The 101737-nt window shown below is 46.7% G+C and overlaps 1 protein-coding gene and 14 non-coding genes across 15 annotated transcripts; 5 read left to right on the top strand and 10 right to left on the bottom strand.

Annotated features, from left to right (window-relative positions):
* Positions 1-5022: 5022 nt before the first annotated feature.
* Positions 5023-5094, bottom strand: TRNAE-CUC. The gene has a single exon. It is a non-coding gene; the product is annotated as a tRNA-Glu (tRNA).
* A 374-nt stretch (positions 5095-5468) lies between these two features.
* Positions 5469-5541, bottom strand: TRNAV-CAC. The gene has a single exon. It is a non-coding gene; the product is annotated as a tRNA-Val (tRNA).
* Positions 5542-13981: 8440 nt separating this feature from the next.
* Positions 13982-50857, bottom strand: FBXL12 (F-box and leucine rich repeat protein 12). Its single transcript, XM_040346377.1, has 3 exons — positions 50549-50857; positions 46448-46520; positions 13982-14916 (listed from the first exon to the last, which is right to left on the bottom strand). The coding sequence occupies exons 1-3, from the start codon at positions 50716-50718 to the stop codon at positions 14110-14112; spliced, it is 1050 nt and encodes a 349-aa protein (XP_040202311.1). The 5' UTR covers positions 50719-50857; the 3' UTR covers positions 13982-14109.
* Positions 50858-51256: 399 nt separating this feature from the next.
* TRNAV-AAC lies at positions 51257-51329 on the top strand. Its single transcript has one exon. It is a non-coding gene; the product is annotated as a tRNA-Val (tRNA).
* Positions 51330-51462: 133 nt separating this feature from the next.
* TRNAI-UAU lies at positions 51463-51555 on the bottom strand. The gene is given in 2 exon segments: positions 51463-51498; positions 51518-51555. It is a non-coding gene; the product is annotated as a tRNA-Ile (tRNA).
* A 34692-nt stretch (positions 51556-86247) lies between these two features.
* On the bottom strand, positions 86248-86321 carry TRNAM-CAU. The gene has a single exon. It is a non-coding gene; the product is annotated as a tRNA-Met (tRNA).
* Positions 86322-86487: 166 nt separating this feature from the next.
* TRNAE-UUC lies at positions 86488-86559 on the top strand. The gene has a single exon. It is a non-coding gene; the product is annotated as a tRNA-Glu (tRNA).
* A 717-nt stretch (positions 86560-87276) lies between these two features.
* TRNAM-CAU lies at positions 87277-87349 on the bottom strand. Its single transcript has one exon. It is a non-coding gene; the product is annotated as a tRNA-Met (tRNA).
* A 142-nt stretch (positions 87350-87491) lies between these two features.
* On the top strand, positions 87492-87563 carry TRNAE-UUC. The gene has a single exon. It is a non-coding gene; the product is annotated as a tRNA-Glu (tRNA).
* Positions 87564-98149: 10586 nt separating this feature from the next.
* TRNAM-CAU lies at positions 98150-98222 on the bottom strand. Its single transcript has one exon. It is a non-coding gene; the product is annotated as a tRNA-Met (tRNA).
* Positions 98223-99160: 938 nt separating this feature from the next.
* On the bottom strand, positions 99161-99233 carry TRNAM-CAU. Its single transcript has one exon. It is a non-coding gene; the product is annotated as a tRNA-Met (tRNA).
* A 143-nt stretch (positions 99234-99376) lies between these two features.
* TRNAE-UUC lies at positions 99377-99448 on the top strand. The gene has a single exon. It is a non-coding gene; the product is annotated as a tRNA-Glu (tRNA).
* Positions 99449-100173: 725 nt separating this feature from the next.
* TRNAM-CAU lies at positions 100174-100246 on the bottom strand. Its single transcript has one exon. It is a non-coding gene; the product is annotated as a tRNA-Met (tRNA).
* Positions 100247-100389: 143 nt separating this feature from the next.
* On the top strand, positions 100390-100461 carry TRNAE-UUC. The gene has a single exon. It is a non-coding gene; the product is annotated as a tRNA-Glu (tRNA).
* Positions 100462-101188: 727 nt separating this feature from the next.
* TRNAM-CAU lies at positions 101189-101261 on the bottom strand. Its single transcript has one exon. It is a non-coding gene; the product is annotated as a tRNA-Met (tRNA).
* Positions 101262-101737: the final 476 nt, after the last annotated feature.

Here is a 101737-nt window from a genome sequence, read left to right on the forward strand (position 1 = left end):
CTGCAACTGCAGGTTGTACTACAGCCCCAGCCATGGAAAATTAGGCTTTTAATAGGGACTCCAGCTTTTTATCAGTTGGAACCTTAAAACCCTGCGTGTTGTCTAAAGGACAGGTCAGGTTTTTGTTTGCACAAGAAATAGCTGCATCAATAGCAGGTACTCCCCATTTCTTGGTGAAACCTTCCTCCATAGGATAAAGGAGGGAAAACTGCCTAGGAGGAGAAAACTGTTTATCTGGATGAACCCAGTCATCATACATCAGTTTATCCAGCAAGGGATGAACAGGAAAGGCGCATGCAGCCTGCTGGGATTTCCGGGATCCCAAAGAGAAAACAGAAGCTTCAACAGGAGGCAATTTGTAAGTGGCACGCACCATCTCTGTATTATATTGCACCTGCATCTTTAGCGACTGAGAAGTCGCAAGAATCCTATAAAAAGGGGGGAGATCCGCGCTTAGGAGTGTGTAATGGTAAGCTGCTGCCTCCCTGACGGGCCTCAAAGAGACCTGGAAATAGCAGGAAAAAGTGAAGGGATGGTGGCGCTGCTTTTACTTAGTAGTGAGTTCCACAGGGTGTCCTATAATGATGTGAAATATTTGTAGGGGAGCTTCAATTGCTAGGAGAGACCAATGGAGATGGGTCTCCTAAACCTACACACTGTTGCGTCCCAAGTGTGCAGGTGCTGCCCTCTATTATTGCTTGTAATAAACACTGGTGACCCAATAGTATATTGGTTCTTCCGATGAAAAAATGTGTATCCAATTAAGATGAGAAGACAGCTGATGGGTTAGATTTCTATTTAGATAATATCCTGTGTAAACCTTTCCTGGTTTAAGTGATTACATCAGAGGGGGTTGTGTGAAGTGCTATTATGCAAATGTAATTTATAACCACAAAGTGGTGCTGTGTACAATTAATGCATAAACAGATTGGGAACGAATCCCAAATTCTAAGAAAATCCAAGACTATTCCCCAGTAATGAGCGTGTTTTGAAGGAAAAAATGTGTGTATGGAATACATAAATACTAAGAGGTGTTGGAGTGTCCTCCAGGACACTGTGCAGACAGATAGTGGTTAAGAGCCTATTGCCCTTTAATTATGTGTTTTCAAAGAAAGAAAAATGTTATAAAAAGATGTAAATAAATAGAAAGTGTTAATGTGTCCTCCAGGACACTGTGCAGGCCAATATTGTACGGCGTCCTCCGGGCCACTATGCAAGTCAGCCCTAAGCAAATACGTGCTAGTATATAAAAAACAAAAGTGATTTCAAACGACAAAAAACCTAAGTAGGTTGTGATCTAAAATATGTGCAAAACAGCAATAGTAAAAGTATAAATATAAATAGATGCCGGCCCTTAGTGTAACTCAAAAGAAGTGAAAATAATAATAAATGGACACCTCAAGTAGGGTCAAGAAAAAAACATAAATGTACCGAGAATCAAAAAATAAATAAAATAAAATTGATTACAGCATCCAGACCAGCATCCAGACCGAAACAAAGGATGTCAAAAATTGCTAAATACCCTCACAGGGTGTAACCAAATATTTAGTAAATGTTCTCTCGGGTATGCCAGAGTCTCCGAAAGAAAACCAATCAAAAGTTCAGTATTGAAACAATATATCACTGTGTTAGACTGGTGGGATGTACATCAAAAAGAAAATACAATGTAGTGACTTCAAGTGATGTTTCTTTCCTGATGGATTTTATCGTGACTTTTGTGCTCCCCCTTCTGGGTCCCCACTCACCAGATGTTGGCACCCCTAGGGGCAAAGGGCAATAGGTGGTGGTACCTCGGTTGGTGCTGCTGTGCTGGCTTGCATCCAAATCGACAGAGGATGTCTTTCTCACCTCTCCGGGGGGGGGGGGGGCGGGGAGGAAAATCCAATCAGCTCCCAGGTGTCCAGTAGGTAACACTCAATGTAAAAAGAAAAAAGGAATCCACATAGTGTGACACTGTGTTTTTAGGAAAAAAAGACCGATCGTCTTTATTATAAAAATATATATATGATGATTAAAAAATTGTGGGACAATCCCACTGCAAGCCCCAGATGCAACTGGGAAAAAATATATTCACAGGGAATTGTACTGGTTACTTAAAACAAATTTCCAAAAAACGATTTTCAAAAAAACTGTTTGAGGAATAAAAAAGAGTTCTGCCACAAAGGCGCAGGTAGCCCTACTAGCTGTTTGTACTCACGAGCTGTGTAACGGTGCCTGTGCCTCACGGTAACGCCGTGTAGTCAGCAATGGGCGTCCGTGGCTCTCCATCCAGGCAGATCGCAGCTCGGATGAACAGCGCTAGAGTCAGCTGAGAGGGCGTGAGTGCGTACGTGCGTGCTTGCGTCTGGGTCACCTGACGCGTTTCGTCGTATGACGTTCTCAAAGGTGATTCCTATCATCCTATGAGTCCTCAGACTGCATATGATCCTCATCTCCAGAGAGGGATTTTTCACCCTCAGAAGACTCATCTGAAATATGCCAGAGCTGCTATCTCTCAGGGGGGTTGCGACAATATTAGCAATCCTTCCTTTTAAGCCAGCCAAAGCAACTTTTAAAGCCTCCTCAGTGACCTATACAGGAGTTGCCATGGGAGAAGATGCAAAACCAGACAGGGGCTCATCCTGTGAGGCTGCTATCAGGCTGACAGAGGGGGATGGTAAACTGCAGGCAAGCTCATAATTCTTAGCCGTACGCAGGGATTTTCTGGTGCCCCTTTTACTCGCCCTAGACCCTCTTCTCGGGGGCATAGTCCTTACTGCAAAGCAAAGGTACTATCCACAAATATAAATGCAATCACTGTTGTGCTATAGTCTTACAATAAACAAAATATCAGCTCACTGCACAACCTGATGCAGAGTAGGAGGCTTATGCTGGCCATACACTCCACGAAAAATCGTCCAAACGAACTTTCAAAAAACTAACGTTCGGTCATGAGCGCAAACGATAGTGCCATCGTGAATAAAAATTATTATTTTTTTTTTAAATATACCTAGTGCAGAAAGTTCGGACGGGAAACACATTAACCTTCCAATTTATCGTTCGTTCCGGCTCAAAAACGTCCCAACGATTGTCGATTTTGTGCCCATTAACTGGTTGAAAAACAAACAAACTGTCTGAACGACCAATTTTCGCCCGATTTTTCGTGGAGTGTATGGCCAGCATAAGTTTTGCCTGGTTGAATCCACAGGGATGCTTACAGTCCATGCTGCTTACAGAAGGCTCTGGCATGCTGGGCTTTTAAACCAGCCTCTTGGTGCCTGCACACAGGTGTCCTGTGTTGCACACGGATCACTAGCAATCACTTGGCCCTCCCCCTATCCATGTCTCATTCAGACAGCAAAAAGCACACACGCCGCTGTCATGGCGGTGCCCAGGAGATGAGTAAGAGGGGGGAGAGATTACTGGGGGGCATTATTATGGACCCCTGTATGTGTATTGTGGCAGAGCCTGCAGCGAAAAGAGGCGATTGGTGTTATATTTGACCGACTTCGCTGAGCATGTATCCTGGAAGGCTATGTAAGAAAACACCAGGTTTGCACTTACTCCCTCCAGTGGTGAGAACCAGGAAAGACATCCTACTCAAAAGAAGATAATACATAAATAAAATCATCCTCTTCGTACCTTATCCACGCCACAGGAAAGCTACTAAAAGTAGTTCCAGCTTTCACCCATCACGGCGGGCAAGTTGTGCCAACCTTCAGGTTTTATTAGAGAAAACCTCATACCTGGACCTGTAGAAGACTCTGCCAGAAACTTTTGGTGCCACAGATGATGTATTAGTACACTAAAGTCTGGATCCCAGAGCCCAGACCTCCACAGAGAGACATTACAGGCAAACCTTGTTTCTTCTTTATAAGAGGCCTGGGTACCAACCAAGGATGGACTGGCCATAGGGACTACAGGGAGTTTCCTGGTGGGCCGATGGCTCAGTGGGCCGTTTTTTAAAAGAGAGATGCTGCTTGGAGGACTTTTTTTAACGCCCTCGCAACGTTCCAGTGTGAAAGCACTCAGGCTTTCACACTGGGACTGCAGCAGAAGCGTTTTTTAGTCACTTTACAGGCGCTATTTTTAGCCCAAAAGAGCCTAAAAAACGCCTCAGTGTAAAAAGGGGTCCTACACTCACCCCCTCTCTTTTACACTCACTCTCTTTTTCTTACACTCACCCCCCTCTCTCACCCCCTTTCCCTCAACCCTCCCTCTCTCTCTCTCACCCTCTCATGATATACAATAATGGATGTAGGGGCCTTTTGGTGGGCGTGATTTTTCGGGGGGTGGGGGGCAGCATTTTATTGAATTAAAGTGGGCCGGTCTGGATGAAGTCCAGGGCCAAATTTTTGTCCCAGTCCAGCCCTGGTACCAACCATCTTAGGCCTTTGATATCAGCCCAAGGAATGGATCCGGTTATAGCTCCTAGCTCTCCGCAGCCAGACCATCAAAAGAGCATTTTTCTTCTTAGCACATGTTGAACGTGACCAACCACTTTAAACACTGGTGAAAAAACTGAGGTACTCTCCATTTGGGAGGGGTTATATAGGGGAGGAACTCAATTTTAATTGGGTTTGCCAGTGTCCAATCACCTGTGTTGACTACATAACCCATTAAGTAATTAAGGGTCTGTGTCCCGTGATGTATAATCAAGAAAGTACAACTTTTTGATAATATTTTTTCTGTCCATCTATGGGTTGGTTTAGCTGGTTGTGGAACATTTTATTAATAAAGCCTGTTATTTCCAAATATATAATTGTATAAAGAAATTAATATATAAATAGCAGTCCTGCAGTTTGTATATTCTCTTTTAATTAGTTTTATGTAATTATTATATGCAAAACCTACTGGATAACAACTGAAAAATAGAAACGCCAACAAGTTATTTTTTTTTACATATTCACTTGTATTGTTTGCAAATCAATATAATGAAGTTGGTTGTTTGTACCATCATGTCTCATCTGAAGTTCAGGGTTATCAGGAAAAATATAAAGCTCATGATTTAGTGGAAAGAAAAAAATAAAAATAAAACTTTTCTTCCCTGACCGGGAATCGAACCCGGGCCGCGGCGGTGAGAGCGCCGAATCCTAACCACTAGACCACCAGGGAGCTTGCGAAGTGAAGTTCTGACATGTATATGAGTACAATATAACAATTAACTGTGGGGGAAAGTCAGCCGTTTCAGTGTGGCTAGTCTCATAACTGATTGTTAGCTGTACAAGCACATTGGAATTGGATGACATACTTTCTAAAATAAGAAAGATTGCAGATGGCTAATAAAAGACTTATCCCACTTTTACAGCTCCGTTAAAAAAAAAAAAACAAAAAAAAATTGTATATATATATATATATATATATACACACACCCACACCATAATTTCTGCAATAATATATTACTATGATGGTACAATAAAAGCACAGTGATAAATATACTGTAATATCATAATTAAAAATTCTATAAAATAATCCAACAGCCAAAAACATGTTTCCGCCCGGTTTCGAACCGGGGACCTTTCGCGTGTGAGGCGAACGTGATAACCACTACACTACGGAAACTGGCTTGTATTGAATTCTGCAGTCATATTTGATAACATGCACTATATGCATTCTTGTACACTTCAAATCTTTCTGTTAGTTTCTGAAGGCCAGCATCTCCTCCTTTCAAAGACAATATTTTAGTCTTTCCAATGCAGTTGCTCCAGTACGACCTCAGATAGCAGGTTAATTATTTAGGGGAGGGGGAGGTCACTGATGAGAATAGCTTTTTATTTTTATTATATTTTTAAATAATTTTTTTATGAGCCCTTTTGGGGGGCTTTGGTGAGATGTCAGTGGAGAAAGGCCCTCCTGCTCCCCCCAAACCTCCTTGAGAGATACCAGAAAGCATTAACCTAAAAATAAAAAAATATTTCTCCAACACCAAGGATGGGGTTAGGCGATCAGTGCTCAACCACTAATGGGAAATAATAAATAAATAATGAAGTTAAAAAATTACCCATTGAATAAGCAAAGACAATGATACAGACCGATGCAGATGGATGGATGATAAGCTGCAGGCACAAAGTCAATCTCTGTGCTGCAGACTGTTGGTAGGGAAATGGCCATTGAATAAAGCAGGGACAATGATACAGACCGATGGATGGATAAGCTGTTGCAGGCACAAAGTCCACATCTCTGTGCTGCTAAATGTTGGTAGGAAATAGCTCTGATAGCCCAGCAAGCATGTGTAATGCGGCAGCTTCCTCGTTCCCAGTGCCAATGGATAATGTCCACCTGGAGTCCAGGGTCACAGGATGCAATTCAATGAACCTTCATCTTCTACAGCTGAAGAAGAGAAAGGTCCCTCGAAACGTGTCCTGTGACCCTGGACTTCAGTTAGACTTTACCATCCATTGCCACTGGGAATTGAGGAAGTCGCGACTGTTCACACCCATGCGATCCAATTCTGCATATCATGCTGTGTTTAGCAAACCGATTGCTGGGTGTCAGTAATAAAACATACTCTAATCAGTTTGCATGAACAGGTTTCAATTTTGATGTGGATTTTCAGCAAATTTGCAACGCATCTAGTGTGAACCGGCTCTCAAAATAATGTCATATCTGACTTTCCAACGCCATAACCTCCCAGCATAGTGTTATCACATGTCATTATCAACCCAGACTAGTATGTACACCTCTTCTGCCCTTCGAACATAGTACTACAGGCGGTCCCCGGGTTACAAACAAGATATGAACTGTAGGTTTGTTCTCAAGTTGAATCTGTTTGTAAGTTGGGACAGGTACATTTTTAAGTGTGGCTCCAGCCACAAAAAGATTTTTTAAGCTTTTTGGATATCATAGGGAAGGGTTATCACCCCTGAAACATTTGTTTTGCTGTTTGTGCACCTCATCAGAAGTTTTCACCTCACTTTCTGTCCTAATGACAATTGGATTTTGAAAATTTTGGGTTGTTGTGGAAACAAGGATTGAAGATAAAGCATCAGTCCTCATAATAGCTCTTACGCCCCATACACACGAGCAGATTCAGTTTTTTCTGACGGAATTCCGCTCAAGCTTGGCTTGCATACACATGGTCACATACATAGGAAATTTGCGCGTCGGAGTTGCTACAGACTATCGGAATTTGTCCCTTGGGAAAAATTGAGAACCTGCTCTCAATCTTTTGCTGGCGGAAATTCCGCCAGCAAAAGTCTGATGGAGCATACACACGGTTGGAATTTTCTGACCAAAAGCTCACATCGGCCATTTGCTGGCGGAAATTCCGACCACGTGTATGCGGCATTACAGGAGTCAATTTCCCTTCCTAGGGGTAGATTTCCTCTCACTTCCTGTTGTCTCCCTCCATTTGTAAGTCGGGTATTTGTAACTAGGGGACCACCTGTACTGTAGAACATAAGTGCAGAAGGATTTTAAACCAACCAAAAGACAAAAAAAAAAAGGAAAGAAGAAGACGACCAAAAGTAATACAAAACCCACATTTATTATAACAAACTGCATTTTTCTGCTTCAGGGAAAAAAGCGCAAAAACAAACTTTTACATAGAAATTAACAACTTAAATGATTTTGCAAATACAAGATTATACTACATCAACCATACCCATCACTTGCACGCTATGGTTTGTCTGAGGGCCATGAGTAGATCATAAAAACCTGAGACAATGAATGGCTACACTCAGGTGTGCGCGTGATTAGTACAGTTTCCTAGGAAGGTGCGTAATGGATTTTAGAAACTCGGCAGTGATGCTGTTTACAAGATAAACTTAGGTAATAACAAAATAATACGTAGAGACTATACACTTGACATTTATAAAGAAAAAGAAACGTCTGCTTTACAGAATAAAAATAACAAAAATTAAATAAAATATTACATTAAAAAGGACACTGTGCAGTATTCATGTAGGCAGAAAATGGCAAAACATTAAACACAAAATATATCCAAATATAAAAATATATTCATACTACTGATGGAATCATAAGCAAATTATTTATGTACACAGTTGTGTATATTTTACATAGGGAATTTCAGCTTCTAAACCAGTGTGGACTGAGTCCAATGTGGCTCTATTAACTTTACGAGGGGTTTGGCTCGTATAGAATGATAAAACTGGTATTTTTGGGTGCCCAGGAGGCACAGCATTACAACCCACTGTAAGCAGACTGACAAAATCAATGACAGGCTGAAATATGCAGCAGCTGTACATTGCTGGATGCTGTTCCAAGTGGTACTCATGTTTAGGCTGTATGAATTCAGGGACCTGAATGCAGGAATACTGGTCAGAACATTGTCCAGCCACTGCATATTTCAGCCTTTCATTGATGCACTGTGCACCTGTGCCTCCATTAAACAAATGCCAAGTTTTTATGCAATATGAGCCAATCCAACATGAACATGAACTCTAAAGTAAACCTTGACCGTCAATGAATCCCAAACAGGTGGCAACCCTAGACATGACTCCTAGAGGCATGATGGGATATGTAGCTGGAGTCCTGAACTTAAAGCTCTACCCCTGACCTAATCAATTATGCAGCCATAAGCCAAGCAGAGGTTGTGACATTTTTATAATTTTAATAAAATGTAAAAAAAAGTGGAATTAAAAAAAGTTTTGAAATACATTAATATGTACATATTATCTGCCAACATATTATTTATTCTACTCCAAGATTGGTGTTTTTCTTCTGTAATTTGCCTAAAATTTGCATCAAATGTATGACTAGCTACTCATCTTATAAGTGTCTGGGCTGCATTCCTATTTATCTCTGAAGACTAGAGAAACCCACCCCTCTATATTATAGGTAAGAGGAGATGGGTAGGTTTTGGTTATCCTGATAATGCCGGTAAGCATTGTCACTCTTGGACAGGAACAAAGTTACTTAAAGAATCGCCAAGTAAAAACTACAGAAAAAAGCCATAAAAAATAAAAATAAAAAAATGCAGCTGTCACATATAAGGACTGGTGAGCTGTAATATATAACTTTCGTTTTTTGGGATTAGGTATACTCTATTCTGTTGTGCATGATTAGCGGAAAGATAATATAAACACAGCTTTCAGGCAGTTATACTAGCAATTGGCTAAATTTAATATAATCATTTAAACTACATCTAAAGAATGCCCTCTGACAGTCTAAACAAGTATCAAATCTAGTTACTATACAATGCACAAGCCTCAAGTAATAAAAAAAAAAAAAACTTGTTCCTTGACCGAGTTAAATCTGCCTTCATTTGTACTTTACTTACTCCCTATCCCAGGCACTGCAGCTCACAGTGGGAGGGTCTTAGCAACAGAGGCAGTGCTGCCAATCCAGAAAGCAGTGGGCAGGTCTGGGTATGGTTAGGTGCTGATTGACAAGCTAGAGACTTGTGAATCACCAGTGACAATGTTTACAACTTTTTCATCTCACTGTAGTACAAGCAGGCACAGCCTACATGAGAGCGACAACTCTGCTCTGAATTTAGGAACACTGCAGCATTGTTGCCACTCCATCACAGGAAACTGGGTTAGGTGCACTTCACTGGTAGGAGCAACAGATATGTGTGGGACTTGGCAGAGAGACTAAAAGAAAACTGAAAGTGCAGGGGCGCCTATAATTAAAGAGGAGCTCCAGCCCCCCCACCAAAAAAAATCAAAGTCAGCAGCTACAAATACTGTAGCTACTGACTTTTAATATTCGGACACTTACCTTTAGATATGTAAAATGTAGCATTATTTAAAGTAGAAATTCAGACTTTTTTTAAGCATTTGACAGCGTTAAGGACAACTTTTGGTTATTTACTTATCTAAATTAAGGAAAAATGTTCCCCTCATTTGCTGTCTGAGACACACAGCAGGGAGGGAGAGGAAATCTTGATATTATTAGAGGTGATGTCGGGAGATTTTTGAATATTTTTTTTCTTTTCCATTGACAGACAAGACCAGACAAAAAATTAAGAGACATTTTAGTGGCTGTTTTGCTGTAATTTAATATTCAGAATTTCATACTGCAACATTTAAGAACTTTTGCTGTAAAGTGGTGAGCAACCATTATATTCCATATCTCATTTTTGTCTGGGAAAGTGCCCCTAAGTGAGATAGTATAATATTAAATCTGCAGATGTATGTGACAGAAAACTTTAACTTAAACATAAGTTGTACCAGTTTATCTGCATTCTTCTCAACATCGGTTTCAAGTGCAAAATTTTAAAACTTGTTTGAGAGTTCAAAAAAAAAAGGGGCGAAGAGCTGAAGTTACCCTCTGCAGGGCACAGTTCGGAGAACTGATTGGAAGGAAGGGACACAACCCCATAGGAACATATCTGAGGCTGTCAATCAGCTGGAGATGCCTCCCCTGTCAACATTTTTTCTCTTGGTGTCAGAAAAACTTGTCACAAGTGATTCATGCTGATGGCAGAGGAACAAAGCAGCAGAGAGAAACGTCACTTAGTGCTATAAATTGAGACAAGTACAGACTATAGAGGGATATATGCCTTGTTTATATTTCATGTGAGGTTTAAATCCACTTTTACGGTCTGATATGAACCAGTAGCACTTATAAGGACACATTTCTATCAACACAGCAGTTAATTTCTCAACCAAAATTGGGTCACCTATGGGTTTAAAGCATTAGCTCACCAACTGGTGCTACCAAAGTGACGCTGTGCAATTCAAAAGCCTTGTTATTACTTTTCTGGACAGCAAGTTAGCATAAATGGAGAGTGGGTTTCAGCCACAAAGCATCTCATTGTACACACTCTACACCAGCCATTCTCAACCAGGGTTCCCTGGAAATAGGCATTTTCAGTTTTAGATTTTGCTAAGGGTTTCTTGAAATGTAGCCAATTGAACTTCCATGCCCACATAGCTACAAGGCCAGAGCCACCAATAATCTTATTAGCTGTCCATAAGGGTGACATTCTGATGAGCACTGTAAGTGGACATTCCTCCCACTGACCACCAATGATTTGATTTTAGCAAAGGTCACCTGAGACCTGAAGATTATTTTAAGGGTTACTCTTGGCTAAAAAGATCAAGAAAGGCTGCTCTACCCAGACCTCCCATCCAGTGCAGTGATACTGTGTCTGCTGAGACCATATTTCTCAGGAGAGCATTGTAACGTAAATGGAAACTAGGCTTCAGCAGCAGAAAAAAAAAATCATCATGCACACCCTATACCACCCGCCAAAGGCTAAAAAGGCATGATAATTGCACTCACAATAGGAGAAATTGGAGCATAAGTAAAGATCAGTCTCGGCAGAGGTGGGAGGGGACAGTTATGTTTTTTTTGTGTAAACTGCAATTCCACTCCAACGTGCAATATGCCTTTGAACTTGCTGGAATATTTCACTTCTTCTGCAGGTACAGTCAGTTCTCCAGCACAGCTTACTCCTTCCTTGCACATCATAGTCCTTTCCTCTTCTGGGAGTGTCCAATTACTGTCTGTGCTGACCCAGCTCCAATTGCCTCTTCCTTTTTTACATAACCTTTAATGTAGCTGCCAGGGAAGAAGCAATACTTTAGAGCAGTGGTCATCAAACCGCTGCCTGTGGGACAGATGAGGCCCTTTGGGCACTCCCACTAGTAAGAGGCACTACCACTACTACCAACACCAATGATAGGGCACTATTAGGATGGGCTCACATCTATGCAAATTGGACGTAGATTTCTCTGCATCCAATTTGCATAGCAGGAGAATGTGACTGGCTCTCTATGGAGCTGGTTCACATATCTCTGGGGTGGCTGCAGAGTGCACACTGCACATAAACACTACCTCTTTGGCTCAATTTCAGGGCCAAATTCAAGCACAGATTCATCCTTGAACCGGAGAACGGGGATGCACAGCGTTCCTGTGCAATGCGCAGCCAGTTCCAGTGTGAACTGAGCCTTACCACCAACAGGGTACTATTCTTCCCACTGACACTAACTATGGGGCACTATTCCTCATCCTACCGACCAAAGCATTAATGTAACTGTTTTTACCCTAGTGACTACCAAGCCACAGACCTCGTTTACTCCCAGTGACACTGGTGCATTTTCTACTCCCACTGGCCACAGTCCAGCGTCTCTAAAGTCTAAAGGGCGGAACACTGGCCCTTTGTTTAGAGTTTGGAGATACCTGCTTTAGGCCTCTTCCACATGGGGCATGCTCCTTTGGAGTCTGCCTGCTCAACAGATAATCGGTCTGCTGATACCCACTTAGCAGGCAGGCGATAGGTTTGTGTTCGCTATGTTTATGCAGATCGGAAACAGACACAGCCTGCTCTTCTCTATGGGCAGCCAGATGTAAATCTACCGCCTGTCCATTTACACTTTAACTGTCATCCGATCCGCCAGAAGGATGGGGATTCCCAACTGCCTCTTTTTAGCGGATAGGCTCTCGTGGATGTAAATGGACACATGTCCGTTTACACCCACAGTTCCATAGGGGAGACTGGAGGGTTCGATCAGGTCGGCCTGAAAAAAATAACAAGCAGGCCCAATCAGTCTACTAAAATTAAAGGGGCCTTAGAATGTCACTTAAAAGTGTTACTAAACCCACAACAGTAAGGTCGGTCTGTATAAGCAGTAAAGCATGCTTGTTATACGCACTGTGGAACCTAAGGGGTTAATCCTCCACATTGTGTAAAAAGGCCGTTTGATCCTGGGTTCTCTGATCCTCTCCTCCTTCCACTGATAATTTCCTGATAACAGAGTCTATGGAGTCAGGGTGCACAAGCTCAGTTTGGTGTGTATTGCTAGAGATGTTTTTTTTCTCTTTGTGATCAGCATAGGGCCAATCGGCACTGTCCAGACAGAGAGTAAGGGATCTTGCAGTCTCATAGGACAGTCAGAAAACTCCTACTACAAGCTTTAACCAGTGCTTGGCTGGACACGGACAGAAGTCACAAGATTGTTATATACGGCCGATGAGAAAGCTCCTGTCATCACATCCACCCAGCAGCAATCTCAAAGCTTTTAGAGGTCTATACAAGGAATGATTTTATAGGTAATATACATTAAATTATCATATATCTTATTGGAATATCGTCATCAAAATGAATTATTCTGGAGACAGACTAAAGAAAACATCAGTTTTAGCATGCAGATAGTCAACATTCCCATTAAGATCTAGGTTTACCCATTTTAAGAAAACCACCATCATGCTTCATGTAGTTATGACATATGTTATAAGCTTGTTTAACATGATGAATGTCAGCACTGCCCTTTAAGCTCCCCAAGCTAAAAACGAATGATGCTGTAAAACAAGGTCAAAATTCCACTTAAGGAACTAAAATTTCCCATTGCAAAAAAAGCGGCTCTCGTGTACATATCTAAATACATAATTTACATGCCAACAAGATAACTGCCTGGTTAATAAGGTAATCATATGGCATGGAGGTATGTGAATTATAAAAGTGAATGAACAGAACGCCAAAAAGTTTGGGAATAAGTAATTCACATATGTATCAATCCTGCATTTTTTTTTACTTTGTCTTTAGTTCCACTTTAAACAGGTTTGAAATATGTCCAAAAATATATTAAAGTTGTGAACTATAAAGTGATAAAGCTGTTACAAAATGTAGACAGAAAGGTGGGAAGCAGGTGTACAAAAAGGTCTAGTATTTAAAATTTATTTTTTAAAGTTCTGAATTGCTCATTTTAATTCAATTTTAATTTACTTTGTTTTTAAATAAATTATTATTTTTCCTTTTAAGCCATATTCAATTTGTTAAACAGATTTGCAAATCTCCGATCGCATAATGGTGCAAACTGCCTGAGTGTGCATGATTTTTAATGTTCCTAAATTTGCCCCACAAACATTAAGAAATTTTAAAGCGATAACAAGACACATTTACACTATAAAATGCAACTAGAAATAATCAATATTCTACACTGCACAGCTCAAATTATTTCCATGATGTGTAAGTGGCATCAAGCACAACATATGCATGTATATATGTGTATATAATTATATATACACACACACACACACACACACACACACACACACATTATACATCAAGCAATAATAGTTAGATAAAAAAAAAAAAAAAAAGAAAGTGCCTATAAGCATCGACCCGACACAATTCCAGGTACAAGCTTTTAAAAAAAGGGTGTACTGGGCTTAAAAGCAGTACAGATAGTGCCATCTCCCATTACTGAGCCTCCTTCTCTAATCCTTCGGGACGGAGCCCACAGCTGGAAAGGAGTTAGTGACTGTGCAATGTGGGAGGCTTTTCCGAATCTCGTCAATACCTTGACCCTCAAAAAGGATCCCATTGAGGTTAAGGTAGTTTAAGGCTGGTAAATTTACACACACAGCTATGATGCATTTCGAGGTGAACCGGAGGCAATACTCCAACCACAGCTTCTCCAGAGTCTTAATACTGGACAGGCAAGCCAAACCAGCATCTGATAGAGAGCAGAAATTTGTGAGCGTCAAAGTCCGTAAGTGCTTCAAATGACACCCTATCAAGTGCAACGTAATATCTGTTACTTTGCAAGCATTCAGTTTTAAGTGCTCGAGTCCTTTAAGATGGGGGACTGCTTTCTGAATACCAATGTCAGTGACTCTGTAGGTGCCAGCAAGGTAAAGTGTCTTTAGGACTGACTGACTGCATATGGCTTCCAAATGATGGCTTGAAAAAGAGGACACGTTGTTCAGAATAAGGGTGTCCAGTTTTGGCAGAGTTTTGCTTTTGTTGGGTGACGGTTTGAACCAGGTCATTGGTATCTCACAATGGGACAGCTCCAGTGTTTTCAAGGTGGAGGGCAGACAGTCATAGTTCAGAGAACGGAGGTTTGTCTCCTCCAGGTGGAGGTTTTCCAGGCTGGGGTAACGCTTATCCAACACTTGGAGGATGGCGGGAGTTAGGAACTCTTGTTTCTTGATGGATAACAGAAGTCCCTTGATTTTCAGAGTCTGTAGGCTGGTGCCAAGCCAATGCCTCACTAGGTGCCAGAGGATTTTCGAATCCAGCTGTTGAACAGAAAATAATCATTGAAGTCAGAATACAATATAGCATACATGCTGGGTTTGGGGAAACAAATAATTTGACAAGATGACACAAATGATTAAAAAATAAAATAATAGTAATACTCACCTTGGATCGAAGCCCCCACAGCCATCCTTGTTCACCGCTCGGGTGGCCGACATCTCTCCCGGTGTGCATGGGAGCCGCCAGTCACGGCGTGGCCTCTTTTAGGAACGGCACGATCGCCATTGCTAAAGGGCGCATGCGCCGTAGACATCGGCGCCCGTGATTTTTGTAAATATCTCCTAAACAGTGTAGGTTTAGGAGATTTTTCAAGCACCTACTGGCAAGCCTTAATCTAGGCTTACCTGTAGGTTAAAGTGATTGTAAAGGGTTTACAACCACTTTAAGCAGAACTAAAAGTTAAAAAAATTATAATTGCGATCAGGCAGGCTCTTTGTTGCAGACGAGACCTGCAATAAAATACACTTACAGTGCATCCTGAAAGTATTCACAGCACTTCACTTTTTAAAATTGTTATGTTACGGACTTATTCCAAAATGGATTATATTGATTATTTTCACTCAAAATTTTACAAACAATACCTCATAAGGACAATGTGAACAAAGCTGGTTTGAATTGTTTGCAAATTTATAAAAAAACAACAAAAAACACATGTACATAAGTATTCACAGCCTTTGCCATGACACTCAAAATTGAGCTCAGGTGCATCCTGTTCCCACTGATCATCCTTGAGATGTTTCTACAACTTGATTGGAGTCCACCTGTGATAAATTCATTTGATTGGACATGATTTGGAAAGACACACACCTGCCTATATAAAGGTCCCACAGGTAACAGTGCATGTCAGAGCACAAACCAAGTTAGGAAGTCCAATGAATTGTCTGTAGACATCCGAGATTTTATCGAGGCAAAGATCTGTAGAGGGGTAAAGAAAAAGTACTCTCAGACCATGAGAAACTAAATTCTCTGGTCTGATGAAACAAAGGCTGGCCTGAATGGCAAGCGTCATTTCTGGAGGAACGTAGGCACCGGTCATCACCTGGCCAATGAAGCATGGTGATGGCAGCATCATGCTGTGGGGATGTTTTTCAGTGGCAGGAACTGGGAGACTAGTCAGGATCGAGGGAAAGAGGAATGCAGCAGTGTACAGACATCCTTGATGAAAACCAGCTCCAGAGCGTTCTGGACCTCAGACTGGGGTGAAGGTTCATCTTCCAACAGGACAACAGCCCTAAGCACACAGCCAAAATAACAGAGTGGCTAGGGTACAACTCTGTAAATGCCCTTAAGTGGCCCAGCCAACCTGATTGAACATCCCTGGAGAGATCTGAAAATGGAAGAAACTGCCCAAAAATAGGTGTGCCAAACTTGTAGCATCATACTCAGACTTGAGGCTGTAATTGGCACCAAAGGTGCTTCAACAAAAGTATTGAATGAAGGCTGTGAATACTTATGTACATGGGATTTAATGTTTACAAATATTTAAAACAAACTTCTTTCACATTGTCATTATGGGGTATTGTTTGTAGAATTTTTAGGAAAATAATGAATTTAATCCATTTTGGAATAAGGCTGTAACATAACAAAATGTGGAAAAAGTGAAGCGCTGTGAATACATTCCAGATGCACTGTACCTGATTGTTTGCAATCCTCTGTAGAATGTGCACAGAGCTACACATGCACAGCTTAATTTACATTTACATTGCCTATCTGGGAAGATACCTCTGAACCCACCAACGCATGCATTCTGCCACATTTGTACCCATCTATAGTTACATGTACACATCCTTTGTGATGGTCTATAGAAGCCTGGTTCCTTTTCCATTTCCACTAACCCTTTAATAAAACAGATGATGGCATTATAGTGTGCAGTGTTATCACCTATAGATTTTGTACCCCCCCCCCCCCCCTCATCTGAGCTCCTGAAGAAGTGTATTTTTGTTCCAAGAAACACAAAAGCCTTCAAGGGTATGTAAAGATTTTTTTTTAAATAAACATGTTATACTTACCTCCACTGTGCAGTAGAGCTGCACAATTAACCCTTTCATGCCTATGCCTATGTATGACATTTGGTGTTTACAAGTTAAAATCCATATTTTTGGCTAGAAAATTACTTAGAACCCCCAAACATTATATATATATTTTTAGCAGAGAATCTAGAGAATAAAATGGCGATTGTTGCAATATTTTATGTCATACGGTATTTGTGCGGTGGTGTTTTAAACACAACTTTTTGGGAAAAATTTACTTTCATGAATTTTAAAAAAATGAAAAAGTAAAATTAGCCCATTTTTTTTGCATAATGTGAAAGATGATGTTATGCCGAGTAAATAGATACCAAGCATGACACGCTTTATAATTGCACGCACTCGTGGAATGGCGACAAACTACGGTAACTAAAAATCTCCATAGGCGACGCTTTAAACTTTTTTTACGGTTACCAGGTTAGAGTTACAGAGTAGGCCTAGTGCTATAATTATTGCTCTCGCTCTTACGATCGCGGCGATACCTCACATGTGTTATTTGAACACCGTTTTCATATGCGGGCGCGACTTCCGTATGCGCTTTCTTTGCTGCGCAAGCTCGCGGGGAGGGGGGCGCTTTAAAAAAAAAATATTTTTAGTTTTCTTATTTATTTATTTATTTTTTCTAATATTAATTTTTTTTTTTTTTTTTTTTTTTTTTACATTTTGATCACTTTTATTGCTGTCACAAGGAATGTAAACATCCCTTGTGACAGCAATAGGTGGTGACAGGTACTCTTTATGGAGGGATCGGGGGTCTAAAAGACCCCCGAGCCCTCCTTTGCACTTCAAAGTATTCAGATCGCCGAAAACGGCGATTCTGAATACTGTGTACTTTTTTAAATCCGGCGCCATTGGCATCTGAGAAACCCGGAAGTGACGTCATGACGCCGCTTCCGTGGTTTCAATGCGGACACTGAATCAAAGCCGTTTACGGCTTTGTTTCAGAGCTCGCCGAGACGCTGGAGGCGCCGGATCGTGGATCGGGTCTCCCGGTGGGACGGGAGGCCCGGTCAGAGCGGCGAGAGGCGGCGGGAGGGGGGGGATGTCCCCTCCCGCTCCTCCGGAATAACAACCGAGCGGCTTTTAGCCGCATCGGTTGTTATGTTTGGAAAGCCGATCGCCCGCTCTAAACAACGGTACCGGGATGATGCCTGCGGCTGCAGGCATCATCCCGGTATAACCCCTGAAAGCCGAGGACGCATATATGCGTACGCTCGGCGTGAAAGGGTTAATCGCGGAGAGATTCGCAATCTCGATTCTCCCCACCTGCGATCTCCCCGCGGGATGACCCGCGATTCTTATGTGTCACCGCCATTCCACGTAACCAGCGTGGAACGCAAATGCCGCCGATATCGGAACAGACGTCAGCAGCCTGGGCTTCTCTCACAGTTTAATACAACTCTAGTGTGTATCCATGCGCCACCCAGTGGTTGCCGCGGTACTGCTTCTGATGTATTTATCTTTCTCACAGTTCTGTACAACTGTGTGTATCCATGCGCCACCCAGTGGTTGCCGGCGGTACTGCTTCTGATGTATAAAAAAACAGACCAGTGATATGTCTATATTGTTAAAGACCATATAACTCCTATGAAAAAAGCAGAATCAAAGTTTGATTCTGCTTTTTTCAAAGGAGTTATATGGTCTAACATTATAGACATATCACTGGTCTGTTTTTTATATATTCGTATTTTCAAATAAATCACAGGTTTATTTATTTGGGGGGTTTCTGGCAATCAATTTTTGAGAATCGTGATCTTTAGACTAAGCAAAAGAATCGCGATTCTCATTTTGACCAGAATCGTGCAGCTCAATTTGCACAGAGTGGTCCTGAACCTGGTCTTCTGGGGTCCCTCTCGATGGCTGTCTCGGCTCCCCTCACAAGAACCCATCACCCTTATGCGAGCAAGCTCGCATGGTGAGGAGTTCTTGCGGGCGCGCTCCTGTGATACAGCCGGCTGCCATAGTCGCTCACTGTTATCACTCGGCCCCCTCGGCGCACCGTGTCATTGGATGTGATTCACAGCAGCGCCAGCCAATGGCTGCGCTGCTTTCAATCAACCAATGAATGAGCCGAGAAGCTTGTGCATTCTTTCGAGGGGTCAGGTAAAGTAAAGGGGCGCTCAGGGAGGCCGCTAATCCGCAGATGTTTTTTCACCTTAATGACTAGAATGCATTAAGTTGGAAAAAACTTGTACCTTTACAACCCTTTTCAGACTTTGGATACAACAAAATGATGTGTGTTTGTTGAGATACAATATACTACTGCGTACATTTGGGCTGGGAGTGAGACCTAACTCTCTCAGAGGTCTAATCATTTTGTACTATGGGTTATATTGCCTGTTTTTATGAATTGCTAGTATTTTAATGCATACTAATAATATATTAGGTTTTCAAACATTTGTGTTTGGGTGCCTTAAAAGTCTACTTGCTACTTTTTTCTTATTTAGTTGTCAAAACATACAGCAGCATCTGGGGATTTGTTTAACACAGAAAACCTACTCCACGTGGGCCAGCACTCCAGGCATACCTCTGCCACACTGAACAGCCAGGAAGCTTGCTGTTGCATTGTTCAGCTTTGAGCTGGGAAGCGAGAATTATACTGGAAGAGGGAAAAATTTAGTTTCCAATGGAAATCTAGGGGGTAAGTGTGAAGATTAGTGCTTTGGGGGGGGGCAACATTATTTGGCCTAGCACCGAGTATGTATATCTCTTACTGGTTCAATCCCCTGTGGAAGCTGCAAATTGCTATAGTAGTCACTGCTACTACAGAGATAGCTGCAGACTTCTGGGTCCTATGCTCAGCAACTGCCCTGGGCGCAGTAACCACAGGGAGTGCCATCTTGATGCTGCTGCCTTTGGGAGAATGCCTTGTATTTTATTTCCAGTCAATAAAAGGAATTCTCTGATTTGACATGGTCAATAATGTATCAATCTCTACCTGGTCCAAATCAGAGAACACCTTGTATTCATAAAAAAAAACATAAAAGGCATTCTCTGAATGGCGGCAGTTCCAACAAAAACCAATGACCTTAAACACTTGCCCCCTAGGCCAATCCTGACATTTCTCAAATACATGAAAAAATCAGCATTTTGAATAATTCCCAAACATTATTATAAATTATTTTTTAGCAGGGACCCTGGAGAATCAAATGGTGGGTGTTGCAATTTTTTAGTCACATATTTGTACAGCGTATTTTCCAATGCAAATAAAAAAACAAAATAAAAAAACACTTAATGAATTTTAGCGAACACAAAAACAATATAACATCAAACTTTTTGGTAAGAAGCCACAGCCGGGCACCCACAGTTAGAATGCCGGTGTCACCGAGAGGTGGGGCAGAGGAGCGGGGCTTCATGTGCCCGCATCGCTGGACAGTGGGACAGGTGTCTGATTATTAAAAGTCAGCAGCTACACTTTTTGTAACTGCCGACTTTTAAATTAGGGTTGTCCCGTTACTACTTCTTTAAGACCGAGTACAAATACCGATACTTTTTTCAAGTACTGCGATACCGATTAATGATACTTTTTTTAAATGTCATGTGACAGTTTTCAAATCATTGGATGTGAAACCTTCAAAAATTGTGCATATTTTCCATGACTGCCAGTCACAATCTTATAAATGCTCATACAACCCTAAAAAGAAGCATCGCCAAAGTTTCTTGATCATACAAAACGGGACACAGAGCCTTAATTACTTAATGGGTTATGTAGTCACCACAGGTGATTGGACACTGGCAAACCCAATTAAAACTGAGTTCCTCCCCTATATAACCCCTTCCAAATGGAGAGTACCTCAGTTTTTTCACCAGTGTTAAGGTGGTTGGTCACGTTCAACATGTGCTAAGAAGAAAAATGCTCTTTTGATGGTCTGGCTGTGGAGACCTAGGAGCCTTTAAACAGATCCATTCCTTGGGCTGATATCAAAGGCCCAAGATGGTTGGAACCCGGGCCTCGTGTTGAGAAGAAACAAGGTTTGCCTTTAATGTCTCTCTACGGAGGTCTGGGATCCAGACTTTAATGTGCCAATACATACGTGGTACGGAAAGTTTCTGGCAGAGTCTTCTACAGGTCCAGGTATGAGGTTTTCTCCAATAAAACCCTTTGTAGACCTGAAGGTTGGCACAACTTGCCCGCCGTGATGGGTGAAAGCTGGAACTACTTTGGTAGCTTTCCTGCGGCGTGAATCAGGTAAGAGGAAGATAATTTTTTCTTATTTATGTATTATCTTCCTGGAGTAGGATGTCTTTCCTGGTTTTCACCACTGGAGGGATTAAGTGAAACCTGGTGTTTTCTTACATAGCCTTCCAGGATATACACGCTCAGTGAAGTCGCTCATAACACCACCACCACTCACCTCCTTCCGCTGCAGGCTCTGCCACGATACGCATGCAGGGGTCCTCAGATGCCCCCGGTAACTCTCCCACGTTTCCTCGTCTCCTAGGGGCCGCCATGACAGCACGTGCAAACGAACGTTTGCGCGGCGGAAACGATTGTTCATGCCAGAAACAATTGTTTCTGACAGGTGGACACATGGATAGGGGGAGGGCCCAAAGTGGTTGCAGTGTCCGTGCACAATGCAGGACACCTGTGTGCAGGCGCCAATAAGCCGGTTCAAAAGCCCAGCATGCCAGAGCCTTCTGTAAGCAGCATGGACACAGAGCTGTGGGCTGTAAGCATCCCTGTGTATTGAACCAGGCAAACCTAAGACTCCTACTCCTCTCTCATCACGAAGCACAGAAAAAAAAAACACTGACATGCGCAAAATGGGACATGCATGTATGCGTCCCTGATGACCGAGGACGTCAGGGCATCCCCCAGATGGAGCGCAGCTACCACCGAACAAATGGATTCCATGCGGAACTACCCGACGTTCACAAAAGGTATTTAGGGCCTGAGGCCCATAGAAAACCCCAAAACTCTCGTCCTGCAGGAAAGAAATTACCCCGCAGCTTAGCAAATCCCACACTGCCCAAGGCAGACCAACGGGCCGGGATAGGGGAAACCCTATCTAGTACTCCGAAGAGACCACCTCGCAGAGTCACTGGTCAGAGAGCAGGGAGGTTTCACCGAATTGTGAACCTGCAAGCCGCCCCTCCCACCTAGAGACAGGGAGGGAAGGACATTGGCAGGATTTGGGTGCCGGCGTGATCGGCTTACGCACCCAGGGACGGATTAGTCCCCCAGCTGGGCCTTTGACGGCCTGGGAGGGTTGCCCCTAAATAATACACACACATAGTGTGCATGTATATTATATAGGTGTATGCACACATGCCTTTGGAGGAAACCGGAGTACCCGGAGGAAACCCACGCAGACACAGGGAGCGACAATGCAAGCTCCAGGCAGATTGGCGTCAGAGTCCGGATTCGAACCAATGACTCTCTTGCTGCCAAGTAATGGAGTTAGACACTACACCACCGTGTGCATAAAACCATTCTGAAACAGAAGCCCTGGATAACAAGGGCACAGCATACAATGAAGCATCACAGACCTATATGAGGCCCTGGACCAGCTGGTCCGCTAGCCTAATAACCTCAGGAGAGAGTCGGTGCTCCTCCACGGTCGGTGCAAAATGCTCACTCCGTGAGTTGTATACAGCACTAGGGGTCAGGGCTACTCCAAGATGGCCGCAGAGCGTTCAGAACGCGGCCACAGGAAAATGGCCGGCGCAATGTAAGCTGCGCCATAGCGCGGCTACGACAAAATAGCCGCCAATGGGAGTTTTTAATGTAATTGAAAAACCTCCAAAAAAATGCGCCAGCGCCGACTGAGACTCCAGGGTAGTGGCCACAATAGGCCGCAAGCCAGACCCCAGCATGGTAAACATGGAACGGGTCAGTACTTCGGATCTTCTATCAGTCAGATCCATACAAGCGGGGGTTCCCGCCCGGCGGTGAGGGACTACAAAAGCCCTCAGCGGCTTTTCTCATTCCGCATCTAAAAGCCCCATACACACGGTCGGACTTTTGGCCAACCAACTTCAAAATCTGCAACTTTTCGAATTTGTTCGACCGTGTGTACGCTCCATCGGACCAACTTTTTCGTGTTTCATCCGACAAAAAGTTGGGTCTGCAAACGGACCAACTTTTCGACAACAAAAGTCTGATGGTGCCTTGTACAGCAAGCCAGCCAACTTTTGGACAAAGTGCAAATACGCATGCTCAGAACCAATGTTAAAAGCAACAAACAATAGCAGAAGTTAACCAAAGGGTGGCGGTAAAGAAAAGAGCAAAAAAAAACACGTGAAGTTGGGAAAGTTTTAGAAAAGTTTGCAGAAAAGTCTGACTGTGTATGCTATGGGTGTGACCGGACAAATCAATTAGGACAAAAATCCAAGGGAAATTTTGTTGGATGTCTGACCGTGTGTATGAGCCTTAAGAAATTATCAAAGAAGGGCACAGAAGGAAAAAACCTACACAGCGGTCTGATTTGTGTGATCCAAAAAAGACAGAGCCCTCGGCGGAAACCCAGCTGCACTATGCAGCTTAGGAGAGTCCCTTGCAGCAGTAAAAAGCGCACCCATAAATGCCTTATTCTGCATTTTTTTTTTTTACTAGGTACCTGGTTCATGGCTTCTTAACAGAGCATTCCCCAGGGGATAACGGATGAAGGGGGCACTCTTTTACCGCCCGACCCCCACCCTGGCACGTGTCCAGGACCAACAATAAAACTGTGGGAATCCAAGGTGCTAACACCTGCTGCCACCACCAGCATGTGGGGAAGGACCCAGATACTGACTCCAATATTTACATAGTGTGTATTATAATATGCACACCTGTCCTTACAAATAGACAAAAGCTCCTAGAGCCCTATTCAGGGCCTCTCACCCACTTGCTGCGCTGACCAGGGGTAACCAGGGGACTCCCTCAGGAGGACACTGCCCAGCGCTGCCTGTGAGAGGAAAAGAGCCGTGAGGTAACTGTGCGGCATCGGCAGGGACCTGTGTTTAAACAGGAAAAGCCTCCTAGGGCTTTTTTATTTAAGGATAAGACACAGATACAGCATAAAAAGCAAAACCTTTACATGTGTCACCAATCAGTCAGAATCTAACTACTCGCTGAAGTATAATCAAACATCTGTGCTCATCACAGGGATTTTTACCTCACAGGAAAGCCCAATACAAAAAAGAAAAAACAGGGCAGATAACACAGTCCCCTCAGGAAGGCCCCCTCCCCCCTGACAGCGGCAATATTAGCAATGCAGCAAGGGAAAAGGAGTGGCCCGTTAGGATCACGGATCAGTGACGATCCGTTGCATCCCTACAAGGATCTATATTGTCCAGCCTGTCTCTCAGCCGACAGTTGAAAGAAGATTCTTAAAAAAAAAAAGTAAAAAAAAAAAAATTCTCCTCAGGGCGCTGGGCCCAAAGGGAGCCATACGTCGTCCTCCTTGCTAGGCAGAACAAAACTGAGGCTGCATGCTACAGTGAGGAGGGTTATGTCTGGAGGGACCGCCCCCTGGGCGGGGCTATTCAACTCTGTTAATGTAACATGTATTTAACATGTTTCTGCCTAGTAAACAGGGAATATAACACACTTGTCAAGATTTCATGAGCTGTGTCCGTCCATGGACGATAAGAGAAATCCTTTTTTTGGAAAAATATCACGGGACACAGAGCTCCCACCCCACTTCGGAGTTAAAGTGGAACACTTATTGCTTTGCTACAAAACTGAGGTACTCTCCATTTGGAAGGGGTTATATAGGGGAGGAACTCAATTTTAATTGGGTTTGCCAGCATCCAATCACCTGTGGTGAATACATAACCCATTAAGTAATTAAGGCTCTGTTGTCCCGTGATGTATTGCCAAGAAAATGATTTTACAGGTAAGCTGTATTAAAAAAATCCAATTTTTTTGGTCCTACTTTTTTGTGAGGGAACCACACTCCACTTTTAATATTTTAATAAAATTTTCTTTAATAATATTGTGTAAACATATATGCATACAGATCTATTTCGATGGACCCTGACTGTCTTCACCAAGGGATCGTTTGCACATATGCATATGTGTGTTTATGCAAGTAAAAGATTCAAAGTGCATGCATTTACAAAAATGTATTAGGGTGGCTATAAAATATGCTATAGGTATATTCGGGTTGTATTAGGGTGGCTATACACTGCTGCAAAGTCTATGGATGGAGAAATAAAACCATAAGGCCTCATACACACACACCAATGATATAATTAAGCAACTCGCACTGCCTCAGCCCGCCCGCATCTATTAGTTTCCTCGAATGAAATGAGCGTCTGTGCAATATAGGTGAGGAAGTGCATTCGCAGTGGAGCCCCACGACGTAGCCACACAGGAAGTGACAGGAAGCTTCTGCAATAATCAAGGCTCTTTTTACTACACCGCCAACACCTGAGGACTCGCGCTCCACCCCTCCCCAGGTATTGGCAAATGCTCGGTATCAGTCCCGATACTAGTATTGGCATCAGGATAACCCTATTTTAAATGGGTGGAACTCCGTTTTAAGCAAATATTAATGGATATAATTATGTGCATTAAAATTTTAGAATGCATCTCTCAACATATGTTTGTTTTAGATTCAAGGGAAATGATTGACATCAAAGTTCATTGATATATCAGGTGGTCAACAGTCACATCTGCCAAGAGTGTTTTTTAGTGACTATATACACAACATTGCGTGCTTTAGGAGAACACCTAACCACCTGCTTCCTGTCACCTCCCTACAGTTGTAAAAGTCGTTACAAGTTCTGCACTAAACAGACTAGAAGAAGCAAACCCGCAGTTTGCAAAAGTTAATTTTATGGTTACGACTAACCAATTCGTGGAAAAGCTATGATGGTCTACTGCAAGCCAAAGACTGTCACAAGCATACAGTATGCATGCAAAATGTAATTTTATATATCTATATATCTATCTATCTATCTATATATATATCACACACACACACACACACACACACACACACATATATATATATCTCCAAATGTACACTACTGTGCAAAAGTTTTTACTGGGTGTGGAAAAAAAATGCTGTAAATAAGGAATGCTTTCGGAAATAGAAGTATTAATAGCTTTTTTTTTTTATCAATTAACAAAATGGAAAGTAAATGAACAGAAGATAAATCTAAATCAAAGTAATATTTGGTGTGACCACCCTTTGCCTTCAAAAAAGCATAAATTATTCTAGGTACACTTGCATACTTTTAACCACTTGCCGACCGCCACACACATTTGCGACGGCAGAATGGCTCGTACAGGCAAATGGCCATACCTGTACGTCCCCTTGAATTTGCTGCCGTGCGGGCACACACGCCTGCCGCACGAGCGTGCCCACGGGTCCCACAAACTATGTTCGCTGGCGGCCCGTGATCATGAAACAGAGGCAGAATGGGGAGATGCCTTTGTAAACAAGGCATTCCCTGTTCTGTCTAGTGATAGGACAGAGATCTACTGCTCCCGGTCATCAGGAGCAGTGATCACTGTCATGTCAGTGGTAGCCCATCGCCCCAGTTAGAATCATTCCCTAGGACACACCTAACCCCTTGATCACCGCCTAGTGTTTAATCCCTTCACTGCCAGTGTCATTTATACAGTAATCAGTGGCTATGTATAGCACTGATCGCTGTATAAATGACAATGGTCCCAAAATAGTGTCTGATGTGTCTGCCATAATGTCACAGTCTGATAAAAAAAAAAAAAAAAAGATCGCAGATTGCCGCCATTACTAGTAATAAAAATATATATAAAAAATATATAATAAAAATGCCATAAATCTATCCCCTATTTTGTAGACGCTATAACTTTTGCACAAACCAATAAATGTATGCTTATTGTAATTTTTTTTACCAAAAATATGTAGAATCGACCTACACTGAGGGAAAAAAAATGAAAAATATATTTTTGGGTGATATAGCAAAAAATATTGCTTTTTCCAAAATCGTCACTCTTTTTTGGTTTGTAGTACAACAAATAAAAACTGCAGGATGTCATTAACCAGTTAATGACCCTCCCATAGACAAAAGACGTCTACAGGGTGGTTCGTTAACTCTGGGAGGATGTCTATGGACGTCCTCCCAGAATCGCGCCCCATGGGAGTGTCCGTGACCGTACTGCATCATAGATCGTGGTAAATTTCCGCTGATAGCGACCGTTTACCAAGTGATCGCTCAGTCCAATGACGGAGCTATCACTGTAAACAGACCGATCGGTACAGTGTGAGAGGGAGAGAGCGGGTGTCAGCGGCGCTGTGGGCTGGATCTGTGACAATTGCAGTCACAGATCCAGCCATTCATGCTCAGCCATCCACGCCAGTACTCCGCAATACCCACGCCAGTACTCCGCAATACCCACGCCAGTACTCCGCAATACCCACGCCAGTACTCCGCAATACCCACGCCAGTACTCCGCAATACCCACGCCAGTACTCCGCAATACCCGGAAAATATTCTGGAAAAAAATGCATTTTAATCACTTCCCGCCCAACGTCATATGATGTCCTTGACTTTGTGCAGGGATATCTGAATTATGCCTGCAGCTACAGGCATCATTCAGATATCAGCTTTTTCAGCAAGTGATTCGCTACACCATAAGAATGATTATGGCAGCTGTTCCGCCTCTTGATCATTCTTACAGGAGGCGAAAAGGGGACGTCCCCCCCCTCCCGTCACCCTCCGGTGCTTCTACCGACTCACCACTACGATCTAAGCCAGGATCGTTTTTTTATTTCAGGCTTCCCAGCCTAGGAGGTGAGATGTGGGGTCTTATTGACCCCATGTCTCACTGTAAAGAGGTCCTGTCATGCAATATTCCTATTACAAGGGAGGCTTACATTCCTTGTAATAGGAATAAAAGTGATCAAAACATTTATTTTTTGGGAAAAACATGTCAATCTAAAATTAATTTTTATTTTTATTTATTTAAGTGCCCCTGTTCCTGTGTGCTCGCATAAAGAAGCAGACGTAAGTCCCGCCCACATATGAAAACTGTGTTCAAACCACATGTGAGGTATCGCTGCGAACGTTAGAATGAGAGCAATAATTTTTGCCCTAGACCTCCTCTCTAACTAAAAACATGTAACCAGTAAAAATATTTAAAGCTTAACCTATGGGGATTTTTAAGTAGCGAAGTTTGGCGCCATTCCACGAGCGTTTGGAATTTTGAAGGGTGACATGTTAGGTATCTATTTACTCGGCGTAACTTTATCTTTCACATTATGCAAAAACATTGGGCTAACTTTAATGTTTTTTTTTTTTTTTTTTATAAAAGCACAAAACCGTTTTATTTCCAAAAAAAAACGCATTCGAAAAATTGCTGTGCAAATACCATGCGCGATAAAAAGTTGCAACGACCGCCATTGTATTCTCTAGGGTCTTTGCTAAAAAAAAAAAAATATTTATATATATATATATATAATTTTGAGGTTCTATGTAATTTTCTAGCAAATAAATGATGATTTTTACATATAGAAGAGAAATGTCAGAATTGGCCTGGGTGCTCCAGAACGCCTGAAGGTGCTCCCTGCATGTTGGGCCTCTGTATGTGGCCACGCTGTGTAAAAGTCCCACACATGTGGTATCGCCATACTCGGGAGTAATAGCAGAATGTGTTTTGGGGTGTAATTTGTGGTATGCATATGCTGTGTGTGAGAAATAACCTGCTAATATGAACATTTTGTGAAAATAAATAAATAAAAAATTTAGATTTTTCTAAGAAGTGTGGGGAAAAAAATTACAACTTCAAAAAAACTCACCATGCCTCTTTCTAAATACCTTGGAATGTCTTCTTTCCAAAAAGGGGTCATTTGGGGGGTATTTGTACTTTTCTGGCATGTTAGGGTCTTAAGAAATGACATAGGCCGTCAGTACTTCAGGTGTGATCAATTTTCAGATATTGGCACCATAGCTTGTGGACTCCATAACTTTCACAAAGACCAAATAATATGCACCAATTTGTACTTATTTTTACCAAAAATGTGTAGTAGTATACATTTTGGCCAAAATTTATGAAGAAAAATTACAAATTTGCAAAATTTTATAACAGAAATAAAGAAAATTTTATTTTCTTTACAGAATTTTCAGTCTTTTTTTCTTTTATAGTGCAAAAAATAAAAAACTCAATGGTAATTAAGTGGTTAATGACCACCAATAGAAAGCTCCATTTGTAGTAAAAAAAAAAAAGGACGTCAATTTTGTTTGGGTACAACGTCGCACGACCGCGCAATTGTCAGTTAAAGTGACGCAGTGACGAATCGCAAAAAATGCTCTGGTCAGGAAGGGGTTAAATTCTTCCGGGGCTGAAGTGGTTAAAGGAACTCGGCAGGAAAGTTGTTCCAAACATCATGAAGAACTAACCACATCTTCTGTGGATGTAGGCTTCCATCTCCAAAATCCATCTGTCTCTTCATGATGTAATCCCAGGCAGATTCAATGATGCGATCAGGGCTCTGTGGGGGGCATTACAATCAATCCATGTCTTTATGGACCTTGCTTTGTGTACTGGTGTGCAGTCATGTTGGAACAGGACGGCTACATCCCCAAACTGTTCCCACAAAGTTGGCAACATGAAATTGTCCAAAATGTCTTGGTATGCTGATGCCTTAGGAGTTCCCTTGACTGGAACTAAGGGGCCAAGCCCAACCCCTGAAAAACAACCTCACACCATAATCCCCCCTCCAAATGATTTGGACCAGTGCACAAAGCAAGGCCCATAAAGACATGGATGAGCGAGTTTGGGGTGAAGGAACTTGACTGGCCTGCACAGGGTCCTGACCTCAACCCGATAGAACACCTTTGGGATGAATTTTTTTTTTTGTGATGAATTAGTGTGGAGACTGCGAGCCAGGCCAATGTGTTTATTGATTGGTTTGCGCAAAATTTATAGCGTCTACCAAATAGGGGATAGTTTTATTGCATTTTTATTTTTCTAGTAATGGCAGTGAGATTTTTATCATGACTGCGACATTATGGAGGACACATCGGACACTTTTGACACTGTTTTGGGACCATTGTCATTTTTACAGCGAACAGTGCTATAAAAATGCACTGGTTACTGTAAAAATGACACTGGCAGTGAAGGGGTTAACTAGGAGGGGGCACTGTAGGGGTTAAGTGTGACCTAAGGGAGTGTTCTTACTGTGGGGGGGGGGGGGGGGCGTGGCTGGGCATGTGATGTCACTGATCGTCGTTCCCTATGACAGGGAACAGATGATCAGTGTCAGTCTCACTAGGAAGCACGGGGAGAGGTATGTTTACACTTACCTCTCCCCGTTCTTCCTCTCTGTGACCCGATCTCGGGACATAGGCGGCGATCCAGTCCACTGTTCCCGCCACGGAGCTAAGGACCGGGTTGCGAGCGCGCCCCACGGCTGAGCTCTTAAAGGGGACGTACATGTACTCCCTTGCGCCCAGCTGTGCCATTCTGCAGACGTATATCTGCGTGTGGCGGTCCTCAAGAGGTTAAATGGCCAAAAATGAAACGGTGTTCAAAGCACACATGTGAGGCATTGCCACGATTGTTAGAGCAAGAGCAATAATTCTAGTCCTAGACCACCTCTAACTCAAAACATGCAACCTGTAGAATTTAAATGTCATCTATGGAGATTTTTAAGGGTAAAAGTTTGTCGCCATTCCACGAAGGGGGCGGAACTTTAAAGCGTGACATGTTGGGTATCAAATAACTCGCGTAACATTATCTTTCACAATATGAAAAAAAAAATTGGGCTAACTTTACTGTTGTCTGTCCCTTTGATGAGAACAAGAACACCAGTAATAAATTACCTGAGCACATATTGATTATCCATTATCAAGCCTCATCAGTGGACCAGAACGCCGGTAGAAGCAGTGTTTTTGGTAAGCACCTTGCTACAACATACATTGTTGGTGTCATGACGGCTTGTACACAGAATAAGAAGGGTAGTGGGTCATATCTATATGTGCCTTCTCACACTTTGTAGTCCCTGTGTGTGTCTGCCATGAACAGCTGTGTGACTGTGTCCTATGTGTGCAGAAAAAGACTGGGAAGCCCCAGGGGCTGTGCAGACGTCATTGTTCTGCTGGGACTGATGGGAGACAAAGCAACCAAACTTGAAATACTGCTCTACATATAGGAGGGGCGGGTCTTCCTGTGTATGGCTCTCCCCAAGCAGGACTCTTTCCCATTCGCTGTGATTGTTTCTAACTCCCACACTGTCTATCCTGTGTGTGTGCTCTACTCACCCTGTACACTGTCAGCCTGTGCCCTGTCTACCACCACTATTGTCAGCTTTCCAGTACAGGCTGGGTGGTGGTAGGAGTCAGGCAGGGAAAGTGTTTACTATCCACGACTGTGTTCTATCAGGAAGCAAAGCTGTGTGATCGATCAATCTCTACCAGTCTGTCTCTCCTCTGTCTATTGTCTTGGTCTGTCCTCTCTCTCTCTATCTTTCCCCTTTCTGTCTTCCAGGATTCCCTTCTGTTTGTCCGATTTCCCTCTTTTCTCTGTCCCATATGTCTCCCTGTCCTGTTCCTCAATCTCTCCTCTTTATGCGCTTGTTCTCTGTCCTGTATCTCTCCACGTTCCCTCTGTATTTGATGCAGGATTTGTACTGTGCCGAATGCGCTCCCTTAGGAGGGCACAGAGACCCCATATTCAAACTTTAATTATCCATACAAAAGGTAAAAAAGAGCCCAAGGTGTTGGAGGTAACATAAAACAGAGAAAAACTGGGCAGGGGGCAGGGGGGCTAATCCTCCGGAAAATGGCATTCAAAGTCCATGGTTTTGAATGGTTCCTATTCTTCATCAGATTATCCATAGGCCTGAATAAAGAGGTGGGTTTTTAAACCCTTCCTGAAACTCAGGAGGGAGGGTAAGGACCTTAGAGAAGCTGGAAGGGAATTCCACAGCTCATTACCCTTTGCGACCAGGCGTCTGGTGCCAGTGGATTGTAGTCTGCTAATTGTTGGTTCTGCGAGATGCAAGTTGGCTGAACGAAGTGATCTTGACAGTACTTGGTGAGGGGCCCATTCAGACAGATAGATTGGGCCCAGTTTCCGGTGTGCACTATACATATAGCACATTGCCTTTAATACTCGCTCAGCGATAGGAAGCCAGCGCAGTTTTTTCAGCACAGGAGTGATGTGATCTGTTCTAGAGCATCCGGAAACCAGGTGCGCAGCTTGATTCTGGGTTACTTGCCATTTTCTTTGCCACTTCAGTGGAAGTCCAAGAAAAAAGATGTTGGAGCAATCCAACCGGGAATGCACAAGGCCCTGTACAAGAATTACATGGTTTCCATGCGAAAACAAATATTTCATTTTCCGAAGTCTTTGTATATAGAAGTTGGAGTTTTTGATACAGAGTTTTGCGTGAGGTATGAATGATAGGTAGGGATCAAAAATGATACCTAGGTTCCTGACTTGTTTTGTTGGTACTGGGGTTGAGCAGAATGAGATGGGCCAAGCCAGGAGAAAATTGGTGGTTGAATGAGGGCCCACCAACATCACCTCGGTCTTTGCTTCATTGAGGCCTAGCTTGTTATCGGCCATCCATTTTTGTACGTGGAGGAGCCCATTTCTCAGCTGTAGTTGCATATTTTGCCCATCGTTGGCATCAGCCAGGATCTGAGTGTCATCTGTGTAGATCTGGAATGCTAGTTTGTGTGTAGCAATGTCAGCGAGCGGGCGCATATAGCAGTTAAAAAGCAGGGGCGACAAAGCCGAGCCCTGCGGAATTCCATAGAGAAGGGGTTCAATTGGTGAGCTGCATGCATTTATCTGCACTTGATGGGTCCTGTCCGTGAAAAAGGAGGTAATCCAGTGGAGGACAGTGTCACTACACCCAAAAAGGTATTTCATGCGGTCTTCCAAAATTTGATGGTCGATGGTGTTGAAGGCTGCAGAGAGGTCAAGCAGCACCAGGGCCGCTGACCCCCCGCATCTTTTACACTCAACAGGTGTTCACGCATATCAAGTGCTGAGAGTTCAGTGCCACGACCCGGCCTAAATCTCGACTGGGAATCATGGAACAGGTCGTTACTCTCGAAGAAGTCTTGCATTTGTTGAAAGATGACCTGCTCCAGTATCTTCAGAAAGGGAAGGGAAGAGAAGAAGGGAAGAAGAGATATAGGTCTGAAATTGGCGAGCAAGGAAGGGTCAAGTGTGCTATTCTTCAACAAGGGGGAGACAATGGCATGTTTCAGTCATGTTGGAATGGCCCCTATTTTTAAAGACAGATTCACTATCCTTGTAATTTCTGGGGCCAGCGTATCTGCATTTTTCTTCATAAACCATGCGGGACAGATGTCATTCGGAAAGATTGACAGTTTAAACTTGGACATAATATTGGAAATCTTTGCCACTGAGGTTGAGTGCAAAGGAGCTAAAAGCTGGAGGAGTTTTTATTAGTACCAGAGGGTCAAAGTCATCAGGCAAGATTTTGTCCCGATTAAATTTTTTCCCCAAAGGTAGACTGAATCACAGAGCATAGTTCCATAGAAGGGACAATCTTATATAAAAAAAAACCAATGTGAATAGTTCCCGAGATTTGTTCGAGGCTTGCGTTATTTGTTCGTTATAGCAAGATCTTTTTTGATTTAAGCCACTTTCAAATATTCGTCTCTTATTCTTAAGTAAGTTGAGACTAGGGGCATACCAAGGGCTAGACTTAGAGAGTCTGGACATTCTCCCTGGTGTGGAGAAAGCCTCTTGAGGGGGCGAGCAGGAGTGTCAGGACGCCCACTAACACACAGCTCCTTTCTCTATCTGCAAAGTAGAGAGAGTGTCCTGACTTGCCTGCTCGGCCCCCCCCCCCCCCGCAAGAGGCTTTTTCCACACCAGGGAGAAAGCCTCACATTACGGTGTGTAGTTACAGACAGAAGAACAGGAAGTGAGGATTTCTCAGAAGAAATAAGGACATTTAAAAGCAAAGAATGAGGTAAGTGAAGGAGGACTGCACTAAGGTAAAGGAAGCTATTTAGGGAATTTTTTTTTTTACCTTTACAACCCCTTTAAAATTCACATTAAACCAAGTCTCTGTGATTCCTAAAATATGAACTTTCTCTGACGTGAGCATGTCAAAAAATTCTGAGCAGTGCTTAGTGGCTGAACGAGCATTATTAAGGCAGCCTTTAAAGTCTCAGAGGTAAATAAATTTGCTTTGGAGCTTTTCGGCTGTTTGCCCCGTTTCTTATGTTCCAAGGGGGAACAGATTTTATTTCTGATGCAATTAAGTTGAGTTTCTCTTGGTATTTTAGTATGTTGATTATTAAGTGAAATAAGCACCGGGCTCAAGTAGATTAACGCTTGTGCGGTACTTATGTCTCCGGCAGAAAATGTTCCTGTACTGGATCCAAAGGTTTGTGGCCTGTCTACCCGGGTCCAGACGGGCTTGCTTCTGGTGCGCCCGCTCGGCGGCGCCATGATGTTTATAGCAAAACCCGGTGGTGAGGGGGTGTGGCCAAGTACCACGTTGTGTCGCACTGGTTGCCAGGCAGCGGGACACCGGATGGGCTGGCTACGCTATGCAAAGCAGCAAGATGGGAGCAGTTAACACAGTCTTGAAAAAAGAGATCAGCAGTGCAGGGATGAAAAGGTGAGACGCACCCTGGGCTCAGTCCAGAATCTCAGGTCTGTAGTTTATGCCTTGTAGTGTATGTGCAGCCTTGTCAGTCTGCCTGTCCTCCCTTTGTCTCTCTACGTCCCTTACACATGTGTCACCTCTGTATGAGCTTGCCCGGTTGATCTGTATGTCTGTTCCTCCTCGCTCTCTGTCTCACTCTTCTCTTTCTATCCATCCTCTCTGTCTATTCTCATTCTCTCTGTCTATCCTCGTTATATATCTTTATTTCGGTTCATCATCTCTTATTCTATCCTCTCTCTCTTGGTCTCTACTCACCCCTTTTTTCCCCTCGCTTTCCTCTACCCCCCTCTCTCTCTTTCCTCTACCCCCCCTCACTCTCTTTCCTCTACCCCCCCTCACTCTCTTTCCTCTACCCCCCCTCTCTCTCTTTCCTCTACCCCCCCCTCTCTCTCTTTCCTCTACCCCCCCCCCTCTCTCTTTCCTCTACCCCCCCCCTCTCTCTTTCCTCTACCCCCCCCTCTCTCTCTTTCCTCTACCCCCCCTCTCTCTTTCCTCTACCCCCCCCTCTCTCTCTTTCCTCTACCCCCCCTCTCTCTCTTTCCTCTACCCCCCCCTCTCTCTTTCCTCTACCCCCCCCTCTCTCTTTCCTCTACCCCCCCCTCTCTCTTTCCTCTACCCCCCCTCTCTCTTTCCTCTACCCCCCCCTCTCTCTTTCCTCTACCCCCCCCTCTCTCTTTCCTCTACCCCCCCCTCTCTCTTTCCTCTACCCCCCCCTCTCTCTCTTTCCTCTACCCCCCCTCTCTCTCTTTCCTCTACCCCCCCCCCCCCTTTCCTATGCCCACTCTCTCTCTCCTCCGCTGCTCTCCCCCTCTCTCTCGCGCGCGCTCTCTCTCTCTCTCTCTCTCTCGCGCGCGCTCTCTCTCTCTCTCTCTCCTATCCCCCACCCCCTTCTCTCTCTCTTTCCTGCCCTCCTCGCTTTCCGTCTAACCTCTTGGTTAAAACCATATAGAATCCTCTAAAATCCTCCACAAACCCTTCATTAATAAAAATAAGTATAATGCCCACTACCTTTTGGTATGTGCTATAAACCCTTGTTAGACTTACTGGTAAACACACACCACCATCATTCCAGGACAGCTACTTGAGAGGATAAGCAAGATACTATACATTAGGGAGGAACAACAGCCTGAAGCACTTTCCTACCAAAGGAAAGGTCCTGGCTGGAAAGCATCTGAACTCTATAATGTTTGACAAATGCATGAGAGGAGGACCAGATGGCAGCTTTAGAAATGTCTTCCCATGATGCCCCCGCTCTTTCTGCCAATGACGTAGCCATGGATCTCGTTGAATAAGCCCTAACTCTAGAAGGAGGGATACGACCTGACGCTTTGTAAGCTTCACAAATAACTTCCCTAATCCATCTAGCGATAGAGCTTTTGGACGCTTTGGATGCCTTTTTGGGGCCACTGAGTACCAACAGTTGGGAGGAACTCCTAAACCCACTGGATTTCTCTGGGTAAAGCAGCAGACATCTCTGTACGTCTAAAAAACTAAATCTTTCCTCTTCTGCATTTTTGGGAGAGGAACAAAAACTAGAAAGGACTACTTCCTGGGACCTATGAAAGTTAGACGAAATTTTGGGCAAATAGAAAGGATCAGGTTTGATCACTACCCTGTTCTCTAAAATCCTCAGGAAGAAATCTTTACAGGAAAGGGACTGCAGATCAGAAATCCTTCTCCCTGACGTACTAGCCAAAAGGAAGGAAATCTTCAAGGAAATACATTTCAGGGAAGCTTCATGCAAAGGCTCAAAACGGAGCCCTTGTTAGAGCATTAAGCACTAATGACAGATCCCAAGGAGGTAAATGTTTGGTGATCCTGGGAGCATGTCTAGATCTGGCTGCAAGGAACCTCCTGACTAAAGGATATTCAGCTAGCCTCGTCTGAAAATACAGACAGGGCCGCAACCTGAACCCTAAGGGTGCTGAAAAAAAGACCTTTCTCCACTCACTTGTGTAAAAAATCTAGAACACAGGGAGAAGAAAAATAATCAAAACTGGATTTCCTTTGACAGGAATAAAAAGTTCTCCAAACTTTCCCATAGATTCTTCTACTTACCAACCTACGGCTGTCCAGGATAGTTTGAATAACTGTCTCTGAACACCTTTTCAACTGTAAGAGGCGCCGCTCAGCCTCCAAGCTGTCAAATGGAAGATCTGAGGGCTTGGATGCAATACTGGTCCCTGATGGGAGTAGATCCTTCCATTTTGGGAAGATCCACAAAGAGGGTCTTCAGAGAGGAAAACCAACTCCTTCTGGGCCACCAGGGGGCGATCAGAACCACTTCTGCCTGATCCTGAATAATTTTCCGAACTACCAGAGGTAAGAGGGGAAAAGAAGGGAAGGCGTAGGCCAGAGAGAAATCCCACGGGAAGGAGAGAGCGTCCGTCCCTAAGGACCCTGTCTCTCTCTCCAAAGAGAAAAACGCCAGCAGTTTCCTGTTGAGACTGGAGGCAAAAAGGTCCACTGTAGGAAGACCCCATCTTAGCACAATCTCCTGGAACATGCTTTGTTGTAACTCCCAACAGCTGGAACTTATGCTCACCCTGCCAGCGTGTTCTCTGAACCTCTGATGTGGACTGCTCTGATCAAGGTGACATTGATTTCCGCCCAGGAAAAAATCTGCTGTGACCTCGTTCGGAGTCACTCCTAACTCTTGCCCCTTTGCTTGTTCAGGTATGACACTGTCGTGGCATTGTCTGAAAACACCAACAGGTCTTTTGAATTAAGCTTCTCCTGCAGAGCCAAGAGAGCTTTCCCTACAGCTAGTAGTTCCCTGAAATTTGAGAAGCGGTCTGCCTCCTCTGGCGACCAAGCTCCCTGGGCCTGCCAGCCCTGAGAATGCGCACCCCAGCCCCACAGACTGGCATCTGTGGTAACCTTCACTGGAGCATGTTGCGCCCAGTTCTTCCCTCCTGCAGGTGTTCTCGCTGCTCCCACCAGGAGAGATCGAGAGAATCCTCCCTTGGAAGTTGAACTAGTTGATCCAGAGAATCCTTCCTGCGATTCCCAATGGTGTAAGAGAAACGCCTGGAGTGTAATAGGGCCCAGGGAACTCCTGGGATGGCTGTGGTTATTAAACCCAATTACTGCATGACCCGCCGAAGCAAGGTCTGTGGGAGCAATCTGAAGGCCTGCACGGCAAGAAGAAGTTTAAAAAAAAAAAAATTCTGAGCAACAGCGTCTATTAGATAACCCAGAAAAAGTATGTTCTGGGAGGGTACCAGTCAAGACTTTCGTTGGTTGACTTTCCACCCTAGATCCTGAAAGGTCCGCAGAACCAACTGCAGATCCCGAATAAGGGATTCTTTGTCTCGGGCAAAGATCAGAAAATCGTCCAGGTATGGAACGATCGATACACTTTGTATCCGAAAAAAGGCCATGATCTTTGTAAGAATCCTGGGCGCTGCCGAGAGACCGAAAGGGAGGGCATTGAACTGCCAATGACTCAGCCCGTTATCCATGAGAATCGCAAATCTGAGAAATTTTCGATGGTTCTGGCAGATTGGAAGATAAGCGTCCTTAAAGCGGAGGTTCACCCAAAAATCCACTTTTTGACAGTAGCTGTAGCATACTGCTAACATCTGCAGTATGCTGTTTTTTTTTTTTTTTTTACTTGTACTTATCGTTATATGAGCCCTTATTTTCCGGCTCCGAGCGGGGAATCCTGCGGGGAATGGGCGTTTCTAAGCAAAGAGGAGTTGATTGACGGCTGCTAAGGCGTGTCTTGGCCTCGGTTTAATCTTCAACTGCCATGATGCTGCACATGTGATCAGTTCTGACACCAGCCATTGGATGGTTTGACAGTTTGGTTGACAGCACAACCAATGTGACAGTTAGCATTCCCGGCATGCCAGGAATGTAACTGCTTTTTCAAACTGTTAAATTGATGGGTTTACTTTCGCTTTAAGGATGCTGGAAAGTTCATTTTGAGGGTGAACCTCCGCTTTAAGATCCAGGGCAACCATCTCTACAGTTTCCGCATTTTTTTCTTTTAAATTCTCTGTTTTTATTTTAAGAGAGAAAGAAATACAGGACTGCAAAAAAGGAACAAACAAAATCCAATAAAATATTGTATATGGATATTACATTATATCTCTCTCTTCAACTCCATTTGCATTTCATATATTACCTCAAAAGGAAAGTAAAAATATAATATATTGTATCCCCGGCAACTTTCCTTTCCTTAAATCCAATACCACTGGGAGAAATGAAATAACCAAATTACTATTCCTTCTATAACTTAAATTCATTCTTCCCCAGTTATTTCATTACCCATCCATATATTATCTACTCTTTGAGAACTAGATCCCTCTTTAGCTCCGCATTTTTTTTCATCTGTCTATCCTAAAAAAAAAAAAAAAGAAAAAGGAACAGAAACAAGCCCTAAGAAAGAAGCAGGCACATACCCCAAAAAAAGGACCCCTGCTGCATAATTACAGACAAGGGCTTACCTTGGAGGTAGTATGGGAACCGGAGACTGCCGCTGGCTCTATCCGAGCGGGTGCTCTCTCCTCAGGCCTATCTTCAAGCTCCATTGGTGATCGGCCGAAGAGAAAAGGCTCCTGTCCCAGGCAGCATGTCCTCAGTGTACTGCGCCATAGTCCTTATGAACACGGCGCCGAAAAATGCATCACGTGACTTCCGGTTCCGGAAGTCCTCCGACGCCATCTTGGTACACCTCGGTGAAGCCGAGGAAGACAAGGTTTCCATCAGCAGACCTGGGGAGAACCTGAAGGAAGTTGCCATTTTACCCTTGCAGTTGAGGCAAGAACCTTCACCTTCTGGCCAGAAATGGGGACTGAACACATCCAGGACTCAGCCGCAACCAGTACTGGATGTTGCCAGGGAAGGGGGGTCTGCCAACCACAGTTACCAGACCTAGGAAAAACAAAAACCGTGTCGGTGCTTCTGGAGGGTCTGGAAACACAAAACAACTGAATGTCAGAGAAAAGGGAGGGGCCTTTTAAATTGTATCTGATTTTTGTTTCCTGTAGAGGGCGGAGCCAATCATCCCTCAAGTAGCTGTCCTGGAAGGTGAGGGGGGGGAAATAGTGTTTGTTTTAAACTGTCAGTGCAGGCAAAATCTAGTCAGGCCTATGCCTTATGCTAGGCCTGGTTGTTTTGATCTGGGAGTGTCAGAGTAGCAATGAGTGTGGCCACCTGTGTTCAGACTCTGGAACTCCTCCCCTGCCTCCCCTGGGGTAGTAGTGTGTGTGTGGGGCCCCAGGCCTATGGGCCTACCATGTGCTGAGGAGAAAGTCCTGATGGAGGATCACCTTTCTTCAACACTGCACAGGAGGAATTCAATACTAAGAGAAAGGAACCTAGAACTGTTACTGCTGGGCAATGTGGTTGAACCATGTCTCTTCCATGGACTGGGGACCATGGAACAGGTCAGTGGGTACATGACAGCAAGTGATGGGATCAGAGTAGTCTATTCAAGGAGCTTGGGAATATCTGCTGTTGCCCCCAGTAACTGAAAGCCACAAGGGGGTGTCTAAGACGGGATGTTGCATGATCAGTCCCACAAAGCAGGATATTACAAGGAGGGACTCTAACCTTACCTCATCTCAAAATGGAAGGCTGTGGCCGGGCAACTTATCCTTTCCATCACTGAACTATTTGGGCCTAGTAGTCCAGCAGTTACCATTTGCAGTATAGAGGCTGTGGGGTCAGAGGGGGGGGGGGGTGTATGAGGATACTGTGAAGGACTTTTATGCAATTGCCTATATGCTTCAGTTTAATTCTCTCCCTGCTATTTTAATGTCTGTGTGAAGAGGACCTGTGTTTACCCTTAAGAGATGTGTATTGTATCATCAGGCTAAATGATTAGATAATTGGCTCATGTTAATTATTCTGATTGCTTCGTTGTAGTAATTAACTTCACTGATGTCATTATCTAAAGAAATGTGCCTTGTCAGGGTCGGCACCAGAGTGTCTACCTATAATCTGTATGGGAGCCCCAGTGTGTGAAAAGGGGGTGGAAATTTCATTGTTCTTTGATTGATGATTAGCTTGTAAACTGTATATAACTAGCAGAATTCTGCCATTAAAGAGAGTCTTGTTCCAGCATTAAGCTTTGGCTCAGGTGTGGATTATTCGGCGATTCCAGGGATTTCTACTCGTGGAATATTGGGCGATTTTCTTTTATGGGAAGAAGGGAATGCTTGACGGGGATATCTTCTACTACGGTCACAACTGGTTGGAAGCAGCTGGATTTTCCCTTCTACTTTCCTTTACACCAGGATTCCAAGCAGACACTGGGAACAGTTAATGGAACGCTGGTACACCCGGCTTAAAAGAAATACACTGAAAGAACTACTGGAAGTTCGTGGAAGGATTGCTAGCAACAAAACCAAGCGGGTCATCATAGCAGAATTAATGGAGCTAGACCAGGAGAACTTGGTTGCAGCAACGCCAGCAGTACAAGAGATGGAGACACCAGTGATTCAGGAGGAGGAATCACCAGCCAACAAGGTAATGAGAGAGAAGCTAGCATGGTTCGGTCCGAACCCAACGGCGGATGTGGTGCTGAAAGTGATGGACCTGTTAGCGGAGGAGGCTAAACAAATAAGAGACGCAGAGCTACAGTTAAAACTGGCAGCAGTCCAACAAGCAGCCGCACATTCTCCAAACAGTGAGTACAGCACAGCAGACACAAGGAAGATTCCGTTTAGCGCTTTTAATGAAAAAGACAGTGAAATTGATAACTACCTGGCAGATTTTGAGAGACAATGTAACCTGCACCGAATAGCTAGAGGAGAGTGGGTTTCAATATTGTCAGGCAAACTGTCAGGTAAAGCTTCTGATGCTTTCCGGACCGTGCCAGAGCAGGAGACCCATAGCTACGTCAGGGTTAAAGAAGTACTCCTGGCTCGTTATGCAGTAACCCCAGAGTCCTACCGACAGAAGTTCAGGGACTCACGCAAAACCACGAAAGACTCTTACGTGGAATGGGCATGCCAGTTATCCCTGTCGGCCTCTAGCTGGGTTAACAGCAGCCAGGCCACCACCGCAATTGCTGGAGCAATTTTACAATCACATCCAGACGGATGTAAAAGACTGGGTGAGAGATCGCAGGCCCATGACTCTACCAGAGGCCGCTAAGTTGGCGGATGAATATGCGGATACTCGCAAGACAAACCAGGTCACACCACGGGTACAACCTCCACGACCAACGGTGCCCTCACACCCACCAGCCGCTAGATACCAACCTCCTAACAGACCGGTGACATCTAGCCCTCGCTATCCACGCCAGGAGGACAATGAACAATGCTGCTTCCGGTGCAAACAGCTGGGTCACTTCAAGGAGAATTGCCCCATGGATGACAACACCAGGTCAAATTGGTCTCGACCTGGGTACCGCCCACCAGCAGCAGCCCATTGTGTAGACTCGGCTTGGGATCCCCAGGAGCTGGGTCAGGAAGAACCATTGGGCACCCTTTACGAAGCCCTCATGGTACAATCTGTTATTACGGACAACAGGAAACACCATTGTCAGCTGGTCATGGTTAACGGAAAAACCGCCCGGGGATTAAGAGACAGTGGGGCGACCATCACGTTGGTACAAAGACACCTTATTAATGCATCAGAGAAACCGGGGAAATCAATTGCTGCGAGAGTGGCAGGGGGGGCAGTATACCGTATTCCTACTGCACAGGTACACCTAGACTGGGGTGCGGGAGCTGGCAATGTTCATGTGGGCGTCATGAAAGACTTACCTTCTGAAGTCATCTTGGGCAACGACATTGGCCCCCTGACTTCGGCGTTCGCCTCTACCACCGCTCAGGAGGCCCACTCAGTAACCACCAAAGCACAAAGTCGCGCTGCCGAGAGCCATCCGCTTCCTACTGAGACCCAGGTAAGCCAACCCAACCTACCCTTGACTGTGGAACCCCTACCCTGGGACACCCCAGAGGACTTTGGGCGGGAGGTGAACGGAGACCCTTCCTTCAGAAAGTATCGAGAGAAAGCCAGGAGGGACCAAGGGGGGTTAGAGAATGAGCAATTTATCTGGGAGAAAGGCCGCTTGTACAGGCTCACCGAGACCCGGGGTAATGCACCAGGGCCTAAGCAAAAACGCCAGCTGGTAGTTCCCCGGAAGTACCGACAGGAGTTATTGAGGATTGGGCACGACGTACCCTTGGCAGGCCATTTGGGAATACGCAAGACAGGGTATCGGATAACCCAGAACTTCTTCTGGCCTGGGGTATCCGACGACGTCAGGGCGTATTGTCAAACATGCGAGGTATGTCAACGTATAGGTAAAAAGGGAGACCACCCAAAGGCTAAACTAGTTTCCATGCCCATTATTGAAGAACCGTTCACAAGGGTAGCCGTGGACATTATAGGGCCCCTGGCCCAACCTAGCCGTTCCGGCAAGCGGTATATACTCACCGTAGTAGACTACGCCACCCGTTACCCCGAAGCGGTAGCTCTCTCTAACATACAGGCTGAGACCGTAGCAGAGGCCCTAGTTAAAGTATTTTCCCGCATAGGCTTTCCCAAGGAGGTTCTGTCTGACCAAGGCACACAATTCACGGCCGAGGTAACCCAGCAGATATGGAAAACCTGTGGAGTTAAATCCCTGACTAGCTCCCCATACCACCCCCAGACTAACGGCCTGTGCGAGCGCTTCAACGGAACGCTAAAGCAAATGTTGAAGTCGTTCACGGGGGCGTACAAGGATTGGGAGCGATTCCTGCCACACCTTCTCTTTGCCTACCGAGAGGTGCCGCAGGAATCGACCGGATTCTCACCCTTCGAACTTCTCTATGGGAGGCGGGTGAGGGGGCCCTTAGATCTCATCAAGGATCACTGGGAGGGGCAAACAGAAATTGAGGGGACCCCGGTTGTACCTTATGTCCTGGAGCTGAGGGACCGCATGGAGGAATTAGCCCAGACAGTGCGAGAGAACCTCCAGGTGGCCCAAAAGCGCCAGAAGGTATGGTATGACCGACGGGCTAGGCACCGGAGCTTTCAGATAGGCCAAAAGGTCATGGTATTAAGGCCGGTCCGAACAGACAAGCTCCAGGCCGCCTGGCAGGGCCCCTATAAAGTTATAGGACAGATATGCGGCACTACCTACACGATAGCCAGCTGCGAGGATGAAGATGTGAAACTAACCTTTCACATCAACATGCTCAAAGCCTATCAGGAATGGGCAGAGGAGGTAGCCGCTATCTGTGCACCAGCAGGAGAAGACACAGAGACCCTACCCCTTCCCGACCTATTGGGCAGTAACGAAGGGATGACCCAGATAGAGAAAGTCCAGCTAGGTGAACAGCTGGAGCCGCAAGAGCGGGCTCAAGCTGGCCGCTTACTAGAAACAAAACAGGCCACATTCTCTCAGGAGCCTGGATACACACTCCTAGCCGTAAACAAGGTGGAGACTCCAGGACAGACACCCCTGAGACAGCCTCCTTACCGTATCCCCGAAGCAGTCCGGGAAGGGATGCGGAAGGAAATAGATGAGATGCTTCGGCTAGGCGTAATCGAACCCTCAGAAAGTCCTTGGGCCTCGCCAGTAGTCCTAGTGCCAAAGAAGGATGGGACAACCCGCTTCTGTGTAGATTACCGGCGCCTCAACGACAAGACAGTTACGGACGCCTACCCGATGCTACGGATGGACGAGCTGCTTGACCGTATCTCTGCAGGGAAGTATCTGACCACAATAGACCTATGCAAGGGATATTGGCAGATTCCCCTAGCAGATGCCAGACTCAAGTCGGCATTCATCACCCCGTTCGGCCTATACCAATTCCGGGTTATGCCGTTCGGGATGAAGAACGCCCCGGCCACCTTCCAACGGATGGTGGATCAGTTACTTGGGGGTCTCCAGAGCTTCGCATGCGCTTACCTGGATGACATTGCCATCTACAGCGATACATGGGAAGCGCACCTAGAGCACGTAGGGGTAGTATTGGATAGGATCAAGGGGGCCGGGCTGACCCTGAAACCCGACAAATGTCATTTGGGTATGGCGGAGGTACAATATTTGGGCCACCGAGTAGGATGTGGTAAGCAACGGCCGGAGCCGGCTAAGAACGAGGCCGTTGCCAATTGGCCCACTCCCCACACCAAGACACAAGTCATGGCTTTCTTGGGCATAGCCGGCTATTACAGACGCTTTGTACCCGACTATAGCGCCTTGGCCAAACCCCTGACCGACTTGACCAAAAAGAAGCTACCCCGACAAGTCCTGTGGTCCCCGGAATGTGAGGTGGCTTTCCAAGCCCTAAAGACTGCTCTGGTGTTGGTTACCCCAGATCCTAACAAAAGATTTATTGTCCACACAGACGCTTCAATGTTTGGACTGGGGGCAGTACTAAGCCAGATCGGGGAGGATGGAGGAGAGCACCCGGTGGCATACCTGAGTCGGAAGCTGTTGCCAAGGGAGGTCAGTTACGCCACCATTGAAAAAGAGTGTTTGGCCTTGGTATGGGCACTCAAAAAACTCATACCTTACCTTTATGGCCGGGCTTTCACTCTCATCACCGATCACAACCCCTTGGTGTGGCTTAACCGGGTTTCAGGGGACAACGCCCGTTTGCTACGCTGGAGCTTGGCCTTACAGCCCTATGACTTTACGATTCATTATCGCCCAGGCAAGCAAAACGGGAATGCCGATGGATTGTCACGCCAAACGGAGTTAACCTCGGACTAAAAGCTCTGAACCCGTCAACCCTACTGGACCAGGAAAGGTCCAACCGAGTTTCCTGGAGCAGGGAGAAAAAGGGGGGCCATTGTGAAGGACTTTTATGCAATTGCCTATATGCTTCAGTTTAATTCTCTCCCTGCTATTTTAATGTCTGTGTGTGAAGAGGACCTGTGTTTACCCTTAAGAGATGTGTATTGTATCGTCAGGCTAAATGATTAGATAATTGGCTCATGTTAATTATTCTGATTGCTTCATTGTAGTAATTAACTTCACTGATATCATTATCTAAAGAAATGTGCCTTGTCAGGGTCGGCACCAGAGTGTCTACCTATAATCTGTATGGGAGCCCCAGTGTGTGAAAAGGGGGTGGAGATTTCATTGTTCTTTGATTGATGATCAGCTTGTAAACTGTATATAACTTTGCCATTAAAGAGAGTCTTGTTCCAGCAATAAGCTTTGGCTCATGTGTGGATTATTCGGCGATTCCAGGGATTTCTACTCGTGGAATATTGGGTGATTTTCTTTTATGGGAAGAAGGGAATGCTTGACGGGGATATCTTCTACTACCGTCACAGATACCTTCCGGACACAGGGCTGGCATTTGGATAACGGTTCATCATCACAACAGTCATTCAGAGTGACTTATCCTAAAAAGGGCAGCATGAAGGGAGCAATAGTCTGCAGCTCACTAACAAAATACAATCTTTGCTGTGCCTCATCATCAGAATCTAATCTACTAAGTGCTAGCTAATTTTTATGGGCATCCCATGTCATCACACCCTTACCCAACTCTACCCAAGAAATACTTTTATAATAAAAATACCACAAAGGAAAAGCAAGTGACTCTTCATTGTGTCTAAAGAAATGGAAGTGTGACAGACAAGGTGATGTGTGGATCTTTTGAACTTGTGCCCAAAATGCACCGCTACATAAATATACATTTTGTTCCCAGTTCCTTAAATCACAATTCAAATTTGGGTTCCCGTCTTGCTTTCCTGGCACTGCAGGTATCGAATTATGTTCTGAAGAGAGCTGGAATTCAGTTCACATCACAAGACTGTGATAAAGCTTTCTATACTGTGCCACAGCACCAATCCCAAAAGTTCATGTTCCATCACTTGTAGCATTGATGGAAGATCAGGGTGGGTCTCGTGGTGATGATGGGACACAGTCTACCATTTGTCAGCGCCCGACGTGCAATAAAAAGCAAATATTCATCTGTTAGATGACAGAAACTGACCTTATAAGGTGTTAAATCAACATGTCTCCACAGCGATTTGTCCAACACCAGTCTCTTCCACCGCTTGCAGACACTTAAAAAAGAAAAAAAATAATTACATCCATTTTTAATGTGAAGGTGTAAGAACATAAAATAAAAGCCTAAGGGGAGGTCAATCAAGTTGATATGCATTCAATATAATATAGTAATCTTCATTTTTAATAGAACTTATCAGTAAGTATTCAGTGAGACTATATATTCTGGCAGAAGCCTTCTGAACCCTCAAGATTGGTATTTCTCTTATGACATTGCGTCAACGTTCCCTTCTTCAGGGATGTTTGAAGCCCAAACTGTGTGTAAGCCCAAGTCAGATGGTGTCCGAGCATACTCATGGTTGTGTGCACCAAGGTTAAAAAGCGCCCCCTACCTGTCCTGGTGCCCCCTGCCCTTAAAGCAGTGTTCCAGCTGTGATTTTTTTTTTTTTAAAAGTCAGCAGCTACAAACACTGTAGTTGCTGACTTTTAATAAGGATACTTACCTGTCCTTGGCGCCCGCGATGTCAGCCCCCCGAGGCCGATCCCTTGATCGTGGCAGGTTCCCAGCACCACCATCCTCACTAAGGGAAACAGGCAGTGGAGCCATGCGGCTTCACTGCCCGTTTCCTACTGCGCATGCGCAAGTCACTTTATGAACGGGCGGCTGTTCTCTGGGATGCACACAGTTCCCAGAAGACAGCGCGCCCCATTCCCCAGAAGACAAAACGCAAGGAGGACAAGAATGAAGACCAGCCGCGGACTAGGAAGATCTGCCTAGCAACCGCCATTTCTGGTAAGTAAAATAAATAAATATGTTTTTCATTTTTTTTTGAGCATTTATATGTCATTTTTTTTTTAGGGTGGACCTCCGCTTTAAACACTTAACAGAGTCCACTCACAATCCAGCACTGTGCCCGGCTGCAACTCTTCCTCCTTCACTTCCTGGTCTTACAGGAGGCTTGTGCAATAGCAGGAGCCATTGTCAGACTCCAGGAACTTGGAGAGGAGGAGGAGGAGCAGTGGCAGCAGGAAAATGCCAAAGAGGAGGTAAAGGACTGTTCTGTACAATATTGTTGCACACAGCAGGAAAGTTTAACATCTTTTAAAGTGTAACTAAAGGCAAAACTTAAATAGCGCTGCTATACAGCCTGAAAAACTCCTACCCAGCAACCTCAATGTGAAAGCAGGAGGGCTTTCACACTGAGGCGATGCGCTGGCAAGAGAGAAACAAAATCTCCTGCAAGCAGCATCTTTGGAGCGGTGAGAGGAGCGATGTGTATACCGCTCCTTCCCATTTAAAACAATGGGAAACCCTTTATCGGCCGCTAGCGGGGGTTAATACTGCACTGCTAGCGGCCAAATCCCGTGGCAATTCGGATGCTATACCACCACGCCTCCCGCCCCAGTGTGAAAGGGGCCTAAGGGAGACTTATAACCCCTGTCAGTTTTTTTGCCATCTGTGTCCCATTGGGGGGGGGGGGAATTTCCATTCACTTCCTAAAATGAGAATCACGATTTTTTTTGCTTAGAATAAAGATCATGATTATCACAGTGTAACATCTTCTTTCACATTATACAAAAAAAATTGGGCTAACGGCTGTTTAGTTTTTTTTATTTATTAAAGCAGGGTTTGACACATTTGCTTGGAATCTAGGAGCCAGCTAAAAAAGTCAGGAGCCAGAAAACGCGCCCCATCTCGCCGAGCTCGCGCAGCGAACGCATACGTGAGTAGCGCCCGCATATGTAAATGGTGTTCAAACCACACATGTGAGTTATTGCAGCAATTGGTAGAGCGAGAGCAATAATTCTAGCCCTAGACCTCCTCTATAACTCAAAACATGAAACCTGTAGAATTTTTTAAACGTCGCCCCGTCCCGACGAGCTCGCGCGCAGAAGCGAACACATACGTGAGTAGCGCCAGTATATGTAAACGGTATTTTTTTTAAACGCCACCTATGGAGATTTTAAAGGGTAAAAGTTTGTCGGCAATCCACGAGCGGACACAATTTTGAAGCGTGACATGTTAGGTATCAATTTACTTGGCGTAACATTATCTTTCACAAAAAAAAAATTGGGATAACTTTACTGTTGTCTTATTTTTTATTTTAAAAAAAGTGTATTTTTTCCCAAAAAAAGTGCGCTTGTAAGACCGCTGCGCTAATACGGCGTGACAGAAAGTATTGCAACGATCGCCATTTTATTCTCTAGGGTGTTAGAAAAAAAATATATATAATGTTTGGGGGTTCTAATTAGAGGGAAGGAGATGGCAGTGAAAACAGTGAAAAATCACACATTAGAACTGCTGTCTTACTTGTAATGCCAACGGCCACCACTAAATGGCGCCAGGTCACAGAAGGAAGCTTTGGACTTCACAAGGCCACGGCGATCGCGCGGCGGGGGCTCACGGAGACACTGGATCCTGCGCTCCCTCGGCACGTGATCGCCTGTCAGTTTTTTCGGCAGACCTGAACGGGCGCTTCATACAAGTCTATGGAGGGTCGAATGTCAGCGATGACATGTCTGCTGACATCTAATCCAATCCGCTAAAATCGGACGTATGGCGATATGTCGCCACCCGTCCTGGCGGATCGGGTGAGAGGGACCTGTCATCCGACAGCCCAGTGGAGATGAACGGAGAGATACCCGCTGAGCTGGCGGATGCCGCTGACGGATCCGCCTCGTGGGAATGAGGTCATAGAGAGAACCCGTGACAGGCTGTTTTGAAGATCGGGAAGGGAAAAAAATTGTGATTTAAATTCTTCCCCGATTAATCCCGCAAGCTCTACTTTCTGCTATAAAAAATATCCCCCCCCTCCCCCAAAGAAAAAAAAAAAGTAAAAAAAAAAGAAAAAATATCTAATTTCTTCATCAATTTAGGCCAATATGTATTCATATTTTTGGTAAAAATAGGGGATATTTTTATTATTTTTTTCTACTAGCAATGGCAGTGATCAGCGACTTATAGCGGTACTGCAATATTGTGTGCTTGTGTACTGTGGGGAGGGGGGGGGGGGGTTCTTTGACTAGGGGAAGGCATTGCTCCATGTTCCAGCTTTGCAGGAACACTCTGTATCAGCCAACACCTGAAAATTAGAGAGCCAGAACTGCGATCTGGCTTTGTAAACACGGTAGGTCGCTGTTCTGGCTCTCTGCCTAATGATCGTCAGTTGCCGGCACACAGAGTCCACCATACCCGCAGATCAGCTCCCACTGTTTAATATTTATAGGAAGAGCGGGTCACCTGCGGCAAGCATGCACGCCCCAGACCCAGAAGTGCTGGATCACGTATGAGGTACATGATCTGCCCAGGAGAGCCACCTTGCTGCCGTATATGCAAGAAACCTAGTCTGTTTCCCTACTGCGCATTCTGACTTGTCCCTGCTGTCTTCTGGGACCTGTGTGTCTCCCAGAAGATAGCTGAGGATGGAAAGGGCTGGATATGGCGTAGATGGCTGCGAATACTGGTGCGATCTTTCGCTGGAAGTGGGAGAAAATACCTGGAAGGTGCCAAATGTGAGGGGGGAGAACTGAATCAGCGGAGGTTCAATTTCAAAGTGAAGATCCGCTTTAACTGAACATGCTGAAGGTAGAATCTGAATGGCTGCCATACACAGGTTTTGATAAATCCCCTTTATAGGTGATCATTGCACAGCCGTCATAGAGGAAAGTGATAGAGCGCCCCCTATGGTCTAGGAAGTTATGTAGGTAGTAACTGATATGCTGGTCCCCAGTGATGACAGATCTATGGAGAGGAGGGGAACCCCCATCTCATCCATAGGTGATCATTGCACAGCCGTCATAGAGGAAAGTGATAGAGCGCCCCCTATGGTCTAGGAAGTTATGTAGGTAGTAACTGATATGCTGGTCCCCAGTGATGACAGATCTATGGAGAGGAGGGGAACCCCATCTCCTCCATTGTCATACATCCCTGAGCATTCTCAGGGAGACATCCTCCTGTCTGTAACCAGCCTCACACGACTTTCCTTCCATGACAATCGCCTTGACTCCTAGTAAACACTGCCAGCCATGACAGCTGATGACAAGGGGTCCCCAAACAATGTTCCCAGCGTCCCCCAGACCTTCTCACCGGCCGCTCCGGATGAGATCCCGCACCGACAGGAAGCTCAGCACCTCCAGCAGCACGCTATCCGGCAGCCACGACAGGGTCGGTGTCACCGAAATACCTCCGCTGCCCATTAACGGGATCCCCGAGCTCTCTCCGCTGTACGCCGTGGCCGACATCTTCATCATCTCCATGGACACCGCGCACTTCCGCCTCACCAATGCGCGGCTGTCAACGATCTACCATAGAGACTGCGGCGCAGCGGGAACCAGAGCGGCCACTACTGCCGCTGTGCGTTCCAAACGACCATAGAGATTGCTCCATAGAGCGTTCAAGCAGCTACCCTACCGCCTTCGGGTCTGAGCGGCTACAGCTTGGGTCTTGATGTGACAGCGCCTCCTTCGGCGGCTACGTGAATGACGCCTCCGAGGTAATGCACGTTTACAGACTATAGAGAGAGACGTCAGTTCTATGTGACAGCGGCTTGGAGCACAGGGCTGACTCATGGCCTGTGAATGCCAGTATATTTAGTGGGGGAAGCCATTTTGCAATGCAGCTTATGTAAGTTCAATAAAGGCGTGGTGAGAATTTAGTCAATTTACGTCCCAAGTGTTCCAACTTAGAAAATACTTTTCCCACCCCCTCCCTCCTAGTAGAAAGTATTTTTGACACGTTTTTATGCTAGCATGCACATTTGTACCACAGCTTCATCAAGCACTGCGCAACACAAAGGTTTCCGTAGTGTAGTGGTTATCACGTTCGCCTAACACGCGAAAGGTCCCCGGTTCGAAACCGGCCGGAAACATATTTTTATTTATTGCTGTCCCTTAGGAAAGACAAATAAAACAGCTACACAAAATTTCAGAGATAGTTTATCCATGTTGTGCGTAATTTTGCACGTGTGTAAATTATTCTGAAAACAGATAAATTAAAATTCATGCTCCAGGTGAGGCTCGAACTCACAACCTCGGCATCGCTCACCAGTTACTGTCTTATAAGTACCGCGCGCTAACCGATTGCGCCACTGGAGCAACTGAAAAAACTTGGTGGTAACGTGTGTAAAATGGTTACTCTACATTCTTGTTCACATTGTCAGCCAGGGTAATACGGCAAAACATTTGCAACACTTTTCTGGCTGTAGGGATCCCTTAAAGCGGGAGTTCACCCATTTAAAAAAAAAAAAAAAATCTCCCCTTAGCTTCCTGCTCGTTCGGTCTAGGGGAATCGGCTATTTATATTAAAATAGGTGCAGTACTTACCCGTTTTCGAGCTGCATCTTCTTCCGTCGCTTCCGGGTATGGGTCTTCGGGAGCGGGCGTTCCTTCTTGATTGACATTCTTCCGAGAGGCTTCCGACGGTCGCATCCATCGCGTCACTCGTAGCCGAAAGAAGCCGAACGTCGGTGCGGCTCTATACTGCGCCTGCGCACCGACGTTCGGCTTCTTTCGGAAAATCGTGACGCGATGGATGCGACCGTCGGAAGCCTCTCGGAAACCTGTCAATCAAGAAGGACCGCCCATTCCCGAAGCCCATACCCGGAAGCGACGGAGAGGATGCGTCTCGTAAACGGGTAAGTACTGCACATATTTTAAAATAAATTGCCGATTCCCCTAGTAATAACGAGCAGGAAGCGAAGGGGGAAAAGTGCCCTCTAAGGGTGAACCCCCGCTTTAAAGGGGTTTTACAGCCATTTTTTAAGTTTAATAAAAGTCAGCAGCTACAAAAAGTGTAGCTGCTGGCTTTTAATAAACAGACACTTACCTGCTCCACGGCTCCAGCGACGCGCCGGCCGGGGCTCCGCTCCTCGCCCCCCCTCCTAGTGTGGGCACCCGGCAGTGACAGCTTTCGGCTTCACGGCCGGGCACACACTGCGCATGCGCTAACGGCGCCGTCCGATTGGACAGGTGCTCGCCTACAGGGAGGGGCTGTGAAAAGGCGCTTAAGCTAATCGCCTTTCCAGCCCCTCGGTGGAAGGAGGAAGTGGGACAGGAAGTCCCCTTCTCCTGAAGCCCCCACTCCCCCCCCCCAAAAAATACATGCCAAATGTGGCATGTAAGGGGGCGAGGAGTGGGTTAAGCGGAAGTTCCATTTTTAGGTGGAACTCCGCTTTAACCACTTCACCTCTTCAAAAGTTTTACCCCCCTTCATGACCAAGTCATTTTTTCGTGAGACGGCACTGCGTTACTTTAACCACTTGCCGACTGCCCGCCGTCATTTGATGGCGGAAGTATGGCACTCCTGCGCAAATCGTCATAGCTGTACGGCGGATGCTTTAAAGAGTATAGGGGGTGTAATGGAACTATGCATGCTGCCTGGACATCTATAACCATCATGCAGTGAGGACTACAAAGAACTGCATGGCTTGTTACAATTGGATTTATCACATTGTATTCTGAGCTCAAAGGGTTAATTATAGAAGGGACTCTTCCACTGCTGAATGCTAATATTCCCTTTGCATAGCTAATGGACTCTCCTTTGTGTAGTACAGCCTCCTGTCAGGTGTATGCTGATGGCAGTATGTGTATAATTGTTTTAAAGGTTAATTGAATTCTATTGATAAAGGAAGGTGTCTGATCAATTCAATGTTAAATGTAAGCTTGGAGCCAAAACGTCTAGAAGACTCATTGGCTCAAGGGAATGTCATTATTTCAAAGTATCTGTATTGAAGCCCCCCCTGTGTGAGGAGTAGGCATGTGCAAAAGGGAAAATTTTGTTTCGTTTCGTTTTAATTCGTTATTTAATTAATTTTGTTAAGTTAGGTTCGTTACATGTGTTAAATTTGTTTTCGGAACTCGTTTGTTTTCGACCGAATTTCGAAAAATCCGGTCGAATTAGAAAATTCTCTCTTCGAATATAATTTCGAAATTTGATCGGAATTCGAAAAAAAAAAAAAAAAAAATTCAAATTCCAAATCGAAAACACGCGGACGAAATTCGATCGGAATTCCAAAAAAAAATAAAATTTTTTTTTTTTCAAATTCCAAATCGAAAACCCGCGGACGAAATTCGATCGGAATTCGGAAAAAAAAAAAAAATTCGAATTCCGATCGAATTTCGTCCGCGGGTTTTCGATTCGGAATCGAAAACGTTCATTCGGATTCGGTAAATTCATTAATATTGCAATTCGGGAATTCGTATGCATCCGAATGTCCGAATAATGAAAAATTCGTCCGAATTTCGGTTCGGAACAAAACGAAATGCACATGCCTAGTGAGGAGGGGGGGTGGGGCGGAGAGTGTCATTGTTCCTGTACAGTGTTGTAACCACATATAAGCGAGGTGAAATGTGCCATTAAAATCAGTCTACTGGACCTTTCAAACGTAGCCTCGTCCTTGGAAGGGCGTTCGATGGGATATACCGGCTGTACTTGCATATTACAACTTGTCAGGGAAAAGGACGTCTCCAACGGCTGATACCCTCTCACTACCAGTGGGTAGCCGTTACAGGGGGTGTCGCTCCAGTCCTCCAAGGCCATAGAGGCGATTAAAGAGTATTAACTCTTTAATCGCCTATGGGAGCAGCTGGCCACACCATCGTTTTCTCGGGCACTACTTTTGGCGACTTCAGGAGCAATTTCATTAGTGCATGAACCCACACAGATGTCTTTCAAGTCACCCACCATTGTCGGACTGAAATGTGGCTTTGAAATTATGTAATTTCAAAGCCGTGTTAAAGCGGAGGTCCACCCAAATTTTTTTTTTAAAAGCCAGCAGCTACAAATACTGCAGCTGCTGACTTGGACACTTACCTGTCCAGCATGCCCACGATGTCGGCAGACGAGCCCGAGCAATTGCTCATCTCTCGGCTGCCCCCGCCACCATCCTCGGTGAGGGAATCAGGAAGTGAAGCATTGCGGCTTCACTGCCTGGTTCACTACTGCATGTCCCTCACTGGTCCCTGCTGTCTCCTGGGACCTCTGTGTTTCCCAGGAGACAGCGGGGGGGTGACGCAAAGGGGCGTGACTCCCGCGGCAGTCTATTCCCGGAAGTGGGTGCAAATACCTATTATACAGGTATCTGCACCCCCTCCCCCTGAAAGGTGCCAAATGTGACAGCGGAGGGGGGGAGGATTCCGAAATACGGAGGTTCACTTTTTGTGTGGCCCTCCGCTTTAAATGTGAACGAGAGCTTAAAAAAAATTCTACCAGGCAAATCTGCACATTTATTTTGCACATCATTTTCTGTCCCAAGCAAGCAATGTATTTTCAATTTTCCCTGAAGAAGGAATTGTGGGAAACATGTAAACAAGCTCATGATAGACAAAATTTAGGCTGCCATAAAAGGCCCCTTAATAGCACACTTTGATTATGTAGCGCTACCCCTGCAGGAGCCGCTGGATAGAATAGGGATGGCGTGTTACCTTTGTGAGCGTCTAGGGGTAATGATGATGATGATGAGATGATGAGAGCAATGACAGAATGTCCAAGCAGCAGGTGTCTTTTCTTTGTAGCTTTATTTCACCTAACACGGCAAAACAGTAACTTGAGGTAGATAGGAAGAAGATGGGTGAAGAGAAGGAGAATAGCAGATTCAGGCTTGAACAATACAGAAGCAGTCCTACTTCAAAACGACACTCTACTTTCCTCGCCCCTAAGCCGAGGGGGTATAGTGTACCTGGACAGGTCTCTCACACCGACCTGGCAGCCAGTGTATCACTCGGAGCACTGGGAAGAAGAACAAGTCTCTGCCACAGACCTGGTGCAAATGAATATCAGGAAAGAACCTCTGCCACAGGCCCGTTTCCCCGAAAATAAGCCCGGGTCTTATATTAATTTTGGCAAACAAAAACACACTAGGGCTTATTTTCAGGGGATGTCTTATTTAATTACGGTCTGTACAATGATCTTAAAGTGGTTGTAACCCTAAAAAAAAATGTTTTTTCCTTTAAAGCATGATAGATTGCATAGTGCTTCTGCTGTGTCATTTATCCATCTCCTGTATCCCCTGTCTTCTCCCCCTCAGGTCAGGAGTCAGTATTTTGGCATAAAAACCATCTTAAAATCCATCCTTATAGAATTATGTAATTCGTTTTGTAGGAATTGTGCCGGTGTGGGGTGCAGTGTGTCTCCCTCTGTGAGTGTTTTGTGGGACTTACCTTTGTTGCAGCTCCCCTGGGTGTCGCATGGTCTGCTTGAGCTCTTCTTCTCTGCTCCGGGATCCCCGCTGGTGTCAGCCCGCTCTGTGTACTGAGGAGGGGGGGCCGCGGGCGAGAGGAGAGTGGAGGAGGGTGAAGCCGGTGTCCCACTGGCGTCAACCTGACGAAGGGCTTCAGGTGGGAGGAGAGTGGAGGGGATTGCCGCTGTCACGCTAGCGTCAGCCATCTCCGTGTGCTGGGGAGGGGGGCTGTGGGCATCAGCCAGGAGGAGAGAAGACCTCCCGCGTGTCTATGTTTTGCACGGTGCAATTACAAAGGGAGACACGCACACCTTATGGTGGTGTAATCATTCTGCAAGTTGGATTTAAAAAACAAGATTTTACTAGGGCTTATTTTCGGGGTAGGGCTTATATTGCAGCCCTCCCTGAGAATCATGCTAGGTCTTATTATCGGGGTAGGTCTTATTTTCAGGGAAACACGGTAGGATTATGAAGTGGATCTTCCCCAGTGAATTTAATGCCTGAATCTCCCTCAGGTAGTTTTTCAAATGGTCACCGACTCACAGGTTGCCAACAAACAAACTGTCAATGTCCGGTCACCTCGATCCCTGGTGGATTGTCAAAGCCCTGTTGGATCACCTGCCTCCGGGCTCTCCTCAGACCGATCCCAAGCACAACTCGCTTGGGATCTTCTTCAAAGTTTGGGGAACCCAGTTGATCACTGGGGTCCCGCCATAACTTCAGTTGCTCCGGGCCAACATGGTCCCGGAACCAAGGACACCTTGTAGCACGTGCGCCCCGGCCTGGTAGGCCATATCGCCGGGGCCCGTGATGTGCGCACACCCTGAAGGTGGGTGCCGCACCCGGAACCAGCACCAGAAAACGAACCCCATAAAATGGCGTCCACTCTAGAAGTACCCTCCCCCAGCATGCCCCGCGAGGGAAAACCCCTCCTGATTGGCTGCTGGCAAGAGGCACTCCTGACTGAACCTGTCGCCCCGAGGTGGAAAGGCACCCCTGGAACACAGAATGAACTGACAGTACAGCCCAGCCAGAGCAGAGGCCTAATTTACATAAATCACCTGGATGAGAGTTAACTAACTCTCTCATCCCCCTCTAAATTTGAAATAGCACCTGGACTGAAAGTACACAGGCGCTACAATTAAGATTTTAAAGTAGATCTGAAACTTAGCTGTATGACATTAAGAGTCCTTTCACACTGGGGCGCTGGCCACGTTAGCAGTAAAGCTCTGCTAGTTTTAGTGGTGCTTTACCGCTGTTATAGTGGTGCTTTTCGGATTCTAGTGAGGCGCTTTTAACCCCACTTGCTGCAGAGAAACCCCACCTGCTGCCAAAGCGTATACACTGCTCCCGCACCTCCCCCAGTGGTGTATCTAGGGTATGGCAGCCATGGCAAGTGCCATGGGCACCATATGAAGGGGGCACTGGTGAGTGGCTGGGCAACAAGGCACTAACCTGGGTCTGAGGGTCTCTTCTTCCCTCCATGCTCCCGAGCATAGGCAGGATCTTCTTTTCAGCACCTTTGCTAATAGACAATGGCAGCGCTGCGAGTGGGACTATTTTTCCATTTGGCTGTGTTACTCTTGTGAGTTCAGTCGTGAAGTAAGCATGCAGGAGCCACATTTCTCGATGCTACCTCTACAGTTCTGGCTACAGCAGCCCTGACTGCTGAGTATCACTCCGCCGCCTGCTGTCAGGGATGCTATAGCCAGGACTATAGCGGTGGAATTGGGGCAGGTGTATTTCTCGACAGGACACCTGGACTGTGGACTGTCAGAAGATGTCCCCGGCAGGCCTTGTGTACCAGGCTCAGGGTCCTATCAGTGCAAAAGCAGAGCCCAGCCAGGAGGGACGTCTGTACTGCCAGTACCTTATGCTAAGTCTGATCCTCTTGATGAAGCTTCAGGCACATTTTTCATGCATTCTCCTCTTCCTGCAGGCCATGGCTCCTGTGTAGTCTAAATCATATTGTTTGTGCCCCATAAGATTGATCACAGGAGCCTAGGCTGTAAAATGGAGGGATTATTTTTTCTAATTCAGCTTGCTGGAATATCAACTCCTCCCCACTTGTATGCAGTTAACGGCAATAAAGTTCCAGCCAAGCGGAGTGATATATAAAAAAAAACACTTCACTGCCTGACTAGGGTGACTGAAGAGATGTTAAAGGGTTAACACATTGATTGAGATGGTACTGTGTAAGTATCAGAATGACATGAGTAAGTCTTGTAATAGTCAGTTTGAATATCCTGTGTGAGCCTTGTGACATCTATGTTTAGAAATACCAGTTTGTGGTGGTTGACACATATACCAGCCTTAATCACGAGTTTTAAGTCAAAACAGCAAGTAACGGTAACTTTTAGTTATCCAATGATATTCTAGCAGCAACGCCCGAAAGGGGGGCGCCCGCCCAGTAACAGTGTATTAACCAATGATGTTATGACATGTATATGCATTTCCTTTTGTTGTGTATGCCCTATAAATGGAAGAAACGAGTTACAGTAAAATTAGAGAGAGTTTTAACTTACACCTGTGTTGTGTCGTTACTACGTGGTTAAAGCTCCCTCTCCCGGTACCGGAAAGGACATCATACCAAGGGGTCAGTAATTTATACCTTACAATTTAGATAGTGCTATCAGTTTAGTGCTAACAGTTTTGGGGGCTTTGGTCCGGAATGCAGAGGATCTCCTTTCGTCTGTCGGAAGGCTCGGATCACTTCCTGTATTTCTAATAATTCTCAGTCGGGGACTGATAAGAATCGTGTCTGGGACACGACGTGTAAGGGTTTTAGACATCAGGGATGTCCAGATAAGTCTCAGGGAGGCATACACCCTTGGTATGATCGCCTAAAATATTGATGTTTAAAGTATTAAGTAATATATTGTTGTTTAAAGTATTAAGAATTTTAGAGTAATAAGAAATTATCTGTTTGTGCGGTACAAGTGCTTAGAAGGTGAGCTAAGCCAAGGGCTGCTTTGAGACGTGTGTGACACTGAGTCGGTCGTCTGTGTAATATTGTATGATTTATCCTTGATGTAAAGCTTGTTTTAGTATTTGGTATAACCGAGTGGAATTTAAAAAAAAAAAAATCTGCCAAGTTAGTTTCAAAATAAGACACAGTAAGATTGTGCTTTACACAATCTGTCAGGATGCGCTTGCCAGTGGTGAGTCACTAACCACAACAGCGTTCCTATATGAGGAACTAAAAAAAAAAAAAATAAGAAGGTATTTTTACTAAAAAAAAAAAAAAAAACGTAAGACTGGCTGTGAGACTTCACATCCTGCATTACCTTTGACCACCACTAGAGGGAGACTCCACTCCAATCCAGCTAGCTGACCACACACAGGCAGATACAGATCTTACATACAATCTGGTGCACGCTAAGGATTGGGAAACAGTCTAGCAATTACTACACACTTTTAGGGTTCCTCCAGCTATTCTGTAAGCTTGAATCCCAGTGTTAAATCACTCTTTCCACTGTCCCCACACACACACAGATCTCCGTCTGCCAGATCTGTTAGCTTACAATCAGCATGCAATTTGGCAACATACAGTGAAATTGCATACTGTCTTTGTGAAGTCGACACTTCATTAATTAGTACAGCATACAGCTTACTGTCGTCTTGTGTAAACCAATGACTTGCTTCCTGTGTCAGCGCAAAATGCAAAAAATTACTTTCATTTTGCAAAACACAGATTTTACTTATAAGAATTGTATTATCCAAGCCATAGTTAAATTGCCCAACACAATCTGTACTGTGTGGGATCCGATCAAACCTGGATCTTGTTTCCAGGTTGTTTGGCACGAAGATTTTGATTGTGTCGAAACAACCATCGGATACAAATTTGGATCAGTTTATCCAACTGACCAGTCCCGGTGTTTAGACCAATGGGGACCAGACATAGTAAACCTACCTCCTACCCATGTCCCAACGTCCAAGAAACCTGCAAAGAATACGTTGCCCGAGTAGGAGGCACGGATTATTTTCTTATTAATCCCTGGGTGGATAATATAGCGGGATAGACAGAGGGGTTACACAGTTGTTCACCCTTCCCTAGGGACGGGGCAAATTACCTGTTCCATATGGGGGATTATATGAGACATGGGGGGGGGTGCAATGGTTAGAAGTTGCCCCCTATTGGTATGATAGACCCAGACCCAATTCTAAACGCCCCAAACCCATAGATCACTCAAAAAGATATGAGTTAGAGAAATTATGTATCAAGAAGGGAACTTCTGGCATAATTCCCATTTCACCCCCCCCCTTTTCAATACCAAGCCCTAAAAGAGAAACTAGATGGAATCAGACCTATGATACAGGGCTTTTTAGAGAAGGGAATCTTAACCCCTATCTGCTCTGCATATAGTACCCCTATCAACCCTGTTTCCAAACCAGACGGTAGTGTCAGATTTGTTCAAGACCTAAGGGCTATAAATAATTTAATCATCCCTCTTGCCCCGATAGTGCCAGATGTCATCTCTCTCCTTTCCTCCATCTCTGCACAGGCCACTTATTTTTCTGTAATTGATTTGAATAATGCCTTTTTTAGTATACCTGTACATGAGGACACTAGGCCTCTGTTTGCATTTCACCTTCGAGGGTCAACAACTCACCTGGTGCTCCAGGGATATGCTGATTCACCTGTTGTGTACAGCATAGTCCTCCAAGCCACATTAAAACCCTGGCACCTCCCCCAAGGTTCTGTCCTGCTACAATACGTGGATACCCCCTCGTTTGTAGTCTATCAAGGGAGGCCTGCAGGGAAGATTGTTTATCATTGTTAGGCTGGTTACATGAATGTGGGCACAAAGTTTCACCCAAAAAGTTACAATGGTGTAAAGAGGAAGTTGAATATCTTGGTTTTATCCTCAGTCAAGGGAGTAGGAAAATCAGTCCTAGCTGTATCCAATCTGTCATGGGCCTGGTCAACCCAACCACTCAGAAAGAAATGCTATCTTTTCTGGGTATGATAAATTACTGCAGACAGTGGATACCGGACTGTTCTTACCATGTTTGAGGCAGTGCACATTGTCAGACAAACCAAAAGATATAAAAATGTTAAACGCTTTTGAAAAGTTGAAGTTAGCAATGATGTGTAGTTCTGTTTTGGGCCTCCCTGAAATATGTAAAGCCATTTCCGCTATATGCAAGGGACAACTGTAAAACCATGGCGGGGGTACTGACACAAGAACACGGAGGAAAGTTTAGACCCGTAGTTTTTTTTCCGAAGGTAATGCCAATTTCTGTACAAGGTATGCCCGCTTGTTTGAGAGCCCTAGCGGCATGTGCAATGGTGGTGGAAATGTCAGTAGTTTTCACTCTGGGCCACCCCACCACACTTTACACTACCCACCATGTCATCCATCTTCTAAGAGGGATACACACCCAGCATATGTCAGCCCAACGTCTAAGTGGATACGAAGTCATCCTCTTAAGAAACACATCCTTGTCAATTAAATACTGTTCCCCAAATGCAGGCCCTGCCCCTATTTTAAATGCATTATTGGGACTGAAAGGTGAGGCAGATGACATTCCACAAGACCATGACTGTTTAACTACTGTAACAAGAGACTTCCCCTAGACTAAGACATGGCAACCCTGCCCATACCAGATTCACATGTTGTGTTTGTGGATGGGTCATGCACAAGACCAAATGACACCACATACAACGCAGGATATGCCGTTGTAAGTTTACCTGACTGCATACATGAAGCAAAACCCATCCCCTATCAGTCGGCTCAGGCTGCCGAGCTGATAGCCTTGACCAGAGCATGCCAGTTGTTCGAGGGACAGCCTGTCACCATTTACACGAGGGTTCATGGGAGCAGATGGGAAAAGAATTTCTCATTCCCAGTTGATCAATGATCTATTAGCTGCAGTCCACCTCCCTTCAGAGATAGCCATACTACATTGTAGGGCACACACGGGGGGCGGAGATCCGATTTCTAGGGGCAATGCCTTGGCAGATAGAACAGCAAAGGAAGCCGCACTACAAAAAACAGCTACTCTACAAATGGACGTACTAACACCACCCTCGTTAGATGACACACAAATGATAGTGGAACTCCAGTACTCGGCAAGTGACACAGATCTAAATGACTGGTGTTATCCAGTGTTGCAAAAGAGTCCAAAGAGTGGACTAATTTGCAAAGAGGGGAAACCATGCATCCCACAGGCTAGTGCACCACTTTTTATAGCCCAGTATCATGGGGTAGGCCACAATAGTAAAGCTACAACGCTACTGTTGCTTAAAAATGATTTTTACATTACAGACGTTGACAAGTTAGTAGCTGGGTTTGTACAGAGGTGCATTACATGCCTCCGGGCAAATCCTAACAACCCAAATATGCCCTGGTAATCGTGGACATGTTCTCACGATGGCCAGAGATATATCCCACTAAAGCTGAGGATGAAAAAATAGTTGCAAGAATTCTGACCCAACATATCATTCCCAGATGGGGATGCCCACTGGAAATTAATAGTGATAAAGGACCAGCCTTCACCTCAAAAGTCAACCAGGAAGTCTTACCCATCATTCTTGCAGAGATTAGAATGACCCCCCACAAATCTTTAAGGATGTCACCTTTTGAAATACTAATGGGAAGACCCTTTCCCACCCCATGGGCAAAGAAACCCCTGGCCTTACAGGAAGGAGATTTAGAACAAATTCAGGATCACTATGTTAGGACATTGATAATTAAACTAGATGAGATAGAGCAAAAAGTTGTCTGTAAGTTTCCTTCTCTCCCTCAGGAAAACACACACCCATTCCAGCCGGGCGATGTAGTGGTAGTAAAACACCTGATGAAGGATAAGAAGGCCAAGGATTTCGCCTATGGTCCAGAAACAAGTATTGTGGCTGTGACCTGTACCGCCGTGTTGACTGAAGGAAGCCCAACTTGGATCCATGCCACCAGAGTGAAATTGGTCCCCAGAGCAAGACTGAGAGCAGAACTAGTCGATGCAGATGACCAAAACGAAGGGGAAAGCCCAATCCTCCAACAAGGGGTACTAACGGGAGCAAATGACTCCGACCTCCCACAAATTGGATCTGAGGTAATAACGAGGGCTGATAGCCTAGGCCTCCGACAAGATGACATCGCTTATTTCACCACAGACTTCTGGGAAAACCTTGTGCCTCCTATTTTGGACTGTCCTAATCGTATTCCTGCCAGTTTGATTGATAACTAACTGTATCTATCACCCTGAAGATTTGGGACATATAAAGAGCATTTGTGGAAATTCTAACACTCCACAACAGGACAATGCCAATTGATACATGATAGACACAAGAGAAATGAGAACTCAGAGGGTTTTACAGACAAAATGCTATTATTAAAGTTTAAATATGCCTATGCCCAGAAATCTGGATATGAAAAATGTTGGATATGTAGTAAGTTCCATCCTAGCACTACTAGGATCCCTATAATGGGTATGGTTCCTTCATGGAGTGGGTGGGGAATAGACTTAATGAAAAGGTTGAATAAATATGCGGGAATTATTGATGAAATATTGGAAAAAAAACTCTGATGATATTACTAAATTAAACATAGAAACTAGAGCAATTAGGGAGCAATTGTTATTGTGAAAATACAATTAGTACTACAATGACAATTAGAATTGAGGAAGATCACCCCAGGGAAGAGATAGAGTGTTATCAGATTGTCAGATTAGCAGATTCGTATGATGCCAAGACGGGTGATATGAATGAGTAAAAGATATGTATCCACATACACCTTAAGAAGATCTTTGCTCCACATAGATGTGAAGTAGTACTGTGGACCCTTTGGTGTCATACTAGGTAGAGAATCTTTTTGCAAACTTACGTTTTTGAGCAGGAATGCTGACATGGTTAAAAAGTGCTGCCCTGGCCATCTTTATGATTATTCTTTTTGTTTTACTCTTATATGCTTGTTATAGGCTCATAATGTGCATAGTTGTTAAAATGTCCCGAACACCCAACCCAGCAGCTGCAAATAGAATCTATCTGAATATGTATCATGATAAAAGAAGGGTGGAGAAAGAGAACCACATAATTTAAAATTATTTGTGTTCTAAGAGGGGATTGAAGAGATGTTAAAGGGTTAACACATTGATTGAGATGGTACTGTGTAAGTATCAGAATGACATGAGTAAGTCTTGTAATAGTCAGTTTGAATATCCTGTGTGAGCCTTGTGACATCTATGTTTAGAAATACCAGTTTGTGGTGGTTGACACATATACCAGCCTTAATCACGAGTTTTAAGTCAAAACAGCAAGTAACGGTAACTTTTAGTTATCCAATGATATTCTAGCAGCAACGCCCGAAAGGGGGGCGCCCGCCCAGTAACAGTGTATTAACCAATGATGTTATGACATGTATATGCATTTCCTTTTGTTGTGTATGCCCTATAAATGGAAGAAACGAGTTACAGTAAAATTAGAGAGAGTTTTAACTTACACCTGTGTTGTGTCGTTACTACGTGGTTAAAGCTCCCTCTCCCGGTACCGGAAAGGACATAATACCAAGGGGTCAGTAATTTATACCTTACAATTTAGATAGTGCTATCAGTTTAGTGCTAACAGTGACCACGTGTCCCGGGTTGCCCGGGACAGTCCCGCATTTTGCAGGTCTGTCCCGGGCACATTCATTCCAGGACAATACAGTGTCCCGGAATGAAACTGACACAGCCACCCCCCCAGGGCCAATCTGATGCCCCCAAAAAAGGCCACAACATCACCACTTTATTTACTGACAGTACTTGTCCTGGTCGGGAATTTCTGGAGGAGCACAATCCCCACCCCCTGCTTGTGATTGGAGAAATCATATATCCCGCCTCTTGTGTCCAATCACTGTGATTCGTTACAGCACAAGCTGATTTTTGGGAAGGGAGGGTGTCTAGGGTGACCACATTTCCATACAGCCATTCAGGGACACCCCCCCTCCCCAGCAAGCAGCGGTCGGTGACATCACAAGGAGGCAGTGCCGCCATATGACGTGGCCGAGAGGCCCCGCCCCTTACCTATTTAAGCATTTGTTTCATGTATGGAAACCCAACATTGCAGCTGCAGGCAGCCACTTAGATTCACAGAGTGTAATTGTTCTTGCGATGTTGGGCTAACATACATGAAACAAATGCTGTTTATATCTAAGGCACTAAAGTTGTATATAAAACCCTGTACTTTATACCACAAAAGAAATACAAATGACACAAGGGATCTGGGGTAAAAACTGCACATACACTGACCTACCCGACTACTACACTGACCTACTGTACCTGATCCCTACACTGACCTACCTGACCACTACACTGACCTTCCTGATCCCTACACTGACCTAATTGATTGCTGCATTGAAATACCTGACCACTACACTAACCTGATTCCTACACTGACCTACCTGATCATTACACTGACCTACCCGATTCCTACCCCGTCCATTGGGGGAGCATGTCAGATCCTCAGCTCTAAGGGACTAATGCTAGGACCTGTAGTCCTTCATTAGGAAGATGAGGTCAGTGGCAGACTGGCAGTGCTGGGGGCATGGGTTAAGTGGCAGTTCTTGGGAAGGGATGGGATCACTAACTCTCACTTGCTGTCACCTGTTAGTGTCCATTTGGGAGGGGCTTGGTGAGGGTGAGAGAAGGGGTGGGAGAGAGAGAGAGAAGGGGTGAAAGAGAGAGAGAGAAGGGGTGGGAGAGAGAGAGAGAGAGAGAGAGAGAGAGAGAAGGGGTGGGAGAGAGAGAGAGAGAGAGAAGGGGTGGGAGAGAGAGAGAAGGGGTGGGAGAGAGAGAGAGAGAAGGGGTGGGAGAGAGAGAGAGAGAGAAGGGGTGAGAGAGAGAGAGAAGGGGTGGGAGAGAGAGAGAAGGGGTGGGAGAGAGAGAGAGAAGGGGTGGGGGAGAGAGAGAGAGAGAGAAGGGGTGGGAGAGAGAGAGAGAAGGGGTGGGGGAGAGAGAGAGAAGGGGTGAGGGAGAGAGAGAGAAGGGGTGGGAGAGAGAGAGAGAGAGAGAAGGGGTGGGAGAGAGAGAGAGAGAGAGAAGGGGTGGGAAAGAGAGAGAGAGAAGGGGTGGGAAAGAGAGAGAGAGAAGGGGTGGGAGAGAGAGAGAGAGAAGGGGTGGGAGAGAGAGAGAGAAGGGGTGGGAGAGAGAGAGAGAGAGAAGGGGTGGGAGAGAGAGAGAGAGAAGGGGTGGGAGAGAGAGAGAAGGGGTGGGAGAGAGAGAGAGAAGGGGTGGGAGAGAGAGAGAAGGGGTGGGGGAGAGAGAGAGAAGGGGTGAGGGAGAGAGAGAGAAGGGGTGGGAGAGAGAGAGAAGGGGTGAGAGAGAGAGAAGGGGTGGGAGAGAGAGAGAGAAGGGGTGGGAAAGAGAGAGAGAGAGAAGGGGTGGGAAAGAGAGAGAGAGAAGGGGTGGGAGAGAGAGAGAAAGAAGGGGTGGGAAAGAGCGAGAGAGAAGGGGTGGGAGAAAGAGAGAGAGAGAGAGAGAAGGGGTGAGAGAGAGAGGGAAGGGGTGGGAGAGAGAGAGAGAAGGGGTGGGAGAGAGAGAGAGAAGGGGTGGGAGAGAGAGAGAGAGAAGGGGTGGGAGAGAGAGAGAAGGGTGGGAGAGAGAGAGAGAGAAGGGGTGGGAGAGAGAGAGAGAAGGGGTGGGTGGGAGAGAGAGAGAAGGGGTGGGAGAGAGAGAGAGAGAGAGAAGGGGTGGGAGAGAGAGAGAGAGAAGGGGTGGGAGAGAGAGAGAAGGGGTGAGGGAGAGAGAGAAGGGGTGGGAGAGAGAGAGAAGGGGTGCGAGAGAGAGAGAGAAGGGGTGGGAGAGAGAGAGAGAGAGAGAGAAGGGGCAAGAGAGAGAGAGAAGGGGTGAGGGAGAGAGAGAAGGGGTGAGGGAGAGAGAGAAGGGGTGCGGGAGAGAGAGAGAGAAGGGGTGGGAGAGAGAGAGAGAAGGGGTGAGGGAGAGAGAAAAGGGGTGGGAGAGAGAGAGAGAAGGGGTGCGAGAGAGAGAGAGAAGGGGTGGGAGAGAGAGAGAGAGAGAAGGGGTGGGGGAGAGAGAGAGAGAAGGGGTGGGAGAGAGAGAGAAGGACTTCAATTCTACAGAAGAGAAGAGGAAACTCCAAATTCTACTGGGAGAAGAGGAGCCAATGGTGAAGATAGCCGCCCAATATGTGACAGCGTGTCACCGACTGAGAGGGACATGAAAAACCTGAGGACTTTCACAGACTTATGTCCATTCCCCTTTATATTACCCCCCCTCCCCTTTATATTACCCCCTTCCCCTTTTCCTTGCTTTGGCAATGCTAACATGTATTTGGTCCTGCCAATAAAGCTTATTTGAATTGAATTGAATTGAATTGAATTGGGTGAGAGAGAGAGAGAGAGAGAGAGAAGGGGTGGGAGAGAGATAGAAGGGGTGGGAGAGAGAGAGAGAAGGGGGGGGAGAGAGAGAGAGAGAAGGGGTGAGGGAGAGAGAGAGAGAAGGGGTGAGGGAGAGAGACAGAGAAGGGGTGGGAGAGAGAGAGAGAGAGAAGGGGTGGAAGAGAGAGAGAGAGAGAAGGGGTGAGGGAGAGAGAGAAGGGGTGGGAGAGAGAGAAGGGGTGGGAGAGAGAGAGGGAAAAAAGGGGTGGGAGAGAGAGAGAGAGAAGGGGTGAGGAAGAGAGAGAAGGGGTGCGGAAGAGAGAAGGGGTGCGAGAGAGAGAGAGAAGGGGTGCGAGAGAGAGAAGGGGTGGGAGAGAGAGAGAGAAGGGGTGAGGGAGAGAGAGAAGGGGTGGGAGAGAGAGAGAGAGAAGGGGTGGGAGAGAGAGAGAAGGGGTGGGAGAGAGAGAGAGAAGGGGTGGGAGAGAGAGAGAGAAGGGGTGAGGGAGAGAGAGAAGGGGTGGGAGAGAGAGAGAGAGAGAAGGGATAGGAGAGAGAGAGAGAAAGAGGGAGAGAGAGAGAGAGAGAGGGGGGGTGGATGAGAGAGAGGGGGGTGGATGAGAGAGAGAGGGGGTGGATGAGAGAGAGGGGGTGGATGAGAGAGAGAGGGCTGAGAGAGAGGGGGATGGGAGAGAGGGGGGATGGAAGAGAGAGAGAGGGGGGTGGATGAGATAGAGGGGGGTAGATGAGAGAGAGAGGGGGATGGGAGAGAGAGGGGGATGGAAGAGAGAGAGGGGGGGTGGTGAGTGAAATTGACCCCCTAAGCTGGCCTGCAGTCCTTCCTGTACACCCTGTCCCAGCCCCTGTCTGTGGGTAGGTGTGTGTGATGCACCTACCTCCAGACCATCCTTGTCCTCTGTCCTCGGTCAGCCTATGTTTCTTCTTGATGACAGGCACAGCTGGAGCCAACGTTGGGAGAAGGTGTGCAGGCTCTGGGACTGGGAGGATGTCACTGCTGCTCAGGTCAGGTCTTCTCTCACTCCCTCTCGCGCTGTTCCTTCCAGTCAGCCTCCTGCTTCTCCCCGGGGCCGCCACTCTCTGTTGTTCTCAGATGCTGCTGCTGCTGCTCTCCCTCTCAGATCAGATGCTGTGAAACTAACTCTCCCTCTCTGGTATGTCAAGGGGCAGCCTCGGAGCTCAGCTGCTTTGGGTCCCAGGAGGCAGAGCAGAAGCGCGGAGGTCGGAGGAGGAAGTGAAATCCTCCCGCGCTTTCAGCTCTGAACACAGAGGGGGTGCACTGCAGCCGTGATGTCACTGGTTGCTACATGCCAAGCGGCTCTAGCAACCAGTGAGCACAATGAAAGTCAGGTGGAGCGGAGGTGGTTCTGCATGCCGGAGACAGCGCTACTGCGGCTCAGACTCTGCTGAATTCATCATGACTTTACCCAGTGCTTCATTCCGGGACACTGTATTGTCCCGCAATGAAGGCATCCGGGAACAGGGACACAGATGCCAATTAAGGGACAGTCCCGGGCAATCCGGGACACGTGGGCACCCTAGGGTGTCCCTGAATGGTAGTTTGGAAATGTGGTCACCCTGTCTAGCAAATAAGTTTGAGAAGACGGTAGGCTCAGACTGAGGGGAAATCAGCAGCAGTGGCTGTCATCATCATCATCATCATCAGTGCAGTGTCTGGTTGGCACCGGCCCAATTAGGGCTAGGTGCCACGGACTAAGTGACATGCAGGACAGCCAGGAAGGGGTTAAACAAGCCTCACTCCTCCCCCCCCCCTTTCTCTCAAAGGGGATGGAGGCTTACCATAGGCCAGCGTAGAACCAATAGTGCAGGAGTAGGGGAGGGGGGAGTACTTGGAGGGGACAGAGGCTATAAAGCAGGGATGCTCCCCCCTCCCCACTTCCTCTTACCGTGCAGCGCCAGCAGAGCAGCTCCAAGCTGGTCATGGCTGAGGATCTAATGGCTCTGATCCGGGAGAGGGCGCGGTCCGATGGCAGCTTCCTAGCCTGTGTTGCTGCCGATTTGGGGGTGCCGGGACCGCCCCCCTCGCCGTGCTCCGCTATCACCGATCAGGTAAGGGGTCGGCTGGCCCCTCGCAGGGCCATCCGTCCGCCCGTTAGGCTTAGTCCTAGTCCCCCCAGGGTTTCACGGCGTCGGGGAGGCTCCGCAGCAGCTGTGGCTGTGAGGGGGGGAGGAAGGGGCGGGGCCGCCGCCCGAGCGCACGGTGGCGCCGTAGCCCCGCCCCCTTCCTCTGTTGAAGCTCCACGAGGCGCTTCTTCACTCCCCTGCCGACCTGCATTAACTCCCTGGGTCTCTCCCTCCCTATTCTCTGAGGCCATGGGCAATACCAATGCCCCGAGTGGATCCAGCTCCTCAGCTAGTGAGGAGGCTGGCCTAGTAAGAGATGTAAGAGATGCTGCTGCTGCCCCCATGCCTTCTGGTGATGTGGATGTTGTGCCCCCCCCTGGCCAGGCTGCTCACAGCGATCCCCTTGCATCCATATTTGTGGATGCAGGGGAGAATTTAATTAACCCTTCCTCTGCCCCTCAAATCATTCCCGCTGATGTCTGCCCCCGCACCGCTAGTCACAGGCGCGACCGCTCCCGCAGACGGGAGATGCGGTCCTCCAGATCCTCCTCCCGTAGTTCGGGGAGGTACTACAGATACGGCCGTAGCCGTCGCCATAGGTCCCCCAGGCGCCATAGTAGTTCCAGGCGCTCTATGTCCTCCCGCTGGGGGTCGCCATCCTCCTCTGCCAGCCGATCCAGGAGCCCCAACGGCTCGGAGGGCCGTCATAGATCCAGGCAGGGGTCCTCGAGGCGCTCTAGGCAGCCTTCTCGCGTGGGCATAATGTCCGGCGCGCCCGCATCCTCTGTTGGTCCCTTAGCTGTGCCCGTTCCAGTGGCTCCCTCTCCAGTAGCTGCGATGCTTCCGCCTGCTCCGGCGTCCGCCTCCGCGATGTCATCTGTGGTCTCTCCAGAGGTGCCTCCTCCTTCGTCTTCTGCCGTGGTTGGTGAGTTTGATTACGCAGGGGCCTGGGGTGCTGGGGGTGGGTCGCAGGTTTTGGTACCGGCCATGAAGGCACTGTTGGCGCAGCTGGAGTCCGGTTCCCAGGGGGCGGGCACGCCTCTTCCGAACAAGCGGGCTCCGTCTCCGCCAAGAGCCAGTGTGCACAAGGAGTCCTTTTTCTGCGGGATTAGCCCGTTGGGCTCGCATGTTAGTGATGACATTAAGCAAAAAATATGGGATAACAAGTACGTGGATATCTGGTCCCTGGTGTCGGCGGACCAGCACACTATTGACAAGGAGCGCAAGTTTTTTACGGACAGGTCAGTCGAGCGCAGGCCCCGCATTGCTAGAACGATAGGTAACTGGCTTCAGGCTTTTGTGGTACTAGGTGGTATAATGGGAGAAAAACACCCTGAACGCTGTTCGGAGCTCTTCATCTATCTGGATTCGGTCTACAACGCATATAAATCTCATGGCGGCAGCGCTTGGTGGAGACATGATGAGGAGTTCCGACGGCGGTTAGCGTTGCAGCCCGAGGTGGGATGGGGCTGTAAAGCGACGGATGTCTGGCTGCGACTCATGATGGCACAAAGGCAGACTCCCTTTCTCGGGGGGGCCGCTGCTTCCTCAACAGGTCAACAGAGCGCAGCGGCCGCAAAAAGACCGGGAACTTGCTGGCTCTTCAACGAGGGCCATTGCAAGTTCTTTGGGTTATGCAAGTTTAAGCATGAATGCTCTTCTTGCGGTGGCGCCCATGGGGCAGTCCGCTGCCCCCGCGGCGCAAAACCGGTTCAGAGGGCCGCAGGGCCTGCTGAAGGGAAAGACGCCGGTGAGCGTGGACGAGATGTTGCCCTGGCTAGAGCGTTACCCCAATAGGTCAGCGGCGGAGCAGTTGCGCATAGGTTTTTTGTATGGTTTTCTTATCCCCTTTGTTCCTTCAGCTTCTCCTCAACTGGCTAACAATTTGCAATCGGCTGCACTCTATCCGGACGCCCTACGGGACAAGGTTAGTAAAGAAGTTAATATGGGTCGCATTGAGGGTCCGTTCTTCATCCCCCCATTTTCCAATTTGAGGATTTCCCCTTTGGGGGTTGTCCCCAAAAAGGACAGTGGTAAGTTTCGCCTGATTCACCATCTGTCTTATCCGAAGGGCTCATCGGTCAACGACGGTATCTCTAAGGAGGAGGCGTCGGTTTCCTATGTGTCTTTTGACAGGGTGGTGATGTTGGTCCGACGGGCCGGTCGGGGTACCCTTATGGCTAAGACGGATATCGAATCCGCCTTCAGGTTGTTGCCGGTGCACCCGGAATGCTACCATCTTCTGGGTTGCTGTGTGGATGGCCTGTTTTACTACGATACCTGTTTGCCGATGGGGTGCTCCATATCGTGCCACTATTTTGAAATGTTCAGTTCCTTTTTAGAATGGGTGGTCCGGTGTGACACTGGCTGTCGATCTATCATTCATTATTTGGATGATTTTCTGATCGTGGCCTCGGGTGGGTCTTTTCACTGTCAATCCTTGTTGGATTCTTTTTGTGCCCTGATGAGCAGGTTTGGTGTTCCGCTTTCCGCTGAAAAGACGGAGGGTCCGACTACCAGTCTGTCCTTCCTGGGCATTGAAATTGATTCCCTTGAGATGGTTTTTCGGTTACCGGCGGGCAAGCTCGAGAAACTATTGGGCTTGATTGACGGTTTTTGCGAAGTTCGGAAGGTCACTCTGCGTCAGTTGCAGTCGCTCTTGGGTCTCTTGGTTTTCGCCTGTCGCATTATGCCGATGGGTCGGGTTTTTTCACGGCGGCTATCGCTGGCTACCAAGGGGGCCAAGAGGCCGGAACATCGGATACGACTAACTTCGTGCCTAAAGGCGGACCTTTTAGTCTGGCGTGAATTCTTGCGCCGCTACAACGGTCGCACGTGTTTTTTGTCGGACGAGGTGGGCAGTCAGGAGTTGTCCCTTTTCACCGATGCAGCTGGATCGGTGGGTTACGGGGCAATTCTCGGGAACGATTGGAGCGCGGAAACTTGGCCACAAGAGTGGCAGGATAAGGGGTTATGTCGCAACCTGACTCTCCTTGAGCTTTTTCCCATTGTGGTGGCGGTCGAACTTTGGGGAGACAAGCTCAGGGACAGGAAGATTTGTTTTTGGACTGATAATAGCAGTGTGGTCCATTGCATTAATGGTTTGTCCTCCTCCTCCCTTCCGGTCCTTGCCCTACTCCGTCACCTGGTTCTCAGGTGCCTGGAGTTTAATATATGGTTTAGATCTCGTTCCTGGTGTGGACAATGTGATCGCTGATTTATTGTCTCGTTTCCGTTTCCAGGAGTTTCGCACGCTGTGCCCGGGGGCGGCTCAAGGGGGCCTGCCCTGCCCGCAGTTCCTTTGGACCCTGGCGTTGTAAATCTATTGCCGCTCATCGCCTCCTCTGTGTCTCCGGCCACCTGGGCCAATCATGGTAAGGCGTGGAAGGCCTGGTTGGGAGTGGCGGGTAGTAGGAACATAGCTTCCAGCGGGAGTGTCCGCTTTCAAGTCACGATTGACTACCTATTGGGCTTAGAGCATTCCGGCTGTTCCGCTGCGGTGGCGCAACGCCGTCTGGGAGGTGTTGGTTTTCACCTGAAGTTGCATGGCTGGCAGGATTGCACAAAACATTTTGGCATTTTGCAGGCTTTAAAGGGTTGGCGTAAGGTGCATACCAAGAAGGACAGCAGGCGTCCGATTTCTTTTACTTTGTTAGACTCCTTGGTCGGGGTCACGGGTGGGGTTTGCTCTTCTCCATACGAGGGGCTTCTCTTTTCCGTGGCTTTTTGCCTGGCGTTTTTCGGCGCATTAAGGGTAAGTGAGCTGGTGCCGGCCTCGGCCAAGGGGTCGGGGGGTCTTTTAAGGGAGGATGTTTTACTGGCTAACGGGGTGGTTCAAGTCCGGATTAGAAAGTCCAAGACAGATCAGTTGAGCGAGGGTTGCTGGCTGCGCCTGGGGGCGGTGGGAGGTACCCTTTGTCCGGTTGCCATGGTGACAGAGTTCCTGAAGGTGAGTCCAGTTGGGGAAAAATTTCTAGTACATGCTTCTGGGGCCCCCCTTACGCGGTACCAGTTTAGTTCGGTGTTTAAGAGCTGTCTAGCGGCTGCGGGGGTTTCGGCTGCTGATTTTGGCACGCATTCATTTAGAATCGGTGCGGCTACGGAAGCAGCGAGGGCCGGGCTCTCGGTGGGTGAAATTCAGAGGATTGGTCGGTGGAAGTCGGGGTGCTATGCGGGTTATGTTCGCCCTGAATTGTTACTTTAATGTTTTCTCCTTCTTAGGTCCTCGCGCTCCAGTTGTGCACATTGTTGGGCACTCTTACATTCATCGTGCCGCGCAGAGGGCCATTTGCCGGCCGGGCGGTAGATCTCTGGGATTTCCGGTGGAGGTGCATTGGCGAGGTATTGGGGGTCTCCCTTGGTCCCGGATCCTTATGGAGGCTTTCCAGATTGCCGGTGCGTCTCGGACGCCGGTGGTGCTGGTGATTCATGCCGGTGGGAACGACATACGTTCCCTACGGGTTCCGGAAATAATTGTGCTCATGCGCATGGATCTGGAGAGAATGGTTTTCCTTTTTTCAGAACTTTTGATTGTTTGGTCTGAGATCGTCCCTCGGGTCACTTGGCAGGAGGACAGGGACGCTGCTGGCATAGAGAGGGCCCGTAGGACCATAAATTCCCGTATGTCCCGTTATGTCAGGGCCAGGTCTGGGGTAGTTGTCCGACATAGACAGTTGGAAGGGGACAACAGACGGCTTATGAGCCAAGACGGTGTTCACCTTAACGACATCGGGCTGGATATATTTTTATCTGGCCTGCAGGATGGCATTGAGCAGGCCCTTTATATTCTGGGTGGGGGTCGGAGCTCAGTTTGAGGGGCTGAGCTCCTCCTGTGGTGAGACGAACAAAGGGTTACGGGTTGGGGTGTTCAATTAGTCTGGTTGGCACCGGCCCAATTAGGGCTAGGTGCCACGGACTAAGTGACATGCAGGACAGCCAGGAAGGGGTTAAACGAGCCTCACTCCTCCCCCCCCCCTTTCTCTCAAAGGGGATGGAGGCTTACCATAGGCCAGCGTAGAACCAATAGTGCAGGAGTAGGGGAGGGGGGAGTACTTGGAGGGGACAGAGGCTATAAAGCAGGGATGCTCCCCCCTCCCCACTTCCTCTTACCGTGCAGCGCCAGCAGAGCAGCTCCCCGCCCTCCCGCCCCTTACTGTCTGGAATTGTCTGCAATTTAACTACGTTTGTTTTAAAAAAAAAAATAAAAAAAATAATGATAATAATAAATAAATTAAAAAAAAAAAAATAAAAAATTATGAGATAAGCGGACAGACACGTTGGACTGTTTTGCTGTAATTCCATGTTTATGTCGTTGGCCTTGCAGGCCCTGTGTTATATATTTGCATTTATGTGCGAGTGGTTATATTGTCTATTTAAGTCACAGCTGGCGGTACAGGAGAATAATTATGGAAAGGAGGGGTGGAAGGCTTTTATGCCCGTCGGCTTAGGCCGGCGGCTGGCTGGTGCTTCCCCCCTAGTAATCAACCATGTGAAGGTTAATAAAGGTTAACAAGTTACGTTATGTTTAACAAAATAAAGCTGTGGCCGACCCCTACGTCCATTCAAGGTTAAGAAGTTGTCTGTGTCGTCATTTAAGGTACGAGGGAGTGAGACGAACAAAGGGTTACGGGTTGGGGTGTTCAATTAGTCTGTGTGAACACACAGAAAGTAACAACACAGCACACTGTTTCTACTGAGTGAGGGAACTGAAGTGGGAACCATCAAGACTGCAGTGGATTATTTTTCTCTGAAAAGGTACAGTGACAGTCAAGACTCAGCACACACAACCCCCCTTACCCATGTCATGCCCTGGCTTGTTGCCCATGACTGAATTATACACAGCTAAATGTGATAATCTTCATTGATCATGTTGATCACATTTGGCTGCTATATATTTCAATTATTATTATCATTGGTAGTCACACAGTATGTGTACTGTGTGTAATTATCAGGATAAGATGGGACAGTGAAATGCATCCTTGGCACTTATTTAGGGCTCATTTACACAAGGCACAGATATCCATCTCCCTTGCAGAGACTTTTACTGGCACAGTGTTGCGTGCATCCACATGCCAGTGTCCCATTTATTTATTTATTTTGGGACACATGGCTGCATGGACACACACCGTGTCCCAATAGGTCCCGAGGGTGCATGTCCTAATAGAAATGGAACATCAGCATGAGGATGCACACAACATTGTTCAGGTAAAAGTCTCTGCATGAGACATGGGTGCCTGTCATATAAAGTAAAAGGCTCTGTGCTGTTACGGAGCTGCCATGGCTGACCTGACCCCTGTCTAGAAATACTTGTCTCTGGCACACTGCTTTAAGGGGAAACTCTGCAGACTCTGGTGTAAAGGGAAACACAGATGTAAGTGAGATCTCTGAACTCTGTAATAACCAGAGACACATCAGAGGCCCCCCTACATCCCAGTGCGCAGAGATCCCCTTTGTGTCAGAGTCCCCCCTTACAGTGTATATAAAGATGACACCAGAGTCCACAACATTCTTTAGATCAGATTTCCCAGTGTGAAGGGAAACTGGATTCCGATGTAAGAGGGCCTCTAAGGGGGGAACTGTGATATAAGATGTAACGCTATTGACTCTGGTGTAAAAAAGCTGCTGCAGGTTTACTACCGCTTTAACAAAAAAAAAGCTAACACAACTAAAAGTTTTGTTAGCTTTTTTTTTGTTAAAGCGGTAGTAAACCTGCAGCAGCTTTTTTTTTTTTTACATACCTGAAAGGCATAATGAGCTAGTATGCACCGCATATTAGCTCATTATGAAATACTTACCTTGGAACGAGGTGTGGGGAAACTACCTGGTCCACGCCGAGGGAGATGTCATCTTGCCTCGGCATGTCTTCCGGGTAACGCCGCTCCAGCACTGAGATATTTTTTTTTACCTACAGGTAAGCCTTATTATAGGCTTACCTGTAGGTAAAAGTGGTAGTACAGAGTTTACTACCACTTTAAGGTTATTTGAAAGATGGGTTTCAAATGTTTTGACAGGGGCGCAGTTACAGTGCTTGCCATAGGCGCCATTTTCACTAGATATGCCTCTGACCGCCCCAAAGATGCCACTTTCAGTTTTTTTTTTTTGGTGCTGCAAGCGCACCGCCCCAGTGTGAAAGAGCTCAGGCTTTCACACTGGGGAGGCATGATGCCGCGTACACACGACCGTTTTTAATGTCCTAGAAAAAACTACGTTTTTCGCGACGTGATTATTGTCAAGCATGTCTTGCATACACACGATCGTGAAAAAAAATGCTCGAGCAAAGCGCAGTGACGTACGGCACGTACGACGAAACTATAAAGGGGAAGTTTCATTCAAATGGCGACACCCTTTGGGCTGCTTTTGTTGATATCGTGTTAGTAAAAGTTTGGTGAGAGATGATTCGCGCTTTTCAGTCTTCGTGCTTTTCAGTCTGTTACAGCATGACGCATGTGCTATCTCCATTACAAACGCTAGTTTTACCAGAACGAGTGCTCCCGTCTCATAACTTGCTTCTGAGCATGCCTGTTTTTTTCCCGGCGTTAAAGCCTACACACGACTGTTTTTCACAACGTAAAAAACGACGAGAAAAATTAGAGCATGTTCTAAATCGAGAAAAATGCTCTAGAGCCTACACACATTTTAAAAATGGCATTTTTCACTTCATGAAAAATGGTCGTGTGTACGCGGCATGAGAGACACTTTTCAGGCACTTTATAGGCACCTGAAAAGCACCTTCAGTGTGAAAGGGTTCTTCATCTTCTAAAGATCAGTCTATCGTAAATAACTTTTTCACCTTTCTACTACTATTTTATTCTCTAGGGCAGGGGTCTCCAAACTTTTCAAACAAAGGGCCACTTTATTGTCCTTCAGACTTTAGAAAGGGCGGGTTTGTGTCAAGTGGTTGCAGGAAATGTCCCGGGCCCAGCACCAGTAAGAATAAATGTGGCCTCAGGGTTAATAGTCAGTAGGAGGAGAAGTAGGGCCCCTATCAGTAGGAGGAATAGTATCCCATCATTGATATCAGTAGAAGAAATAGTGCCCCCTTGTTGGTCTCAGTGGAAGGAATAGTGCCTTATATCAGTTGGAGGAATAGTGCCCCAAGGGCCGCATAAAGGCTAGCAAAGGGCCACATCGGGCCGCAGTTTGGAGACCTCTGCTCTAGGGTGTATGCTTTCAGAAAATATATAATATTTGTGGGTTTTGTGTAATCTTCAGGCCAATTTTTTTTTAACCACTTTAGTTCCGGATCATTTGTCAGCAAAAACATTTTTTTAACGCAACCTGTGCCTAATATATATATATTAATGCCGAAACAGGGAGGCATCCCCCCGCAAAAAAAGTTATGCCGCATACACGCGGTCAGACTTTTCCACCGGCAAGCCTCCATTGGAAATTGGATCGTATGTATGCGGCATTAGGAGCAAAATCGCTCCTCCGCCCCTGCTGCCCCATGCTTCAGCATATAGGCTCTTTTTTTAACTGTGGTGGTGAAATCACCTCCTACAGCGTTGGAGTCATGGCTTTATGTATCGTGGGAGCAAACGTTGTTGTTGTCAAGATGAATAAATCTGCACTGCAACTGAATGGGGTACCTGCTAAGCAAATGATGGTTAACATTAAAACAAAGTAACATTACAGTATAACAGTAAGACCTTACCATACCATACCTGAAAACAAATACCAACAAAAAACAAAGTGAAAAATAAAACATTTTTTAATGCAACCTGTGCCTAATATATATATTAATGCCGAAACATGGAGGCATCCTCCCACAAAAAAAGTAATGCCGCGTACACACGGTCAGACTTTTCCACAGGCGAGCCTCCGTTGGAAATTCGACCATATGTACGCGGCATTAGGAGCAAAATCGCTCCTCTGCCCCTGCTGCCCCATGCTTCAGCATATATGCTCTTTTTTTTAACTGTGGTGGTGAAATCACCTCCTACAGCGTTGGAGTCACGGCTTTATGTATCGTGGGAGCAAACGCTGTTGTTGTCAAGATGAATAAATCCGCGCTGCAACTGAGTGGCGTACCTGCTAAGTAGGGATGAGCTTCGTGTTCGAGTCGAACGTATGTTCGAGTCGAACGTATGTTCGACCGTTCGTCGAAATACGAACAAAACGGGTCGTTCGCGCCAAATTCGAGTGACACGCCACGGCCCATAATTCACTGCGGCATTGCGCACTGATGATTGGCCAAGCATGCTGTATGTCCCGCATGCTTGGCCAATCAGAGTGCCGTAAGTAAAGAGAGCCGTAATTGGCCAAAGCCAGGGTGGCTTTGGCCAATTATGGCTCAGGGCTTTAGCACACGCCGCACACTATAAAAGGCCACTTGCAGGGCGGCCTCGTGTAGTGTGTTCCGGGCTTGTTCCAGTTCAGACAGAGAGAGAGAGAGATTGTATTTTTTTCTAGCTAGATAGAGCAGGTAGGCTAGTCAGTTAAATTTACAGTGTGTAGAGGATATATATACTGTACATCCCAGGAGTTGTACATATATTTATACACTGTATAGTTTAGTTAGATTAGTTCTTCCTAATCTGTCAGGCAGTTAATTGTGCTAGCTGCAGTGTTCTCACGTGTTGTATTGCCCGTGTGCTCAGTGCACCTAAACCCACTTTCTGTATACTGCAAGTTTGCTTATTACTTTGCAACTAAACCCACTTGGTGCAGAGTGCAAGTGTGCTGCTCATTACTTTGCAACTAAACCCACTTGGTGCATAGTGCAAGTGTGCTGCTCATTACTTTGCAACTAAACCCACTTGGTGCATAGTGCAAGTGTGCTGCTCATTACTTTGCAACTAAACCCACTTGGTGCATAGTGCAAGTGTGCTGCTCATTACTTTGCAACTAAACCCACTTGGTGCATAGTGCAAGTGTGCTAATTACTTTGCACCTAAACCCACCTTGTGTATAGTGCAAGTGTGCTAATTACTCCGCACCTAAACCCACTTGGTTTATAGTGCAAGTGTGCTAATTACTTTGCACCTAAACCCACCTTGTGTATAGTGCAACTGTGCTAATTACTTTGCACCTAAACCCACTTGGTGTGTACTGCATGTGTCCTCTGCAGTTTGCACCTAAAGCTACGAGGTGTGTGTACTGACTTTGTCCTCTGCAGGCCATTATAATGTCAGGAAGGACAACAAAGAGAGGCAGAGAGTCACGAGGGCAAGCAGGCTCTGCATCTAGAGGCTGGTGGTGGACACGGTGCATCCTCTTCAGCACGTGGCCGTTGGACACGCTCATCCTTCTTTTCGGGAGCTGGCCGTGTTGAGCCTCAACATGCAGAGAAATTGGTGGATGACCAAGCCGTCCTCATCCTCCTCATCCTCTCTCACCCAGGCTGAGCTTACTTTGTCTGGCAAAGCAGCTGCCAAGGCGTCCTCTTCCCTCTGCACAATGGCATCACTCACTCCTTCCCTAGTCCCACCATGTCCTCCTGAGGAGTCCCCCGAACTGTTTCAACACAGTGTTTGGTACATGCTGCATTAAGATGCGCAGCGTTTTGAAGGCTCCGATGATAAAACACAGATAGAGGAAGGCCGTAATGTGAGCCCAGAGAGAGGGGGTGCCCGAGAGGGACAGCAATCTGGCAGTCATGTTCCCCAGCTGAAGCATACTGCCAGGTTTTCGACAGTGATGAGGAGGGAGGGGATGATGAGGTCACTGACTCTACGTGGGTGCCTGATAGGAGAGAGGAGGAGGACGACGAGGAGGAGGAGGCACAGGCACATCTCCAAAGAGGCAGGATGCCCTCCAGGGGACAGCTTAAGGGCAGCACACCAACTGCATTACATCGCAGAGCTATGCCTGTGCAGGGCGCTGCTGTGTCTCAGCGTTACTGCAAAAGTTCTTTGGTGTGGGCCTTTTTTGAGACATGTGCATCAGATCGCACCATTGCTATTTGCAACATATGTCTCAAGCGTATCTCGCGTGGCCAAAACATCATCCGTTTGGGCACCACATGCTTGACCAGACATATGTCGACCTGCCATGCATTTCGTTGGCAAGCATACCAGAAAGACCCACACCAAAGAACAAAGCTGACCTCTTCTTGCCCCTCTTTAGCTGGGATCTCCAACCCCACTATACCCTCAGTCCTCTCTGAAGCCTGCACTGATAGGACTGAAGGTGGAGAATTAGGTGTGTCACAACCTAGTAGTACATGCGGGCAATCTACTAGCGGTACACCGATGGCAGATTGTACCAGACAAATTTCTCTGCCCCAGTTGCTGCAGCGCCAAAAGAAGTACTTTCCCAGCCATCCACATGCCCAGCGGTTGAATGCTAGCTTAGCAAAATTGCTAGCACTTCAACTGCTGCCTTTTCAGTTGGTAGATTCTGCCCCCTTGCGTGAGTTTGTGGAATGTGCGGTACCTCAGTGGCAAGTTCCCAAACGCCACTTTTTCTCACGGAAGGCGATTCCGGCTCTCTACCGGCATGTGGAAGGCAATGTCCATGCCTCGCTGGACAGGGCGGTCAGTGGTAAGGTGCATATTACCGCTGACTCATGGTCCAGCAGGCATGGACAGGGACGTTACCTCGCTTTCACGGCACATTGGGTGACTCTGCTGGCAGCTGGGAAGGACGCAGGGCAAGGTACAGTAGTGTTGGAGGTTGTTCTGCCACCACGCCTCAAAAACACTACTACTGGTTGTGACACACCTCTCTCCTCCACCCCCTTCTCTTCATTCTTCCTCTGTGGCCTCTTCCTGTGCTGATGTGTCCTCGGAACCAGCCATGCTTTGTAGGCGTACGAGGGGCTACGCAGGAATGCAGGCAAAGAGATGCCATGCGTTGCTAGAGCTGGTGTGCTTGGGAGACAGGAGCCACACTGGGGCAGAGGTTCTGTCAGCTCTGCAGGGGCAGGCTCAGAGGTGGTTGACGCCACGCCAGCTTAAGCCAGAAATGGTGGTTAGGGACAATGGCACCAACCTCCTCTCTGCCCTGCGACTGGGACAACTGACCCATGTGCCCTGTTTTGCTCATGTTCTGAATTTGGTGGTGCAGCGGTTCTTGGGCAGGTCCCCGTGCTTACAGGATGTCCTGAAGCAGGCCAGGAAAGTCTGTGTGCATTTCTGAAGGTCATATAATGCCACTGCTCGGCTGACAGACCTCCAAAGGGAATACAATCTGCCCAAGAACCGCCTAATCTGCACATGCAGCAGAGGGCCATCAATGAGTACCTGTGCCAATATGGCAGCAGAACTGAGTCAGGGGAGCTTGTTTTTTTCCCCACGCCAGTGGGCCTTGATCAGGGATGCATGCACTGTCCTGTCACCATTTGAGGAGGCCACGAGGATGGTGAGCAGTGACAGTGCATGCATCAGTGAGACTGTCCCTCTTATTCACATGTTGGAGCACATGCTACATGGAATAATGGACAGGGCCTTTGAGGCAGAACAGAGGGAGGAAGAGGAGGACTTCCTTACCTCTCAAGGCCCCCTTTATCCAGACAGTGGTCCTGCTTGCCCGCCTAGCACACAGGACGAGGACGAGGAGGAGGAGGAGGATGATTGTATCAGCAGCATGGAGGTGGAACCTAGCACTCAGCATCAGCAGCAGCAGTCTTCAAGGGATCACTTACAGTCCCAAGGAACCCATGGACGTTTAGGTGGCTGGGATGAGGTGGCTGCGGATCCTGTCATCCTCAGTGACCCAGAGGACTGTGCCCTGAATGCCTCAGCAAACCTACGCTGCATGGCCTCCCTGATCCTGCAAAGCCTGCGTAAGGATCCTTGTATTCGTGGTATCAAGGAGAGGGATCATTACTGGCTGGCAACTCTCCTTGATCCACATTACAAGAGTAAGGTTGCGGACCTTATCTTGCCATCGCAGAGGGAGCAGAAGATGAAGCATCTTCGGGAGGCCTTGCAGAAAGGTCTGTGCAACTTGTTCCCAGAACCTGGGGGATTACCAAATCCTGGTCCTGGACAACGTGTTGCTGAGGCTTCGGTGAGTCACAGAAGGAGCGGTGGAGAAGGTGGCCGTCTGACCGATGCGTTCAGACAATTTTTTAGTCCGCAGCCCCAAGGTCTGACCAGTTCCAGCAACCATCGTCAGCGTCTGGTTTACATGGTCCGGGAATACCTAGGGGCAAGATCCGACTTGGACACCTTCCCCACCGAAAATCCTCTGTCCTACTGGGTCTTGAGGATGGATCACTGGCCAGAGCTTGCACAGTACGCAATTGAGCTACTGGCTTGCCCTGCATCCAGTGTTCTTTCAGAACGCACATTCAGTGCTGCTGGAGGCTTTGTGACGGATCACAGGGTGTGCCTCTCCACCGACTCTGTTGATCGACTGACCTTCATCAAAATGAATCAGGCTTGGATCAAGACCAGCTACCAAGCCCCTGATGCTGATGTTACTGAATAATAATTTTTAGTTGAAATGTCAGATCCCTTTGAGACTGTGTATGCTGATGCTGAGTGACTGTCCTGTTATGCTGCTGATGGAATATCCTTCTCCTCCTCACTTTTCTTGCTGATAGCTAGTAAGAAATGTTGTGTTTCTGGGCTCCGCCACCAGTGCCTAAGGCCTAATTGTTGTGCCCCTGTTTAACAGGGGCGTCTAATAACAATTTTTGATGCAATACTTTGCACGTGGCTCCTTATTGTGCTCCAATTACAGTTATTGGGAGGGGTTGCAGTGTTGTGTTGTGCCTAAGGACACATTTTTCTGCCCCTGTTTAACAGGGGCGCCTAATAACAATTTTTGATGCAATACTTTGCACGTGGCTCCTTGTTGTGCTCCAATTACAGTTATTGGGAGGGGTTGCAGTGTTGTGTTGTGCCATAAGGACAAATTTTTCTGCCCCTGTTTAACAGGGGCGCCTAATAAAATTTTTTTGATGCAATACTTTGCACGTGGCTCTTTGTTGCGCTCCAATTACAGTTATTGGGAGGGGTTGCAGTGTTGTGTTGTGCCTATGGACACATTTTTCTGCCCCTGTTTAACAGGGGCGCTTAATAACAATTTTTGATGCAATACTTTGCACGTGGCTCCTTGTTGTGCTCCAATTACAGTTATTGGGAGGGGTTGCAGTGTTGTGTTGTGCCTAAGGACACATTTTTTGACCCTGTTTAACAGGGGCGCCTAATAACAATTTTTGATGCAATACTTTGCACGTGGCTCTTTGTTGCGCTCCAATTACAGTTATTGGGAGGGGTTGCAGTGTTGTGTTGTGCCTAAGGACAAATTTTTCTGCCCCTGTTTAACAGGGGCGCCTAATAACAATTTTTGATGCAATACTTTGCACGTGGCTCCTTGTTGTGCTCCAATTACAGTTATTGGGAGGGGTTGCAGTGTTGTGTTGTGCCTAAGGACAAATTTTTCTGCCCCTGTTTAACAGGGGCGCCTAATAACAATTTTTGATGCAATACTTTGCACGTGGCTCCTTATTGTGCTCCAATTACAGTTATTGGGAGGGGTTGCAGTGTTGTGTTGTGCCTAAGGACAAATTTTTCTGCCCCTGTTTAACAGGGGCGCCTAATAACAATTTTTGATGCAATACTTTGCACGTGGCTCCTTGTTGTGCTCCAATTACAGTTATTGGGAGGGGTTGCAGTGTTGTGTTGTGCCATAAGGACAAATTTTTCTGCCCCTGTTTAACAGGGGCGCCTAATAAATTTTTTTTGATGCAATACTTTGCACGTGGCTCTTTGTTGCGCTCCAATTACAGTTATTGGGAGGGGTTGCAGTGTTGTGTTGTGCCTATGGACACATTTTTCTGCCCCTGTTTAACAGGGGCGCCTAATAACAATTTTTGATGCAATACTTTGCACGTGGCTCCTTGTTGTGCTCCAATTACAGTTATTGGGAGGGGTTGCAGTGTTGTGTTGTGCCTAAGGACACATTTTTTGACCCTGTTTAACAGGGGCGCCTAATAACAATTTTTGATGCAATACTTTGCACGTGGCTCTTTGTTGCGCTCCAATTACAGTTATTGGGAGGGGTTGCAGTGTTGTGTTGTGCCTATGGACACATTTTTCTGCCCCTGTTTAACAGGGGCGCCTAATAACAATTTTTGATGCAATACTTTGCACGTGGCTCCTTGTTGTGCTCCAATTACAGTTATTGGGAGGGGTTGCAGTGTTGTGTTGTGCCTAAGGACACATTTTTTGACCCTGTTTAACAGGGGCGCCTAATAACAATTTTTGATGCAATACTTTGCACGTGGCTCTTTGTTGCGCTCCAATTACAGTTATTGGGAGGGGTTGCAGTGTTGTGTTGTGCCTAAGGACACATTTTTTGACCCTGTTTAACAGGGGCGCCTAATAACAATTTTTGATGCAATACTTTGCACGTGGCTCTTTGTTGCGCTCCAATTACAGTTATTGGGAGGGGTTGCAGTGTTGTGTTGTGCCTAAGGACAAATTTTTCTGCCCCTGTTTAACAGGGGCGCCTAATAACAATTTTTGATGCAATACTTTGCACGTGGCTCCTTGTTGTGCTCCAATTACAGTTATTGGGAGGGGTTGCTGTGTTCTGTTGTGCCAAGGACAAATATTTCTCCCCATGTTTAACAGGGGCGCCTAATAACAATTTTTGATGCAATACTTTGCACGTGGCTCTTTGTTGCGCTCCAATTACAGTTATTGGGAGGGGTTGCAGTGTTGTGTTGTGCCTAAGGACAAATTTTTCTGCCCCTGTTTAACAGCGGCGCCTAATAACAATTTTTGATGCAATACTTTGCACGTGGCTCCTTGTTGTGCTCCAATTACAGTTATTGGGAGGGGTTGCAGTGTTCTGTTGTGCCAAGGACAAATATTTCTGCCCTTGTTTAACAGGGGAGCCTAATAACAATTTTTGATGCAATACTTTGCACGTGGCTCTTTGTTGCGCTCCAATTACAGTTATTGGGAGGGGTTGCAGTGATGTGTTGTGCCTAAGGACAAATTTTTCTGCCCCTGTTTAACAGGGGCGCCTAATAACAATTTTTGATGCAATACTTTGCACGTGGCTCTTTGTTGCGCTCCAATTACAGTATGTTTGAGGGGTGCCCTTTTTTCTACAATTTTTCTTTCACAAAAAAATAATTGCCCCCCACCACCCCTAAAATAATCGACATATTGTTGCCACACAGCACGTGCGCAAGCAGTATTAAATTACTTTTTTCTTATAATAATCTCATGTTGTGCAGGGACATTTATAAACACGTGCCACTACTATAGACACACAGCAGGTGTGATATTTAAAGGATTTTTTTATATTTTTTTCACTTTAAGCATCATTAAAATCGCTGCTCCGGAAAAAACGGCCATTTTTAAAACTTTTTTTTCCATTGATACATGTTCCCTGGGGCAAGTTCCGGGTTCTGAAAGACGTTTTCCAACGTTAAATTGAATATTGGTCTTTAAAATGAGCGTTTTTGAATTCTAACGTTCGAGTCCCATAGACTTCAATGGGGTTCTAAATGTTCGCGCGAACCCGCGGTCTGTTCGAACGTTCTGGTGCGAACCGAACGCGGGTATGTTTGGCTCATCCCTACTCCTAGTGCTGAAACCTCCAAAGCTGTGTTTTCCATTGTAAGCTCCAATCATTCCCTTGTTGTCAAAGTAGCAAGGGTCAAAGCCAGGAATGCAGACAAGACAGGTCAAGGCATGCCGGGTCAGTAACAAGAAATCAAATAATATCAGGAACACAGGAACTCACAGGGGAAGCTGAAGATCATCCAGCAACTCATGGCTAACGCTGCTGCCTTTAAATAGGCCCCCGGGCACCAGAAACTGTCACGCTTTGGTGTAAGCACATGCGCACTGGCACATGAATTCTCCAGGCCGTTCTTGTTAATCCGCGCATTGGCATTGGCAAATTTCTAAGTGCCAATGATGGGGAATTTCTACGTGCCAATCTTCTACAAACCATTCTCTGACAGAGACATCATTCATTTTTTTCACACTTTTGTAAAAGCCCCTTTGAATTCCTCTTTGCTTTTTTCTTTCTGTGTGATGAAAAGAAGGGAAGCATGTTACATAGGTGGAAAATGCCTCTGTTGTTCTAAGGTGAGTAGAAATTGTATCTTGCCAGGTCTGATAGATGCAGAGTTAAAGATTTCAGCTGGGTGGAGCATTGAAAGCTTGAGCTGCCAATCACTTTTCCATTCATATGGCTTCTTGCAAGCCTTGAGGGATGAAGAGTAGTGTTTTTTATGGATTAAGGACCCCAAGACTCACAAAATGTATAGAGATCAGTGCCCCCATGTGAGGATCGAACTCACGACCTTCAGATTATGAGACTGACACGCTACCTGCTGCGCTAACGAGGCTGAATGGCAAAGTGCACATGCGTGTCACAGCTGGCCACCATACTTGGAAGATGATGGCGAAGGCACTATTTTTTCTCATTTTAGTTTTCTCTAGTTTTCCCATACCACTGCTAGCAGTTTTCCCATATCAATGCTAGCAGTTTTCCCATACCAATGCTAGCAGTTTTCTCATATGGTCTAGTGGTTAGGATTCCTGGTTTTCACCCAGGCGGCCCGGGTTCGACTCCCGGTATGGGAAATGCAAAACATTTTAATGACCCGCACACTCCTAGTGCTGAAACCTCCAAAGCTGTGTTTTCCATTGTAAGCTCCAATCATTCCCTTGTTGTCAAAGTAGCAAGGGTCAAAGCCAGGAATGCAGACAAGACAGGTCAAGGCATGCCGAGTCAGTAACAAGAAATCAAATAATATCAGGAACTCACAGGGGAAGCTGAAGATCATCCAGCAACTCATGGCTAACGCTGCTGCCTTTAAATAGGCCCCCGGGCACCAGAAACTGTCACGCTTTGGTGTAAGCACATGCGCACTGGCACATGAATTCTCCAGGCCGTTCTTGTTAATCCACGCATTGGCAAATTTCTAAGTGCCAATGATGGGGAATTTCTACGTGCCAAACTTCTACCAACCATTCTCTGACAGAGACATCATTAATTTTTTTCACACCTTTGTAAAAGCCCCATTGAATTCCTCTTTGCTTTTTTCTTTCTGTGCTATGAAAAGAAGGGAAGCATGTCACATAGGTGGAAAATGCCTCTGTTGTTCTAAGGTGAGTAGAAATTGTATCTTGCCAGGTCTGATAGATGCAGAGCTAAAGATTTCAGCTGGGTGGAGCATTGAAAGCTTGAGCTGCCAATCACTTTTCCATCCATATGGCTTCTTGCAAGCCTTGAGGGATGAAGAGTAGTGTTTTTTATGGATTAAGGACCTCAAGACTCACAAAATGTATAGAGATCAGTGCCCCGTGTGAGGATCGAACTCACGACCTTCAGATTATGAGACTGACGCGCTACCTGCTGCGCTAACGAGGCTAAATGGCAAAGTGAACATGCGTGTCACAGCTGGCCACCATACTTGGAAGATGATGGCGACGGCACTATTTTTCCTCACTTTAGTTTTCTCTAGTTTTCCCATACCAATGCTAGCAGTTTTCCATACCGATGCTAACAGTTTTCCCATATGGTCTAGCGATTAGGATTCCTGGTTTTCACCCAGGCGGCCCGGGTTCGACTCCCGGTATGGGAAATGCAAAACATTTTAATGACCCGCACACTCCTAGTGCTGAAACCTCCAAAGCTGTGTTTTCCATTGTAAGCTCCAATCATTCCATTGTTGTCAAAGTAGCAAGGGTCAAAGCCAGGAATGCAGACAAGACAGGTCAAGGCATGCCGGGTCAGTAACAAAAAATCAAATAATATCAGGAACACAGGAACTCACAGGGGAAGCTGAAGATCATCCAGCAACTCATGGCTAACGCTGCTGCCTTTAAATAGGCCCCCGGGCACCAGAAACTGTCACGCTTTGGTGTAAGCACATGCGCACTGGCACATGAATTCTCCAGGCCGTTCTTGTTAATCCGCGCATTGGCATTGGCAAATTTCTAAGTGCCAATGATGGGGAATTTCTACGTGCCAATCTTCTACCAACCATTCTCTGACAGAGACATCATTCATTTTTCCTGGTGCCTCCATGGCAGCATACTAGTGATAGAGCTCCGCCTCGACTCCTCCCTCAGGACTAGTGAATAGAATAAATTAAAGGCATAGCCCCTCCCCCAACATTCTCCTTTTTTCCTCCATACCTTCTTGTACTGGTGAAGAGTAGAAGTATGTCCATACCTCTGCAGTCGGCAGCGTCCGCCGGGTTTAGCCTTTCCCGCGCGCAGTCCCTGTTCTTGGGCCGCTGTTAGCGCTAATAAGCTGGGAGACCCCTCTGTGGATGTGTTGGGGTCGCATCGCAGAGTTTCCTCATAGGAACGCAAACTGCCAGGAGCACCTATGAATGACATGGAAGCTGCGGAAGGATCGGCTCCACTACCCCAGGCCAGACATTTCTTTCCCTTTTTTACTTCTTCTGTATTGAATATATGTTTTCCTTTTATAAAAAAAAAAAGAAAAAGAGAATCCATTTGTAATGCTGTACGAAAAAAAAAAAAAAAAACTGAGAGACTCTGTCTATCAGTAGGTGCCCCTGTCGCTCTGGGCTTCATGGCAGTCTGGGGGGTCTGGCCTGCGTCAGGGGGCGGAGCCACAGGTATTACTAGGTTCAACTGATCCCTCGTTTATGGCAGGGGGGGCCGTGCTGATCGGCGCCCACACTATTGGTGCATTGGCACCTACATTTACTGAGAATCCCGGCGCCCTGATGCAGTACTTCCTGTATCACGGGCGCCGGCGCTTCTGCGCATGCGCGGCACGTGCGCGGCGCATGCGCGGTGACGTCTCGAGACGCGGCGGCCATCTTAGATTCTGGAAACAGGGCTTTTTTGCCCTTACTTCCAATCTTTTGGCTGGGGGCGGATCCTGGGGGAAGGCTCCTTCAGGGAATCCTTAAATAAAGACCTAGAACAGGGCTTGGCTGCTGCTGCAGTGACAAATGCTAAGCCCTGCTAGGTTTCAGCCCTGAAAATTGTTGGTAAGAGGGGAGGAGATGGGGGGAAGGTGCCAGCATATCAGCACCTGTCTGAAGGTTGCAGACAGGTGCCTTTTTTCCGTTTGTTCAGTCTCTCACTTGTTATTATTATTCTTTCGGCCTCTCTATATTTCTTGCAGCCGATCCTTCCGCCCAAGCTCTGCAATGAGTCATTCGCCGCGTAACAAAGATCCTCACACCATTAGGTATGGACCAACGATACGTGAGTATTTAAAAAAAAAAAAAAAAGTGCCCTCACTGTTTTCTGACGTGAGTTCCTTACACCGTAGCCCTGCCCACTCCAAGAGGACCAGAAAGTCATCAAGATCTCGTGATAATGACAGCCCAGTCCGCAGATCTGATTCCTCGCAACACCGGTCCCACTCATCAAGGCGAAGATCCCGATCTCCACGTCATAGATCACAGAGGTCAAGATCCAGGGGTCATGATCACTCCCCATCTTCTAGAAGCCAACTCAACAGATGGTCTACTTGGGCGCAGCATTCAACACCCTGAGGGGTACAGTGTCGTTGCCATCGCCAAAGAGGGAGATTATCATTCAGAAAATGATCAAAACCATCCAGAGTCCGGTTTTAACGGCCTCACAATGCCTGAGCCTCATTGGCACTATGTCTGCCTGCATCCCCATGGTCCCATGGACCCATTGGCACCTGAGATTCTTTCAGACTGGTTTCTTGGCGCAGTGGAGGAAACGTTGACTGTCCCAGACGATCCTGATCACAGGACTGATGCGAAGGAGTCTTCAATGGTGGACAGATCCAGAGAACCTCTCCAGACCCCGTCACTTGGGGTCCCTTCATTGGACCACAATTACGTCCGATGCGAGCGGACAGGGCTGGGGAGCCCATTGCGGGGAATCCAAAGTACAGGGGAAATGGTCATTCTCCACCCAGGGCGTAGTGTCCAACATCCTAGAATTGAGAGCAGCCTTTATGGCACTAACTTCCCTGACATCCCAAGTCAAGGGTCAGAGGATTCTGCTTCGCCTGGACAACAGGGCAGCGGTTGCTTATCTGCAGAAGCAGGGGGGCACACGCAGCAGGTCGCTCCTCAAGGAAGTAGAGCCGATCATGCTTTGGGCAGAGAAGAACCTCCTGGACCTTCGAGCGGTATACCTCCCAGGCAAGCTGAATCTGGAAGCAGACGCATTGTCCAGGAGATTCTACGACAACAACGAGTGGACGCTCCACCCGCGGGTGTTCCGTCAGATTGCCAACTCTTGGGATCCCCCACAGGTGGACCTGTTTGCCTCTCCGGAGAACGCCAAACTGGACAGGTTTGTCTCCCGGTTTCCACATCCGCAAGCCGAAGCAGTGGATGCCCTGACATGCCCATGGAGGTTCTCCACGGCATATGCCTTCCCTCCGCGGTCACTGATACTCAAATTTCTCCTGAGGTTACTCAGGGAATCAGTGCAGGTACTGACGATACTCCCGTACTGGCCGAAGAGACCTTGGTTTCCACTTGCCATGCGTCTCAGTGTGAGTCCGCCAGTCAAGATTCCAGCATTCCCTCAACTTCTGCTGCAGGGCAAACTGCTTCACCCAAACCCTCAGAGGTTGGACCTTCGAGTCTGGAAGTTGAGAGGCGAAGGTTCGAGTCCCTAGGCTGCTCGTCAGGGGTCATCTCAACCCTCTTAAAGGCCAGGAAACCTACAACGAATACTATATATTCGAAGATCTGGGATAAGTTCTTGTCCTACGCAGCCGATAACGGCTTTGATCCTATCGTTCCCTCTACAAACCATGTATTAGGTTTCCTTCAGACAGGACTTGACCTAGGCCTTAGTCTAAGCTCCCTCAAGGTTCAGGTAGCAGCAATCTCAGCCGCAACCAGTAGAAGGTGGGCAGAAGATCCTTTACTAGTCATCTTCTTTAAAGGCGTCCTGAAGATCCGTCCGCCTGCTAGACGATCCTTCCCTAAATGGGATCTGCCTCTGGTCCTCGAGGCTCTGTCAATCCAACCTTTTGCTCCAGTAGAACAAATAACCCTATGGAACCTAACGTTGAAAACAACGTTTCTGCTAGCCATCACCTCCGGTAGGAGGATCTCAGAACTCCACTCCTTAGGAATTGGGGAAGACCACATCTGTTTCTTCCATGACAAGGTGGAACTTCGCCCACTCAGAGGGTTCATGCCGAAGGTCGCCTCTACAAGCCACCTGTTGGAACCTTGGGCTCTACCAATATTCGCAGATACTGATACAGAATCCTGCCACGAACTAGATGTGTCCAGAACACTCAAGGCCTATCTAGAGGCCACCGGCTCCTTCAGAACCTCGGAGAGACTGTTCATCATACCTTTTGGTAAACACAGGGGCAAGGAAGCCTCCATCAGGACTCTGGCATCATGGGTTGTGAAGCTGATACAGAGGTCCTACAGGGCGAAGAATATGGAGCCTCCATCTCGAGTGAATGCTCATTCCACTAGAGCAGTCGCTACTTCCTGGGCAACAAGGGCTAACGTATCGCTGGAGACGGTGTGCAGGGCAGCCACCTGGTCGTCTCGTAACACGTTTCTCAGGCACTACCATATTGACCCAGGAGCTCTTACAACGGTGGAGTTCGGAAGAAGGGCAGTTCAGGCGGCTATGTCCTCTTCTAATTAAAAACTCTTATTGTTAAGCATTATCCCACCCGCGTCAAGCTAGTTATTTATCACTAGTATGCTGCCATGGAGGCACCAGGAAAACGGAAAATTGTATCATACTTACCAGTAATTTTCCTTTCCTGGTGCCTATCCATGGCAGCATACGCTCCCACCCTCGGTATTCTATATTACGGAGAATGTTGGGGGAGGGACTATGCCTTTAATTTATTCTATTCACTAGTCCTGAGGGAGGAGTCGAGGCGGAGCTCTATCACTAGTATGCTGCCATGGATAGGCACCAGGAAAGGAAAATTACTGGTAAGTATGATACAATTTTCCGTTTTTTCACACCTTTGTAAAAGCCCATTTGAATTCCTCTTTGCTTTTTTCTTTCTTTGTGATGAAAAGAAGGGAAGCATGTCACATAGGTGGAAAATGTCTCTGTTGTTCTAAGGTGAGTAGAAATTGTATCTTGCCAGGTCTGATAGATGCAGAGTTAAAGATTTCAGCTGGGTGGAGCATTGAAAGCTTGAGCTGCCAATCACTTTTCCTGGTGCCTCCATGGCAGCATACTAGTGATAGAGCTCCGCCTCGACTCCTCCCTCAGGACTAGTGAATAGAATAAATTAAAGGCATAGCCCCTCCCCCAACATTCTCCTTTTTTTCCTCCATACCTTCTTGTACTGGTGAAGAGTAGAAGTATGTCCATACCTCTGCAGTCGGCAGCGTCCGCCGGGTTTAGCCTTTCCCGCGCGCAGTCCCTGTTCTTGGGCCGCTATTAGCGCTAATAAGCTGGGAGACCCCTCTGTGGATCTGTTGGGGTCGTATCGCAGAGTTTCCTCATAGGAACGCAAACTGCCAGGAGCACCTATGAATGACATGTAAGCTGCGGAAGGATCGGCTCCACTACCCCAGGCCAGTCATTTCTTTCTCTTTTTGACTTCCTCTGTATTGCACGTATGTTTTCCTTTTTAAAAAAAAAAAAAAGGAGGATCCATTAGTCTGCTTTTGCTATTGTTGTTTTTTGTTTCCCTTGTATCTACTAGGTTTTTTTATCCTGATCGATGCCTGTACCTTCAAACTGAGAGACTCTGTCTGTCAGTGGGTGCCCCTGTCGCTCTGGGCTTCCTGGTAGTCTGGGGGTCTGGCCTGCATCAGGGGGAGGAGCCGCAGGTACTGCTAGTCTCCGCTGGTCCCTCGTGTATGGCGGGGGGGGGGGCCGTGCGGATCGGCGCCCACACTATCGGTGCATCGGCACCTACATTAGTGAGGATCCCGGCGCCCTGATACAGTACTTCCTGTGTCACGGGCGCCGGCGCTTCTGCGCATGCGCGGCGCGTGCGCGGCGCATGCGCAGTGCCTTCTCGAGACGCGGCGGCCATCTTGGAAACTGGAAACAGGGCTAGTTGCCCTTGCTTCCAATTTTTTGGCTGGGGGCGGGTCCTGGGGGAAGGCTCCCTCAAGTAATCCCTAATAAAGGACCTAGATACAGGGCTTGGCTGCTGCTGCAGTACCAGATGCTAAGCCCTGCTAGGTTCCAGCCCTAAACTTGTTGGTAAGAGGGGATGAGATGAGGGGAAGGTGCCAGCATATCAGCACCTGTCTGAAGGTTGCAGACAGGTGCCTTCTTTCTTCTTTTTTGTTTAGTCTCTCACTTATTTTTTTTCGGCCTCTCTATATTTCTCGCAGCCGATCCTTCCGCCCAAGCTCTGCAATGAGTCATTCGCCACATAACAAAGATCCTCACACCATTAGGTATGGACCAACAATACGTGAGTATTTAAAAAAAAAAAAAAAAAGTGCCCTCACTGTTTTCTGACGTGAGTTCCTTACACCGTAGCCCTGCCCACTCCAAGAGGACCAGAAAGTCATCAAGATCTCGTGACAATGACAGCCCAGTCCGCAGATCTGATTCCTCGCGACACCGGTCCCACTCATCAAGGCGAAGATCCCGATCTCCATGTCATAGATCACAGAGGTCAAGATCCAGGGGTCATGATCACTCCCCATCTTCTAGAAGCCACAGAAAGAAGAAGTGTTGGACATGCGGGGCTACGCCACTACCCGACAAGGTAGTTTGTAAGGACTGCTTTACGGACTATGCGTCCAACCGCGAGCAGGAAAATCGGCATGCAGTAGAACTGCTGGACAAAGCTATGAGGGACTCCTTCTCCAAGCTCTTGGCTTCAGTCCCTGTTCAGCCGACCTCGCAGGTACCACAGGCTCAGAATGTGGAATCCAGTCTCCCGGGCCCCTCAACAGTCGGGCCGCCTGTACTACCGACTGATCGGTCAGGCAGAGACTCCTCACCCGGAGATGACTCGGAGTACTCAGCAGAGGAGTCAGAGCCCTCAGGGTTCAGCTTTTCCCTGGTAAACCCGTTTATCCAGGCAGTCAAGTCAGCAATCTCCTGGAAAGAGGCGGATGATCCCCCTCAGGAGGCGACAAGCTATTTTCCTTTTCTCAAGAGGAAGCAGATTCTTTTCCCATTAATGGGGGAAATTAGCCAGGTCATTCTTAACGAATGGGCAAAGCCTGATAAAAAGTTCTCTTTGAGCCGGCTCAACAAGTTGTATCCCTTACCAGAGTCTGGAACACAGGCGCTAAACTCCATGCCTGTAGTGGATGCATCAGTAGTACGCCTTGCCAAAAACGTGACCTTACCAATGGAGGATTCCACCTCCTTCAAGGATCCCCTAGACAGGCGTATTGACCTGGAACTAAAGAGGAGCTACTTAGCGGCAGGAGCGGCTTGTAAACCGGCCATCGCCCTCACGTCAGTCTCTAATGCCATTAGGTCATGGACAGATAACATTGAGACTGCTCTGCGTCAGAACGTTCCTACAGAAGACATAATAAAAGCCTTGGAGGAACTCAGGCTATCGGCAGATTTTGTTGGAGTGGCTGCCATTGATACCATTAGATGCTCGGCAAGATCTATGCTACACTCTGTGATGGCAAAGAGGGCCTTATGGCTGAAGCCTTGGTCAGCTGACCTTTCATCCAAACAGACCTGGTGCAAGATTCCCTTTGATGGGAAGGCGCTTTTTGGAGATAAGATGGATAACGCAATCTCTAGGCTGTCAGGAGGGAAGTCTGGTATGCTTCCACAGGACAGGAGAACACGAAGATTCAGAGGCGGTCCCTCTAGGTTCCGCCGCTCGGATCCAAGAGACTTCAGAAATTCGGGTCAATTCAGAGACAACAGAAGACCTTGGAGAGGCACTCAGCAATCCTTCTTGAACAGGAAGATGAAAGCCCCTCCGGCTCCTCAGGAGCAAAAGCAGTCTTTTTGACGCCAAACCATCCCTGACACTCCCGGTGGGAGCCAGGCTAAAACATTTCACCTCGGCCTGGGCCACCCATTGCCAGGACCCCTGGGTTCTGTCCACTATCCAATGGGGGCACTCTTGGAAGTTTTTTCAAACTCCACCTCGAAGCTCGTTCAAGAGAACGGAAATTCCATCTTCTCCTCTGAAAGCTCAAGCTCTAAGAGATTTTCTAGTGTCACTCCAGCGCCAGGAAGCAGCCATTCCTGTGCCCTTGGCAGAGCAATTCACGGGTTTTTACTCCACCTTATTCCTCGTCCCCAAGAGGACGGGCGGATGGAGGCCTGTGATAGACCTGAAGAGGCTCAACCAGTATATTCACACCGAGAGCTTCAAGATGGAATCCTTGCAGACAATAATTCAAGCAGTCCAGCCGTTAGATTGGATGATCTCAGTCGATCTCCAGGACGCATACCTGCATGTTCCAATCCAGCCTACATTGCAGAAATACCTGAGATTTGCAGTGGGTCATACTCACCTTCAGTTCCAAGCTCTACCCTTTGGGCTGTGCACCTCTCCCAGGGTATTCTCCAAGATCCTATTATCTGCCCTAGCCCCCCTGAGGGAGAAGGGCTTAAGGGTGTATCATTATCTGGACAACATCCTACTCCTTGCAAGCAGTCCAGAGCAACTGATGTGCCATCGAACCATTCTGCTCCAAACTCTAAGGGAGCCAACTCACACCAACTCAACAGATGGTCTACTTGGGCGCAGCATTCAACACCCTGAGGGGTACAGTGTCGTTACCACCACCAAAGAGGGAGATTATCATCCAGAAAATGATCAAAATCATCCAGAGTCCGGTTTTAACGGCCTCACAATGCCTGAGCCTCATTGGCACTATGTCTGCCTGCATCCCCATGGTCCCATGGACCCATTGGCACCTGAGATTCTTTCAGACTGGTTTCTTGACGCAGTGGAGGAAACGTCGACTGTCCCAGACGATCCTGATTACAGGACTGATGCGCAGGAGTCTTCAATGGTGGACAGATCCAGAGAACCTCTCCAGACCCCGTCACTTGGGGTCCCTTCATTGGACCACAATTACGTCCGATGCGAGCGGACAGGGCTGGGGAGCCCACTGCGGGGAATCCAGAGTACAAGGGAAATGGTCATTCTCCACCCAGGGCGTAGTGTCCAACATCCTAGAATTGAGGGCAGCCTTTATGGCACTAACTTCCCTGACATCCCAAGTCAAGGGTCAGAGGATTCTGCTTCGCCTAGACAACAGGGCAGCGGTGGCTTATCTGCAGAAGCAGGGGGGCACGCGCAGCAGGTCGCTCCTCAAGGAAGTAGAGCCGATCATGCTTTGGGCAGAGAAGAACCTCCTGGACCTTCGAGCGGTATATCTCCCAGGCAAGCTGAATAGGGAAACAGACGCATTGTCCAGGAGATTCTACGACAACAACGAGTGGACGCTCCACCCGCGGGTGTTCCGTCAGATTGCCAACTCTTGGGATCCCCCACAGGTGGACCTGTTCGCCTCTTCGGAGAACGCCAAGCTGGACAGGTTTGTCTCCCGGTTTCCACATCCGCAAGCCGAAGCAGTGGATGCCCTGACATGCCCATGGAGGTTCTCCACGGCATATGCCTTCCCTCCGCGGTCACTGATATTCAAATTTCTCCTGAGGTTACTCAGGGAATCAGTGCAGGTACTGACGATACTCCCGTACTGGCCGAAGAGACCTTGGTTTCCACTTGCCATGCGTCTCAGTATGAGTCCGCCAGTCAAGATTCCAGCATTCCCTCAACTTCTGCTGCAGGGCAAACTGCTTCACCCAAACCCTCAGATGTTGGACCTTCGAGTCTGGAAGTTGAGAGGCGAAGGTTCGAGTCCCTAGGCTGCTCGTCAGGGGTCATCTCAACCCTCCTAAAGGCCAGGAAACCTACAACGAATACTATATATTCGAAGATCTGGGATAAATTCTTATCCTACACAGCCGATAAGGGCTTTGATCCTATTGTTCCCTCTACAAACCATGTATTAGGTTTCCTTCAGACAGGACTTGACCTAGGCCTTAGTCTAAGCTCCCTCAAGGTTCAGGTAGCAGCAATCTCAGCCGCAACCAGTAGAAGGTGGGCAGAAGATCCTTTACTAGTCATCTTCTTTAAAGGCGTCCTGAAGATCCGTCCACCTGCTAGACGATCCTTTCCTAAATGGGATCTGTCTCTGGTCCTCGAGGCTCTGTCAATCCAACCTTTTGCTCCAGTAGAACAAATAACCCTATGGAACCTAACGTTGAAAACAACGTTTCTGCTAGCCATCACCTCCGGTAGGAGGATCTCAGAACTCCACTCCTTAGGAATTGGGGAAGACCACATCTCCTTCTTCCCTGACAGGGTGGAACTTCGCCCACTTAGAGGGTTCATGCCGAAGGTCGCCTCTTCAAGCCACCTGCTGGAACCTTGGGCTCTACCAATATTCGCAGATACTGATACAGAATCCTGCCACGAACTGGATGTGTCCAGGACACTCAAGGCCTATCTAGAGGCCACCAGTTCCTTCAGAATCTCGGAGAGACTGTTCATCATACCTTTTGGTAAACACAGGGGCAAGGAAGCCTCCATCAGGAATCTGGCATCATGGGTTGTGAAGCTGATACAGAGGTCCTACAGGGCGTAGAATATGGAGCCTCCATCTCGAGTGAATGCTCATTCCACTAGAGCAGTCGCTACTTCCTGGGCAACAAGGGCTAATGTATCGCTGGAGACGGTGTGCAGGGCAGCCACCTGGTCGTCTCGTAACACGTTTCTCAGGCACTACCATATTGACCCAGGAGCTCTTACAACGGTGGAGTTCGGAAGAAGGGCAGTTCAGGCTGCTATGTCCTCTTCTAATTAAAAACTCTTATTGTTAAGCATTATCCCACCCGCGTCAAGCTAGTTATTTATCACTAGTATGCTGCCATGGAGGCACCAGGAAAACGGAAAATTGTATCATACTTACCAGTAATTTTCCTTTCCTGGTGCCTATCCATGGCAGCATACGCTCCCACCCTCGGTATTCTATATTACGGAGAATGTTGGGGGAGGGGCTATGCCTTTAATTTATTCTATTCACTAGTCCTGAGGGAGGAGTCGAGGCGGAGCTCTATCACTAGTATGCTGCCATGGATAGGCACCAGGAAAGGAAAATTACTGGTAAGTATGATACAATTTTCCGTTTTCCATCCATATGGCTTCTTGCAAGCCTTGAGGGATGAAGAGTAGTGTTTTTTATGGATTAAGGACCCCAAGACTCACAAAATGTATAGAGATCAGTGCCCTGTGTGAGGATCGAACTCACGACCTTCAGATTATGAGACTGACGCGCTACCTGCTGCGCTAACGAGGATGAATGGCAAAGTGAACATGCGTGTCACAGCTGGCCACCATACTTGGGAGATGATGGCGACGGCACTATTTTTTCTCACTTTAGTTTTCTCTAGTTTTCCCATACCAATGCTAGCAGTTTTCCCATACCAATGCTAACAGTTTTCCCATATGGTCTAGCGGTTCGGATTCCTGGTTTTCGCCCGGGTTCGACTCCCGGTATGGGAAATGCAAAACATTTTAATGACCCGCACACTCCTAGTGCTGAAACCTCCAAAGCTGTGTTTTCCATTGTAAGCTCCAATCATTCCCTTGTTGTCAAAGTAGCAAGGGTCAAAGCCAGGAATGCAGACAAGACAGGTCAAGGCATTTCCCGGGTCAGTAAGAAGAAATCAAATAATATCAGGAACACAGGAACTCACAGGGGAAGCTGAAGATCATCCAGCAACTCATGGCTAACGCTGCTGCCTTTAAATAGGCCCCCGGGCACCAGAAACTGTCACGCTTTGGTGTAAGCACATGCGCACTGGCACATGAATTCTCCAGGCCGTTCTTGTTAATCCGCGCATTGGCATTGGCAAATTTCTAAGTGCCAATCATGGGGAATTTCTACGTGCCAATCTTCTACCAACCATTCTCTGACAGAGACATCATTCATTTTTTTCACACCTTTGTAAAAGCCCCTTTGAATTCCTCTTTGCTTTTTTCTTTCTGTGTGATGAAAAGAAGGGAAGCATGTCACGTAGGTGGAAATGCCTCTGTTGTTCTAAGGTGAGTAGAAATTGTATCTTGCCAGGTCTGATAGATGCAGAGTTAAAGATTTCAGCTGGGTGGATCATTGAAAGCTTGAGTTGCCAATCACTTTTCCATCCATATGGCTTCTTGCAAGCCTTGAGGGATGAAGAGTAGTGTTTTTTATGGATTAAGGACCCCAAGACTCACAAAATGTATAGAGATCAGTGCCCCGTGTGAGGATCGAACTCACGACCTTAAGATTATGAGACTGACGCGCTACCTGCTGCGCCAACAAGGCTGAATGGCAAAATGAACATGCGTGTCACAGCTGGCCACCATACTTGGAAGATGATGGCGACGGCACTATTTTTTCTCACTTTAGTTTTCTCTAGTTTTCCCATACCAATGCTAGCAGTTTTCCCATACCAATTCTAACAGTTTTCCCATATGGTCTAGCGGTTAGGATTCCTGGTTTTCACCCAGGCGGCCCGGGTTCGACTCCCGGTATGGGAAATGCAAAACATTTTAATGACCCGCACACTCCTAGTGCTGAAACCTCCAAAGCTGTGTTGTCCATTGTAAGCTCCAATCATTCCCTTGTTGTCAAAGTAGCAAGGGTCAAAGCCAGGAATGCAGACAAGGCAGGTCAAGGCATGCCGGGTCAGTAACAAGAAATCAAATAATATCAGGAACACAGGAACTCACAGGGGAAGCTGAAGATCATCCAGCAACTCATGGCTAACGCTGCTGCCTTTAAATAGGCCCCCGGGCACCAGAAACTGTCACGCTTTGGTGTAAGCACATGCGCACTGGCACATGAATTCTCCAGGCCGTTCTTGTTAATCCGCGCATTGGCAAATTTCTAAGTGCCAATGATGGGGAATTTCTACGTGACAATCTTCTACCAACCATTCTCTGACAGAGACATCATTCATTTTTTTCACACCTTTGTAAAAGCCCCTTTGAATTCCTCTTTGCTTTTTTCTTTCTGTGTGATGAAAAGAAGGGAAGCATGTCACATAGGTGGAAAATGCCTCTGTTGTTCTAAGGTGAGTAGAAATTGTATCTTGCCAGGTCTGATAGATGCAGAGTTAAAGATTTCAGCTGGGTGGAGCATTGAAAGCTTGAGCTGCCAATCACTTTTCCATCCATATGGCTTCTTGCAAGCCTTGAGGGATGAAGAGTAGTGTTTTTTATGGATTAAGGACCCCAAGACTCACAAAATGTATAGAGATCAGTGCTCCGTGTGAGGATCGAACTCACGACCTTCAGATTATGAGACTGACGCGCTACCTGCTGCGCTAACGAGGCTGAATGGCAAAGTGAACATGCGTGTCACAGCTGGCCACCATACTTGGAAGATGATGGCGACGGCACTATTTTTTCTCACTTTAGTTTTCTCTAGTTTTCCCATACCAATGCTAGCAGTTTTCCCATACCAATGCTAACAGTTTTCCCATATGGTCTAGCGGTTAGGGTTCCTGGTTTTCACCCAGGCGGCCCGGGTTCGACTCCCGGTATGGGAAATGCGAAACATTTTAATGACCCGCACACTCCTAGTGCTGAAACCTCCAAAGCTGTGTTTTCCATTGTAAGCTCCAATCATTCCCTTGTTGTCAAAGTAGCAAGGGTCAAAGCCAGGAATGCAGACAAGACAGGTCAAGGCATTTCCCGGGTCAGTAACAAGAAATCAAATAATATCAGGAACACAGGAACTCACAGGGGAAGCTGAAGATCATCCAGCAACTCATGGCTAACGCTGCTGCCTTTAAATAGGCCCCCGGGCACCAGAAACTGTCACGCTTTGGTGTAAGCACATGCGCACTGGCACATGAATTCTCCAGGCCGTTCTTGTTAATCCACGCATTGGCAAATTTCTAAGTGCCAATGATGGGGAATTTCTACGTGACAATCTTCTACCAACCATTCTCTGACAGAGACATCATTCATTTTTTTCACACCTTTGTAAAAGCCCCTTTGAATTCCTCTTTGCTTTTTTCTTTCTGTGTGATGAAAAGAAGGGAAGCATGTCACATAGGTGGAAAATGCCTCTGTTGTTCTAAGGTGAGTAGAAATTGTATCTTGCCAGGTCTGATAGATGCAGAGTTAAAGATTTCAGCTGGGTGGAGCATTGAAAGCTTGAGCTGCCAATCACTTTTCCATCCATATGGCTTCTTGCAAGCCTTGAGGGATGAAGAGTACTGTTTTTTATGGATTAAGGACCCCAAGACTCACAAAATGTATAGAGATCAGTGCCCCGTGTGAGGATCGAACTCACGACCTTCAGATTATGAGACTGACGCGCTACCTGCTGCGCTAACGAGGCTGAATGGCTAAGTGAACATGCGTGTCACAGCTGGCCATCATACTTGGAAGATGATGGCGACGGCACTATTTTTTCTCACTTTAGTTTTCTCTAGTTTTCCCATACCAATGCTAGCAGTTTTCCCATACCAATGCTAACAGTTTTCCCATATGGTCTAGCGGTTAGGATTCCTGGTTTTCGCCCGGGTTCGACTCCCGGTATGGGAAATGCAAAACATTTTAATGACCCGCACACTCCTAGTGCTGAAACCTCCAAAGCTGTGTTTTCCATTGTAAGCTCCAATCATTCCCTTGTTGTCAAAGTAGCAAGGGTCAAAGCCAGGAATGCAGACAAGACAGGTCAAGGCATTTCCCGGGTCAGTAAGAAGAAATCAAATAATATCAGGAACACAGGAACTCACAGGGGAAGCTGAAGATCATCCAGCAACTCATGGCTAACGCTGCTGCCTTTAAATAGGCCCCCGGGCACCAGAAACT

The sequence above is a fragment of the Rana temporaria genome, chromosome 3, assembly GCF_905171775.1.
Source record: "Rana temporaria chromosome 3, aRanTem1.1, whole genome shotgun sequence".
NCBI lineage: Eukaryota > Metazoa > Chordata > Amphibia > Anura > Ranidae > Rana > Rana temporaria.

What these genes read in the sequence shown, in the direction of transcription:
- FBXL12 (XM_040346377.1), bottom strand. Translation starts at nt 50,718, where the DNA reads ATGGAGATGATGAAGATGTCGGCCACGGCGTACAGCGGAGAGAGCTCG. An exon ending in GATCTCATCCGGAGCGGCCG is followed by an intron (nt 46,521 to 50,548) that starts GTGAGAAGGTCT and finishes TTCTTTTTTAAG; the next exon opens with TGTCTGCAAGCGGTGGAAGA. An exon ending in TTGATTTAACACCTTATAAG is followed by an intron (nt 14,917 to 46,447) that starts GTCAGTTTCTGT and finishes TCTGTTCAACAG; the next exon opens with CTGGATTCGAAAATCCTCTG.